The sequence below is a fragment of the Ambystoma mexicanum genome, chromosome 6q (assembly GCF_040938575.1).
Source record: "Ambystoma mexicanum isolate Mex_15411 chromosome 6q, UKY_AmexF1_1, whole genome shotgun sequence".
In the NCBI taxonomy this organism is placed as follows: domain Eukaryota; kingdom Metazoa; phylum Chordata; class Amphibia; order Caudata; family Ambystomatidae; genus Ambystoma; species Ambystoma mexicanum.
In genome coordinates this window covers 1,082,078,770-1,082,222,948 of record NC_090937.1, presented here as the reverse complement: position 1 = coordinate 1,082,222,948, position 144,179 = coordinate 1,082,078,770, and positions in this window count along the sequence as shown.

Genomic DNA, 144,179 nt, shown 5'->3' with positions numbered 1-144,179 from the left:
GTGCTGCTAATGTAGGTGGAAAAGTACCTCAAAGGGGCTGGACTATCCAGTTCACGATGTTAGTATTCCTCTGACCAGTTCTTCTTTCGTTGCTCCTAGGGTAGGAGGTGTAAACATTACATGGGCAGCCAATGCCGATGATTTCTTGTTAATCGATCAAACACCTATAGGGCTACAGCGCCTTCTAATGGCCTGTGACAAATATATGGCAGGTAACAATCTAAGTATCAATCCCTCAAAGTCTGCTATAATACAATTCAGTAAATCTAATTGTCGAAACTCTTACTCTTGGAAACTTGGTAACCACAAATTGCAAGTAAAACCTTCATTGGTTTATTTAGGCTATCGCATTTTTACTAAACCAACATAGTGTTTTTACAGAAATCTCTTGAGGGAGAACACCCTGACCCTAGCCAGACAAATGAAAAATGTGGATTTACATTATGGCACATTTTCTGCACTTCCTTCGCACACATTCTATCAGGCAAAGGTACTTCTAAGGCTATGCTATGGTCTGGACATTTTTCCGACCTGGGTATTGACTGAAGTAGGCACCCTGGAAGCAATAATATGGCACTCATTGTTTTATTACCTAGCACAGTGTGTGCCACTGAGTGCGATAAGATGCGAAACGGGTTTGCAATCCCTTCAAAGTGTAATCATGTAGAGAAGATTGTTTCTCTACAGGAAATGTTATGCTAGTTGCGCTGGAAATATTTACGATGTGCTAAGTAAAAAAGTGCTCGAAGGAAGTGCGATTAAGGGTTTTATTTATGAATTTCGTCAGGATTGCATGCAAACACCGAAGATCCTAGATCTTTCACTTGAAACTTTGTTAACAAACCCAAATAAAGCAAAAGAATGTATTCATTTTATGACTGGGCATCCACTGTTGATGATGTATCAAACTCTAGACTTTACAGTCACATAATTTCACCTAAGAACGAATTGGGTGCTGTTGAATCATATTCATGTTGCTTTCCACATAGGAACATACCTCACAATTTCGTGCGCTTTAGAATGAATGTACTATCGACCAATGCCATCTTGTGTATTAGAAATGGTTCACCGGAATGTAAATCTCTGTGTCGTTTCTGTAATTGTGCGTCGGAAAATTATTATTATATTGTTCAGCTTTGAGACAACAGCGCATTGAACATTTGAGCTCATTTGCAAATTGTACTGAATGGGTTCATCTGGAAAACCTATGGTTGACAATGTTGCATGGAAAATCATGTTGCATGGAAAATCACTTTCTTTGAAGTTGGCGTTACTTAGATTTAGAACTAGTGCATGTAAACTTTTCTAAGGGTTTTATGTATTTTGTTGGATGATTTTAAGTGAATGGTATTTTTTTCTCTTAAACATTTTTTAATTCTGTGACAATCGTATGAATATGTATGTGATAAGCATGATCTGCTGAACCCAATTTGATGGTTCTTAGTAAATTGTGCTATTTATCCTTGTACATTTCTGAAAACATTTTGTGATGAATTTAATAATGGTTTTTTATATGTGCTATGTAAGATTTGTTGAATCAGGTTTTGTAAAGGTTTCTCTAAACCAACACAAATAAAATAAATAAATAAGATTTCATGTTTGCTCGCATCACATAACAGAGCAATGTAATCATATATTTGCAAACTGAATATATGAGAAATACCCAGGTAAGTGTCAATCAGTTTGTTTATGTCTATCAGTATACAATGTCGATCAATATCTACTCTTGAGCCCAACATGTCTATCAGTTTCAACATGTCATGAGCTTGATGTGAAGCAGTAGACCCTACACCAAATTCTTCTCCCATTCTGCCGGGAGGTGTAGGTCAAGGTCTTCATCGAAGTTTGTGAAGACACACATTATGAAAACCCCTTAGACCAAATGAACTTCCAAATATTGTATAACATTTTTATTTCTCAACACTTTGTTGTTTTCTTTTTGGAAAGCCATTCCTGTTGCATACAGCGCCTTGTAAACTCTGGGTTATTTGTGAATGTGTGTCTGCACACCTTCAGGGGAAAGGAGTGAGGAGAGTATTCTGCCTGCATGGGAAAGATAGGGCTAGAGAACCTTAAGAGTGCTGCATCGTGTAGTGCTGCGAGAAGAGGCATGGGTAAGTGAAGGTGGACTAGCCTCTGAGGATGTCAATAGACTTTCCAACTTTCACGAGCAGATAGATACAGGGATATGTCAAAGGCACTACCCCATCCCTCTTGAGCACTCAGAGGAACCCGTCTGTTAGGAAATGTTGCCCTTTTGACATAGGCCATTATGTCTCGGAGATAAGGAGTAAGAAATGAGAGGGCTAGGTCTGTGTGGGACAGAGGTGTTGCATCTTCTGGTGTGCCAGTAAGAAGGAGTGAGAGACTATGGGCCTCATTAGGAGTGTTGCGGTAAGGCAACAACGGCGCCTTTTTAAGGGCATGGCTACCTCCAAACTCGTAATGAGGCCCTATGAGCATTCAAGTGTGCCTAATTAACATTCATGAGTTGGTTTTAGCAACCATGCATCATTGCACAGAGTATCAAATGCAGGTATGAAGACCTTCCACATTCCGCAGGCCGCCATCACTGCATTGGCGTTTGTAATGGAGTTTGGATTGTAACATTTCTCCCTTAGAGACAGGAGTCGTAGTGCATACACAGTAAAGTTTTGAATTATGAAGATAATTTTAGGGGTGCAGGCAGTGGTCTCGGGGGCTGTTGCCGACGCTCCCAATGCCAGGTGCTGCTCCATGTATATTGGAGGAAGTCCTCCATGTAGACCTCAATGCAGTGCAATCCCTTTGTCATTGGTTACTTCTACCATGAACAGAACTAAGCATGCCAGCCCTCCCTCTTGTGTGGAGACCGAATGGCCACGTGTGGAAAACATGCAGATATGCAATAAATGCGGCACATTGCCCTAACTTTGATTTTTCATTAAAACATTTGTTTTATTTAATTCTACTCGAGAACACATTAAATACACAAAAAATATACAGAATTCTAAGACACCAATTAAATATCACAAAATGTACAGTAGAACAAAAAACATACATGTAACATTCAATCGTGAGTACTGTTTAGCGGGAAGACTACCGTGACAATCGTATATTCCTGCTTGTTAAAGTGCACAAGTGCATAGGGAGTTAGTACTGTGAAACTACCATACACATGGGGTTGACATTGTTTGGATGGTTTTCCATGTTGATCTATGTGGGTATGGGAACACAATCTCACACATTTGTGAACTACCAATGACTTCTTTCCTTCGTGTACATAAATGGTAAAGTTGCATAAAGTGTTCTTTATTTTTCAGTTCTCACAAAGCTTTCTGTGTTCATACATTGCCCAGCGGCTACGTTCTTAATGCTTTTCTTTCCGCTTTTAAGTCGATGTTTTTTACAGCATGTTCGGTCGACAAAGGGTGTTTCGGCCCTTTAATGAGTATCCGCCCATCATTGGCAGTCTTCTTAAGCAGTTTTTGTTTCGGCCTTCATCAGGACAAACAGTGGGCCTCATTACATGTTTGCCGGTCTGGTAACTACGGTACCGGTAAGCTTGCAGGTGCCGTAGTTACCAGACTGGCAAACTACGAAATGCTCGCGGGTGCCTTTTTGCCCACCAGATCAGACCTGGCAAGCAGAACGGCACCTGCGAGCAGCACATATAGGATGCACCGGCACCATTCTGAATGGTGCCGGTGCATCCTGCCTCCCCCATTCGGGCTCAAATGGGAATGGGGAGCATTTTTTACCGACGTCCGGGCATGGTCACATACTGGGTCCGGTGGGGCCGTAATGACCTGGTAATTGCCCATTCCTGGGCGCCGGTACAATTCACAAGTTCGACGGCACCCTGCCGGTTTTACCAGCAAGGCTACCACCGAACTTGTAATGAGGCCCAGTAAATACAGGACATCCAAATCACTCGACAAACAGCAACTATTCAACTCTTTGCGAGCTCATGGGCGGTTGGAAACCATGGATACGTTTCCTTGTAAGATGCAAGGAATTATGGGGAGGCCAGCTTTCTGACTCCAAATTTCTTTTCTTATTATAGACTAATGAAGGCTGCATGGTATTTGAGGTCTGAGCAGCGATGACATATAATGATCGTTTTTGTTGATACATTTTTGTCAGATTTTTATGGTACTAATTTGAATGCAGGCATGTTTATGGAATCAGCATCAGCCTGAATAGAGAATCGGCAAATATGCTGTGTGCATTTCCCTTTTTTGCAGTTCTACTTCTTGGTACCCTCATGCCTTATCTGATGTATGTGCTTAACAGCCCAATCGAATTTCAAATCATAACACTTCTATGTAACTTTCTGACCTCCGGGTGCTGCGAATGCCCCGAGGGTAGGACGTCCCCCCAGCTAATGAGCCTTCTGGACAGGCGAATGTAACAATGGCAGCAGCCTCACCCGGCGACGATGATAATGATGTGGGCAACTTCGATTGACATTTTTTTTTAGCAGTCAACAGAATTGATTACCGGCCGGCAGATATTTACTGGAGAGCCTTATTAATGACTCATGTTTGCAGGTAGCATCAGCAAAAAAAGGTCCTATTACTACTATGCATTTTCTTTCTGTATACTTACAATTCTGCATAAAATGTAAGTTCTGCACTACTTTTGGATCCTGCCCCAGTAGTCCCTTGAAGTGATATTTACTGAATCACTGGGCCTCATTATAAGTTGGGCGGTGCAGTAAAAATGAGGGTGGTATTACTGTTACTGCTGCTTTAACGCATTGCCCAACCACAAGTTTGAGAGTAAGGCAGAAGAAAAACCTCCAGCAAAAATCTGGAGGTAATTCCTCCACCTTATGACCTATTGGCCAAATCAGTCAATTTGGCAGTGTTACCACCAGCGGTAACACCGGCAAAACCCCAATGAGTTCTATGGACTCCAATTAATGGGGACTAACACCACCTATCACCACTTATAATCCACTGGTAATAACACCAGACCAATTGGCAGTAACCGTAATACTGTTTGTGGCATATCGCCAGATTTACCGCCAAGATGCCCCCACATGTTTAATGAGGCTCACTGTACCTAACTGCTGAGATGTGCCATACTTATATTAGGAATAGACAGTGGGAAAAACAAAATAGGGGTTCAGGCAGAAAATATAATGCATGACATCTGCATGTGGAGAGAACTGAGTTTTGACAGTTGAGAAAGTAGTCTGTAGGTGTGGGAGACCGGAGCACTAGTGAATGGAACTGACCTGGGGCAGTGGGATTGGGGAAGGACCGGGTATTGGCATAATAACAGTGAATTCAATTGGTTGAAATTTTAGGAAGAAGTAAAAGAACAATGCAATATGTGTTCAATGCGGCTGCTAACGTTCGGAGTGGATCCCTTCCACCTCTAAGCATTGTTATAATGCAAGTTTCTACACAAGAATGAATGTAATAGCACTGATTTGGCAGTAGCACCGATTTTCCAGTCAGAGCAGTTTTGCTTGAAAAATATCAGGTACTCTATATGGGCGTCTGCAACCTTTCGCGCTCCATGTGTTTTGGACTACAACTCCCATCAGGCCTAGCCAGCATAATCAAAGGCGATGGATCGTGGGAGTCATAGTCTAAAACACGTGGAAAGTCGCAGACTACAGGGCCTTGGCATATAAAGACGCACAGCACAGTGGTGGTAGCCCTCCATCTGGTGAACCATGGAGATTCCAATGCTCGTGGGCATTAGAGCAATTTGGACAACTGAGCACGTTTTCGATGCACTCCTCCAGTAATCGGAGTTCCTGCATGCGTGCAGTGACTCTCCAATTCATCTTTGCCGAGTGAGGCTACCAATAGCAATGGTGCGGGAATAGCTCAACTGTCCCAGTACCAGTGCGTCTATTTCATGTGCACATATGTTGCAAGCCTCAGAAGGATCCTGAAAGTTGGTTACTTTCAGAGTAAGATCAGACATGTAAATAAAACAAAGTGGAGTGCATCCTGGCAGTCCTGTCCATTGGCTATACAATAGCCTACAGCAACTCCTGACCATTGGGCGTTCCCTAGTGTATCATTGGATTAATACTCACCATCTTTCCAGCACGTTGCTATTGTTACCATGTTGCTATGTGTATTTGTATGTTGTGCCATGTTATGGACTCTATGCACATCATCTCTGTTAGAAAGGCCCGTGTAACAAAATAAACATCACATCTCAAGGCACGGTCTAAACTAGGGTGATGCTGCAGTGCTTGCAGTCTGTAGCAGGTTCAAGATAACAGGCTGCGCTTTCCTTGGTGATAGGATGCAACATGTAACTACTGGCATGTCCTGTCCCTTGCGGGGTTAATATTTGGGCACATTAGATCCCGCACACGTCACCGACCATAAGCATATCAGAGAGACGGGTTAGATGGGAGGGATCAGCAAAGGGTGGAGCAGAGGAAGCACAAGGACTAAAGGTGAAGGAGGTAGAGAGGTGCCCTGAAGCATAAAAAGAGGCAACACTCTCAAACAGGCTCCAGGCTGTATTTGCCTTCGTGACTTGCATGACACGATATCTGGCGACAAGGGCGAGATCTTTGTACTAAAGAGCCACGTCCACTTCGGATACGATGCACACTGCTTGTTGCCCCATACTCCTGCCTCCACAAATGATACGCGCTCGCACTACCCCTTGGAGTCATGGCAGGAACTACGTCGCATAACATAACATTCTGCATACCCAAGGCATTGCCCTGCACCTAACCCATGTGCACTGTTCCTCCACTCCAGCACAGGGCACTGCCCTTCAACACATTGCACACTAGACCCTGTGGAAGCCAGAGACACTGTGCAAATGCTGTACACCCTCCTACACACTCTGCAGAGTACATCCAACTGCACCATTCTAGGCACACTGCAGTGTAAATCCACTACGCCTTCCTGTGCACTCTGCAGTGTAAATCCACTACACCCCCGATTCCTACATACTCTGCAGTATACATCTACTACACCCTCCTAAGCACTCTACAGTGTAAATCCACAACACCCTCCTACGCACTCTGCAGTGTACATCCACTACACCATCCTAGGCACTCTGCAGTGTAAATCCACTACGCCCTCCTGTGCACTCTGCAGTGTAAATCCAATACACCCCCGAAACCTAAGCACTCTGCAGTGTAAATCCACAACACCCTCCTACGCACTCGGCAGTGTACATCCACTACACCATCCTAGGCACTATGCAGTGTAAATCCACTACACCCTCCTGTGCACTCTGCAGTGTATATCCACTACACCCCGATTCCTGCACACTCTACAGTATACATGCACTACGACCGCCTAAACACTCGGCAGTGTAAATCCACTACACCATCCCACGCACTCTGCAGTGTAAATCCACTACACCATCCTAGGCACTCTGCAGTGTAAATCCACTACACCATCCTAGGCACTCTGCAGTGTAAATCCACTACACCCTCCTACGCACTCTACAGTGTAAATCTACTACAACCTCCTACGCACTCTACAGTGTAAATACAGTACACCATCCCAGGCACTCTGTAGCATCAAAAATATTCGGCTAAAGTACATGAGAGCTGTGCCCCATAGTGGCAAGATTCAGAAAAGACTGAAAACAATGCAGCGCCCCTGACCAAACTGTGACATAAATCAAATAAGACAATGAACATCAACAAAAGTGATGTAAAACCAGGGAGTCACCCAGCTCAATCTGTGTCTCGCAAACACAAAGTTATCTCGTATCCTCTGCACTCTATTTACTTGCAAGGAAGGTGCATACCAAATGATTGCGTGGTCAAACCCTCACTCAATCATTTCAACACGTCTGATTCTGAAAAACTGGGAACAGCGGCATTGCGCCGTGCGCCACAATTTGATATGTCTGACCCAACGGCACTGGGCTCCAAATAGGAGAAATTGCTATTGCGTTTCGAAAAAGAATGAGAGGCACCCAATGAAAACTCCTCTGACAAATCTACGAGGCTTTTACTTCTCACTCTAGTTCGTGATGAAGTAGAGGATCTGAACCCTACTCTGTCAGCTGACGAAATCGACTCTTTCAAGAGTCTTCAAGACTGTCTAACTTAATAAGTTGACCCCAGAGAAATATCGGTCATGAACGACAAATATTTAATGGTGCCTGCCAGGAGCAAGGACAGTCCATGGACATGTTTGCTACGAGACTTAATAAGGCTGCCGCTCATTGCGATTTCCTCACCTTTACCAATGAAGAAGCCATCCGACTTTGCATAGTTGGTGGATCTGGTCATACTCGTTTTAAAAGCTACAGAAAGAGCCACTCCGGCTAGCGAAAATTCTCGCCATGGCCAGAACAGAAACCAGGGCTGAAATTCAACCCTCAAAGATGGAAGCTCACCAACAAATTAAATCAGAACCCATAGGTCACATCTCTCATGAATGAAAGAGCATTTTCAAGACTTCGAGAATAAAACTCGTTCCCTCTGCAAATGCTATCTAGGTGGTCCGCCATTCCATCATGATGGGACCTGTCCTGCAATAGGACAAAAATGCAGCAATTGTGACGAAAACAATGTTGTCTTGAGTATGTAATTCTTCCCCATCAGCATGATGAGCGAATGTAGAAAAATGCAAAACAGTGTGCTCGTACCATGGTATCAAAACTTCACTCCTCATCCCTGTCAGTCACTGATAGTGGTCCTTGAAGAATAAATATACATGATGTCTGACTCCACACATCACCAAGACTAAGATCGTGACATTATGGTGGGTGATCACGTGGCACAATTTGTCAAGGATACAGGAGCCATGTTGAGCATCGTGTGAATTTCTGAATACCGCAAGATGAAAGCAAGACCTTCGCTATCAGATTTGGAGCTCCGAGCAGTCCCAGGGGCAGTGAAGGGCCCTGTCATTAGTCACAGCAAATTCAAAGCAATTATCAGACCCAAAGGGAAGACAGTCCATTCAGAAGCTCATGTCCTCCAAGGCAATGCCCCATGGAGCAACCTACTAAGACGCCCTCAGCCATTTCAATGGACATTGCCACAGTAACATTTTTCCTGAGCCGTACAAACCCAATGGCAGGAGCTAGGAGCTATTTAGCCCTGCTTCTAGCCTGAAAGAGCCTGGTTGCCTTCACACTAACAGCCACTAGAGGCTACTTTTATACACCCAAGCCAACTGGTGGCAAACAAACATAGATATGTGACATTAACTTTGTCTATTTGACAATGTTTATAAAGAAGCTTTGGGCACGTATGGAATAAATGTCAAGAACAATAGATCATATAATCATACATAATGGACCAAATGTTCACTTTTGTCTCTTGTATGCAAGTTACATCCACAGCCCACTATGTACTAGCTCCTGGCATCCTAAAGGTTGCTCCTGCCTACTGGATGTTGCCAAATACCCAGCAGCTGGTTTTAGCACTTGCTTATTAAATCTATCTCAATTTCGAACCCTACAATTGTATTACATTTTCCTGCTATATTTCGAGGTGTTGGGGACCTAAAGCTGATCCCATAAGAGGCGTAGACAAGGTAGGGCCTGAGTGGGCAAAGCCCACCCAAAATCTGTAAATGCCCACTCAGCAGCTCTTACAGATGTACATGTCACTGCGGTGGGCCCAACTACATTAGTTTCAGGCCTCTCTTGCTACGCGATCCTGGCTACGCTTCTGGATCCCTTCACTCTCCCCATTGATGAATGTTGGCAACCCGTAGCTCAGTATCATTGTCGAGTTCTGGTATATCTATAACTGTAAGTTGAAAAGGAAATCATGAACTGAACTTGCTGAAACGTGACATAACTGAGCCAGTGTCAGGTCCATTTGGAAAACCAACACTGTGAGATACCCATTGAGACATTTGTGTCTGTGTGGACATGTGGCAGGCAAACAAGGCCATTGAAAGAGAGACTCACCTGGGCATGCATCTCAATAACACGATCAGTCTCTTCAATGGATCTTTCACAAACCTCATTTGAAATTCTTCAGACCTGATTTTTCCCAACAAGGGCCTGGTGCATGATCCCGACAAAGTTAAAGCAATTTCCGAAATTCCAGCTGCAATGAATGCCGTTGATGTTCGATCATTTCTGGGCATGGTCATCAGCAGGAATATCAGGGATTTTGCCACCACAAGCCCTACTTTTCAAGACCTAACAAAACAAGGAGTACCGTTCCAGTGGCCAGCTAGTGGCACGTAAAATGGGATATCGCATCAGCAGAACATATATCTTACTTCGACCTATCCCTATGCACAGAACTGACTGTTGATGCAAGTCCTGTGTTTGTGTCTGGCTGTCCCCTCAGCTGCAGTCACTAGAAGCTTCCATGAACCGAATTGCTCCAAGTGCCAGTGTTCATCTTTTCAAACTGTAGGCAACGTCACTCACTGCGCTTGTGGTCACTGCAATGCATTATGGGTGATTTGCCTTTAATCTGGCCTTAGGTTATGGGTTTGATGGATGTGTTCTGTGGTTTAAGTTCACCATTACATTTTGGACAGTGATTGGCACTACAGTGGTCAGACGCACGAGAATCAGCCATGAGGATCTGTACAATAACCTGCTCATATAATCAGTTCAGCAGTCGATCTCGTGGACACTTTTGAAATGATGTTCGTGCATTTAGATACATGGTGCAAGGACGTACCATGTTGGTGGGAGATTTGAGTAGAATTGTGCTGCGGGCACAGGTGTTTTGGATTGCACAGGACAGCTGGTCTATTCTTTACTATGCACCACAATTGCGCATTTCGAAATGGAATGAACACACAGAACATGCAGAGGCCAAACGTGTGATCATACAATAAAATCAGTGCTTCATGGCAGGTGTGTGGCGGGTGTTTTGTAATTACATTCCGTGCCATTGTTTAACACTTCTTCCAGGCAGGGATCAATATATTCGGTTAAAGTTAAAACAGCATGAAATGTAAGCCAATGTAGATTTTGGAGCTCATTGAACAGTGGGTCGTTATTGGTTGCGTCCCGCTGTGCACTGACGTCACTAATGGTCAGCTCATCCAGTTACGCATCAGGCGGTGATGCGTGTAGCGCAGAGTGGTTAGGTCCGTTCATTGAAGGCCCAGGAAACAGGCATTCCTGGATAGTCGTATCATATTCATGGCACTGAAATTGCTGCTAAGGGCCGTAGTAGCAGAGCAAACTGTAGGTTTTCTTTCATGATCTGATTCTGAAAATGTTTCCCCTTCAATGTTGCTGACTTAGTCAAAATAGAAAAGAGAGCTTTGAGTACTATGTGACTTTTTGTACACCATCAAGTCCATTCAAGACAATGGTGGGGGGTGGGAGGGGAGTGTAGTTAGTGATGTAGCAAAGTCACTCTGGAAGTGTATGTATGGAGTCAGTTAACAGCATTAGCTATCCAGGGTCGCTGATGTGATATGATATGATATGATAGTTTATTTATATAGCGCCTACACACAATGTGTTTCAAAGCGCTTCAAGGCATAACAAGGGAAACTACAATGACATTCTTACAGTCCATGAACAGTAAGGATGTGAAATTAACTATCGTACTCGGCCTGACGACATTTCAGATAGTGCAAGAGCTAAAACATAGATAAGGAAGGGAGGGGAGAGTGGGAAGGAAATGGAAACAGACAGGCGACTACCGTACTAGGCCTGACGACATTTCTGGTAGAGCCAGCAAAAACAAAAGGTGAGGGAGAGGGGTGCAGAAAAGGGAGGGGAGAAACAAAACAAACGACTATCGTGCTAGGCCGATAAGCTAGTTTGATTATCTTACTGACAACAAGGTCGGTGATGTGGGCAAGAGTCGGGGGTCACGCACGGTCATGTGGATAATCAGAGACACTTATTTTCTCCAGAAGCCAGGAATATGTGATGAGCAGAACTAGTGAGAATCGACTGATATTCAGCGTTGCAGTGAGGTTATCAATGGAGACATGTTTGTGTGTATGAATAGGTGTGAGCATTGAATGAGGCGGTGTGAAAACAAAAAGAAGATATCGAGGCTGAGTGCCAAAAAAGGAAATCCACCAAACACTGGTTACAAAGGAACATACAAAAGATCTTTATTTTATACTGAACAGTTTCAAAGAACAAAGCAACAGATAGCTATCGGCCCTCAGTACAACACAGTGAACTCCAGCTTGGTTCGGTGTGCTCAGTGAGTGGGACTGTACATTAGAATAGTCACACTTTTTAGACCCTGGAAATCATGATGTTCAACCCACTTCCAAGTTAATACAAGTTAATACATTACGGATCTAGGGTCCGTGCCGAGTTTATACATCTGTACATTTAGGGTTTACCTTTAATACATTCACTAACAGGTTACAATAGCAACAGTTTGTCTTAGGATTTCTCGTAGAGCCTTCTCAAACAGTTTTATACAATGCAGTCAAACAAGTGTTCATCTTTCGGTATTTGAATATATTGTGCTTAACATATGCTTGCGGATTAGCTTCATTGGTGCAGGCAATCCTCTACACACAGGTCAGCGAAGGACAAGGTCTCAGTTCATGACCCTAACATGTGGCCTGCAGGCAAGTTACACATTAGTTTGTACACATAGGTCAAGACGGCCATGTTACATTCGGAACGACATTGTCCACCATCTTAGAACACAGGGTGACTTTAGAAGGAGAATCTAAAATGGCGGATAGACCTAAAATGGCGGCTTACACTGATCTAAGGTCAAGACCTTGCAACGTGGTTTTCCCGTAAGCGATTTATAAGCAGCTTGGCGTAGGCCAATATACATATATTCATACAGTATAGGAGGCACGATATGATTTTCCGTTCGACAGCGGCACTCTAGTGGATTTGGATTTGGGGGACTGCAAATGATGCACTTCAGTAAGTCACTGATGTCAGGGTTTGCAACTGTTTTGCTGTGCTCCGTGATGGGGAATGAGTGGGACACTGAATGGATCAGTGAGCAAGAAGGCATGGACTGTCAATGGAAGAAAGTGAGCCCTCATGGAAAACCACAAGAGATGTGATGTGTGAATGACCAGTTTCTCAATATGGAGCTAAACACTGGGGTTACCAGGTTTTGCACTTTAGAGAAGAGAGGAACACCCAGAAAAATATACACAGTTTAGCAAGCGAAGAAGGGGGATTAGAACTAAGTTCTCCTGGGTTCAAAGGCAACAATTAGTGTATTAAAGGACACATTTTTGCGTAGGTGATGTCCCATCCCGTTCGACTATGAGACATTGAGAAGCAAAATCTAAAATACATTGACATAAACAAGAACAGTGATGGATAACAAGGGAGCAAAAACAATTTTTACTTTTACTAACAACGAATTTAAAACATGAGCCCCAAATTTGACTTCCCCATACCCAATAACTCAAGGGCTGGTAAAAACACTGGACTCCTAACAATATTTTCATCCGTTGCTCTCTAGAACCGATTGTAAACTATATGACATTTTACCCAATTTTTCATAATTTGAGCTTATAATTTAAAAGTAATTCTTGGTGTGGCACCCCTGTGTCCTCCCTGGGTTTTGTAGGGTTCACTCGCTCCAAGCCACACTCATTGGTAGGTCATTTTTGCGCCCCTCCAGTGAACAAATCACCAGCCACCACTGGCAGTGAAAGAACGTCCTATTCTAGAGGACATCTTTTCAGATTGGGGTATTCTAGAAATTCTTAAATCGGACAAGGGGCCTTCATTCAGTGGATATGGTTTTGAACGATTCGTTTGCTAACATGGCGGTAGAACACAGGAGGATACTCCAATATGGCCACAGGTGAATGGCTTGGTGGAGAGATTTATGGGGAGCCTCAGGAAAGTCATGCATAAATGTGCATCGAGCTGCATGTTGCTGAAACAAGCAATTTGCACAATGTTTCGAGACTATCGAAACTACAACCTGAGAAATGTCCAGCAGAGTTAATGATTGGAAGGAAACAGAGGACAAGATTACTGTGTGCTCCCTAGAAACCCCCATTGACCATGAGGAAATAAAGAATCAGGATCAACATTGCAAAAGTCAGATGAAAGAATACTCTCATCAATTGAGGCATGCTAAACATGCCCAGTTGCAAGTTGTAGAAATCGTACTAGTACTTACATTCTGGAGAAGTCAGACTCCTTCTTGGATCCGGCACCAATGACGATTACCCACAGCAAAGCAACTGCAAGAACCTTTGATCGAGTCATCGTTAGGGAAGGAATCTCACTTTAGAAAAAAACACAAGTTGACGCCGGGTCAATATCCAATGGATCAGCTGACTAACAAAGAAACCTGCACCAGTGTAAGTCTCCTACATATATGAACAATTTCACATGGTATAGACACATTAAGAACGTTTTGGTCCCAAGGATACCTTTGTGAAACCCATGCCCTCCCCCCCCCACAGGCTTAATATTTGGATACATCCTAGCCCGCACATGTCACCATCCACAAGCCTATCAGGGAGAGGGGTTGGACTGGGAGGAAACAGGAAAGATGTGGCAGGAAGGGAAACAGAGAAAGTACAAAGATGAGTGGTGAAGGAGGTTGAGAGGTGTGCTGAAAAATAAAGAAGAGTTAGCACTCTCAAACAAGCTCGATACTTTCGTTTACTTCCTGCCTTGCATGACACGATACCTACTATGATCCTCCTCTGTGTTGTCAAGTATTCAGTACTTCTATTGCTCTAGGATGTTCACCTGCATTTAAAGATAACTCTTATTGTATGACTTTTCAAAGTCCAGCGTGGTTGCTCGAATAAGGCCATTCTAGAAAGCTTCCCAGTGTGCTACCAGTGGGGCACCAGTCATCATCTTTCTGACCATGTTAATCTAAATAGAACCAGAGTATATTTTGGCTTGCATGCGGTCCCTATATACTGATAATAGAGCAGCAGGGAGATGGGGCCTGGGTGGCGAACATACAGAGCTCTTCAAGGTCAAGCAGTGTGTCCGCCAGGTCTGTGCGTTGGCCCCCATCTTATTTTGTTTGTATGTGAATGAAATTATTGAGGACCTGATGCGGCGCTGCCTTGATCTGCCCAAATTGGGGGGGCGACAGGTTCCCTGCTCTGTTCTACGCAGACGATGCCCTGATTTTGGCAACCACCCCAATGGGTGTTAAACTTTGCCTGGAGGCTTTCATGGGGAAGTGTTGGGAGCTTCATATGCATCTAAACATCGGCAAGGCGAAGGTCATGGTTTTTGGCCAGAGGCGTGGCAAGACGACCAAACTGCAAATCTCTATTGAAGGCTCTGTGCATGAGCAAGTGAGTTCATTTGATCATCTTGGGGTCAAACTGACTGAAGATCTATCTTGGTCAGCCCTGCATCACAAGGCAATAGTCACCCTGGAGAAATGTGGTGGGGGGAATCTGCCGTTTCTTCTCTAAACATGATAGGGGGCATTTCCCTAGTATTAACACTATATCAATCTCAGGCTCTGGTGACAACTTTGTATGGGGCTAAACTTTGGGGACATAACAGGGTGCCTGCACTGTGTAGAGGAGGAGCTAAATGCTTCTACCGGAAGTCCTGCCCCTAATTTTCCTATATGTTGGAAGCCGAAAGTTGCACCATGCACAACATCAATAATGGTACCTATACTGAAAAGAATCCTCAAAACAAGGTATCCATTGAGAAAGTCCTATATGATGTACCCGCGGAGAAATGACAGTCTCTTAAAGGAGGTTCCTGAAGAAGTGTGAAGCGGTGAAGGCAAGAAGCTTGTGACATTACATGAAGCAGAGATGATGCACTAAGAAGAGAAGCCAAGGAAGAAGTTGAATAGATCTTATAGAAGTTGATGGTGAAGGAAAGAATCAAATAACTTTTAATGTGCGGATGAAGATTGCACATGCGGAGAGCACTGAAGAAAATGCAAGCCGTTTTATAAATGTACAGATGCTGAAACGCAAGTAGACTAAGTTACCATGAAGCCTTGCTATACATAGTGAATAGACTGCAGGTGGTGCCGCCATGATATATATATGTATAGAATCTGGATGTTACATGTCTCATTTTAGCAAACTACAACTTCAGTTGCAAAAGGTCTGAAAGTGCGGTGCAGTAGAGAAAGACAGTTGACGATGAAGGAAGATTCAAGAAGGATTGTCTGGACTAGTGTCAAGGGTTGGGGCAGCCAAGAAACTGGTTATCTATTCAAGACATTACAATGAACGTGAGAAGCGAGGCAACCTCCCGTTGAGTTGCAATGAAAAAACAGTATGAGTGCCAAGGTTTATTCATTTAATAGCATTAAAGGCGAAGAAGGAGCTAAAAACACAGTCTCCTGTCACATGGGGTAGATGAAAATAGACTTTGGGCAAGCTACATCGAGACAGAAGATAAGGCCTTGCTCACACTCCCTTCCATTCTCTGGCAGAGTGATACTTTGCAAGGCCAAGTTCAAAGACAATTTGAATGGCATACAGCAGGAGTGATGATTGATGATGTGCTAATTGGATGGGACGGCATGGTGAAGTCCACCCAAAAGCACCTGGGGTACCAGCTTGCGTGCTGCGAGCGAGTGGAATATTCTGGAAGGGTACAAGTGTGCCAACCAATTATAGAGGGCCACATAGCAAAGAGCCCTATAATTTGAAAGTCAATGAAACGTTGTGTATTTTCTGACACTGAAGATGACTTGCACTAGGGGTGGGCATAGTTGTCGACCTGACAAGGAAGACCCAATCACAATCCTATCCCCATAGAAAGTATACCTAGATGTTCCCCGTAGACCAACCACAATCCAACATAGGTTTTCTTATTTTGCCACGTAGTGTGACGTCAGTGATTTTGACTATATAACTGTGTTTTTTTATGTAGTACGTTGAGACAAATACTGTGAGACGTCCGTTGATGTCCGTTGTACTCCCTGTTTTAGATAATTGTTAATAAAACAGCTAAAGTTTGCCAACTTCCTGAGTCGGTCTTATTATTGGTGTAAGAGTACATTCTGCATCCCCATCCATCCTATATAGCGCTATGTCGCTTAAAGGGCCTACCGGTTCAACTGTGTGTAATAGAAAATGATTTCTTGAGAGCTGTCTTAATGCAATCTTGGGGGGTGCCGATTGACAGTCTTCACTGGAAGTACAACTTCTCTCCAATTTCTGGGGTTGTGGGGACTAAACCCCAGTTATATTGGGTGATGATTTGGAGTGCCCCCTGAGCTGGGTAAGTACAGGGAAGCTCTGGGTAATCTATTGAGCATACTCGGCTCTGGCTCCCTGCCCTGGCTTAAATATGTACGTATTGGCCTTGCTGGTGTGGGCTTGGAGACCTTTTGGTCAAACCATGCAGTGTTGATGTCAGGCTCCAAGTTAAGCAAGCATCTAAGGAATCTATTTTTGCTGGCATGAAACGAGCCTGCCAGGCTTTGAGAACTGGGGCCAGATATTATGATTTAAAAGCAATGCAGGGTTTCGAGGAGTATTTAGATTGTGTGGCCCCCGGTTATGCTGAGGCATTATTTTTACAGCTACCACTAATACCCTCAAACTAGCTACTTACAGTAAATTCTGCATCCCCATCCATCCCATATAGCGCTACCTCGCTTAAAGGGCCTACTGGTTTACGTGTTAGCAGAGGATGGTCAAAAGACCCATTGATTGGTAGGTCTCTAGTGTTTTGGACGATCGGACACCCTCTGCCATCTAGCTGGAAGATCACAAGGTTTACTGTGGAGAACGGCCGATATAGAAAACTTGCAAGAAGATCGATATAGGTGGGACAGGTTCCTCTTTGACGAAATTCCTCCTGGAGTGGATGGAAGGTGGACGGTGATCGATTCGAGAAGGGGAGACGATGGCGAAGGCCTTGAGCTGAAGAGGGAATGGTGAGTAGACTAAGGGGACTGGCAAAATAAGGAAGTGGGAGTGTGGTAACATAGAAAATTAACAGGGGGTTATTTAAAATATAACAAGGAGCATTATAGTATAACGAGGAGAGTTGTAGTAAAAATGAGGAGCGTTTATAGAGTTTGGTTTAAAACCTCAAGGCAGGTCCAGAATGAGTCATTTCAAACCCCAATCGGGGATAACTAGGCAGCACATTAACAGGTTTATGATAGGGAATGACTCAAACTCCAATCAGAGTATTTTAGGGGCTAGGTGAAAAGGAGTAGCATGGTATATATGTGAAAAGTCAACTACTCTGTTTGTCTGTGTGTAATGTATTATGTAAATGAAAAGAGGTGTCGAGGAGCGTCAGGAATAAGCTGTGTAAAGTTGAAGTAGCAATAAAAAGTTACTGACCATTTTAGGTCATTGTCGGCACCGACTGAAAATGTAGATTGAGATAATTGAGAATTACTGGCTCTGAGCGGCAAAGGTTGGAGCGCGCTCATATTTGTTGTTTTTCTGAAACGTATATGTGCAACCAACGGTAAGTATTGACAGCCAATTGAGACTTGTCATAATGGGGGATGTTTCTCCACTGATGCACCTGTGTAAAACTCTGCCAATACATATGCCTTAGCTCAAACATTACAGTGCGGAGTGGGTAAAGGGCACAGAAGACACAATTTTCATGCCATGGCCACAAGGGGGATTGTGGTCAAAAGTGGTATTGCAACACATGACTACATGCTTGCAGACTGAGTAGACAGGGAAGAAATTGGAAAAAGATTAGCCATTTTAGAGCACTGAAAAATGTACCAGGAGGAGCGGGAGGACCCGCTGCCTGAGGATTAGAGGCTTACGCAGTGTAGATATGATATGGCATTTGTAAAGCGCCTATACACAAGTGTTTCAAGGCGCGACGAGGCGGGGGAACAAGGGGTGACAGACAACGATCCTACTAAGCCAGGTGTCATTCAGATCGCGCAAGTGCAAGGGTAGAGGGGAAGGGAAAGTGCAAGGGGGAAGTGGAGAGGGGGGAGTGCAGTACATGGTTAATAGCATACAGGATAAATAACAAGGGCCAGCTAGTGGCAAGTGCGAGATAAGTGCAGACAAGTGCTGGGAAGGGCGCCTGTAGGGATACAGACACAGTCCCGCAGTGCAGGGGGTATCCAGGGAGGCAGTGCAGGGGAGAGGGGCTGGGCAACGACCGGGAATGGTGTAGGGAGGAAGGTGTTAAGCCTTCCGCACTCCTTACCTCGCCCGAAGTGAATGATGGCAGTACAGAAGATGTAGGATTGTACCCGTTAAAAGAACTAAAAGCGGCAACACGGTATATTAATTCGATATATGAACCGCCTGCTTATAGCAGTGGCGATAGTCCAGAAGAGACTAGAAGAAAGGAGGAGATCTTTAAGATCTTACAGAACAAGGAGGAGAAACACGAACGATCAAATGTAACCACAGACATAGTACGAGAGATTAAGAGTTGGAAAGGAGAAAAGGAGAAACCTGATGAGGTAACACTCGTACAGAACAAATGGATGGGTGGTCAGATATTTCTTAAGCACGATGGGAAAAGTATTGAGGAAGTCAGGCAAAGGGAAGATCAAGATGAGCAGGACAGAAAAGACAGGGAACAAGAAAAGCGACTGAAAAAGGATGAGCATAAGAGAAAGAGTAGGCAGAGACGAGAACAGATGTATCAGGAAGAACAGCAGAGGAAAGAAGAAAGGACAGAGGAGCAAAGGAAGTATGACAAACGGCAGAGAGCAATTGAAGAATGAGAGGCAAGAAAGAAAGAGAGAAGAGGAGGAAGCACAGAAATTGAAGGATACGATGATGCAGAGACAAAAGGAAGAAGAGGAGCATAGAGCAAACGCAAGAAGTGAGGAGAAAAGACAAGAAGAGGAAAGGATTAGATGGGAAGCAAGAAAGCGAAGACAATTAGACAAAGAAGTAGAGCGAAAAAGGAGACAGAGGGAGCGCAATATTGATTGCATTGAGAAAGAATTGGTGGAACCGAGTAATATCATGGGCAAATATAGAGGAGTTCCTCCCATCACAGGGAGCAATGTCTGGGCCATCTAGGGTAACCCTTGAAGAGAATTTTGATATAGGAAGTATCGGGGATAGAATCGATAAGGCCTATCAAGACTTAAGGCGAAGCAGCAAACTGGGAAGCTGAGGGAAGGGAGAACAGTCCCTGGTCTTCCAATCATAAAACGAAGAAAGAGACCCATTCAGCAACAAGCATAGAGCCTTGTCCTTAGATAGGCTGACTTTAAATAAGGGTGAAGGGGACAAAAGCCATACTTGTTGGGGGCTAGATATGTCAGACGAAGAGAGAGAAACCTTCCATGGGGAAGAGGGAGGAAGTGCATGCGGCCCGAGGGATGTCTGCAGACAGACAAGGAAGTAAGATGGAATGATCTAGAGCAGCTTAAATATAGGATGCCAGATCCTATAGTGTATCCAGAGCGACCTACAGGGCGATTGCATAGCTAGAAGGGAGAGTCACCACCATATGTGAGCAGGCTGAGGTCATTGCCAGGTAAAAGGCGATCAGGAACCATTGTCCCCACTATGGATAGGCAGACAATGGGAGCCAATTGTGGATTTGGATTCACGCAGTTCCCTTCATTGAGGAAAGGAGGGGCCAGACTGCAGTATATTCCTTGGCCACAAATGGATAAGGATAATTTAAAATGTAAAACTTCCCAATTTAACAGTGGGTGCAGTAAAATGGATCTATGAGCTAGAGAAGATGACAGGGGGGAATGCATTAGCAATAGGTGACATTAAGGGTCTCCTAGAAGCCATTCTTGGGGAAAGGGCTGATGACATTTGGATGAGAGCAGGATATTCAAGTGTCAAGGCACATAACACAGTGCACGATGGATCGCCATTTAACAATTGTAGAGCAGATGTCTGGAGAGCACTTAGGGTGTAGTATCCTGATACGTCAGCTATGGGTGCAACTATGGCACTTAAGATGAGAGAAGATGAAGATATGCTTGGTTACATTCAAAGTATTCAGGAATGGTGGACTTTTGAAATGCAGGAACCGTGGAGGAAGACAGTGGCAGTATTTTATCACATTTTATGTCAGGGATTGCCAGAACAGGTACAAAGACAGCTTAAGAAATTAGTGTAATGGAAGCAAAGCCATGGGCAGAAATACAGTAGACAATAGTTCATCACTGTCGGTTGTGGCAAGAGAAAAATAAGAAGAAGGAAGATGCTAGAAAACTTGAGGAAGCCAAGTTAGTTCAGAAGAAATTGTCAAAATACACCATAGAAGGGACAGTGTTCATAAGCAGAGAAGGATTGGGAATACAGCAAGCAATGGGTGCATCACAGGCGAATAATCAGTGCCAAATGAATCAAGGGGGGAATGGGTTTTTGCCACAAAACAGAGGAATGAGCTATAGAGGAAGGGATGGTTTCAGAATAATAAAGGCAGTTATCAGAATATGCAGTATGATAATCAAAATATACAAGGAGGATTTAATCAAGAGGGACACATCAGAAGAGCTCCTCCTGTATGTTGGGCATGTGGGATGACAGGGCACATTGCGTGCACATGTGGAAGCCAAGGGTATGTACAGAATGGGCAATTCTCAAGAGGGGGGACAGCTTATCCTCCAGCATATGGCTCACAGGCTGGGGACGGGTTTGCCCAAGATCCGATAGTGTATCAAGCACAAGTGCTGCAAATACAACAGGCATTGCAGCTACAGGAAGCACCATTGAATCCACCACAAGGGCAGTCACAGCACGCACCCATGCAGATACAGCAGAATACAAACACAGGTATAAGTATGTATTCACAATAGGGCAGCTCACAGGGTGACTTGATGTGTTCAGTACTATCATTGACACCAGACCCCCAAGAGGAACAAGGGGTTGATGTGACGATAGGAGGCACATCTTTTTCTTTTCTAGTAGACACTGGGGCTACTCGTTCATGTATACGAGAGGGAAAATACCCAATGACGGGAAATGCCATGAATGCGCAAGTTTTCTCTGGAGCTACGAGTCGAGTTCCTTTTACTGACAAATTACCAGTCTCCATAGGAGAGTGTAACATGTCGGGTTCCATTATTGTATTCAAGGCAGACACCAGTTAACATCCTCAGACGAGATTTAATGATGAAGTTTAATATGACGATTTCCTTTACTGATGAAGGCATAGTGTGTACTACTCCAGGGATACATTATATGAATGTGGGTGAATTTATATTGGTGTTTACAGGGCAAATGGCTCTGCAAGGAATGCCGCTAGAGCCAGAAGTTTTTCTTTATGGGCTACACATTCTGCTGACATGGCTACCCGGTTTAGTGTGAAAGATTATGAGAATACCTGATGAATTTTTGTTCAGGCCACAGATACCTATGGGCGAAGAGGGGGGACAGACTATTCCCCTAGAGTTAAATGCAGCCATAGTGCGAGGGGAGATGTCCATGCCTGTAGGAAATGATGACGAGGGCAGGCTATGGAGGACAGTGATTGCCATTGGGGAAGGGTATAGACTGACTGACATCACTGACGAAGATATGTACAGAGATGATCCATCAGATGATGAAGTAATATTCGAAATGAGTATTACATATTGGATCAGAATAGAAAAAAGAGAAATCCCACAGCGAATGGTGAAAGTGCGGCAGCGTCCAGCATATTTCGATGAAGACATGGAAAAGGAACCAAAATCTTTATGGACTACAGGCCCCTAGGACGTTGGCCTATTGAAAGGGTAGGGGAGGTTAAGATTAAGCTGAAGCCAGGAGTACTTTTACCTCGAGCAAGACAGTACCCAGTGTCTGGAGAGACGGATGAGGGTATTTTAAAGACTATTTGAGCCCTGATGGAACAAGGTATTTTAGTGACGTCAGAGTCATTGTGTAATACCGCGGTGTATTCGATTAAAAAATCAAAGGGAGGGTCGTGGAGATTCATACAAGATATGAGACCGATTAACCAGATTGTAGAGGCAGAGTTTCTTTTAGTCCTGAATCCATCAATGATAATTTGCAGTATCCTAGCACAAGCACGATATTTCACAGTGCATTTTTCTCAATCCTGTTGCAAGACTCCCAAGACCTTACGTCATTTACGTTTCAGCAAACTAAACTGAAGAGCACTCGTTTGCCCCAAGGGTCTCCATCGACCTTTAATAGGGTCCTCCAGATGGACTCAGAAAATATTGATTTGAAAAGCGTAGATGATATTTTGGTTTGTAGTGCGACAGAAGACAAGTGCTGATAAGACTCAATTCAGTTAATGAATATCCTGGCAGACAAGGCATATAAAGCAGACAAAGAGAAATTGAATATTGTCAAGAAGAAATGTTATATAAAGGTCAGTTGATTTCACATGAGGGAAAAAGTGTCACACTTGAAAGAGCTGAGGCGATTATGAAAACAGCAAAACCACACACTATAAAGCAAATGCAGCAGTTTTGGGAATTATGCAACTATGTTAGAGCATGGATGTTTGATTATAGTTCATACACCAGACCCCCTTTGCTGGCTCTGAAGAAAGCACAAGTGAATAAGGAAAAAATAGAATGGACTGAGAAAATGGAGGGAGGGTTTGAAGAACTGAAGAAAGCAATTTGTACAGCTCCAGTTTTAGGAATTCCCAAGTATGATGAGAAGTTCCTTTTATTTTTACACACAAATGGGATAGACATGACTGCAGTGCTTACACAGAGAACTACGTTGGGGTACAAACCTCTGGCATACTATGGTGGGATTCTGGATCCAGTTATGAAAGGGCACTTTCCTTGCGAACAGTCCCTGGCAGCAGCCGCTTTGCAATATAGAAGTCTACTAGTATTGTGATGGGGTGTTCTGTGACATCGTTTGTTGAGCATGCTTTGTTTGCCCTTTTGGAAAAAACCTATGGTACACATCTCAGAGAGCTTATGCATATGAGGTGGTTATATCAAATCCACCAATCAAAAAAGTGGGGTGTAAAATAGTGAACCCTACCATGTTTGTACCAAAGCCTGTGGCAAAGGGCGAGCATGTGCATGATTGTGCTAACTATGATGAATTCTATGACATCCCGCGTGTAAAGGAAAATGCATTAGATGGGGGGGAGATTCTCTTTATTGATGATTCTTCATAAATTGATCAAACTAGTAGGGAAACGCATTCAGGTTCAGCCTTGGTGAGGCAAAGAGCAAACAGGGAATTTGAGGTTGTAGCAAGTGCAAGACTACCGTCTCACTTTTCAGAGCAAGCAACAGAATTGGTGGTGCTTATTGTCAGGCTCGAAAATCATGCAGGGCAGGAAGTCACGGTGTACAGTGACTCCGCCTATGTGACGTCAACCGTGCACACAGGGTTAGCACTTTGGAAAAGGAGGCGCTACCTCCGAGCAGATTGGCACTCCAGTGCAACACGCAGCGTTATTGGACAAGCTTATTAAGGCACTAGAACTTCCAGTATCCATAGGGATAGTTGAATGCGTAGCACATACTAAATTAACTGACTTTATTTATTGCAGGAACAATGTCGCAGACGAAGAGGCCAAAAGGGTTGCATATTCACGAAATATTTCAAGTTTTGATACTCCAGATGTAAAGGAAAAAGTAGTTGCGATTATGACAGTAAATGAAGGGTTTAATCATTTATCGAGAACACAGTTGAGAACACAGTTGATGGAGATTCAAGGCAGTGCATCACAGGAAGAGCAGGAATTGTGGAAACAAAGGGTGTGTTCTTTATCCCCCTCTGAAGCATTATGGTGACAGGACAGCACTGGAAAGCCAGTGATGCTTGTAGCCTTGTTAAGGGTAGCGCTTGAACAGCTGCAGTACCCTGTGCATGTAACTAGGGAAAGCCTTCCACCTTCCCATGCTGCCATGCTTCTGTGGGCCAAACACTGTGCTTGCCATTACCATGGGGCTGAGCAGGTGAGTCGTGGCCTTGGGAGACCCTCCTGGGCCCCCTTTTAGCCATATTTAGGGCCTCGTTTGCCCGTTGGCCTCCTCTCCCTTCCCTGCTCCCTCGCTCTGCCGTGCCTTCCACCCGCCTCTCCAAACCGGCCACCACCCCTGATTGTTTCTTCCACCTTCCCATGCTGCCGGGCTTCTGTGGGCCAAACACCGTGCTCGCCATTACCATGGGGCTGAGCATGTTAGTCGTGGCCTTGGGAGACCTTCCAGGGCCCCCTTTTAGCCATCTTTAGGGCCTCGTTTGCCTCCTCTCCCTTCCCTGCTCCCTCGCTCTCCCGTGCCTTCCTCCCGCCTTCCCAAACCGCCCATCACCCCTGATTGGTCCTTCCACCTTCCCATGCTGCCGCGCTTTTGTGGGCCAAACACCGTGCTCGCCATTACCATGGGGCTGAGCAGGTGAGTCGTGGACTTGGGAGACCATCCTGGGCCCCCTTTTAGCCATCTTTAGGGCCTCGTTTGCCCATTGGCCTCCTCTCCCTTCCCCGCTCCCTCGCTCTCCCGTGCCTTCCTCCCGCCTCCCCAAGCCGCCCACCACCCCTGATTGGTCCTTCCACCTTCCCATGCTGCCGGGCTTCTGTGGGCCAAACACTGTGCTTGCCATTACCATGGGGCTGAGCAGGTGTGTCGTGGCCTTGGGAGACCTTCCTGGGCCCCGTTTTAGCCATCTTTAGGGCCTTGATTGCCCTTTGGCCTCCTCTCCCTTCCCCGCTCCCTCGCTCTCCCGTGCCTTCCTCCTGCCTCCCCAAGCCGCCCACCACCCCTGATTGGTCCTTCCACCTTCCCATGCTGCCGGGCTTCTGTGGGCCAAACACTGTGCTCCCCATTACCATGGGGCTAAGCAGGTGAGTCGTGGCCTTGGGAGGCCCTCCTGGGCCGCCTTTAAGCCATCTTTAGAGCCTCATTTGCCCATTGGCCTCCTCTCCCTTTGCCGCTCCCTCGCCTTCCTCCCGCCTCCCCAACCTGCCCAACACCCCTGATTGGTCCTTCCACCTTCCCATGCTGCCAGGCTTCTGTGGGCCAAACACTGTGCTCGCCATTACCTTGGGGCTGAGCAGGTGAGTCGTGGCCTTGGGAGACCCTCCTTGGCCCCCTTTAAGCCATCCTTAGGGCCTCGTTTGCCCGTTGGCCTCCTCTCCCTTTGCCGCTCCCTCGCTCTGCCGTGTCTTCCTCCCGCTTCCCCAACCCGCCCACCACCCCAGATTGGTCCTTCCCATGCTGCCGGGCTTCTGTGGGCCAAACACTGTGCTCCTCATTACCATGGGGCTGAGCAGGTGAGTCGTGGCCTTGGGAGGCCCTCCTGGACCCCCTTTCATCCATCTTTGGGGCCTTGTTTGTCCGTTGGCCTCCTCTCCCTTCCTTGCTCCCCCGCTCTCCCATGCCATCCTCCCGCCTCCCCAACCCGCCCACCGCCCCTGATTAGTCCTTCCACCTTCCCATGTTTCCATCAGGCGCTGCACAGGTGAGTGAGGCCCTGCACAAGACCCTCCTGGGTCCCTTTTTAAAAAATATTTTCTTTAAAAAAAAAGATTGAGAGGCCCGGTGTACCTCCTGGTACCGGCGCCCACGTGGTTCTTTCTCCCTGTTCCCCTTTCGCTTCCCATTCCTCCCCTCCCTCCTCCCACCTCCCAGACCACCCCTCACCTCGATTGGCTCACTCTACACTATTAGAGCCATCTCCCCAGGGTAGCCCTCTGCCCGGCAGCCCCTGCGGCGAAGGACCCCAAGACCAAGGGTGGCTCCAACAGAGGTGGCTCCACAAAGTGTCTGCAGGTGTCCGTAGGGGAGGCCAAGGAAGACAGCAGACACCAACAAAACTGTGAGTGTGGCATGGGTGGGGTGTAGAGCAATTACTCTACTCCAGAAAGGCCCTGTCACTCTACCTTACCTTCCATAGCGTAGACTGCCATAGACTTTAATAATACATACTTAGGAAGACTTGTGACCACTGTAAATGGATTGTAAATGTAGCCTTCTGATGCATATGCTAGTGCCACACATGTAGGGAACGGAACTTTAGCTCGCGTCGCATCTAGATAGAAATGTGACTGTTAACATGTGCCACACTTAGAATTCTGAACTTTAGCTTGCGCCACATCTGGATTGAAATGTGAATCTTAACATGCACCACACTTAGAATTCTGAACTTTAGCTTGCGCCGCATCTGGATAGAAATGTGAATCTTAACATGCACCACACTTAGAATTCTGAACCTTAGCTTGCGTCACATCTAGATAGAAATGTGACTGTTAGCATGTGCCACACTCGTATGGAATTCTGAACTTTAGCTTGCGTCGCATCTAGATAGGAATGTGATTGTTAGCTTGTGCCTCACTCAGGAATTCTGAACTTTAGCTCGCGTCGCATCTTGATAGAAATGTGATAGTTAGCATGTGCCACACTCAGGATTCTGAACTTTAGCTTGCGTCGCATCTAGATAGAAATGTGATTCTTAACATGCACCACACTTAGAATTCTGAACCTTAGCTTGCGTCGCATCTAGATGGAAGTGTGACTGTTAGCATGTGCCTCACTCAGGATTCTTAACTTTAGCTTGCATTGCATCTAGATAGAAATGTGAATGACAGCATGTACCGCACATAGATGGAATCCCATAATTGCAATGGACAGCAATGCCAACTAACCAACCAACTAACAATTCCATCCCTCTGCCTACACCTCTCAAACTCTAACCAAACACAACCACAAGCCTAAAACGCAGAAAACCGCACAAACTTCACAACAATGCAACAACAAAACAAACCGCACATAGACTTGCACAACAGAACACGACAACTACGGACCGTAAAACACCCCAAGCCCAGCCAACGGACCCACCGGTCTGAGGCTGCCAACAGCACATCACTGCTTTCTTGCACTTTTCCAGCTTACTCCCATTAACCCACCACCTCTCCTCCCCATTTTCAGAGCCGCCAGAGTGCCAGGGGACCACTCCGGTGGTGATAGTGCGCGGTACAAATGTCCTATTAACATTAACATTAACAGCTATTGCGGAGGACTGGTTTGTACCGAACCTGTTAGAACACATTGCATTTTATGTAGTAAATTGCATCGTATGTCAAAGGTTTACCACTGGGCATACACTGAAAGCAATCAGAGGAGTGATTCCTCGACTGTACGGTCCTTTTCAGCATTTACATATCGATCATATCAATATGCTGCAAGTATGTAGTGGATACAGGTATATGATAGTGGTGGTGTGTCCCTTTTTGAGGTGGATTGAAGCAGGTCCTTGAACACACCCTGATGCCACATGCGCAGCGAGGCTTTTAGTCTGAGAAGTCTTTCCCAGTTGGGGAGTGTGTGAGGTGTTGAGATCCGACAATGGGCCTCATTTTGTTAATGAAGTATTTGAACAGATTAGCCTATTATTGAGTATAAAACACAAGTTTTCTTCTGCTTATCGCCTGCACGGGAACAGAATATGTGAGAGACTTCAACGGTCTCTATAAAGAGAGAATTGTGAAATTGAAATTGACACTGAAGAAGGGATGGCTGTAGTGCCTGCCCCTTGCATTATATGCATTGAGGAATCAGCCTGGGTCAGACCACCACCTCACACCCCATGAGCTAGTAACAGGGAGGTGAATGAGAATGCCTTTGTCTGCTCCATCGAAGAGCAGAAGCGATGCCCAGAAGACTGCAGAAATGTTAGGAAATTAGTTACATGCTTATTTGACATGTATGCCCGGGAGTATCTCTGTCATTTCAGATCAACTCAAACGCAACGGGGGTCTCAGGACACAGATGAAGACCATTCAGCAACCAGAATTCAAGAACACTTCCTGTATCTAGACATTTTATTGGAGATTCAGTCCTAGTGTGTAACCTCACCAGGAAGTGGCACGAGCCATGCTTTAGTGGTCCCTACATTGTAGAAAACATTACTGCCTCAGAAGTAAAAGTCCAAGAGAGACGCACCTAGATCCATATGAGCGACGTAAAGCCATACACTTGTGAGACCGATGCAGCCCCAACCATCAACTCAGAAGCAAGACAAGAAGGAGAAGTTCAGCATGTGCAGACCCGATAGATGACAAGGAAGAAGAACACTAAGGTTGGTGACTAAATAAATGCAAGTGTGCATTTGGACTGTGGCTCACCCCAGACACGCTTTATAGATATTATAGCAGGATTGCAAACTCAGTTTTTGAGTCACAGAAATCTTTTGAATTTGACTTTAGAAAGTATTGACATACTAAACATGCCAAACCTGGAGTTTGAATTTGACGACTGGAACCGTGAGAAGTTTCCAGACTCATTCCTCACTGAATTTCTCTTCAGTTAAATCAATGATCCTGTCTGATGTGGATGTCCATAGGCTGCTTCTCGCTGTTTTTGTTTTTGTTATTAGAGCTTATCCTGCTCTTGTTGGGCACAGTACTAATATACCCATTCTTCAGCATGATCCTAAATATGGCCATGCAATCAGGAGGCTGCTTGTGCCAATAGTTGAACAGATCCTGCAGTTACCTGATCATTTAACAGAGTTGACTGATTAAAACAATGTTTTCCTTCCTTAAAACAGTATACAGGCATAAAGAGGACTGTCAGGAATGGTACAGTTTTGGAAACTGAGCAAACTCAACGACGTGTGGAAAATCGTCGATGCTGGGGATTGATGTATCGTTGCATAATATATGCGTGCTCGGCATTTATCATTGTTTTCCTGATTTTTATAATCCATACTGTTTACTTCATTGGTCCAAGTAATGTGGAAGTCTCTTTGAGTCTTCCCACTCCAGTTACTAATGCAGAATTATCTGTTACAGAAAAGCCATGGCCATTTGTGATTATCCCTATACGTGTGGCGCGTATGAGGCCACCCATTTCTATGATTCCCCCTCTAGGACGGACCCTTATTGATATACTTCATGAGCATAATGCACGCACCCTCCTTGTAAGAGGGAGATACAGGAGAAGCACAAGGGAAGACGATTATGAATTAAACAATTATTTGGACAGCACAGCGCACTTGGGTAATTAATAACGTGGTATCAGCACATGAAAAAGGTAGGAGAGAGTAACTCTAAGGAGAGTTGCTATGCTTGTGCTTTCATACCTTATGCCATGGGGAATTCCAAGATATTCATAGCTGAGGAAGTCGCAGTCCAGAAAGCTCACTGCCTGACGCACCTTGCACTCTGCCATACAAGAGGTCAGTTCCAGGGTCAAACAGCTTCCTTGGTATGGGTGACTGAGAAGACAGATCCAGAAGAAGATGATTATGTGCAAGATTTAAAGACCAGAGAGAGATTCCACTCCCGAGATCATGTGAAAAGATATGAACAGTCTGGAATGAATGGAGCAGGAATCAGATGGGAAGTAAACAAAAAACTCAATTGTCAAGGGAAGGGCCTGAAGAAATACAAAGATGCAAGGAGAGAGGTCAGCTGGAAATCAAGAGGGCAGGGCTTACTCAGAATGGATGGGCTGAAGGCCTGATTGTGTGTAAAGTGCCAACACTAACAGGACGAGCTGAAGCAAGTGTGTGGCATGAAGAAAATGAATGCAAACATCATTGGCTGAACATTGCAACGTTTGTGCCATGGGTCAATGATAAAGGAGGACCTTTGTAAATAGTACCTCTACTGAATGCATCTTTGTGTTTCAGAACCAATGGCACAAAAAAGGTTGGAATGAATCAGCAGTGCGTTTGAATTTTCGATGTACCAGGCATGAAGGACGGGACAGTAGTGATAATGGACCACTACTGGGCCTTTGGATCCAGAGCGTATATGAAATTGCTCAAAGACTGGGGAGGGCTGTGTTCTATAGTGATCGTTCATGTTCCAGCATTGGTGATTCTAAAGAGTGACCTGAACATTGGAGAGGTTCCAAAAGCGGATGCTTATCTAAGGAGGAGGAGATCACTTGAATGTTTCAATTAAACAAAGAGGGAGAACTACTTTTCAGCTAAATCGATAGAAGCATTTTTTGAAAGATCCTGTGTCTGGGAGAGTGGGTATGGCATATTATCTGGAAAGCACTGGGGAGTATAAAGTGGGACAACTGACGAATGATGTGTCCATTTGTACGGCTGAGTTGGTGGCGATTGCATTGGCGATTGATAGAGTGTGCGAGTTGGGGTATGTGAAAGTGGTGGTGTTCTCAGATTCATTGAGTGGGTTGCAGGCGATTGTGGCAGGGGATGGTGATAGGAAGGATGTGATTTTGGACATCAGGAGGAAGATTGATCGGTGTGTGCGTGGGGGAATGGATTTGGAGTTGGCGTGGGTCCCCAGTCACAGTGGCATTTTGGGTAATGAGTTGGTGGATCTGGTGGCGGGTGAAGGTATGAGGAGGGGAGCAGTTGATGTGAGGTTGCCTTTGAGTGTGGATGAGGTGAAGGCTGTGGTGGTGAGACGGGTCATGGATGAGTGGCAGGAGAGGTGGGGGAGTGGGGTGAAGGGCAGGTGGATGTTTAGTGTCCATGGGAAAGTGTTGGTGAAGGTGGATGCGGGGAGTCTGGAATGGAGGAGGTGGGAGGAGGTGATGCTGAATTGGTTGAGAATAGGACATGTGGGGCTAAATGTCTATATCGAGTGGGGAAGCGTGAGTCGAGGGACTGTGCAGTATGTGGGGTGCCTGAGACTGTGGGACATTTACTGCTTAGGTGTGAGAGACATGTTGAGGAGAGAGAATTGATGAGAGTTTGGATGTCTGCGCTGGGTGTGGCTGAGCTGAGTGGGAAGGCTTTGCTGGGAAGTGACGGGGTGAGAGGCAGGAGGAGGAGCAGTGTGTTGTTGGATTTTGTGAGGCAGACGGGGCGGTGGGAGGAGTTATGAGATTGTGAGGGCAATGTGTATGAATGGTGGGGGTAGGTGCACCTATTGGATCGGGAATGGCCTGCATGGGTCCGCCCACGCATTCAGTAATTTAGAAGAAGAAGATAGAAGATTTTGATGCCATTCTGTATGAACACAGGTTATTCAGTCAGACTTTGGCTGTATTCACGACAATCTTCATGCCAGGGATCCAGACCATGGCGAATACGAAGTGGTTGCAGATCACTTGCTGGGAGCTCCTGCAGATGTTCAACACTACCATAAAGGAATTCAATGCTATCAAACAAGAATTGAGAGCCATACGACTGATGACCCTGCAGAATAGATATGTCTGGGACATTATCACAGCAATTGCTAGAGGTGTTTGTGTGACAATTGGAGAATCATGTTGCACATTCACACCTTCTCATGATGATGAAAATGGGACCTTGACAGAGGCCGTAATGTTGCTAACAAACTTGCACATCAAGATGGAAGATGAGACAGAAGATATTGCAGATGACAACTGGTTTGCATTGATCTTTGCATGGGTTCCGCAACTGATGGCGAATATTTCCAAGTTTCTTGGAGCATTGTTGGTGACGATCATGTTTGGATTCTGTGTGATCAGCATAATAATTACACTGTGCAAGAAAGACTGCAAAGAAAGCAGTAGGAGTGAAAATCCAAAGAGTTGACGGATGAGGAAATCAAAAAATATATAGAAGCAAGCATTCTAGCACCTAAGAGAACGAAGTTCCTGCATCCAAGAAACCACAAGAAGTATGTGGGAAGATGGATCTACTGTAGCCCGAATGAACAATGTAGTCATATGACCGGAGCGTTGATGAACATGTAATTTCAGCAGGATCTTTGACTGGAGTAGTAAAAAAGGTATGGACTCCAAAAAAGCACTTTTTCAGACAAGGATGTCTGAATGTGAAGACTGATGCGAGAGTGGTTGATGAATCAACCAGAAGGGGGAGTGTAGAGGAGGAGCCAAATGCCTCTACTGTAAGTCCCGTCCCTTTTTTACCTATATGTTGGAAGCCGGAATTCAAGAAGGATTGTCTGGCTCAGTTTCAAGGGTTGGGGAAGCCAAGAAACTGGTTATCTATTCGAGAAGAAACAATGAATGTGAGAAGCGAGGTGAGCTCCTGTTGAGGTGCAATGGCAAAACCCTATGAGTGCTAAGTTTGATTCATTTCATAGTATTAAAGGCGAAGAAGGAGCTAAAAACACGGTCTCCTGTCACATGGGGTAGATGAAAATAGACTTTGTGCAAGCTATATTGAGACTGAAGATAAGGCCGTGCTCACACTCCATTCCATTCTCAGGGGAAGTGATACTTTGAGAGGCCGAGTTCAAAGAGAATTCAAATGGCAGACAGCAGGAGTGATGATTGATGACGGGCTTATTGAGTGATGAAGTCCACCCACAAACACCTGGGTACCAGCTTTCATGCTGCAAGCGAACGGAATATTCCAGAAGGGTACAAGCATGCCAACCAATTATAGAGGGCCACATAGCAAAGAGCCCTATACTTTGAAAGCCAATGAAACGTTGTGTATTTTCTGACACTGAAGATGACTTGCACTAGGTGTGGGCATAGTTGTCCACCTGACTAGGAAGACCCAATCACAGTCCTATTCCCCATACAAATTATACCATAAATGTTTCCTGTGGACCAACCACAATTCAACGTAGGTTTTATTATTTTGCCATGTAGTGTGACGTCAGTGATGACAAGTTTTTACTTTGTAACTGTGTTTTTTCATGTAACACATTGAGAGAAAAACTGTGAGACATCCATTGATGTACCTTGTACTCCCTTTTTTAGATAATTTTTAATGAAACAGGTAAAGTTTGCCAACTTCCTGAGTCGGTCTTATTATTGGTGTAAGAGTAAATTCTGCATCCCTTCCATCCCATATAGCGCTAACTCGCATAAAGGGCCTAAAGGTTCAACTGTGTGTAACAGAAAATGATTTCTTGAGAGCTGTCTTAATGCAATCTAGGGCGGCGCTGATGGTGGGTCTTCACTGGAAGCGCAACCACTCCCTAATTTCTGGGGTACTGGGGACTTAACCCCTGTTATATTGACTGAGTATTTGGACTGCCCCCTGAGCTTGCTAAGTACAGAGAAGCTCTGGGTAATCTATTGAGCATACTCGGCTCTGGCTCCCTGCCCTGGCTTAAATATGTGCATATTGGCCTTGCTTGTGTGGGCTTGGATACCTTTTGGTCAAACCCTGCGATGTTGACGCAGGCTCAAAGTTAGTGGTTAAGCGAGCATCTAAGGAATCTATTTTTGCTGGTATGAGACGAGCCTGCCAGACTTTGAGAACTGGGGCCAGATATTATGGGTTAAAACCAATGCAGGGTTTTCGAAGAGTATTTGGATTGTGTGGCTTCCGGTTTGCCAGATTCATAAGAACGTTGTTAAATCAATTAAAATAGATGTTCATATTAAGGATAATCAAGTAATACTTGCACATCTTTGCACTAATAACACAGGAGCATTTTGAGCAACCATAAATAAAACCATAGAAAATTTCTCGGGGTAGCATGGAGTCTAAGGTTTCTGAAGATACGTGGGTAACATTTTCCACAGATAAATATAAATTGCTGCCTGCAGTTGCTGATTTAATGGATCCATGTGAGGGCATACAAATACAGGGTCTCTGCTCCTGGGAGGAGGAGGATATTTTATGGGTAATAAGCAAATTGAAACCAAATGGTATTCCAGCAACTATCTTGAAAAATGATCCCCTTCTTTGGGCCCCTTTATTGAACATTTTATTTTATCCTATATTTACATCTAATTGAATTTCGAATTCATGGACACTATCAATAATAATTCCTATCTTCAAAAAAGAGGATCCCCTTGATGCTGTAAATTGAAGGCCCATAGCTTTAACTGATGCCTCGTCTAAGGTCTTCACATTATTGGTTCTTAGGAATTTGGAAAAGATTATAAAACACTCAGCCCTTCTATCACGGTTCCAAGTTGATTTTCGAAAGGAGATGGGTACTCCATTAAATGCCACCATATTAGCTCATCTCTTAAGAACTGTTAGGCATAGTCACTCGGGTCCAATCTATATGGCATCATTGGACATAACAGCAGCCTTTGGCAGTGTGATTAGATCCGTACTATGGAATGAGCTGCTGAGTTATAAAATCCTGTTGAGCTTGGTGCAGCTTGTAGCGGTATTACATCGGAACATATAGTTTAAAATTCGAATCACCCGTCAAGGAGCCCTCACAACTTCCATTCCCACTTTCACAGGGTTTAAACAGGGTTGTACATTGGCTTCCACTCTGTTCAACCTCTTTTTGAGTGAGATTGATGAATTGTGGAATGGCTGCAAGATAACACCAGTTAGACTAGGCAGGTTAAGATTACATTGTTTGGCTTTTGCAGCCAACCTTATCTTTTTTGATAGGACTGCCGTGGGGCAGCAGACCAAATGTATTCTTTTTTTACAATATGCATGCAGTGGCAAATAATTTGCAGGCTAATGCCCTTGAATCAAAAATTGTTGTTTTCTCAAAAACACTTAAAGTTACAACTATGAATTGCACTATAGTTACAAAGTGAATTGGCGAGTTTTGGAATTAAGGTAGTTGAGGTATGTGGAAGGATTCCCTGTTTGAAAAATGTTGACCTCCTTTATCACACATGAAATACCTAAATGCAGGGGTGTGCAAGTTTTCATTGATACCACCTTTAAATTCCTATTTATTGAAGGACCAGCCTATTTTACTTTATGGTTTAGATATGTCTCTATTGGGTCTGGGTGATTTTTTTAACAGCTTGCAGGGACGGGTGTAGAAAGGGCTGCTGCGTTTTTCTAGTTCACTGAAGTTGGAAAAGTACCAGGGGGAGGATAAGGGGGAAGTGCAGTTAACTCACAAGTGCAGCCAGCGGGTGGCTCATAAGTGCAGAGAGGAGGGACTGTAGGGTTTCAGATACATACCCTTAAGTGCTGGGGTTCCTGAAGGCAGTGTGAGGGAAACTAGACATGCAGGAGCCTGGGCCCTAGTTGAGAGGGTGACCAGGTGACCAGTGCGTGGAGCAGTCAGGTGCATCCGCAGGGGAGAGGAAGAGAGAAAGCAGAAGCGAAAAGCAAGGACTTGCGTTGCTTCCGGAAGGTGGTTCTGCTCAAGTTTGAGAGAGGCAGGGAGGCTGTTCCAGAGGGAGGCCACAACCGAGGAGATACATCTGCCCCCAACTCTCTGCTTGGAGAAGTGTCTGACCATCAGAGAGTTGGAGGTGGATGAGCAGAGAGCTTGAGAAGGAAGATGTTTTGGAAGAGAAAGTTGGAGGTATAGCGGTCCCAGGCTGCAGAAAGCCCTGTAGACAATCAGAGGGTCTTGAGGTTGATCCTTGCAGCCACGGGGAGCCAGTGAAGAGATTTCAGAGCTGGAGATATATGATCCCTGGGCTTGAGGCCAAGGAAAAGACTTGCAGTCCTGTTCTGGATGAGTTGTAAAGGTTGAAGAATAGAGGCAGAAAGATTTAGAAAGAGGCTGTTGCAATAGTCCAGCCTAGAGAGGACCAGAGCTCTGGAGACAGTGAGCTTCTGGGGGAAAGTGAGAAAAGGAATAATACCTCTCAGGAGGTGCAGCTAATAGTTTGACTTCTTAGAGATGTCAGAGATGTGAGGAGAGAAGGATAGGGTGGAGTCAAAGATGACACCAAGGTTCTTAGCCTCACAGGAAGGAGCAGGAAGAGGGCCCATAGTGGGCGGCCAGAGAGAGAAAGAGGAATGGAGGGAGCGGGTGTCCCAATGAGGAGGATCTCAGTCTTACTGGCCTTAGGGCAGAGATCATTGGTGGTACACCATTCATAAATTGCTGCCAGACAGTTTGGTATGAGAGAAGAAACAGAGGTGGCTGAGGGGAGCCTGAAAGAGAGCTGAGTGTCATCCACATAAGATTGAAAATTGGAGCAGAAAGTAGCGGTGCAGTGGGCAAGAGGTGTCAGGTAGTGGTTGAAGAGCCAGGAAGAGAGGTTAGACCCCTGGGGAACACCACAGGTAGAGAGAGAGATAGAAGAGAGGAAAGACCCCAGTAGGACCTGAGAGGGTCGGTCGGTGAGAAAGGAGGACAACCAGGTTAGGGCCTGATCAGTAATACCAAGGTTGTCACAGAGATGATTAGGCAGGATGGCATTGTTGACAGTGTCAAAACCAGAGGATTGATCAAGCAGAATGAGGACAGAAGGGAGATTAGAGTTAAGATTGGAGAGCAAGTCTTCACGGGAGTTCAGGAGAGCAGTTTCCGTGCTTCTGCCATTTCTGAAGCTAGACTGGTGATCAGGGATGCAACCAACAGTTTCAGTATGTAGATTAAGCTGGGAGATGGCCAGCTTTTCCAAGAGTTTGCCTAGAAAAGGAGTGATGGAGATCAGGCGATTATTAGCCCGAGAGGAAGGAGGGGAAAGTTCCAGTGGCAAAGGAGTGATTGCAGAAATCGGCCAAGGTTGATGCAAGGGTGTCGATGTGGTCCTTGATAGTTCTGGATGAGCAGGGGAGAACCTGCTTTGATGAGACTTTCATAGATCAGACTTCTCTAGAAACATCATCAGGGCTAAACAGGGGAAAAAGGGAGAAAGGAGGAGGGAGAGACTGCCTCAGATAAGTCAGGAGTGATATGCGCTTTCAGCTCAACCAATTTGCCAGCACGGTACGGACGAAGTATTGGGCATCATTCAACATGTTGGGCTTAACTACCTGTTGTCATTTTTGCAATCATGAAGAACAGCTGGAAAAATTCAAGCACTGGGTAATTGATTGTCCCCATTTTACTTTGGTAAGATTGGGACTTTTTAACTTTGACCCGAAATCTGAAGTTGCTCAAAATCTTTTCTGGTGGGGTAAGAACATTGCACTGGTTTTATCCTTAGCTCGGTTTTGAACTGTTATCTAATTACAGATCACAGGGCTGTGAACTCACTGTTGGGATGACATATTGTAATGGTGTATTGTTTAAGTGTCATATTTGTTCACCATGTGATTTCAATTCAATAGGGATTTTTCAACCTTTTATGATGTACAATGTTTAAGAATTGACTTGCTGAAGAATTGAATGTGAGAATATTGTTTTAGATTTTGTAACTTATGTTTTGAATTACGTTTTTTGATGTTTTTTATAAATGTTTATATACACCAAATACAATAAAACATTTTTTTAAACTACTGTAAATGCACTGACGATTTGAATGCAGCATTTTATGTATCCAAATTTGTTTTAGAGCTTGCTTAAGATGTGTATTTTAACTTGGTCGTGAAGTTTGTGTATTTCATGTCACATAGTCCTTTTGCTGCTATTTTAATGGATAATACTTTGCTTGGGTTGGCAGAAATCATTGCACTCACCCAGCTAAAATCTCCATGCACTTGTGTGGCACAAAGACTGGTATCTGGTGGATACTGTCAACTTCAGTAAGTGGTATCCGCCATCAATGACAATCTATGGTTAAACCTCTTCGTTTTAACAACCTTAGGGATGTACCGAAGCAATCAACTAAAAATAATGGTAAGAGCACAAGAGGATATATCTGAGGTAGATGGGTTTGCACATCCCCAAGGTCAATCATTCACAGTGAGGTAGCCGCAATCCACTGTCTGTTCCGGTGCCACTGCACTGCACAGTTATAGCCTACTAATGGGCTGAGACATTGAGTTAAAAGAAAGGCAAGGGAAACAAATGGAAGAAATCACACAGCCCTAGCAGGACAGAGAGTGCATTTGGATTAGGAATACAAAAGGGAAAAGGTGTTTTTTGCTTTCATTAACTTTTTGGGGTCACTCAAAGGAGAAAAAGAACTGGGAAACGAAGAGTAAAAAGGAAATATGCTAAATTGAGCCTAATGTACACACATAAGGGAGTAAGTTGGGAGCAGAAGCCACAGAAGTCTAATGTACTGGCAAAAAGATCACCAAACTCCTCTTCAATCCACTAAACATGCCCTCTACAATCCTGCTCCTACGGCCTAATAAAATTCACTAAGTGAATTAAAAGTGATGTGGTCTTGTTATAGGGCTCACCAGGTCCCCAGAGAAAGCTGAATCTCACTAGAAGATTGGGTGACACTGACTGACCCGCCGGAATCCAGGAATGTGTTTGGGCACTGTTATTAGTTGCCGATAAGCCCCACAGGAATTTCGTAAACTGAACACTGTACACTGTATTCACACTGTATTCCATTCAGGCTGCCAGCAAGGCTTGGCCCAGATTCACCCAGCCTTCTTTGTGACCTGGCATTGAGTGGCTCCCATTTGGTAGGAAGTGTGTGCCCGCTTGGAGGACAGATCAATATGGGGGGCGGGGGCATCAATGAAATGAGAAGAGCCTATTGGAATATTGTTTGCAAAATACTGTTAAATTGTTGTTATTTCGAATATTTACATGAATACATGAATGACTATAAGTATTTAGGCTCCAGATTAGTGGTTTAAAAGATGAAAGGAAGCACTTTCAGCAAATCAAATGAGAAAGGGTGACCAGGCAGAGAAGGAAAATATACACGTTACATTGTGACAATTTATCTTTCTTAAACCAGGCCTTAAGACAGCATGGTGGAGTAGATATGATATGATATGGCATTTATAACGTGCCTATACACAAGTGTTTCAAGGCGCAACGAGGCAAGGGAGGAGAAACAGAGACTGCGATCCTACTTGGCCAGGTGTCATTGAGATCGTGCAAGTGCAGGGGAAGAGGGAAGGGGGAAAGTGTGGGGGAAGAGCAGGGAGCAGTGCAGTGCATAGGATAACAGTAAAATAAATAAGACAATAAATAATAAATAAAGTACGACCAGCTGGTGGCAAGTGCATGGGTAAGTGCAGACATCAGGTGTAAAGGGCTAGTAGGGGCTGTAGGGACACAGAAACAGTCTCCGAGTGCAAGGGATGGCAGGGGGGCAGTGCAAGTGTGAAGCTGGCGGGGAGGAGACCTGGGCCTGAGATCAGACGGTAGCCAAGTAAACCAGTGCAGTTTCAGATTCGGACAGGAGCTCAGCAGGGGAGAGGAGAGAAAGAGGAAGGCCTTGAGGTGCTTCCGGAACTGGAGATGGTTCTCCTCAAGTTTCAGAGAAGCAGGGAGTCTGTTCCAGAGGGAGGCCCCCGCAGAAGAAAGAGATCTACCACCAGCTCGCTGCTTGGAGAAGCTTTTAACCCTGATGGAGTTGGAGCAGATGAGTGAAGAGCCCGAGAAGGAAGGGAGAAAGGTTTTGAGGTGCTTTCCGGGGATGAATAAAGAGATTGCTGCTTTAACCACTACATAGAACATACAATTGCATTTATTTTCCAATGATGTGGTTGGTGACAGGAAATGATAAATCTTGAAGAACAGACCCGATTTCTGATCTTTTTCTTCAAAAGCAAACGGTACAATTTGAAATATCCAAAAAGAGAAGGAGAAAAGGAAGACGACAAAGTTTACTTGAAAACTGCTGGGCTGTAACATTGTGCATGCGCTCTGTTCAGAAACCTAAATACAAATAGCGCCGTTCTGTGCTCATTGTGGCTGTTCCCATTACAAGTGAATACATCTGTATAGAACAAACTCTTTCAGGTTGCAGGAAAGGAATACCTTGGGCCTCATCTTCAAAGCGCTTATCTATGGGATGGCGCCATTGTAAGTCAGGCCCAGTGTGTCTCTGAGGCACTTACACTGGGTGCATAGTGAAATCAAAGGATAGGTGATGGGCTTTAGTTGAACTTCCCACAAAATCGATGCATGGCATTAGAGAGCCATTAGGGGATGAATGCACGCTCTCTATGGAGTGAGTGGAGGAGGTTTCCATCTTCCTACGGTATGCAATTTGCAACTCAGGCGTAGCCAATTTGTTCAGGCCCCTGCTAGTGGAAAAGGATTAAGGTGCATTATGTTGCAGCTCTTGCATTATAGCCAGCACAATGGATGAGCGTTGCTATACAGAGAGCATGCGTCCTTCTTACATGCAGCAATTGCCTGTCACTCACGATATCCAGCAAAATCATATAGCTGTGGATTGGTAACGGTATCCAATAGTTCTCCTGAAGTATATTGCACCTATGTATATACTCACTAGTGCAAGCCCCGGGGACTCACCAATGGTGTAATCATGGCACAGACAGTGCAAAGTCTATGGCGTTGCACTTTAGCAATTGCATCTCCAAAAGCATGTGAGTACAATCCGTGTTTGATGCTAGTGTGTGGTACACACAGGGCGCAGCTTGCAAATGAGTACTTTGGCCCCAGAAGAGAAGAAACGTGTTTATTACATGTTTGTGGTCATTGCAGCACGTGACTGTTGTTCTTGAAATATCTTAAGCTGTTATGATAATTTGCATATTACCTGTCACAAGCATTCAAGTGGTGCCCCTATCATGTCATTTTATAGGAGATAACTCAAGGGTTTTGCTTGGCAGGGAACCTTATATTTCTTTAACTTTTGTAATTTTATAAAATGTGAAATCAGAATTACACATCTCCATAATAAATTGAGCAATCGGCCTCCCATTCTGTTATCTTCTGCAACCTTGCACTGTTTAAGTGTGAGGAATTGCCATCTGGCAAGGGTGCAAAAGCCCTGGATTTTTTAGTTGTATTAACAAATAGAATGATGTGGGTAATTCCATCACCAAAAGGGGTCATCTGCAAATCAGATTCCCCTTTTCCGTCAACTCCATGCCAAAAGCATAGTGCGCATGTGTCCTGCCGCATCAGCAGCCTGATCTGCTGCACCCACTCTACTCGTGGCACAGAGCGCGTTCCAAGGTCACGGGATGCCCATTTGACCTCTGCAGAGACATTGAAGTCCCTGCAGCGCAGACGCAGCATTTAAGAAACCCAAAACTATGATGATCATGAGTCGCCCATGCTGGTGGCAGGGTAAACTCAAAATACAATCTATGCCTGCATTTAGGCACAGTGCTTGGTGCTGCTTATGCTCATGACCACCACATTCCAATTTATATCTCACATGTGTCAGTTCCTGTGAGTCAGCTCCGCTGTGGAAGGTGATGTTTATTCTGGTCATCCGTGTGTAGCGCACCAAATGGAAGGACGAGAACCTGGAGGGCTGGGCCTCCTCTTTGATCTGTTTGTGAGGGCCGGTAATACCCTCTGCCCGAGACAGCTGCACAGCAAGCAACTGTCCTGTGCCCTGGCATTAAGGGAGCACTCCCATTCAAAAGGAGTAGCCTCACAGCAAGATGATGCATCTCTAAAGGCCTTTCTTCTCAGTGGGAAGGGAAGGGGTGGGATCATGATAGGCAGCAGAGCTCTGGTCAAGGGAAGGAGGATTCCACCTGCCTCTCTCTCTCTCTCTCTCTCTCTCTCTCTTTCCTGTCCCCTGCACTTCCTCTGGAGCAAAACACTTTGGGTGTGATATCAGAAGGGCAAAGTCCACTCCGTTCAAGAACAGAAATAGTACCACTAAGGTAGGCTAGCTTTACTCTAATCACTTGAGGACTTTTGCCCTTAAAACAAGGCGTGTTTGCAAATTTGCTCAGTCTCTTTTGGATCCTTTAAGGCTGCAGATTTGTTCAGCAGATCTCACTTAAGTTCTTTTGGGAGAGATGTACTCTCCAAAGCCCTCAACCTGAGGTGAAGAAGGAATCATCCAAGGCAGAAGGAAGATATGTCCCCTAACACTCCCAGTGCACGTGGGGAGTAACCTCGAATGTGGATCAGGACCTACCACTTTGCACCGGAATCTCCTGAGTTCGGAGAGCAGACCCTGAATGAAACCATCCTATCCTCAATTCCCCTGAAAGGGCATCACAGCAACCAGTGGACCAGACCAGCTGGAGCTCCCTGTTCAATGCACCGAACCTGTCGCTTCGTGTTCACCGCACCTGGAACAAGAGGGATGTCGCTGGTTGTTGTGCTCCTCCACCAATCAAACATTTGCTTGCCCCTTCAACCAGCTCAACACAGAAGAGTGCCCCAGCCAAAGCTCATCACCTGGTAGGCCAGAAGCAGCTGCTCAACTCCAGGACCCGAACCAAATCTCTTACCAGGGGTAACAACCAGGGCTCAGCCAAGCTAGCCCTCGAACTGCCACTTCATCGATCACACTTAGATACACCAAAGATCACCCCTTCGATGACTCTCACCGACCCCTCCCAGCAGCTAAAGCCCGACTCAGCCTGGCTTACTGTAAAGCATTCCAGGGACCACCCCAACCTGCATAATTGAGAAGCCGCTGTGCTATCGTAAGAGCACCCGCATTTGCCCCTACTTGATGCCCACTTGCTGCCAGGACCTCCACATTCCTACGTGCCTGAACTGAGCCTGATCAGCTAGCATCTTCGTTAGACTCCGGGTCTAACTGCGTCAGCCTACCAAGAACTGAATCAAGGTACTGTTGACTCTGAACATCCCCCTCAGTCCGCTTGGTCCCTAGAGACTGGTTAGGTCACAATCACGCCTGCTTTCTACAAGATAACCTTTTTATGGTTGTACCTTAACTACCATCCCTGGAATTCGGATCAGAGTTCTGCTTTCTCCAGTCTGTTGCATCTTCTCTGTCCTTCTTTTGGGCTGGGTTTTGTGTAGAAATCGGTTTTCATTCTGCATGCAGATGGCATGTTTAATTAAAGTATATATATTGTTAGGGAACCTTGATTGGATTGGACATCCCCTTTATTTTGGACAGTGATACTGTGTTGTCTGGGTCACTACTGGTTCACCTTCACACTCCTCTTGAGAGTATAGCCTTCCCTCGGCCCACGTTACACAAAAGGTGAAGGAGGTATATCTCTTAACTATCTCTGTAATTACCTTTATGATTGTGTTGTGTATTGGTTTGTAGAAGTGTGAGGGCTGAGTTGGCCATTTCACCGCTACGCATCCTTGTACTCCTGCGTAGCAGAACCTAGTTCATCACAGTGAGCCACGCAGCAAACCCCAAAAAATGGCCAGCAGACCTTAACTAAAGTAAAAACTGTTTATAGTGTGTGTGCATGGCACGCATTGTATTGCGTACCATTCAGTTAAACCTAAAAATGCTTGTAGCATTTGACTATATACTGTGTTTTGTCAATTTGCTTGGTGCAGACACTGCATGACCTCCAGACATGCACTGTGTGTACCAATAAGATTATAAGAAGAGTGTTTTTTCTTACATAGCTCTTCACAACACATTTCTCCCACTTCTAAGTGCTGTAATTGATTGGCCGGCTCTGTATCAGTACATGTGCTTAACCTGGGAGCTATCAAACTACACATACATCAAATAAAGCAGACAACATTCAGCCAAAGTCTTTTAGCTCATGTCCATAGTATTTAAAATGCATTGTCTGTGAGCTTTCCAAGTGTGTACCACCCTGAATCATCAAACAGCCATGGAGTGAGTAGCCTAAAACCAGAATTTCATTTGTTGCATTATGCTTTTTGCCCATTTCTTTCTGGGCATGGTCTCTGCGTGCCCGGGATGCTCTTTTTCTGGGGCAGCCATCCCTCCTAGTTCTTGCAAGTCCTTTGCGGCTTCAGCTGCAGGTGAACTGCCTGTGGTCTGAGGCAGTGGCCACCTTACCATACTCCTCCACCACTAATAGCTACTGGACCTGGTCTGCAGCCAGATCCAGGGACCAATATCCCCTATTGCTCATCCGTTGGTCATTGGCCATGCACTGTGTCCATGGGCAGTGTCCACCTCATTCCATTCTACCACTTTGCCTGGCTCTTGGCTTTCACTCCTGGTCCTACCCCTTTTTCCAACCCCATTATGGGTTTGTATGACATTCGATTGAATAGTACCTCATTTTGGAAAATGTAAAAACCAACTACAAAACATGATATGTGGGATCCATTAGTTTAGATCATTTCCATGGGAAACTACAGTTGATCACACCACAACCTCATTCCCACCCACTGGGACAAGACACAAGCTCTGTTGTGACAATAATTTATTTTATTTGAAATAGACCACAACATAATTAATACAAAGGAATGCCCCTGGAACACTGTTGACAAAGACAAGCAGAATAAATCACAATCCTAGTCTGCATGGGTCTATCCTCCTAGAAACAATTAACAATGCAGTTCCACTTGCAATACTTATTCAAAACAAACACCAACATATATATCAATGGGCAAACATGTATTCTGAATAAGAATTCTATGAACATACATATATAAACACACATCAGTGTCATGTTCCATTTTAAACACTTTAGATACTAATAGTTAAACCACTTTTGAAATGTTGCACAATCTCAAGATTAGGACATTACAATAGTGAAGGAATCAACATGTCACTCACGTATTGGTCTCAGAAGATCAACTATTAAAAAACAACTTAATTTCTGGGCTGTTCATTAAAAATTGACACTGTATTTCCTACGGGTAAATGAAGGGGAGAATCTAACTGTCCACCAGTGACTATTTTAATTCTGTTTCCTCTTTAACCATCTCCTTTTCAGCCCTTTAAAATAAATACATTAATTCAGGGGTCTTTATTTAGAGTACTGTAATCACAGGGTGACCGGGTCTTTAAATCAGGCTGTTAATCATTACAATTGGCTGTATCCCAGTGTTCATGTATCTGGTTAGACCTTTTACTAAGGGAAAACCAAGGAAGTTAATGTATTCAATATTTTAATCTATACAAGAAAATATCCCATATAACATACATTCAATTTCTAAGGGATATAACCTTTAAGTATGCTATAATGGTATAAATACACATACTTACAAAGCTACTTTATTGGACATAGGGCAAGAGGGCTGGGTATAGGTTGATTATCCTAATGACTCCATCTGGTAAATCTCTCCTCACTAGTTTAACAAGGCATTCAGCTAGTCCCAGGAACCAAATTCAACAGTATGAAAGCTGGTTCTGCCCCAATCACTGGGCTCCCTTTTGTTTGTTTTTAGTTGGAATGGGGCCTACCAAAGAGAGATTTGGGACCATTTTTCCAGGGTGGCTCCTTTCTCTCTTCAGTTTAAATCAGTCTGTCACATCGAGGTATCCCTGGTCTTCATTCTAGATTCTCTGTATTTTTCTAAAATCCTTCTCTTTTTTCCTCATCTTTTATTTATCAAAGTCATAGGAATAGCCTATTTAAAGTCCATCACATCACCCCCTTTTAAGAGATTCCTGATGACATTATTCGCTCTTGGTTCTCTATTTCAATTGGATGCTCAGATGGTATGACACTTCTAGAACGAAACCCATAGTATCTGCTTTTCTAGGTGCATGAGAATTATGTTGGGATTGGAGGGTTTCTCAAATGTCTACATTTACTGAAAAAGGGATCACGTTGCATTTTGTCTCGCCTCTCAGTAAAATTACATTACATTACAAAGAGGACAATTTTACAAATATTAGTATGAAGTATTATATTTGGAAGAAATGAACTGGCTGGAAAAAACAGAAATGGAGTTATCAAAATGTTTTACAAATTAAATTATAGATTAATTGTTATAAATAAAGTTTGTTTTGAAAGTCTTCTTTCTGTATATCTCAATTGTAAATGTGTTATTTCACTTAATAGAATACTTGACAGGTAATTTGGAAATGAAATATAAAATGTCCTTTCTAAAACCTTTCAGCATCTTATGTGTAGAGTAAAAGACCTGATGTGCCAAATAAATAACACAGGTCAGGGTCTGCAACTTTGAAGACCAACTAATCTGTCCTGATAATAAAAACCCCTTCATCTGCTTTTCATCATCAGAGGCAGATGGCTGGACTCATCAAACTTCAAGGCTGTCATAAATCATTTTTGATGTTTCAGAACTTTTTTTTATTCTTGCGGTCTGGCAGGAACAAATGTGCTCTTATCTCCTGTTCCCACAGTCAGGCTGTACATATTGTCACTGTGTAGTGATTATCCACTGAACGAAAGGAGGATCTGCTTTTTATATGTTATGTGACCACATTTTTACCTCAATTTCTCTTCTTTTTTAAACGTTTTCTGTGCATGTTGTCTTCCACTTGTTTAGCTTAAAAAACCCTCTTAACATATTTCCAGTAAATAAAATCTTTTCTACAAGCGGAGATAGAACTTTAGGTCTCCCTGACTGACATTAAGGGACCCCAAATGTGTTTGTAGCTTTAATAAAATACTTGTGTGCCTGACTGAATTATGAGATCTATCTTCTTGGGGAAAACATGACTTGATTTGACAGAATGGTCTATTCTTGCAAGGGAGCCAAAGTGTAGCTCTGGTTTAAACCTAGAGTTCACCCCGTAACAAAACTGGGGTTCATGTTGTATGCAAATAATGAAGATCTGGTTCAGAATCAGTTACTACAGGCACAGAACAATCATGCTGTATTGACTACATGTGTGGAAACAGTGTAATAATTAATGTGACGATAGGCCATGTTTACCATCAGCACGGGTCACTTTAAAAAGCATATTTATGCAAGCAACCTGCACCCATAACACTGTGGCCCTCATTAGGACCCTGGCGGAAAGGGGTTTAAGCCGGCGTAAACCATGGCGTACCTTTCCGCCTGAGTACGAGTTCCCGTAGCGCCATGGTGATTTTTACACCTGCTTTTTGCAGGCGGAAAAATCCATGGCGCTACGGGACTTGTTGTTAATTACGCCACTGTAATTTACGGTGGCGTAATTAACGCCTTCCCCACTCCCATTATACCCTATGGGGCAAAAATGGGAATGGGGAAGGGTAAATGGGGATTGGGGACTTACCGCCCCGCCAAGGTCGGGATGGGGCGGTAAGTCCGCCAACCACCATGGCGGAGTTGGCAGCTTAGCGCCATGGACCATGGTGCAAATTGCACCATGGTTCTCCGCCAGGGTCGTAATGAGGGCCTGTGTAAATATGTAATAGTACTCAAGCAAGTAATCTTCCTCATGAAGCTGGTAGGCTATACCAGCAGTATACTGTAACCATATACTTAAGCATGTGCGCCTTGATGCCTCTGGGCTAAGTGCGCTTTACAAATGTCAACATAAATAAAAGAAATAAATAAATATTCCCGTTGAGAAAAATTACTTTGAATTTATTTCGTTTTTATTTCTGAGTTTGAATAATTCCTATTTCAGTAGAGATTATAATTCTGTCCCCAACCTTTAACAGAAGGCATTATATTCAGCCACCAAATATGTCACATGTCTGCTGGTCACTGGCCACGTCCAATGGCCACTTTCCACTGGCCTCACCAAGCTAGCCCTTGTATTGTAGCTACTTCTCCTTTCAGTCACCCAAAGTAACCAATGGTCCTTGACGTTAGCCAGGCCCAGTGGTCACTTGCACTGTGGGTCCACGGGCCAGTGCCCCCAGCCTGCGACCATAGTTAGTGGCAACCTTGCCTGAGACACGGCTTTTAGCCTCACTCTACACCTTGAAGCAGCCATTTCAACCCTGTTACAGATCTGTAGGGAGCAGTCCAGTGGGCCAACTGAGAGGTTCTGGGGTTCCCAAGGAAGGGCCAAAGGCAGCATCTTGGTCAAACTAGCCAGGGCATACCAGAGGACATACTCAGTGGCCCCATTGGGTGGATTGGGGATTCCCAGGGCAGTAGCCTGAGGTACCCAAAGGTTAATTTTTGAATTTTGGCACTACCACTAGTAGACAGTATACCATTTAAAACCTAACACATTTTTGAAAAACCTTTTGTTAAAGGGATATTACAGTTGGGTTTCCCTAAAATAAAAGCATTGAAATTCTGTGGAAAAAACGTTCTTGTATGGATGGAACGATTGCAATGCCAAAGAGCTAAGACCAAAACATTTTCCAGGTATGGTGTTCTAATCAGCGCTGCTGCCGCTGCTATCGTATAAAAAACATAACACCGCCACCCACATTCACTGCTCGTGACGCCACATACAGGATGCCAACACAAGCAACATGCAAGTAAACCTTGAGCAATGAAAAAGATGAATACCTCAAACTGGTCAGGGTCCTTTTACATTCAATGCGAGGAACAACACAATAAACACACACTAATAACTTGAAAAACTAAATTCAAGATCCAAGTACAAAATCTCAAAGACTAAAAGTAAACATGTTTGTTAGAGCTCTATGGAAACCCAAATGCAAAATCTCCTTATTTTACACATTCTCTGTCTTCATGTAAACATTCATAAAGTTTAACTAAATGTGGCAAAAGTGTTTGAATGTGGCATAATCAGTTTCTTGACAAATCCATTGAACTTTCATTGGTGAGGTCAAACTTCACGGAGGAAAACAATTTCTCCATCTGGCCTTATGTCCATGACCAGGTGTGGTAAGGATTTCGTAGAGTGCAGTCTTCCCTGCTTCAGGCACCGAGGTAGCTAAGAGTTGTGTGTCTCTCTCTCAAGCGGCATAGAGTCAGTGCCTGGTGATGGGTAATTCCAGGCCAAGTATCTAAGGACCAGAAAGGTTAAATTCATTATAGGGTCTAGTAACTAACCCTCAAACCTCTGTGGGCCACAGCACAACATGACACGCTTGTCAACCTCTCTGGGAACCCGACCGGCAATCTTCGCTTTTCCGATTACAGTCTGCAATGGGGTTGTGAGAAACAGAACTGGATCCCTGGGCGTTTCTTCTGCCCTAAGCCAACAACTAGTTCGTTTTCTGTCCATGGTGAATAAAAATAAATTAAGGCAATGATGAAATTAAACAATCTAACAATGGAATCCTCAAAAATATTGTTTCCTTTTAGAGAAGTAAGGGTTGTTTGTGCTTAACATAGCAGATGGCAGGGGGGGCGTGGCTAGCGCGCGAGCGATGCGGACGTGAGCTGAGTGAGCTCCCGTAAGCGCCGACACAATCCTGTACCTTTATCCTGATTCCTGGGGACATCGAGCGACATCAACGCCACGATTGTGCCCGTGAAGCTGGGGGCTACGACCGGCGGAAATCCGGGCTGTGGTCTGCCCGTTTGGAGGGCCATAATCTGCAATTTACTGAAGGCCGGGGGCCCCGAACTGCGAAACCAAGATGGCCGCCGGAGCTTGAGGGCAGACCACCTCCTGTCTGATTGGGGCTTGAAGCGGCCTGGTGTGGTGCGGCACACGCAGTGGACACTGACTTTTCTTACAACCGGAGGTCGCCCGGACAAACGGCTCCTGCTCTTGGGCTGTTTCGACCCAGCCCCGAGTGGTGGAGGACGGCAGCGGCCTGGCCCGACAGAGCTAGAGGTAGGTGGGATTAACTCTCCCCCCCCCCCTGCTCCATACAGACGGTGGATTCGTGGAACCTGCGTGTTGGAAGGTGTTTGGAGGACCCCGAGGCCTTCCACCTGGCCTGTTGCGGGGCTGCGACACGGTACACCGGAGTAGATCCATAAGGGCGTAATTAGCACTGTTCGACCTGCCGTGCCGGACGCCCCACGCCTCCCCGGAACTATGGGGAAAGAAAGGCAGAAGAAACCCTCCACACAGAGCAGCATGGACCAATTTGCCGTCGCCACCACCCCGGCCCCGGCGGTCCCAGCAACGCGACCGAACTCCCCCAATGGGGAGGGCCCTCTTTCTCTCCATGATGTAATGGCGGCCATTGCTAATTCCCGATCCTCCATGGAGACCAAAATAGATAGCATGGCGGCAGACGTCTCCTTCCTACGCCACGATCTACAGAAACTAACCTCCAGAACGGGAGAGGCGGAACAACGTATTTCTGAAGTGGAAGACAATATAGGCGGGATTAACCGCCAACTGTCCCAGGCCTTAAACCGCCTTAAGACCCTTGAATCAAGAGTGGAGGATGGAGAGGGGCGATCCCGTCGCAATAATGTCCGTATCCTGGGTCTGCCAGAAGGGGAGGAGGGACAGTGTATGGAGCTGTTCTTGGAGCAGTGGCTTGTAGACATCTTCGAGGCCACATCCTTTTCAAAGTTCTTCTCAGTGGAGAGGGCTCACAGAATGCCGGCGGGTAGACCACCCCCGGGTGCCCCGCCACGTACTATCATCGCCCGCTTACTCAACTACCGAGATAGGGATGCCCTCCTGCAACTGTCGCGGGCACAAGGCTCGATTACCCATAACGGCTCCCGAATCGCCTTTTTCCCGGACTACACCCGAGAAGTGCAGCGGGCACGACAATCGTTTGAGCCACTCAAGAGACAGCTGGCCCAACTAAATGTGAAATATGGCCTGCTCTTCCCGGCCCAACTGAAGATATATCATGGTGGAACCACGGTTCATTTCAGCGACCCGCAGGAGGCATGGAAATGGGCGGAGGCCCATATAGAAGGTGATTGGACTGCGAGACCGAGGAGGCCGAGAGGAAGACCGAGGCCCAGGCACGCCTCCCCGAGAGGAAACCCGGAGAGGAATGAACAGGGGGTCCTGGACCCCGATGCAGATCAGCGAGGACATTGACCGGACTGTCGCCCCTCTGGCCTAGTAATGGCGCTTTGAAGTATTCTTTCTTTGTTTGTATTCTTAAGCCGGACGCATGAGTAGTCCACCATGGAAGATGTTGACACTGGCGCATGGGAGGGGACTCTGGAGGAGCCTCTGAAAACCCCCCCCCTCTAGCCGAACTTCCTCCTTTCCTTCTCCTTCTCCTTCTCCCTTTTCCCCCCCCCTCTTTCTTGTTTATCTAGACCCGGCTCTAGGGTCTGGGTTTTTGAGCTGCTACCTTAAGTTGAAGGTCCAGCTATGTTTGGGCGACAGGTACTTCGTGTTGGGGTGGAGTATAGGGTGGGGGTAAGTTGGGAATGTTTGGAAGTTTGTTTGTTACTTCAAGACTGTCATATGTTTATAACGGACACGAACCACTGTCTTTGGTCGAAGTTACCACTTCACCATCTCTCACTGATTGCTACAATCGTACAGACCCCCATCATGTGTGATAGATATCCTGTGCACAGACTCACGGGACACCCATGCGCCACACCAAATCCCTGAAGTTCCTCACCTGGAACGTGAATGGGATGGGGTCCGGGATTAAACGGCGCCTGCTTAGGCAATTTCTAAATAGACACTCCCCTGATGTGGCCCTTTTGACAGAAACCCACCTGGCCGGATCACACTGTGCCTTTTTTCAGAGGACTAATTACCACCTTGCCCTTCAGGCGGGGTACACAATGGGCTCCAGGGGCACCCTCATCCTGATACACAAGCGCATTCCATTTACTCAGCAATTGGTTGAGCGCGACCCAAGGGGTCGATACGTGTTCGTCATGGGGACCATCTGGGGTCAGACGATGGCCATTGCCGCAATTTATTCCCCACCCGGGTTGGGACAGGAATTACTGGACGATCTTACTACCCTTATAGGGAAACACCATCCTGATACGTTCATTCTGGGGGGTGATTTTAATGATACCATGAATGATAACTTTGACCGTTCCCATCTCCGAAATCGCAACCCTGACACCTCGACTAGATTGGCCAGTTTTGCATCGGCCCTTGGGCTCCGAGATGTATGGAGAGAGTTACACCCGACTGATAGGGAGTACTCCTTCCATTCCGGCGCTCACGGCTCCATGTCCAGACTGGACTACTTCTTCTTGCCACATACCGACCTCCATAGGGCAATGTCCGCAGATTTACTCCCCCGGGGCATTTCGGACCACTCCCCCCTCTTAGTTGAATTGCGTATGCAGGGTCCCCTTCCCCCTAGAACGTGGAGACTTAACAATTATTATCTGGGGTCCCCGGAACTGATAGATCGCCTCGAGGAAGTTTCTGGTGAATATTTCGAAATTAACGAGAAGTCGGTGGACAGCCCCGTGATATTATGGGAGGCCTATAAAACAGTGCTAAGGGGTGAAATCCTTTCTTGGACGACACATAAAAGAAACATCCGGTTCCGGGAAATATTAAAGGCCGAAGAGGAAGTGAGAGACAGGGAGATTGAGCATATATCCGATCCTACGCCTGAGACCCACCGATCCCTCCAGCGCGCCCAGGAGTGCCTCCGTAACAGAACGATGGATGACGCCAAGCAGGCCCATTGGCAGGCTAGGGCGAGGGTGTATGAACTTGGGGATAAGTCGGGTAAACTGCTCGCTTGGTTGCAGAGGAGAGACGAGGGGCAGCGCCATGTCCGGGAAATTGTCACGGCACAGGGCGACACCCAACATTCGGACTCTGGGATTGCCGAGGCCTTCACAGAGTTTTACGCAGATTTGTATCGGGCTCCGACCTCACCGCTAAACCCCTGCCTCCTAGATGAGGTGACGCTGCCGATCCTTTCGGGGCAACAGAGGGACCAGCTGGACTCTGCTTTATCAGAGGCTGAGATTGCAGAGGCACTGTCTCAGCTCCAGTCGGGAAAGGCACCGGGCCCGAACGGATTCCCAGTTGAAACTTGGCAGAAGCTAGGAGTAGACAAAATGGCCGGTCCTCTACATAGGATGTTTCTTGCTGCCCGGGAACAGGGTACCCTCCCACCAGATCTTTGCAAGGCCACCATTGTGGTCATTCCCAAGCCTGGCAAACCTCCACATGATTGTGCTTCTTATAGACCTATATCGCTGATTAACGGGGAAGCTAAGGTCCTTGCTAAGCTATTAGCGAATCGGTTGCAGTTAGTCACATCCTCCTTGATCCATCCGGATCAGTGTGGTTTTATGCCTGCCAAATCGACTCGGATGAATCTGCGCCGCCTCCATTTAGCATTGGAGAGATCCCCGATTATAAACGAACCCTTGGCCTTGTTGGCAATCGATTTTGAAAAGGCGTTCGACTCCATTCGATGGGACTACCTTTGGGAAATAATGCGCCGCATGGGGTTCGGAGAGGCCTATTTAGGCTGGGTGCAGCTACTTTATGTTAACATCAAGGCGGAAGTGAGAGTGAATGGCTGGTCCTCTGGGTCCTTCCCCCTGGGCCGTGGTACGCGACAGGGATGCCCTTTGTCCCCTCTTTTGTTCGCCCTTGCTATCGAGCCATTAGCTCTTTGGCTTCGCCAAAACACCGCCTGGAGAGGATTCAGATGGCCGGAGGGACACGAGGATCGTACATCCCTGTATGCGGATGACCTCCTGGTGTACCTGGGTGACCCACTAACATCCTCTGCCATTGTAACGCAAATGTTAGTCCGCTTTGGGGAACTCAGCGGACTCAGAATCAACTGGGGGAAATCAGTCCTCTTTCCGGTGAAGGGTGGGGAACAGGCAATCCCCCAGGACTGCCCGTACCGGGTGGAACGACAGGGGTTTCGTTACCTGGGAATATGGATATCCGGGGATTTAACAAGCTATATAAGGAACAATCTCCGACCAATCACAGACCGCTTTATTGTTGATGTCCGGCACTGGAAACTCCTCCCCCTGACACTTATGGGAAGAGCGGCACTTTTTAAAATGATGACCCTTCCTAGATTCCTCTATGTCCTTCAAAATGCCCCACTTAAAGTCCCCGACTCGGAGTTCCACCAGGTGGAGACACTTCTCAGAGACCTCATATGGGGGGGAGGCCAGTCACGAATTGCGTTAACTACACTTCAAAGATCTATTTGGGAGGGAGGAATAGGAGTTCCCCGCCTTCAAACGTATTACTGGGCATCACAACTGGTGGTGGTTAATGACCTTCTCCACGGGGACCGAGACCTGCCCCATATACGGGCTGAGATAGCCACTATGCGCAACACTGACCCGCTGCTTCTCCTCTATCAGCCCCTTTCGAGAACCTCTCCGCCCACAACCACTACGCATATGATCACAGTGTGGAGACAGGCACACCGATTCATTGGGTGGGAAAATAAAGCTACTAGAGCACAACCCCTCTGGCGGAACAACAACCTAGCTGAGACCCAGAAGTTGGAGCCGTGGCCTAGGTGGGTGAATGCGGGGATTGCCAGGATTGGGGACATGCTTACACAGGGGTGTTTGGCCTCATTTGATGACCTACAATTGCGATTCCAGATTCCGAATACGGAACATTACCACTACATTCGCCTCGCCCATGCTTTGAGACCCTACCTGACAGCAGATACGCAGTTACCGGACTATACCCCCATAGAGCGTAACATCCTTCCGGCGCATATCCCTACCAAATGCACTTCCATCCTTTACAATGCTATATCCTCCTTTGCTACCCCCGAATTGAATGAACTAAAGGCAAAATGGGAAGTAGATGTGGGGGTGATAGATCCTGAGGATTGGATACAAGTCCTTATGCATCCCCGGGAAATCGCCATTTCCTCTAGGCTTCGATTAGTACAGTTGAAAATACTACACCGGGTTTATTACCCTAGGACACGTCTATATGGCTGGAAACGGGCTTCTGACCCAAACTGTTTGCGGTGTGGGGATGGGGAGGGGACCTTTATTCACATTTTGTGGCTGTGTCCCCAGATACAAACTTTTTGGAACGCATGCTGTAGGGAACTCTCCCGAGTTCTGACTCGCACCATACCACTGGACCCAAGGGCTTTGCTTCTGGGCGTGCCCGATGAGATAGAAGCTAATAAGTGGGAAAGATTGCTCCTACACACGGCGATGGGGCTGGTTAAGCGCAATATCGCGCAGAAATGGGGTGCCCCTGACTCCCCAACGCTGGAACAATGGAAATTGGATATGGACATATGCGCTATGATGGAGCGTAGGATTTACTCGGCGCGAGGCTGTCCCAACAAAGCGTCGAAAATATGGGACAGGTGGGAGGAAGGTGTGGCCTGAGTGTCCCATGTACAGGCGGGGGAATGTGCACTGGGGGTTTTGTTTTGTGCTTGTACCATACTATACATTATTGCATGTGATGAGATGATCGCTCAACTGTTGATGCTCAGGGTACCTTTTCTGATTGTGAACGACTATGACAGTCTGAAGTTGTTTTTGTTTGCTTGTTGCTTTGTTATTATGACCATTGTACTATGTTAATAACAATAAAATACTTTATAAAAAAAAAAACATAGCAGATGGCAACCTCTGCATAATCTGCCCAGTGCCTCCAGCATGTAGCTTCTGTCAAAACCTGTGGTTGTAAAGTTATGGATGAGGGAGGAAAAGGGAGTGAGGAAAGGTGCCTACTTTAGGACAGGGCTCTTCTCACTTCTGTATCTCTCACGTAACCTGTAAAACTATGGAAAATAGGCCACCGAGAAAACCAGGGACTCCCCTCGAGTGTGTATGGGGACTTTAGATGACAACTTGTGAGCGTGAATGTGCCTCCATCTGAGTGATAGGTGTAACCACCCCTGAACGGGGGGCAGGAGGCCATTTTATTATCCACATATATATTCATACATGTGGTATTGCCCTCGCCCATTCAGGTTGCACCGAGCTGAACTTGTCCCTCAGCGAGGGCTACTTTATTTGCTCCTGTCCGAATGTCCATACTGTCTGGGGCGGTGACACCCCCAATCCACTGGATTTTTGGAAATCCTATCAATTCACGTGTCCCCCTTCCCTGGGATGACAGAGAGGCACCGGGGGACTGAGTCATCCCTGTTGAGTGGCAACACCACAGGACTCTCGTCACAGAATGTCCTCTTCCTACCTGGCAGTGCCACAACCATCACTCGGGCAGCACCAGCAAAGTGCCTGGGACTTTCAGCACGCCACAGTTGCCTGCCTCTCAACTTCAGCTGGGATGAAATTGCCAGACTCTGAGGGCTTGAATTCTCCCTGGCTGCTGCTCTTTTCCTCCAGCCCACCCTCTTCACGCACCCTACACTTCTGTTTCTTCTTTGGGCCCCTTTCTGTGGCTCTTGGCTCTGTGCTGCTCTTTAATACAGGCCGGGCAACGAAGAACATTGTGGAGGCCCATCTCCCAAACACTCAGGGGCTAGTCACATGTTCCTGCTGTGTCCTACCACCGCCAAAAGTCAGATTCCAACTAGGAAAATGCCCAAGCAGCACTGGCAGGCTGATTGCCACAAGTAAGTCACTTTAATAAGAAGAGACAATTTAAAGTGTGCACTTCAATAACTGTATACATTTTTAAAGACCACTTTAAACTGTTGAGCTTTTTATATAGTGGTGCTATTTATGAATAGGGATCGAAAGGTTTGTGTGTCAAGGACTTTTTGTGTTTAACCCATTTTTTTTTAGAAAACAAAGAGTGCAACACTGGTGTATTTGGTTAGGCTTTGGCCCTCACCAACCAGGGCAAAGCAAATAGCAACTAAAAAGACTGTACACCAGCAACAAAGTGGTCCATGTGTTTTAGGAGGTACATGTGTTCTTATGTACCCTCCACATTATGTATTATTTCATGTGACTTTAAGTATGTGTTTGCCTCTAGGGGAATTAGAACCCTCCCTCTGAACCCTTTGTTCCTGATTACCTTTCTATATGATCCTACCCCCTTTTCCATTGTGATGCACCCCTTGAGTGGTCTACGGGCTGCAGGAGGAACAGGATACCCAAAGTACTAAGTGGGACAAGGGTGTTGTCAAGTGTTTTAAAAGGAAGTTAGATTTTGTTACTTTGCCGGCCAATGTCTAGCTCCAGCTTAACGGTCACATACTATCTCCCTGCTACATAGGGCAAACCCTTGGAACTTCATGAAATGAAATATGCATAATCCGAAAACAGGAGTTTTAGTAACATGCAGTAAGAAATACTGAGGAAAGAAAGACTAACACATGTTTCATGTTTAGCCCGTCGAGGGTGTCCCTCTTTAGAGAACATACACAGAAGTATTCCTTCGCAGTGTGAAGCAGCAGATAAACAAACTAGTAAAGATATTACATTCTGGACTGGAAGGTAGATTCATCTTTTCCCTGTAACTGAACACAGAGAGGCATCTATCTCCTTGTCCTATGCCCTGATGCATCCATAAAGCATCCATACGGATGCCCTCTCTTTGCACCGGCCTGAAAATGCATGCTGGCGCAAATGCTAACGCAAATGCTGGCGCTTTTGCATGGCGGAGCGGAAGGGAGGCGGCGGAAATGCAAGTTCATTTGAAAATGAGCTCCAATGTGTTGAATCTAGAAATATTGAGCACAAGAGCAATTACATTTATTTCATTTCGTTAATGTCATTGTATTGAATTCATAGAGCGCCTTTCGCCTTTCGCCAAAGGCTCAGGACAAAATATAGAAAGCAGTACAATAACAAGTAACTGTAAACAGGGATAAAACAGAAGAGGGAAAAGCAGGCAGTATTAGCTGGCAAGAGAAGATAGAAGATGGGTTTTAAGTTTTGTTTGCAAAATACAAAGAGATGTGGTATAGCAAAGTGAGAGGGGACGAAAGTCCCAATGTTTAGGAGCTCGAACAACAAAGGAACGGAAATGAGAGGAAGTACAGGGGGCGGGGGGTTGGAGACAGTTAAGTTAAATAAATTCTGTGATCTAAGAGAACGAGCTGGAACATAGAACAAGAGTAACGAAGAAAAATAAGGGGGGCCAAGCCATGGGCACATTTCAAGAAAATTGAGAAAATGGTAGAGGAGATGTGATTCAAAAGGGAGTAGTGAAATAGAGAGTAAAGAGGATGTAATAGAAGACCGAGTGTGAAAAGAAAAAAGGAGACAAATCGAGGAATTATAAACAGAATGAAGGGAAACAAGATGTGAAGCAGGGAGACCAAGCAACAGAAAAGATCAGTAATCAATGCGAGAAAAACAAGAGAATAGAGGAGTGGTTTAGTGGCATGAAAAGAGAGATAGGGAAGAGCACAGCAAATATTGAAAAGTGCATAATGTCAACAATGAGCAATAAAAGAAATGCAAAGTGAGAACGAGAGAGAAAGATCAAAAGTAACGCCAAAGTTACGCGCAAATGGTGAAAACGGAAGAGAAGATGGAGGAAAAGAGAGAGCCAGAGGAGGAAAACTACGGGGGATGCCGGAGTCAGGAAAGAACAAAACCTCAGTTTTAGAGGGGTTGAGGTGGAAAAAATGAGAAGACATCCAGTTTTGAAAAGCAGAAAGTCTGTTTGAAACAACAGAGTGCAAAGCGGTGTCAAAGGAAGAAAATGAGAAAAGGTTCTGAGTGTCATCTGCGTACAGATGAAAAGAAAGATTGAATGAAAAGATAAGAGCAGAGAGAGGGGCAGTATAAAGAGAGAAAAGAAGAGGACTAAGTACAGAGCCTTGAGGAAAGCCACATAAGAGAGGAAATGAAGGAGAAAAGCGCGTCCAGCCCAGCTTACAGAGTAGGACCGTTGAGAAAGGTAGGAGCGGAACCATTCAAGAACGGAACCCGAAATGCCCAAGATGGAAAGGGAGGATATGAGGAGAGAGTGATCAACAGTATCAAACGCCTCATGACAATTCAAGAAGAATAAGAATAGAAGCAAGATTAGAGTGACAAGCAGATATTAGAGAGATAGAGACATGTAACAGAGCAGTTTCTGTAGAGTGAGAAGGGTGAAAGACAGATTGAAGAGGAGGGAGAAGGGAGAGGTGATTTAGATAGTGGGTTATCTGGGCAGCTCACTCACGAATTTTAAAGCGAAATGGCAGAAGTGAGATAGGTTGGAAATTGATAGGAACAGATAACTCAAGAGTAGGTTTTTTCAGGATAGGAAGAAAAAGTGCATGCTTAAATGTCAGCGGACTGCAGGAGTTTTCAAAGGAGGAATTAATAAGAGAGGTAATATAAGGAATAAGATGAGGTTAGATCTGAGGGATAAGAGACGGGCAAAGAGGATCAGAAGGAGCAGCAGTGGGGTGAGCACAGGTCAGAGGAGCAGAAGTAGCAGATGTAGCAGAATCAGCATAATATTTGCAAAGTCAGAAGAGGAGAGAGACGAGAAAGCAGATGGATCAGGCACTTAAGGTGACACAATATAGTGAAGAAGTTGATTAAGACAATGAGGGTGAAGGGATAGAGTAAGTGTGAGTTTTGAAAAATAGGATTTTTTAGTGGCAAGTAAAGCAGGGTCAAAGAGTCTTTCCATTGCCGTTCGGCTTTACGCAAACTCCGGTAGAAGTAAACACAATCAGGAAAAAGCCATGGCTGTGGAGTTTGACTAGTAGGAAAAAAAGGGCGCAGGGTAGAAACTGAGTCTGGCACAGATAGCACAAAGGAATGAAGAGCCACAACTTTTGTCAATTTCCTGACAGCAATTGCTTTTATTCTCATTAATTCATGCATCATTCAATGTCCTGAAGGAAGTGGCCATACCCACATGTGCCACTGAAACCGGTTGGCTAATATCACTTAGGGTTCCTCTTAAATAATGGGACATCATTTGTTCAAAAATTGAAGATAGTTGCACTATTATAGTACACATTTTTATGAACAGTGTTTTTAAACAGTGAAAGTCCCTAGAGCAAGCAATTAAAGGAATTGTGATTGTTGCTAGAACGTAGTATATTGGGTACATAACTCATGTGCCATTGTGCTTTTTAAATATATTGTTGAGCAATAAGGTCAGCCTCTCACTGTCCCCTCACCCTAGATATGCGGTACACCACTGGCCCCTAGTGTTATCAGCATCAGAGGGCTCAGTTTAGTATGGTTGGAGGGCAATTTAGAGCAAATGAAACTACATAATTAATTGAGTAACAGTTGACGTAACCTGTACAGCTGGTGTGTGAAAGCATGTTTGGGATGATGTACAGGGATTGAACCCCGATCCAAGTCCTCCCCACACTGTGTATTATTTTATTTTATTTTGTATAAACCTGTAAGAACCTTGTGGCCATTTTGAAACAGTGTGTATACAGAGGATAAACAGGTTGCATGGAGGATACTGCACTGCTATTCGGAAGGCAAGTGCGTTAGGTTTACCTCAGGGTCTTCCTGTCCTTAAAGGGTGTGCCTATGGCCTCCAAGTCCTGGAAAGAATAATTTAATTTCCATGCTCCAGTCCGGGTTTTGTGGGCATTGTGTGAGATGCAGTCTATCTGAGCATGGTCTGCTGTACAATTTCAATGTTTGGTCCCTGAGACAGGTTTTCTGATGTCTTCTCAGCCTTCAGCCACGGAACTGGGTATTTTACTTCCCAAATCCCGTCCCGTTTTTGTTTCTATTCCTGAGGAGCATTATGGGAAATGTATTCTTCGTTAACTGGCTTGGCGAGATACCCAGCTCATTGAGTCACCCAGCTGATGGGCACCAGATGAGGTTGCTGGCAGGCAATGCCATTTTCACCATTCTGTGACGGCATGGACAGCACTGGTCAAACATACACCGCTTTGAGGCCATATCAATAGCAAAAAAGGCTTTATACAAACGACATTATTACACTACATTACATAACTTGCCATATCATTTACTTGTGCAAGTTGTGCCCACAAGGTGGAACTCCACTTTTGACATGTTTGAAAAAATATCAGAGCAAAAAAAGGTAATACAGGAGTACAACTAGCAGCAAGTGGTGACGTTTGTTTTGCTTAATTCACCACAATGGGCCATATTAGCGCACCTAACACACCTTCTGAGATTTTTTGAAGATGCTGTTTGCCACATTTGCAGGGAGAATCCCACACTAAGTGAAGAGACACTACTAATAAATATGTTACCGCAACAAGTTGGCAGAATGTTTCAGCTGCCTCAGAATTGTGAATCATTTAACTGAGGGACACAGAACAATGTAACCTAGCAACGCTAGCTGACCCTCTGTCGTAAATGACACAGCTACCAAAGTGTCTGGTAGGGTTAAATGAAAGAAAACATGCTGTTTCTGCTGAAGTAGAAGATATGAAATGTTTGGCAGAGAACACTGGTGTGCCCACTTTACGAGACAAGTGGGAATATCAGCTCAAGTATAACACACATGTTATAAAGTACTCTAAAGCAGATAAACAGTACCTGTTAAGAATCCCTTTTGGGACAAGTTATACATGTTCCAGCAGGACAACACTATAACTGTGTCATGGGAGCACTGTATTCACTACTCTCTCAGCATGAATCTTAAGGAAGGTTGCACACCATTTGACAGAGATCCATTCGAATACAGGAGAAATAAAGAAGTAGATCTGGCCTGGTCTTTCCAGATTAGCTTGTAAAATGTCGTGCTGCCCGTCAGCCAGGTTTTATTGCAAGCAGAACTTTAGCACAGTTGGAAATATTGTATCTGAAACATGGCCATGACTCTAAGCAGAAATTGATCTGCACCTTTCTTTCATGAAAAGCAATCTAAATTATTTCCATCAACTTTTAATGCCAAAGTAAATAGATGACAGGGATTCTGAGTCAGACAACCCAGGTCCAATATACACACATTGCTTATATTTGAGGAGTAGGATGATCAATATTAGCAATAGCACTAATTTATGGAAACCAGGAAAACATATTTGAGTCTCAGTAAGATTGAGAGAAGTCAACCAAACAAACCACAATCATTTCTAGCATATTATATTAACAAATATGCAGATTTGGGCCCATGGTAACGTAAACTTAAATTTAGCGTAGGCCAGCTTTTCTGGAGCCAGGAATATTTTTCCGACAGTGGCTTTTCTGCAAGAGAGAGGCAGAAAATATGTTCAGTGAGGCAGAGTTATTATACACAAGAGTAATTCCACTCACGCCAGTCAATAACATTTAATTCATACATAAAAACAACAAAGACAGTCATGTTTCCCAACTCCAGCCAGTCAATTGTACTCTATGGCCACGTTCAATCATTTCTTCACTTAGATCTCTGATTCATCAACATAGAGACTATATCTAACAACAAATGTGTCAGAAGCACCTTGTAATAGGGGGAGACCAGCTGTGTCCCAGGATTCCTTTGATTCCCTGTTGAAAGCAGGGGATGACACTAAACAATTTTTCTAGAAACAGCTTTTGTACAAGGAATAACTCCAAGGCATGGCTTTCTTACAAGGGATGACCTTTAACAATGTTTCAAAGCAGCTTTCGTGCAAGGGATGACCCTTAACTATTTTTCAAGGGCTGGGTTTTCTGCAAGGGATGACTTTTAACAATTCTTCAAGGGGCAATGTTAATACAATGGATGACCCTTAACCATTTTTCAAGAGTGGGTTTGCTACAAGCGATGTCCCTTCATTATTCTAGAAGCAATTGGCATACCAGAGATGACCCTTAATAATTGTTTACGTCACAGCTTCTCACGCAAGGTAGTCACGCGGGTTGCTATGCCTCCCAGACCAAAGGTAATCAGAAAATGATGACTGTTAAAAAAGGTAACAATATTAAAAATAATATAAAATAATAATAAATAATAATATAATATAAACATTCTACCACCCGGGGGTGCAAAAGCTCGGCTGCCTGACCCGGCGTCTCCCTAATTCAGGCTGATTCAAACCTTAATAAATCAATATTTACAGCAATTTTCCTCAGCCCCACTCTCCGTTCCAGCACTATCATCCTTGGGGCACATTCGGACCAAGTTTCTCCATGAATCGCACCTCCCTTCCTGCTCTGCGACTCTGGTCGCTTCTTCAGCTGTCAGGCCTCTTCCCACTCTCATCCCAGATCTGGCGTGCTGGGTCTCTGCCTGCTGCTCCTGAACTGTTTCACCCGCTCTCTCTCTCCTGTCAGCGAGCCGCCCATCTCCTCCAGGACCTTCCTCTCAACACCGACCCCTTCTGAGTCTGTGGAGGTACTGCGGCCGTTCCTGTTCCTGCTTCTACTTCACGTGCCTTGTGGAACTTGGCTGCCATGTCTGCCGCCCCTTCATTGCTGCAGGCCTCTCGCTTCCTCCGAGCCCTCCCCTGCCGGCACCGGTCAGGCCTCTTCCCTCTATCCTCTTGAAAGGGCACGCTGGGCCTCTGTTTACTGCTCTTGGATTACTTCACCCGCTCTCTCTCTCTCTTTTCAACTGGCTTCCCACCTCCACCAGTGCCTTCCTCTCAACACTGGCCCCTCTGCGTTTGTGAAGGCACTGCGGCTGTGCCAGCTCCAGCTCCTGCTTCTCACGCCTCGTGGAAATTGGTTGCCGTGTCTGCCGCTCCATCATCACTGCAGGCCTTTCGCTTCCACCGGTCCCTCCCCTGCCGGCACCGGTCTCCTTGTCATCAGCCCCACGGATGAGTCGCTGCTGTCTCCTCTCACCATCAATCTCCTAGACGTGAAGCACCCGTCCTCGGGCCGACTGTCTCCACTGGGGCCCTCGACCGTCACTGGCCCTCTCTTCACTAGCCTCGTGAATCTTCTACTGCTGTGACTGCCCGCTTCATCCTCTTGTTTCTACCAAGGCCCTCCACTGACCAGCACCAATCTCCTTATCATCTACCCTACGAACGTGTCACTGCCGTGACTGTCCGCCCCTTCCTGACTGTCGGCGCCTGCCACCACTAGGGCTCCTCCCTTCCCATGGGCCGTCTGCCACCACCTGTGCCCTTCCTGACTGCTGGCCCCCAGCCACCATCAGGGCTCTTTCTTCCCACGGGCCGCCTGCTACCACCTGGCCCCTTCTGATCTGTGGACCGCCTGCTACCCCCTGGGCCCTTCCTGTCTGCTGCCCCCTGCCACCACCAGGGCTCTTTATTTCCCACGGGCCGCCTGCTACCACCTGGACCCTTTCAACTGCGGCTAGGGCTCCTTCCTTCCCACGGGCCGCCTGCTACCACCTGGGCCCTTCTGTTCAGCGGACCGCCTGCTACCACCTGGGCCCTACCTGTCTGCTGGCCCTCTGCCACCACCAGGGCTCTTTATTTCCCACGGGCCACCTGCTACCACATGGGCCCTTCTGAACTGCGGCTAGGGCTCCACCCTTCCCATGGGCCATCTGCTACCACCTATGCCCTTCCTAACTGCTGGCCACCAGCATGGCTCTTTCTTGAGACAGGCCGCCTGCTACCACCTGGGCCCTTCTGATCTGTGGACCACCTGCTACCACCTGGGCTCTTCCTGTCTGCTGGCCCCCTGCCACTACCAGGGCTCTTTATTTCCCATGGACTGCCTGCTACCACCTGGGCCCTTCTGAAATGCAGTCCGCCTGCTACCACCTGGGCTCTTCCTGATTGCTGGCCTCTGCCACCACCAGGGCACTTTATTTCCCACGGGCCGCCCACTACCACCCAGGTCCTTCTGTAATGTGGACCGCCTGTTACCACCTGGGCCCCGGCCTGCCCCAACCCCTGGCTGCCACCACCTGGGCCCTTCCGGACCACGGACCCCCTGACACCACTAGGGCTCTTTCTTTCCCACGGGCCACCTGCCACCACCTGGGCCCTTCTGAACTGCGGTCTGCCAGCCCACCTGGGCCCCAGCCTACTCCAGCCCCTGGCTGCTACCATCTGGGCCCTCCCGGACCGCGGACCACTTGCCACCACCTGGGCCCCCTGGTCTGCACCTACCCCTGGCTTTGATCTTCTTGGATGGTTAGCTACTTGCTACCCGCTCCGCTTTGACTGCATGCCACCTGTCGCCTCTGGGCCCTGGGCACCCAGGCCCTACAGGCAGCCTGTCACCATCTGGGCCTTTCCTGACTGTGGGCTCCCTGCCTCCACCAAGGCTATCTCTTTCCCATGGGCCGCCTGCCTCCACCAGGTCCTTCCAGTCTGCTGACTGCCTGCCACCACCTGTGCCCCCCGGCCTGCACCGGCACCCGGCTGCGTTCTCTTTGGTCGGATAGCTACATCCTGGAACCTGGACCTACTTAGGCCCTCTCCTCCGGACTCCTCAAGGCTCTGCAGATCTTCTCCACCCTGCACCACCTCCTATGAACTACTCTACTCCCTCATTGCTTGCTACTGGGATCCGGACCTCCTCTGGCCCTCTCCCCAGGGCTCCTCACCCCTAAGGGCTGCTTTCTCCTGCTTAGGTCTCGCCTCCTCCGAACTGTTTTTCTCATCCACTGCCTGCTCCTGGGACCCGGACCTCCTCAAGCCCTCTCCACCCTGCTCTACCTCCTACAAACTACTCTTCTCCATCGACTGCTCCTGGGACCTGGACCTACTGCATTGTATATCTCACTGCTGCCACTGGACCTACACAGACCCTCTCCTTCCTGGGGGCAGAAGGTCTGCTTACCTTTTGCCGCTTGCTTTTTCATCATCGCGTGTCATTGTTCACCCACCTCCTACAGCCCGCCTCTTCATTAACATTGTCCTACCAGTTTAGTGTACGTGACTGGTTCTAGCGCTATCCATCTGCCCACTGACGCCCTCTTCCTCTCCTTTACTGTCTCTTCATCACTGTACTCTCTACCTCCCCTTCACTCTCTCTTCATCACAGCACTCTCTTCTCCCCTCTGTCATGCGCATTGCCAGACACCACTCTCCTCATACTCCTTACTCTTTGCCCTCTTCCCCCCTCCTTCCCTCCGCCCCTCCCTCTTCTCCTTTCCCTCCCCCTTATCCTCATGTCCATTCGCTTGCTCAACCCCCTGCCCGTTCACGCCTCCCCCTTCCAAACCTCCCTCTTCATCATAACCTCATCTACCCCCCGTTTGTCCAAACCTCCAGTCTCATCAACATTGTGCTCTGGAATGCTAGATCCCTCTCCAATAAGACCGCAGCTGTCTTGGATATATTCTTCCTACTCAACCTTCATTTCCTCTGTATAACCGAAACTTGGATCCCCCTTCACAACTCTACTGTTCCTGCCTCTCTCACCAACTCTTCCTCCTCCTTCTCTCATGTCTCTCATTCTTCTGGTCGTGGCAGTGGCATTGGTCACCTCTTCCACCCTAAATACCTTTATTCAACCTCCTCATTGTCTCTTCCTACCTTCCCTTCCTTCGAAAACCTGTACAAATCCTTTACTTCCCCTCACCCTATTTCCTTTCTAATTATCTACAGACCTCCTGGCCCCCTCTCCTCCTTTTACGATGACCTTGACCTCCTCCTCTCTCTTATCTCCCCCTCCTCATCTCCCCTCACTGTACTCAGCAACTTCAACCTTCACCTCCCCACTCCCCATCAACCTTCCCCTCTTCTTTCCATCATTGACTCCTACCTTCTCTCTCCTCTCCCTACTTCTCCTACGCACTCTTCTGGCTCCACTCTTGATCTTATCTTTAATACAACCTACTCCTCCTCCCCGTCTCTACCTTACCCAACTATCTCTCTGATCATGCTTTACTCTCCTTCTCCATTACTCCCCCTCTCACTCCATCCACTCTTTTACCCTCCCCCATTTCCTTCTCTTTGTGAGATCTCCGTAACTTTAGCCCTTCTCTCTTTTTTGACACTTGCTCTTCCCCTCTTCCCCCTCTCTCTGACCTCTCTTCTCTCTCGGCTAATGAAGCTCTATCCTCTCTGTCCTCCTCTATCTCTTCCATTCTCAATCAACTTTACCCACTCTCTTCCTTCCGTCCTCTTCGCAAACCTTCTCAACCCTGGCTTTCCCCTCACCTTCTATCCATGCGTCGTCTCCTCCATTGCCTCGAGCGACGTTGGCTCAAATTCCCCTCTCTATCTAATCAAACCTCCTATTTCTCTTACCACTCTCTATATGACTCCTGCCTCATCTCGGCTAAACGTTCCTACTATTCTAACCTTTTCCACTCCCAAGCCTTTCATTCTCGCCGTATCTTTCAAACTCTTTCTCGTCTTCTCTCCCCACACATTCCTGACCCCTCAGCTACTTCTTCCCTCTCTCCTTCTGACTTTGCTGGCTTCTTCTCTTCCAAAATTCTCCCTCTTTGCCTAAACATTAATTGCTCCCCTTCCTAGTCCCCTCCTCCCCCTTCCCTCCACTCCCCTTCAGCTTGCATGTCTGACTTCTCTCCTGTTACTCCTTCCGACATTTCCCTCCTTCTGTCCAAATCTCATCCTACTGCTGCCCCTTCCAATCCTCTCACCACCCTCCTTATTCCAAAGATTTACCTTCTTTTCATTCCCTACTTAACCTCCTTCTTCAATATCTGTCTCTCCTCTGCTACCTTCCCTTCCGCCTTCAAGCACTCTACTATCATCCCTATTCTGAAGAAACCTTCTTCTAATCCCCTTCTCGCAATCAACTTCCGTCCAATCTCGCTTCTTCCATTCCTCTCTAAAATACTTGAACGCTTAGTCTACTCTCAGCTCTCAGCTTTTGTCACTAACCTTTCTCTCCTTCCTCCCTCTTAATCTGCTTTCCGCCCTAAACACTCCTCTGAAACCACTCTCACTTATGTTCTCAACTCCCTCCTTACCGCTCGCTACTCTAAGCAATACTCAGTCCTCATCCTCCTCCACCTCTCTGCTGCCTTTGATACCGTTGATCACCCCTTACTTCTCAATACACTTTCCTCCTTTGGTTTCAAAGGCTCTTTTCTCAACCGGCTCTCCTCTTACCTCTCCTGCCGCTCTTTTGCTGTCTCCTGGGGCTGTCGTACCTCCTCTACTCTCCTCTTGGATTACGGTGTACCCCAAGGCTCTGTTCTTGGCTCTTTCCTATTCTCCCTTTACACCTCCCTTCTTGCCCCCATCATCTCTTCCTTTGGAATTTCTCACCATTTCTATGCCGACGCCACTCAGCTTTTCCTTTCCTTCTCTTCCTTCACTCCTGACCTCCACCTTAATCTCTCTTCCTGTCTTATTGCCATTAAAAACTGGATGTCATCCCACTTTCTCTCTCTTAACACTGATAAGACTGAAGTCTTATTCTTTCCCTCCAACACGCTTCGCCCTCTCACTCCCCCTCTTTTTATTCACTTTCCCACCTCTAATCTTCCCATCTCTGCCCATGCTCGCAATCTAGGCCTTCACTTTGACTCCTCCCTCTCCTTTACCCTCCATATTTCTCTTACCCCTCGCACCTTTTCTATATTCGTAAAGTCTGCTCATCTCTCACCTTCCATGCCACTAAACTTTTAATCTCCTCCCTCATCTTCCCTCGTCTTTTCTATTGTTCTTCTCTCCTCTTTGGACTCCCGTCTTCTCATCTCGCCCCCCTCAAATCCCTCTACCACTCTGCCATCCGCAGCCTCTGTCTTCTCGCTCTTCACGACTCCATTTCCTCTACGCTTTCTTACCTTGGCTGGCTTCCCTTTCACTCCCAACATAAATTTAACTTCCTTTGTCTTGTCTTTAAATCTCTTCACGATCTTGCTCAGCCATATCTCTCCTCTCTCCTTTCATTCTACACTCCCTTCGGCTCCCTCTGATCTGCTGATCTCTCCCGACTCACTGTTCCCCCGTCCCCATGTGCCCCTTCTCGTTTTCGCTCCTTTCAGCTCCTTGCCCCCATACACTGGAACTTCCTACCTCTTTCTATCCGCTCCATCCCCACCTATTCCTCCTTCTGTGCTTCCTTGAAATCTCTTCTTCTCCATTCCCCACCCTGACACCCTTACACCCTCCTTTCACCTCAATCCCTCTCCCACCATGTCTTCCCCTACTTACCTCTCCCTACCTGCTCCGTTTCCTCTTACACTTCCTCCCCTCGGCTTGCATCTTCATTCTATTCCCCATCCTGCCTCCCTCTTCCTACCCCTTCTTCACCCTCTCCTTTTCTCGTTTATCTTCATAGGCAAATTGTTCTACATACTGTTTTACTGGTTTGATTCATGTTTTGTAATTTGCTTCTACTGTTATCATCTTCTATGTATTCTTGTTGTTATAATGTAAAGCGCTTTGGCGTAAAGCACTATATAAACATAATAAATACAAATACAAATAATAACAACCATTGTCACAGCACTTAGAGGTGTGAGTAATCCAGCAAAACAAAGCTTTATAAACCAGGATTTTTTTGCTAGCTTCTCCTTTTGTAATTTCTTTGGTGGCATTTTTTTTATTTTCTATTGTTTTCTTTTTATTTCTGTAGGGGAAGGATACAAACCGGGGAATGAAATCTTAACCATAAAACAGAAAGCAATTATTTACTGAGTCTGGCTCAGGTGGATCTTCCATTTTGCCATATGGAAAAGCTTCAGGTGTGCCACCAAGGCATCTCTTTTGCTATTGATGCCGCCACTTCCACGTGGTAAATGCTACAGACATGGGAACGATACCACGGAGGCTGGTGATCCCTGTGTCCATAAGGGGGGAAGGATCCTATGAAGGCTTCTTGTTTTCCTACATTGGGTGGGAGTAGTAGGTGTGGCTGCTGCTAATCCACCTGGAGAGATTTTGCAATTATTATGTTTCCTACCCACGTGCCTCAGCATGCCTGTGGTAGTAAAATGAGTCCTTTTTTCTCAGCCCAACACCTCCCTGCAAAGACAGCATACCTCCTTTGCAGCCCCTTTGACTGATGGTTAGCTGGGGCGGCACTAAAGTATTGCCACACCCCCTACCTTAAACCTCTTCTTGAACCCATCTCCCTTGATCTTTGGGTCTTCCAGCATCTACCTGCTGCTGCACAGGTATGGCTGGCGGAGGCTCCTTCACTTCAGCAACCTGAGACAGTTACTACTGCTCCCAACCTGGGGTCTCATGGCCTGGTTAGTGGATGAAAGCACCCCTCCCTACAGTTTATACTTTCTATTTCCCCTTTTGCTGCTATCCTAGACCATTCCCCTGTCTCCATTTTGCCCAAGTATTATTTAGTATCACTTTCTCTTACTAGGGCGAGACTACCCGATACTACTCCAATCAATAGATTCCTATGGATGAAAAAAGATTGAGCTGATTCAAATCAATGTCTATTGTTTGAGAAAGCGTTAATCCAATTTGAGAATAGAGACATATTAGCTCTAAGTCGACTGAGACCATTTGAGCTGTGTACGGGTCACATCAGACATGTAATGACTCAATTTCATTCACAACCCATCACCATGGAGACTCGAATGGCTTGAGGCAAGTCAAGATATGTTTTGCATTGCATGAGCTGGCATTCGAGTCAAGCACTTCAAGGTTCATCCAACCCTATTTAGGATAAGGATTACTAGGATGAGGACTCGCAAGGTAGGAATAAAAAATTGTAGCTTTGTGTGGATCAGATTTAGCTACAAGCTGGAGCAGCTGAGAAACAAGAATGGTGAGCATGGTGCTGAGGGCGGAGAGTGCTAGGACTGTTGGGTGTCCTGACCCACGTTTGGACTATTAAGCTGCAACATTTGGTGCTGTGGGCTTAGAAAATCCAAGATGGCGGAAAAGCCCACAGTTGCGCCAGAATCCGGGAAAACCGCGCAGTTTGTGCGCACACCAAAATGGTTGCCTAACCTGCCACCCACCAGTCCAAGCATGATGGGCCAGGAGTGCCATGAGTGAAATGTGTGCCAAAGGAAAAACAGCAGTGCCGGTTGGCTAAAATAAAAGCGCTTTAAAATCATCTTTGTTTCCCTGAATGCAAGCTCAAAATGCCTATTTTAAACATCACAAGATATTCAAAAATCTCAATGAACACCAGCAGACATTTGGCAGAATGTATTCTTGCGTGCATACTAAATCTGGAAAGATGAAGAGCCCAAAACAATGTTTATAACAAAACTGGCTGAGCTGTGGATGTCAGCAGCTTAAGTTAAATGGACAGAAAGCCACTAAAATCGAAATGTTTAAAATATATGAGTGACCTACTTTTGAGTGTAACATAGTTTGCAACTGTTGAAATGTCATAGTTTTGAACTTAGAATCAGCGTTCTAGCTGCATGTGTAAAAATTGTCAGTGTGATTTGAATGTAGAAAACTGGGAACTAAAGTGACATTTAGCTGAAGCCTGGCTTGAAGAGAGTGGATTCTGCCTGACAACTACCCCCGACAGGAGAGGGAATTCAGCAGCTGTGTTCCCAGGCCTGGCTGCATCCTGCTGCCCCTGCCAAAAGGAGATGACACCTCTCTGATTGAATTAGGGGAGTGGCACCTGGGGACTACAGGAAACTAAACAAAGCACTGTCCCTGGCTCAGGCAAATGTTATATTAGGGGGGTCGTAAATGGCTTCCTCTTGGGAGAAACTGGGAGGGGCAGTGCCTGTGAGAGCAAGCTGAGCTTGGGGGAAGTGGATAAACCAGAAATTCCACCATGTGCTTTGGAGAACCACACCCCTTTGGGGCCAGAGCATGATTTTAAAAAGCTGGATAATTCACAGTGCAGACTTGTCAAAATTATATAAATAACATCATCATTCTTGTGATTTTTCTGTGCACATTTTAAGAAGTGTTAGGACCCTGTGGTATGTTCTTGGAGATAGTAGCGGAAAAAAAGGTTGTTACTCCAAATGTATGCATGTTAAAAATCTGACACTTTATCATCTGAAACCCATATCCCTGGTGCACATTTGTGTAAAATCTGGAAAGGTTTAGAGGTCGTTATCTGGATGAAAAGGGGAGAATTCTGTCATAAGTGGACACGACATCGTACAAAGACAGGGATCGGATGGTTTGGTGCTACAGAAAATATGTTAACTGGACCTATAATATTAGAGAAATGGTACATAGATAAATATGTATTTGGGTCAGAAATAGATTTGTGTGCAATTTGACAAGGGGAGGTTCCTCTGACCATAAAACCTACAGCATCACTCTGACACTCCATTTTGTTCCCCCAATCAAGGGAGAGAGGAAAGCTTGGCCAATGATAAGTGAGAGGGGCAGGCTTAGCTAGGCCCAGGCACACACCCATTTTCAAAACACATGAAAAGAGCCACTGGAACCCAGGTAGGGACATTCACTTTCCACTTTCTTGCGGGACGCTTTGCCGGGAGACTCCAGACTTCAAATCCATCAATCTCCAGAGACCAGAGATCCACAGACACCAGAGATCCAGAGAGACCAGAACTGTGCAGTGCTGAGAGCAGAACCAGAGACCAGACCACTGTGAAGAACCGCTAGCAGAAGTCCAGCCAATCCTGACCCGATCGGTGACGAAGCCGCATTCCTGTCTAAGTTCATAGTGTGAGTACCCAGTCAGGACTGTGAAAAACCCAATCTCTTAGTTTAAAATAATCTAATCCAAACTATTCTAGCCTATTAGAACTGCCTCCTAGAATTGTGTCATTCTGTCATCTTTAAAACTGAAACTGTCATCTGTCATTCTGAGCTTTAAAATTTCAAATCCGAAAAACTACCTTTACTAAATCGGCCGTATCTCTGGATACTCCCTCCGTAATTGCGCTCGACGCACGTGACTAAATTTGCCGCGATTTGACATTTTGCTTAATTTCAGCCACGTGTAAAAATATTTGTCCTTGCTTTCCTTGCTGAAATTCGTGTGCATCCTGACACTCATTCATAGAGCATTGCTAAAGTGATCCTGAATTAATTTAAGTATCTCTAACTCACCCTGAACCTCCTATAAGGAACTAAAAGCAATTTGAGTATATTTTTCACTTCATTGCCACCACATTGAAATGGATTTTGCCTGTGTTTAAAACTCCTACCTGTTTTCCTCTAAGCTTGCTAGGGGGGAACTTAATTATATTTGATTGCATTCCTGAGAACTGTGTACTTTCCTCCCATCTCTTTACCTTGCATAGGTCATATCAAGTTTATTTTCTGTACTGCATTTTCATTCATCATTGCATTGTCCTTGAAGCTATAAAAGCATTCTCAGCTACTTTATGCTCTCTATATCACTTCTAAGCCATCAAAAAGAGTGTACCACTGTAACATTATCCATTGTTGATCACTATCATCTTCACAAGTGTGCTATCAAACATTAATTCATTATAAAAGTGTGATATATATATATATATTGTTTAATTTTCAAATAAACCTTTTAATTTGCAAAACAAACCTACTTCTTGGCTCAGTGGGGCCAGGGGGATTCTAAGAGAGGGGTGTTATATAAGGGTTGTCATCCAGAGTAAATGAACTGGACATAAAAATATATCAATAAGGGTTTCCCTCAGCATCCCAGACTAGGCATTGACAGCTGTAGTGTTGAATTGAATCGCTTACAAAGTGGGGGCTCGTAGCCGGAGATTCTGGATTAGTTTTACCACTTGTGCTGCTTAAAACAGTGTGCCAACTGACTGGATACACATATCCGGTTAGATCACCACCATGTTTTACACTGTGCAAGCACTCCTCAAAGGAACGCTCTAAGGAAACGGTCTGTTTTGCAAAATAAAATACAAACTTCTGTAAGTCAGGAAGGAACCCAAATTCCAGAATGACGACACTGGTAGACATCAAAATAGCCAGAGAGCACTTCTTACATAAGCTATTTGTGAGAGGTGAATGGACTGAGCAGGGCCAGGATGTGTGGTTGCAGGCAATCACACAACAGGTCACTGCAACTGGGTTAGATATCTGGAGAGATCAGGGTCCCTTACATGTGGCCCTGAGCGAACTATACATGGCTCCTAAAGCTAAAGAAGAACACGACAAGATGGTTAGGATAGCAGCATATTTGTATCTATATATGGGAGCCATGCAGGACAAATGTGCTGAAGGCCAAGATCTGGCAAGTAGGCAACTGTTGGCATTAGAGAAGGCCCAATCTGACCAGGTCTCTTCTGTGCAGAGGAGCCAGGAGTCAGAAAATGATAGTAGGCAGTATATCATTAAAATAAAAGAGGACATGGATATAGTGCAACAGGAAAAGACAGATCAGGATACCAGAATTCTGGCTTTGCAGAAGGAGCACCAAGACAGTTTGGACTCCTTACTGCAGAGCCAGAAAAAGCGGGAGCAACAGATCCATTTCAACAGGGCATGCACAGAGCAGGTAGCCACCCTGCAAATCCAACTAGACAGAGAGAAAGAGGAAAGCAATAAATTGATTTTGAAAGACCTGGATACCAAGGCAGAGTTTGATGAAGAACGCTAGAAAGCTGGTGCCTTTCAAAGGCAGAGGGACGACCTGGCGATACAAATGCAGGCTCTTGGTCAGGAAAGGGATACCTTAGGCCAGGAAGTCTGCCATTTAAAAAGTAAAATTGAAGAAAATCACTTGGCCCTCCAGGGGCTGGGTGACCTCCAAAAAGAGCATCAGGGCTTGCTAGATCACACCAGGAGGGTGGAGGAGGCTCTGGCAAGAAAGGAGCAGGCCAGTAGGGATGGGACTCAGGAGGTAACCCTCCTGCAGCAGAGACTGGCCCAGTACTCCAGGACCAATCAGGAGGCACAGAGAGAAAATGAGGCTCTCTGTCAGCACAATGATAGGCTCCAGCAACAGGTAGCCATGCAGGAGAGACTGATAGAGTCTAGTAAGGCCTTAACTGAGGAACTGAAAGCGCAGGCTCTTGCATTGCAACAGAGAGCAGGGGCTGACAGAGATGAAGTTCGCTGGGAAAGGGAAACACCTGAGCATAACCTCAGAAGCCCTAGTACCAGAGGCCTTCATCTCTCTCAGTCCCTGGACTCTGCCAACCCCATCTCCCCTGGCGCGCATGAGCACAGGGCCACAGGAATGGCAGATTACTATCCAGCCAAAAGTATGGGGCTCATAGGCCAGTACCACCCAGGAATGGATGGGCGGGCATCCGGGCATGGGCACCTAAGTACAGTGCAATTTAGTGGGAACCCCAGGAGAGTAGGCCCACTAAGGGCATCCTGAAGACCTCTGCCCAGTTAGGTCAGTGGGGGGGTACCCATCAAATCCTCGTAGCAAGGAGAGATCTGAAGACTCCTCTGAGCGTCACAGGACACAGGAGATCAGGTCCCCACATTCTGCCAGCTATTCCCAGGCTCGCAGAATCCAGGAAAACCTGGAAGATCAGACAGGCACCTCTGGGAGCAGTGCTTCTGAATCAGAGGATGAATGGACCAGGGTTGCCCGAACCAAAAAGGCCAATAAGGTGAAAAGGGCCTTGCTTAAGGACCCCTTAAAACAGATTAAGGCAATCAGGAGTGTCATCACGCCTTATCATAAAAACGCCAAGTATTCTGTTTGGGAACACTTGGAGCTCTATGAGCAAATGATGGAGACTTTCCATTTGAAGGACAGCAGTAGCTGCATCCAGTACGTGAAATGGACATTCTCCCCTGAATACTCCAGTTTCTTTTCAGGGCTGCAGGACCAAAACCATTCAAGATGGTCCACATATAGGGCGGCCATCTTGAAACATTTTTCTGTACATAGAAATCCCCAAGAGGCTCGCAAGGCAGCCTACAATTTGCAATGTGGGGAGGATCAGGCCCCACAAGAATTCGTGCAAGAATTGAAGTGTGCCTTTGCGCAGACCAGCAGAAGGGTGCGCACGGACAGCAGAGAATTCATCAACACATTTTTCCATGCTCTTCCCAAGTACATAATGATCTGGCTCGTGAGAGATTTTCACGAGAAAAGATCTTTAGACTGGGTCATTGAGCAAGCCACCCGGATCTATGAGGTGCAGAAGCCCATAGAAAATAAAAGTAATGCGCAGAAAAACCCCAAAACCAACAGCACCCCTGCTGCTGCCAAGGTGGCGGAGGTAAAGGTTGCCCCCGTTTTAGATTTGGAGATGGGGGGCCTAAAAACCTGCCTGCGCCAAATAATTCACAGCCCAGAAGGCCCTCCGGCCAGTCACAGACAGGGAGTCGAGGAGGTAGTCCCACAAATGGGGTCCCTCGCTCCCCTGATTATGTAAGTCCACGCTACAAGGGAAACCGACCCATCCTGGGTTATGTGTGGACTCCTCCAGCCCAAGAGGTGGAATCCAGCCAAGCACTTAACCCGGGGAACTTCCCTCCTAACTTCCCCTAGCAGGGCAGAAATTCACCAAATCTTGGGCAGAACTTTTTCCCCAGGTATCCACCCAATTTCCAACCCCAAAACCATCCATTCTTCTTTCCCCAATTCCCTGAGCCCAGACAACCTAATCCGGGAGAGGGGAGGCCAAGGGTGGAGGGGTACCCAAATCTTCCCAATCCGGGGTATTACCAGAGAAGGGATAGCTACCCTTCCCGGGATCAGCCCAGGGGAGGAAATAGAACCCCGTATCAGCCTGAGCGGGTTTCACAACTTGAGCGCCAGGTCCAAAATATGGCACGGGATCTGGGTCACATACTGAGGGCTCAACAGAACCCGCAGATGAGCATGCCACCGCAGAATGCCCCAAACTCTGGGCCTGGTGCTCCAGAACAATGACGGGGGCAGCACCCCGATAACCTACCGGTTCCCAGGAAGGAGGCACAAGGGGAAGGGGGGTGTAAAGCCTTGGAGGAAGCTTCCTTCCCAACTTGTAAAAAGCCCCTGGAAAACCAGGAACCGGAAACAAAATCTCCTGCCCCTGAAAGCCTGCCTCCCAAGGAGCAGAGGGGGGGTAGGAGAAACAAAGGACCCAAACAGACCCACTTTGTGGAGGAGGTACAGGTCTTCCAATTTGAGGGAGAGGGATCCTCAGAGGATCCTGGGAAAAGGATCTTCTCCTTCAGAGATGGGGGAGCTCCTCCCAAGGAAAAATGGGTCCCAAGAGATTCCAATCCAGACTGGGTGGATGTGGGGATTGAGCTGTCGCCGCCCATCATCCTATCCCAGAACCAACAAAACCAAAAACCCCTGGTTCAAACCCATCCTGGTGACTGCCTCCCAAAAGGCAGGGGCGGCCCAGAACCGGAACCAGGGGAACCTAAAACCGAATCAACAGACTGGGTAGATGTGGGGATTGAGCTGTCTCCGCCCATCATTCTATCCCAGAACCAACAATACCAAAATCCCATGGGTCAAACCTATCCTGATGACTGCCTCCAAAAGGGGGGGGGGGGCAGCCCAGAACCCGAAACCATTTCCAGTTGCCAAATTTTTCTTTCAGATTCCCCAGGCTCTCCACAGAATTCTGCCCAAATCTCTTCGCTAGCAATGTCCAAAACCAGAAAATTAGCCCACCAGTTGTCCAAAAATGTGCATTATCTGTGCCCCCTTGAGGAGAAGGAGGGAAGATACTATGCCCCGGTACAAGTACAGGGGCAGGGTACAATCTTGGCGCTGGTGGACACTGGATCCCAAGCTACCCTTCTGTCCAAAAGGGCCTTTGATGAACTAAATGCAGGAAGGGGGGAGAATTACCAAATTCCTCTCACCTCTCTTCCTGGACAACTGCAGAACTTTGACGGGAAGGAAATTCCCGTTGAGGGGACTGCAGACTTGGACATTAAAATTGGGCGACACAAGGTGAAACACCCGGTCATAGTAGTAACTCCAGAGGGCACCCCTTGTTTACTAGGGAATGACCTCCTGAGAAGGTTGTCACCCCTAATAGATTGTGTAAACAAGGTCCTCTGGACCCAGACTAACCGAGCAATAAAATTAAAACAGAGTGTCAACCATGTTAGTTTAAACGGCACCTGCCACATGGTTGAACAAAAATCTGACCAAGTAGAATTTCACTTCCAGAACAACCAAATTCCAGATGTGACAGTAATGGCAGTAGGACAACAGACTGGTGATGGGGTGTCCTCTCTATTTCTGAAAATCAACCTTCCTTCCAGTTTAAGGTGGTATTCCACAATGGAAGGAAATACTCTGAAATTCTTTACCAATACACAATCAGACACTCCCACTCATATAGTCCAGAAAGATGTGAAATCAGCTCAGAGCCTGGCTGATATTCAGCAAATTGGAGAGCAGTTGTTCATCCCTGTTCAGTTAAATGATGGGAAGGACTCTGTTCTCGCTCGAGTGTGTGTGAACAACGGTAAGAGCTTCATTAGCGAAGCCATGTTCCGACAACTCCCAAAAGATCCAGCGATTCCCACATTCAAACTGATAGACAAATGGGAAATGGACCTGGAAGCACCTAATTCCAAACATCTCCTGCCAAGCAGGTGTATGCTCAAAATCTCCATTGGCAACAAGAGCATAGTCCATAATTGTTGGGTCGTGCGAGACGTCACTGCCACCTTTTACTTAGGCAGTGACATTCTCAATCTCTTTGCCATAAGTTTGGACCTAATAAACTTCAAAGCTTGGTCCCGATTAGCGGATAATCCCATGGGCTTTGATGATTCAGAAAAAGCATTTAGGTGAACTCAATTGCTACCTTATGCAGTTGAAATTCAGATTAAAGAGGAAGTCACCATCCCAGAAAGGACCTGACAATTCTCCCTGGAAGTGAAAGTTAAAAGAGGACAAAAATTGAAAAACCCTGATGCGTATATTCATCTTAATGCTTCTCTCCAACAACAAGGGTTAGGGGTAAACCCAAAACCATTAGTCAACATAGAACATGACACCATTCCAATAGAGAAGAGTATTACTCTAGCCGCAGGCACCATCCTTGGAATGGCGGTTGATGACCAACATTTCTCCATTGATTTAGGAAATGAACTGTTAGGACAAATCCCCAAGGACCGTTTGACAGTGACAGTGATGACAATACAACACCAGACAGGATTTTCACCCGGCATGGGGGGAACTTCCTGGTGTACACTTCTTGCCCTTATGGTAAGGAAGATGTGACTTATGACTTCAGGAGGGATGAGGTGATTTTCCAGGTCCATGAGGGCTGCCTTTCCCACCTGAAGCCTCCAGTCCAAATCAGCACTCTGACCAGGGACTTCTCCACCCAGCTGGAGGAGGCCGCTGAGATAGCCAAACCAGAAGTCTTTCCAGGCTTCAGGCAGATGGTGGAAGAGAGAGTCAACCTAGCTGATGCCTGTGTGACTCTGGAACAGAAGCAAAAGTTGAAACAAGTTTTCTTGGATTTCCAAGATCTCTTTGCGGTAGACTCATATGACTGTGGTCGCACCGACATCCACACAACAACAATTCCCACGGACCCTGGAATGACTCCAGTGTTTGTGAAGCAATATCGCTTGCCTCTCGCATCCATGGAGTCCCTTACTGAAATAATTAAGAACCTTGAGTCCCGGGGAATAATCCGTCCAGTACACAGCACCTTCAATAATCTGGTGCTGGGAATATTGAAGCCAAACGGCCAGTGGAGACTCTGTGCCGACCTTAGGGAGCTCAACAAACGGGTCCATACTTCCCGATGGCCTCTGCCCTACATTGACCAAGGGCTGGCCCAGATCCAGGGGTCACAGGTATTCACTGCAATAGACCTGACCAATGGATACTGGACTGTGCCTGTCAGTAGGGAGGACCAATACAAACTGGCTTTTACCTTTGGGGGCCAGCAGTACACATGGACCCAGACTCCCTTTGGATACCTCAACTCCGGCAATGAATTCAACATTTTCCTACATAAGGCCATGCCCGACCTGGGAGCAAGGGGTAACCTGGCTTATGTAGATGATGCCCTCATCAAAAGTTCATCTGTGGAAGAACACATAGAGGAGATCCGTTATGTTCTGACACAGTTGAGGGCCGCCGGAGCAAAACTATCCTTTCAGAAAGCACAGTGGTTTAGAACCCGTGTTAATTTCTTGGGGCATGAGATTACTTCTCAGGGTCTCTGTCCCCAAGAAAAGAAAGTGGAAGCACTCCAGAAACTGAAGGATCCCACAACTCTGCGGGAACTAAGGAGCCTCCTTGGACTGACTAATTACAGCAGAAAGTTAATTGAGGGCTACGCAGAGATCACCAGACCCCTGATTCATCTCTTGAAGGGGGGGTCAAGTGGGAATGGGGTCCAGAACAATCCGAGGCAGTAAGACAACTCAAGAGAAGCCTCTCACAAGCGCCTTGCCTAGCTTACCCTGTCAGAAACAAGGAGTTCTTCCTGGAGAGAGGGTTTTCTAATACGTGCTTGACGGCAGTATTATACCAAAAGCATGACAAGGTCAATAAAGTAATCTCCTATGCGAGCAAAACTTTATCCTCTGTGGAGGAAAAATTCAACGATTGTGAGAAGGCACTCCTGGCAAGGGTGTGGGCATTGAAGAATTACCGCCCGTTTATCCAGGGGGAACACATCATAGTGGAGACTCCACATCAGCCTCTGCAATATCTCCAAAGTGACAGAATCTGGGCCGGAAATGTGAGTAATTCCCGAATTACTTCCTGGATTCTGTCAATGCAAGGCTTTCCTGTGGAGGTCAGATATGGCCAAAACAAGAAGAGTCCCCTCGCGCAAGGTCTGGCTGACTTGCATGATTGTGCCAGAGAAAACTGTCTCGAGGACGAAAGTCTAAAAATCAAGGGCAACATGGAGGCATACCTTAATTCCCCACACAAAGTCTTTGAAGAAGACAAGTGTGAGGGAATGCCCACTGTCTATGTGGATGGATGCTCTTACCATGTTGATAACAACGGGGAAAAAGAACTGGTGGCCGGCGTAGGGAACGCATTGGTGAATGAGTCCCCAGAACCCTCCGCTGGATACAAAATTGGTCCCCGAAGTAGTCAGGTGGCAGAATTGATGGCTGTGCCTCAAGCCATCCTCACTGCTGTCCAACATCAACTCCACAAACTGGTCATAATCACAGATTCGGATTATGTACAGAACGGGTTCGTGGAGCACCTGGTTAATTGGAAAACCAGAGGCATGTTATGTGCTAATAACAAACCCTTGAAACATGGGAAGTTAATCCAAAACATTGATGATCTGGTCACCTCGAATGGGATGACCATCTACTGGAAAAAGATCAAGGGTCATTCCAAAGTAGAGGGACCAGACAAAACTGGAAATGACTTAGCTGATCAGCTGTCCAAAACCGGGGCCATCCAAGGGGATCTAATAGAAATAGAGTCCCTGTTGGGGGAAATCCAGGTCACCGCTATCACTAGATCCCAGACAAATGCTCACAATGATCTTTCAACTGCACAATGGAGTAAGGAGACCTGAGAGATGCTGATTTGATTACAGCTCAGAAGGGGGATCCAATAATTGGTAGGTTTTACCAACACATTGAGGACCCTGAGAACTTCCCCTGACGGATACCGATTACATTGGGAAAGAGGACCTAAGAGTGTTGATGAAATGTCCAAAAAGGTTCCGAATCCAAGACGGTTTGTTGGTAAGGAAATCCCAAGCTGGCCAGGATCAGTGGGTGGTCCCTACCTCATTCCAAAGCCTGATGTTAAGTCACGCCCATGATGCGGCCACCACCGGTCATAGGGGGTTTCACACAACACTGGAAATCTTAAGAGAGGTTGCATACTGGCCACAAATGGGGCAGGACTTCGACCAATACTTGAAGGGGTGTCTGGTGTGTGCACAATTTCAGCCAACAACCCTCACACACTGGGCGCCTCTCCAAAAGAGGGGGATGACACTGCCATGGTCATTTGTTCAAAAATTGAAGATAGTTGCACTATTATAGTACACATTTTTATGAACAGTGTTTTTAAACAGTGAAAGTCCCTAGAGCAAGCAATTAAAGGAATTGTGATTGTTGCTAGAACGTAGTATATTGGGTACATAACTCATGTGCCATTGTGCTTTTTAAATATATTGTTGAGCAATAAGGTCAGCCTCTCACTGTCCCCTCACCCTAGATATGCGGTACACCACTGGCCCCTAGTGTTATCAGCATCAGAGGGCTCAGTTTAGTATGGTTGGAGGGCAATTTAGAGCAAATGAAACTACATAATTAATTGAGTAACAGTTGACGTAACCTGTACAGCTGGTGTGTGAAAGCATGTTTGGGATGATGTACAGGGATTGAACCCCGATCCAAGTCCTCCCCACACTGTGTATTATTTTATTTTATTTTGTATAAACCTGTAAGAACCTTGTGGCCATTTTGAAACAGTGTGTATACAGAGGATAAACAGGTTGCATGGAGGATACTGCACTGCTATTCGGAAGGCAAGTGCGTTAGGTTTACCTCAGGGTCTTCCTGTCCTTAAAGGGTGTGCCTATGGCCTCCAAGTCCTGGAAAGAATAATTTAATTTCCATGCTCCAGTCCGGGTTTTGTGGGCATTGTGTGAGATGCAGTCTATCTGAGCATGGTCTGCTGTACAATTTCAATGTTTGGTCCCTGAGACAGGTTTTCTGATGTCTTCTCAGCCTTCAGCCACGGAACTGGGTATTTTACTTCCCAAATCCCGTCCCGTTTTTGTTTCTATTCCTGAGGAGCATTATGGGAAATGTATTCTTCGTTAACTGGCTTGGCGAGATACCCAGCTCATTGAGTCACCCAGCTGATGGGCACCAGATGAGGTTGCTGGCAGGCAATGCCATTTTCACCATTCTGTGACGGCATGGACAGCACTGGTCAAACATACACCGCTTTGAGGCCATATCAATAGCAAAAAAGGCTTTATACAAACGACATTATCACACTACATTACATAACTTGCCATATCATTTACTTGTGCAAGTTGTGCCCACAAGGTGGAACTCCACTTTTGACATGTTTGAAAAAATATCAGAGCAAAAAAAGGTAATACAGGAGTACAACTTGCAGCAAGTGGTGACGTTTGTTTTGCTTAATTCACCACAATGGGCCATATTAGCGCACCTAACACACCTTCTGAGATTTTTTGAAGATGCTGTTTGCCACATTTGCAGGGAGAATCCCACACTAAGTGAAGAGACACTACTAATAAATATGTTACCGCAACAAGTTGGCAGAATGTTTCAGCTGCCTCAGAATTGTGAATCATTTAACTGAGGGACACAGAACAATGTAACCTAGCAACGCTAGCTGACCCTCTGTCGTAAATGACACAGCTACCAAAGTGTCTGGTAGGGTTAAATGAAAGAAAACATGCTGTTTCTGCTGAAGTAGAAGATATGAAATGTTTGGCAGAGAACACTGGTGTGCCCACTTTACGAGACAAGTGGGAATATCAGCTCAAGTATAACACACATGTTATAAAGTACTCTAAAGCAGATAAACAGTACCTGTTAAGAATCCCTTTTGGGACAAGTTATACATGTTCCAGCAGGACAACACTATAACTGTGTCATGGGAGCACTGTATTCACTACTCTCTCAGCATGAATCTTAAGGAAGGTTGCACACCATTTGACAGAGATCCATTCGAATACAGGAGAAATAAAGAAGTAGATCTGGCCTGGTCTTTCCAGATTAGCTTGTAAAATGTCGTGCTGCCCGTCAGCCAGGTTTTATTGCAAGCAGAACTTTAGCACAGTTGGAAATATTGTATCTGAAACATGGCCATGACTCTAAGCAGAAATTGATCTGCACCTTTCTTTCATGAAAAGCAATCTAAATTATTTCCATCAACTTTTAATGCCAAAGTAAATAGATGACAGGGATTCTGAGTCAGACAACCCAGGTCCAATATACACACATTGCTTATATTTGAGGAGTAGGATGATCAATATTAGCAATAGCACTAATTTATGGAAACCAGGAAAACATATTTGAGTCTCAGTAAGATTGAGAGAAGTCAACCAAACAAACCACAATCATTTCTAGCATATTATATTAACAAATATGCAGATTTGGGCCCATGGTAACGTAAACTTAAATTTAGCGTAGGCCAGCTTTTCTGGAGCCAGGAATATTTTTCCGACAGTGGCTTTTCTGCAAGAGAGAGGCAGAAAATATGTTCAGTGAGGCAGAGTTATTATACACAAGAGTAATTCCACTCACGCCAGTCAATAACATTTAATTCATACATAAAAACAACAAAGACAGTCATGTTTCCCAACTCCAGCCAGTCAATTGTACTCTATGGCCACGTTCAATCATTTCTTCACTTAGATCTCTGATTCATCAACATAGAGACTATATCTAACAACAAATGTGTCAGAAGCACCTTGTAATAGGGGGAGACCAGCTGTGTCCCAGGATTCCTTTGATTCCCTGTTGAAAGCAGGGGATGACACTAAACAATTTTTCTAGAAACAGCTTTTGTACAAGGAATAACTCCAAGGCATGGCTTTCTTACAAGGGATGACCTTTAACAATGTTTCAAAGCAGCTTTCGTGCAAGGGATGACCCTTAACTATTTTTCAAGGGCTGGGTTTTCTGCAAGGGATGACTTTTAACAATTCTTCAAGGGGCAATGTTAATACAATGGATGACCCTTAACCATTTTTCAAGAGTGGGTTTGCTACAAGCGATGTCCCTTCATTATTCTAGAAGCAATTGGCATACCAGAGATGACCCTTAATAATTGTTTACGTCACAGCTTCTCACGCAAGGTAGTCACGCGGGTTGCTATGCCTCCCAGACCAAAGGTAATCAGAAAATGATGACTGTTAAAAAAGGTAACAATATTAAAAATAATATAAAATAATAATAAATAATAATATAATATAAACATTCTACCACCAGGGGGTGCAAAAGCTCGGCTGCCTGACCCAGCGTCTCCCTAATTCAGGCTGATTCAAACCTTAATAAATCAATATTTACAGCAATTTTCCTCAGCCCCACTCTCCGTTCCAGCACTATCATCCTTGGGGCACATTCGGACCAAGTTTCTCCATGAATCGCACCTCCCTTCCTGCTCTGCGACTCTGGTCGCTTCTTCAGCTGTCAGGCCTCTTCCCACTCTCATCCCAGATCTGGCGTGCTGGGTCTCTGCCTGCTGCTCCTGAACTGTTTCACCCGCTCTCTCTCTCCTGTCAGCGAGCCGCCCATCTCCTCCAGGACCTTCCTCTCAACACCGACCCCTTCTGAGTCTGTGGAGGTACTGCGGCCGTTCCTGTTCCTGCTTCTACTTCACGTGCCTTGTGGAACTTGGCTGCCATGTCTGCTGCCCCTTCATTGCTGCAGGCCTCTCGCTTCCTCCGAGCCCTCCCTTGCCGGCACCGGTCAGGCCTCTTCCCTCTATCCTCTTGAAAGGGCACGCTGGGCCTCTGTTTACTGCTCTTGGATTACTTCACCCGCTCTCTCTCTCTCTTTTCAACTGGCTTCCCACCTCCACCAGTGCCTTCCTCTCAACACTGGCCCCTCTGCGTTTGTGAAGGCACTGCGGCTGTGCCAGCTCCAGCTCCTGCTTCTCACGCCTCGTGGAAATTGGTTGCCGTGTCTGCCGCTCCATCATCACTGCAGGCCTTTCGCTTCCACCGGTCCCTCCCCTGCCGGCACCGGTCTCCTTGTCATCAGCCCCACGGATGAGTCGCTGCTGTCTCCTCTCACCATCAATCTCCTAGACGTGAAGCACCCGTCCTCGGGCCGACTGTCTCCACTGGGGCCCTCGACCGTCACTGGCCCTCTCTTCACTAGCCTCGTGAATCTTCTACTGCTGTGACTGCCCGCTTCATCCTCTTGTTTCTACCAAGGCCCTCCACTGACCAGCACCAATCTCCTTATCATCTACCCTACGAACGTGTCACTGCCGTGACTGTCCGCCCCTTCCTGACTGTCGGCGCCTGCCACCACTAGGGCTCCTCCCTTCCCATGGGCCGTCTGCCACCACCTGTGCCCTTCCTGACTGCTGGCCCCCAGCCACCACCAGGGCTCTTTCTTCCCACGGGCCGCCTGCTACCACCTGGCCCCTTCTGATCTGTGGACCGCCTGCTACCCCCTGGGCCCTTCCTGTCTGCTGCCCCCTGCCACCACCAGGGCTCTTTATTTCCCACGGGCCGCCTGCTACCACCTGGACCCTTTCAACTGCGGCTAGGGCTCCTTCCTTCCCACGGGCCGCCTGCTACCACCTGGGCCCTTCTGTTCAGCGGACCGCCTGCTACCACCTGGGCCCTACCTGTCTGCTGGCCCTCTGCCACCACCAGGGCTCTTTATTTCCCACGGGCCACCTGCTACCACATGGGCCCTTCTGAACTGCGGCTAGGGCTCCACCCTTCCCATGGGCCATCTGCTACCACCTATGCCCTTCCTAACTGCTGGCCACCAGCATGGCTCTTTCTTGAGACAGGCCGCCTGCTACCACCTGGGCCCTTCTGATCTGTGGACCACCTGCTACCACCTGGGCTCTTCCTGTCTGCTGGCCCCCTGCCACTACCAGGGCTCTTTATTTCCCATGGACTGCCTGCTACCACCTGGGCCCTTCTGAAATGCAGTCCGCCTGCTACCACCTGGGCTCTTCCTGATTGCTGGCCTCTGCCACCACCAGGGCACTTTATTTCCCACGGGCCGCCCACTACCACCCAGGTCCTTCTGTAATGTGGACCGCCTGTTACCACCTGGGCCCCGGCCTGCCCCAACCCCTGGCTGCCACCACCTGGGCCCTTCCGGACCACGGACCCCCTGACACCACTAGGGCTCTTTCTTTCCCACGGGCCACCTGCCACCACCTGGGCCCTTCTGAACTGCGGTCTGCCAGCCCACCTGGGCCCCAGCCTACTCCAGCCCCTGGCTGCTACCATCTGGGCCCTCCCGGACCGCGGACCACTTGCCACCACCTGGGCCCCCTGGTCTGCACCTACCCCTGGCTTTGATCTTCTTGGATGGTTAGCTACTTGCTACCCGCTCCGCTTTGACTGCATGCCACCTGTCGCCTCTGGGCCCTGGGCACCCAGGCCCTACAGGCAGCCTGTCACCATCTGGGCCTTTCCTGACTGTGGGCTCCCTGCCTCCACCAAGGCTATCTCTTTCCCATGGGCCGCCTGCCTCCACCAGGTCCTTCCAGTCTGCTGACTGCCTGCCACCACCTGTGCCCCCCGGCCTGCACCGGCACCCGGCTGCGTTCTCTTTGGTCGGATAGCTACATCCTGGAACCTGGACCTACTTAGGCCCTCTCCTCCGGACTCCTCAAGGCTCTGCAGATCTTCTCCACCCTGCACCACCTCCTATGAACTACTCTACTCCCTCATTGCTTGCTACTGGGATCCGGACCTCCTCTGGCCCTCTCCCCAGGGCTCCTCACCCCTAAGGGCTGCTTTCTCCTGCTTAGGTCTCGCCTCCTCCGAACTGTTTTTCTCATCCACTGCCTGCTCCTGGGACCCGGACCTCCTCAAGCCCTCTCCACCCTGCTCTACCTCCTACAAACTACTCTTCTCCATCGACTGCTCCTGGGACCTGGACCTACTGCATTGTATATCTCACTGCTGCCACTGGACCTACACAGACCCTCTCCTTCCTGGGGGCAGAAGGTCTGCTTACCTTTTGCCGCTTGCTTTTTCATCATCGCGTGTCATTGTTCACCCACCTCCTACAGCCCGCCTCTTCATTAACATTGTCCTACCAGTTTAGTGTACGTGACTGGTTCTAGCGCTATCCATCTGCCCACTGACGCCCTCTTCCTCTCCTTTACTGTCTCTTCATCACTGTACTCTCTACCTCCCCTTCACTCTCTCTTCATCACAGCACTCTCTTCTCCCCTCTGTCATGCGCATTGCCAGACACCACTCTCCTCATCCTCCTTACTCTTTGCCCTCTTCCCCCCTCCTTCCCTCCGCCCCTCCCTCTTCTCCTTTCCCTCCCCCTTATCCTCATGTCCATTCGCTTGCTCAACCCCCTGCCCGTTCACGCCTCCCCCTTCCAAACCTCCCTCTTCATCATAACCTCATCTACCCCCCGTTTGTCCAAACCTCCAGTCTCATCAACATTGTGCTCTGGAATGCTAGATCCCTCTCCAATAAGACCGCAGCTGTCTTGGATATATTCTTCCTACTCAACCTTCATTTCCTCTGTATAACCGAAACTTGGATCCCCCTTCACAACTCTACTGTTCCTGCCTCTCTCACCAACTCTTCCTCCTCCTTCTCTCATGTCTCTCATTCTTCTGGTCGTGGCAGTGGCATTGGTCACCTCTTCCACCCTAAATACCTTTATTCAACCTCCTCATTGTCTCTTTCTACCTTCCCTTCCTTCGAAAACCTGTACAAATCCTTTACTTCCCCTCACCCTATTTCCTTTCTAATTATCTACAGACCTCCTGGCCCCCTCTCCTCCTTTTACGATGACCTTGACCTCCTCCTCTCTCTTATCTCCCCCTCCTCATCTCCCCTCACTGTACTCAGCAACTTCAACCTTCACCTCCCCACTCCCCATCAACCTTCCCCTCTTCTTTCCATCATTGACTCCTACCTTCTCTCTCCTCTCCCTACTTCTCCTACGCACTCTTCTGGCTCCACTCTTGATCTTATCTTTAATACAACCTACTCCTCCTCCCCGTCTCTACCTTACCCAACTATCTCTCTGATCATGCTTTACTCTCCTTCTCCATTACTCCCCCTCTCACTCCATCCACTCTTTTACCCTCCCCCATTTCCTTCTCTTTGTGAGATCTCCGTAACTTTAGCCCTTCTCTCTTTTTTGACACTTGCTCTTCCCCTCTTCCCCCTCTCTCTGACCTCTCTTCTCTCTCGGCTAATGAAGCTCTATCCTCTCTGTCCTCCTCTATCTCTTCCATTCTCAATCAACTTTACCCACTCTCTTCCTTCCGTCCTCCTCGCAAACCTTCTCAACCCTGGCTTTCCCCTCACCTTCTATCCATGCGTCGTCTCCTCCATTGCCTCGAGCGACGTTGGCTCAAATTCCCCTCTCTATCTAATCAAACCTCCTATTTCTCTTACCACTCTCTATATGACTCCTGCCTCATCTCGGCTAAACGTTCCTACTATTCTAACCTTTTCCACTCCCAAGCCTTTCATTCTCGCCGTATCTTTCAAACTCTTTCTCGTCTTCTCTCCCCACACATTCCTGACCCCTCAGCTACTTCTTCCCTCTCTCCTTCTGACTTTGCTGGCTTCTTCTCTTCCAAAATTCTCCCTCTTTGCCTAAACATTAATTGCTCCCCTTCCTAGTCCCCTCCTCCCCCTTCCCTCCACTCCCCTTCAGCTTGCATGTCTGACTTCTCTCCTGTTACTCCTTCCGACATTTCCCTCCTTCTGTCCAAATCTCATCCTACTGCTGCCCCTTCCAATCCTCTCACCACCCTCCTTATTCCAAAGATTTACCTTCTTTTCATTCCCTACTTAACCTCCTTCTTCAATATCTGTCTCTCCTCTGCTACCTTCCCTTCCGCCTTCAAGCACTCTACTATCATCCCTATTCTGAAGAAACCTTCTTCTAATCCCCTTCTCGCAATCAACTTCCGTCCAATCTCGCTTCTTCCATTCCTCTCTAAAATACTTGAACGCTTAGTCTACTCTCAGCTCTCAGCTTTTGTCACTAACCTTTCTCTCCTTCCTCCCTCTTAATCTGCTTTCCGCCCTAAACACTCCTCTGAAACCACTCTCACTTATGTTCTCAACTCCCTCCTTACCGCTCGCTACTCTAAGCAATACTCAGTCCTCATCCTCCTCCACCTCTCTGCTGCCTTTGATACCGTTGATCACCCCTTACTTCTCAATACACTTTCCTCCTTTGGTTTCAAAGGCTCTTTTCTCAACCGGCTCTCCTCTTACCTCTCCTGCCGCTCTTTTGCTGTCTCCTGGGGCTGTCGTACCTCCTCTACTCTCCTCTTGGATTACGGTGTACCCCAACGCTCTGTTCTTGGCTCTTTCCTATTCTCCCTTTACACCTCCCTTCTTGCCCCCATCATCTCTTCCTTTGGAATTTCTCACCATTTCTATGCCGACGCCACTCAGCTTTTCCTTTCCTTCTCTTCCTTCACTCCTGACCTCCACCTTAATCTCTCTTCCTGTCTTATTGCCATTAAAAACTGGATGTCATCCCACTTTCTCTCTCTTAACACTGATAAGACTGAAGTCTTATTCTTTCCCTCCAACACGCTTCGCCCTCTCACTCCCCCTCTTTTTATTCACTTTCCCACCTCTAATCTTCCCATCTCTGCCCATGCTCGCAATCTAGGCCTTCACTTTGACTCCTCCCTCTCCTTTACCCTCCATATTTCTCTTACCCCTCGCACCTTTTCTATATTCGTAAAGTCTGCTCATCTCTCACCTTCCATGCCACTAAACTTTTAATCTCCTCCCTCATCTTCCCTCGTCTTTTCTATTGTTCTTCTCTCCTCTTTGGACTCCCGGCTTCTCATCTCGCCCCCCTCAAATCCCTCTACCACTCTGCCATCCGCAGCCTCTGTCTTCTCGCTCTTCACGACTCCATTTCCTCTACGCTTTCTTACCTTGGCTGGCTTCCCTTTCACTCCCAACATAAATTTCACTTCCTTTGTCTTGTCTTTAAATCTCTTCACGATCTTGCTCAGCCATATCTCTCCTCTCTCCTTTCATTCTACACTCCCTTCGGCTCCCTCTGATCTGCTGATCTCTCCCGACTCACTGTTCCCCCGTCCCCATGTGCCCCTTCTCGTTTTCGCTCCTTTCAGCTCCTTGCCCCCATACACTGGAACTTCCTACCTCTTTCTATCCGCTCCATCCCCACCTATTCCTCCTTCTGTGCTTCCTTGAAATCTCTTCTTCTCCATTCCCCACCCTGACACCCTTATCCCCTCCTTTCACCTCAATCCCTCTCCCACCATGTCTTCCCCTACTTACCTCTCCCTACCTGCTCCGTTTCCTCTTACACTTCCTCCCCTCGGCTTGCATCTTCATTCTATTCCCCATCCTGCCTCCCTCTTCCTACCCCTTCTTCACCCTCTCCTTTTCTCGTTTATCTTCATAGGCAAATTGTTCTACATACTGTTTTACTGGTTTGATTCATGTTTTGTAATTTGCTTCTACTGTTATCATCTTCTATGTATTCTTGTTGTTATAATGTAAAGCGCTTTGGCGTAAAGCACTATATAAACATAATAAATACAAATACAAATAATAACAACCATTGTCACAGCACTTAGAGGTGTGAGTAATCCAGCAAAACAAAGCTTTATAAACCAGGATGTTTTTGCTAGCTTCTCCTTTTGTAATTTCTTTGGTGGCATTTTTTTTATTTTCTTTTGTTTTCTTTTTATTTCTGTAGGGGAAGGATACAAACCGGGGAATGAAATCTTAACCATAAAACAGAAAGCAATTATTTACTGAGTCTGGCTCAGGTGGATCTTCCATTTTGCCATATGGAAAAGCTTCAGGTGTGCCACCAAGGCATCTCTTTTGCTATTGATGCCGCCACTTCCACGTGGTAAATGCTACAGACATGGGAACGATACCACGGAGGCTGGTGATCCCTGTGTCCATAAGGGGGGAAGGATCCTATGAAGGCTTCTTGTTTTCCTACATTGGGTGGGAGTAGTAGGTGTGGCTGCTGCTAATCCACCTGGAGAGATTTTGCAATTATTATGTTTCCTACCCACGTGCCTCAGCATGCCTGTGGTAGTAAAATGAGTCCTTTTTTCTCAGCCCAACACCTCCCTGCAAAGACAGCATACCTCCTTTGCAGCCCCTTTGACTGATGGTTAGCTGGGGCGGCACTAAAGTATTGCCACACCCCCTACCTTAAACCTCTTCTTGAACCCATCTCCCTTGATCTTTGGGTCTTCCAGCATCTACCTGCTGCTGCACAGGTATGGCTGGCGGAGGCTCCTTCACTTCAGCAACCTGAGACAGTTACTACTGCTCCCAACCTGGGGTCTCATGGCCTGGTTAGTGGATGAAAGCACCCCTCCCTACAGTTTATACTTTCTATTTCCCCTTTTGCTGCTATCCTAGACCATTCCCCTGTCTCCATTTTGCCCAAGTATTATTTAGTATCACTTTCTCTTACTAGGGCGAGACTACCCGATACTACTCCAATCAATAGATTCCTATGGATGAAAAAAGATTGAGCTGATTCAAATCAATGTCTATTGTTTGAGAAAGCGTTAATCCAATTTGAGAATAGAGACATATTAGCTCTAAGTCGACTGAGACCATTTGAGCTGTGTACGGGTCACATCAGACATGTAATGACTCAATTTCATTCACAACCCATCACCATGGAGACTCGAATGGCTTGAGGCAAGTCAAGATATGTTTTGCATTGCATGAGCTGGCATTCGAGTCAAGCACTTCAAGGTTCATCCAACCCTATTTAGGATAAGGATTACTAGGATGAGGACTCGCAAGGTAGGAATAAAAAATTGTAGCTTTGTGTGGATCAGATTTAGCTACAAGCTGGAGCAGCTGAGAAACAAGAATGGTGAGCATGGTGCTGAGGGCGGAGAGTGCTAGGACTGTTGGGTGTCCTGACCCACGTTTGGACTATTAAGCTGCAACATTTGGTGCTGTGGGCTTAGAAAATCCAAGATGGCGGAAAAGCCCACAGTTGCGCCAGAATCCGGGAAAACCGCGCAGTTTGTGCGCACACCAAAATGGTTGCCTAACCTGCCACCCACCAGTCCAAGCATGATGGGCCAGGAGTGCCATGAGTGAAATGTGTGCCAAAGGAAAAACAGCAGTGCCGGTTGGCTAAAATAAAAGCGCTTTAAAATCATCTTTGTTTCCCTGAATGCAAGCTCAAAATGCCTATTTTAAACATCACAAGATATTCAAAAATCTCAATGAACACCAGCAGATATTTGGCAGAATGTATTCTTGCGTGCATACTAAATCTGGAAAGATGAAGAGCCCAAAACAATGTTTATAACAAAACTGGCTGAGCTGTGGATGTCAGCAGCTTAAGTTAAATGGACAGAAAGCCACTAAAATCGAAATGTTTAAAATATATGAGTGACCTACTTTTGAGTGTAACATAGTTTGCAACTGTTGAAATGTCATAGAGAATCAGCGTTCTAGCTGCATGTGTAAAAATTGTCAGTGTGATTTGAATGTAGAAAACTGGGAACTAAAGTGACATTTAGCTGAAGCCTGGCTTGAAGAGAGTGGATTCTGCCTGACAACTACCCCCGACAGGAGAGGGAATTCAGCAGCTGTGTTCCCAGGCCTGGCTGCATCCTGCTGCCCCTGCCAAAAGGAGATGACACCTCTCTGATTGAATTAGGGGAGTGGCACCTGGGGACTACAGGAAACTAAACAAAGCACTGTCCCTGGCTCAGGCAAATGTTATATTAGGGGGGTCGTAAATGGCTTCCTCTTGGGAGAAACTGGGAGGGGCAGTGCCTGTGAGAGCAAGCTGAGCTTGGGGGAAGTGGATAAACCAGAAATTCCACCATGTGCTTTGGAGAACCACACCCCTTTGGGGCCAGAGCATGATTTTAAAAAGCTGGATAATTCACAGTGCAGACTTGTCAAAATTATATAAATAACATCATCATTCTTGTGATTTTTCTGTGCACATTTTAAGAAGTGTTAGGACCCTGTGGTATGTTCTTGGAGATAGTAGCGGAAAAAAAGGTTGTTACTCCAAATGTATGCATGTTAAAAATCTGACACTTTATCATCTGAAACCCATATCCCTGGTGCACATTTGTGTAAAATCTGGAAAGGTTTAGAGGTCGTTATCTGGATGAAAAGGGGAGAATTCTGTCATAAGTGGACACGACATCGTACAAAGACAGGGATCGGATGGTTTGGTGCTACAGAAAATATGTTAACTGGACCTATAATATTAGAGAAATGGTACATAGATAAATATGTATTTGGGTCAGAAATAGATTTGTGTGCAATTTGACAAGGGGAGGTTCCTCTGACCATAAAACCTACAGCATCACTCTGACACTCCATTTTGTTCCCCCAATCAAGGGAGAGAGGAAAGCTTGGCCAATGATAAGTGAGAGGGGCAGGCTTAGCTAGGCCCAGGCACACACCCATTTTCAAAACACATGAAAAGAGCCACTGGAACCCAGGTAGGGACATTCACTTTCCACTTTCTTGCGGGACGCTTTGCTGGGAGACTCCAGACTTCAAATCCATCAATCTCCAGAGACCAGAGATCCACAGACACCAGAGATCCAGAGAGACCAGAACTGTGCAGTGCTGAGAGCAGAACCAGAGACCAGACCACTGTGAAGAACCGCTAGCAGAAGTCCAGCCAATCCTGACCCGATCGGTGACGAAGCCGCATTCCTGTCTAAGTTCATAGTGTGAGTACCCAGTCAGGACTGTGAAAAACCCAATCTCTTAGTTTAAAATAATCTAATCCAAACTATTCTAGCCTATTAGAACTGCCTCCTAGAATTGTGTCATTCTGTCATCTTTAAAACTGAAACTGTCATCTGTCATTCTGAGCTTTAAAATTTCAAATCCGAAAAACTACCTTTACTAAATCGGCCGTATCTCTGGATACTCCCTCCGTAATTGCGCTCGACGCACGCGACTAAATTTGCCGCGATTTGACATTTTGCTTAATTTCAGCCACGTGTAAAAATATTTGTCCTTGCTTTCCTTGCTGAAATTCGTGTGCATCCTGACACTCATTCATAGAGCATTGCTAAAGTGATCCTGAATTAATTTAAGTATCTCTAACTCACCCTGAACCTCCTATAAGGAACTAAAAGCAATTTGAGTATATTTTTCACTTCATTGCCACCACATTGAAATGGATTTTGCCTGTGTTTAAAACTCCTACCTGTTTTCCTCTAAGCTTGCTAGGGGGGAACTTAATTATATTTGATTGCATTCCTGAGAACTGTGTACTTTCCTCCCATCTCTTTACCTTGCATAGGGAGGGGAGGTGAATTGTCAAAGAAAAGTGATTACAATGTCTTTTGTTGAAGTCATATCAAGTTTATTTTCTGTACTGCATTTTCATTCATCATTGCATTGTCCTTGAAGCTATAAAAGCATTCTCAGCTACTTTATGCTCTCTATATCACTTCTAAGCCATCAAAAAGAGTGTACCACTGTAACATTATCCATTGTTGATCACTATCATCTTCACAAGTGTGCTATCAAACATTAATTCATTATAAAAGTGTGATATATATATATATATATTGTTTAATTTTCAAATAAACCTTTTAATTTGCAAAACAAACCTACTTCTTGGCTCAGTGGGGCCAGGGGGATTCTAAGAGAGGGGTGTTATATAAGGGTTGTCATCCAGAGTAAATGAACTGGACATAAAAATATATCAATAAGGGTTTCCCTCAGCATCCCAGACTAGGCATTGACTTAGCTGTAGTGTTGAATTGAATCGCTTACAAAGTGGGGGCTCGTAGCCGGAGATTCTGGATTAGTTTTACCACTTGTGCTGCTTAATACAGTGTGCCAACTGACTGGATACACATATCCGGTTAGATCACCACCATGTTTTACACTGTGCAAGCACTCCTCAAAGGAACGCTCTAAGGAAACGGTCTGTTTTGCAAAATAAAATACAAACTTCTGTAAGTCAGGAAGGAACCCAAATTCCAGAATGACGACACTGGTAGACATCAAAATAGCCAGAGAGCACTTCTTACATAAGCTATTTGTGAGAGGTGAATGGACTGAGCAGGGCCAGGATGTGTGGTTGCAGGCAATCACACAACAGGTCACTGCAACTGGGTTAGATACCTGGAGAGATCAGGGTCCCTTACATGTGGCCCTGAGCGAACTATACATGGCTCCTAAAGCTAAAGAAGAACACGACAAGATGGTTAGGATAGCAGCATATTTGTATCTATATATGGGAGCCATGCAGGACAAATGTGCTGAAGGCCAAGATCTGGCAAGTAGGCAACTGTTGGCATTAGAGAAGGCCCAATCTGACCAGGTCTCTTCTGTGCAGAGGAGCCAGGAGTCAGAAAATGATAGTAGGCAGTATATCATTAAAATAAAAGAGGACATGGATATAGTGCAACAGGAAAAGACAGATCAGGCTACCAGAATTCTGGCTTTGCAGAAGGAGCACCAAGACAGTTTGGACTCCTTACTGCAGAGCCAGAAAAAGCGGGAGCAACAGATCCATTTCAACAGGGCATGCACAGAGCAGGTAGCCACCCTGCAAATCCAACTAGACAGAGAGAAAGAGGAAAGCAATAAATTGATTTTGAAAGACCTGGATACCAAGGCAGAGTTTGATGAAGAACGCTAGAAAGCTGGTGCCTTTCAAAGGCAGAGGGACGACCTGGCGATACAAATGCAGGCTCTTGGTCAGGAAAGGGATACCTTAGGCCAGGAAGTCTGCCATTTAAAAAGTAAAATTGAAGAAAATCACTTGGCCCTCCAGGGGCTGGGTGACCTCCAAAAAGAGCATCAGGGCTTGCTAGATCACACCAGGAGGGTGGAGGAGGCTCTGGCAAGAAAGGAGCAGGCCAGTAGGGATGGGACTCAGGAGGTAACCCTCCTGCAGCAGAGACTGGCCCAGTACTCCAGGACCAATCAGGAGGCACAGAGAGAAAATGAGGCTCTCTGTCAGCACAATGATAGGCTCCAGCAACAGGTAGCCATGCAGGAGAGACTGATAGAGTCTAGTAAGGCCTTAACTGAGGAACTGAAAGCGCAGGCTCTTGCATTGCAACAGAGAGCAGGGGCTGACAGAGATGAAGTTCGCTGGGAAAGGGAAACACCTGAGCATAACCTCTGAAGCCCTAGTACCAGAGGCCTTCATCTCTCTCAGTCCCTGGACTCTGCCAACCCCATCTCCCCTGGCGCGCATGAGCACAGGGCCACAGGAATGGCAGATTACTATCCAGCCAAAAGTATGGGGCTCATAGGCCAGTACCACCCAGGAATGGATGGGCGGGCATCCGGGCATGGGCACCTAAGTACAGTGCAATTTAGTGGGAACCCCAGGAGAGTAGGCCCACTAAGGGCATCCTGAAGACCTCTGCCCAGTTAGGTCAGTGGGGGGGTACCCATCAAATCCTCGTAGCAAGGAGAGATCTGAAGACTCCTCTGAGCGTCACAGGACACAGGAGATCAGGTCCCCACATTCTGCCAGCTATTCCCAGGCTCGCAGAATCCAGGAAAACCTGGAAGATCAGACGGGCACCTCTGGGAGCAGTGCTTCTGAATCAGAGGATGAATGGACCAGGGTTGCCCGAACCAAAAAGGCCAATAAGGTGAAAAGGGCCTTGCTTAAGGACCCCTTAAAACAGATTAAGGCAATCAGGAGTGTCATCACGCCTTATCATAAGAACACCAAGTATTCTGTTTGGGAACACTTGGAGCTCTATGAGCAAATGATGGAGACTTTCCATTTGAAGGACAGCAGTAGCTGCATCCAGTACGTGAAATGGACATTCTCCCCTGAATACTCCAGTTTCTTTTCAGGGCTGCAGGACCAAAACCATTCAAGATGGTCCACATATAGGGCGGCCATCTTGAAACATTTTTCTGTACATAGAAATCCCCAAGAGGCTCGCAAGGCAGCCTACAATTTGCAATGTGGGGAGGATCAGGCCCCACAAGAATTCGTGCAAGAATTGAAGTGTGCCTTTGCGCAGACCAGCAGAAGGGTGCGCACGGACAGCAGAGAATTCATCAACACATTTTTCCATGCTCTTCCCAAGTACATAATGATCTGGCTCGTGAGAGATTTTCACGAGAAAAGATCTTTAGACTGGGTCATTGAGCAAGCCACCCGGATCTATGAGGTGCAGAAGCCCATAGAAAATAAAAGTAATGCGCAGAAAAACCCCAAAACCAACAGCACCCCTGCTGCTGCCAAGGTGGCGGAGGTAAAGGTTGCCCCCGTTTTAGATTTGGAGATGGGGGGCCTAAAAACCTGCCTGCGCCAAATAATTCACAGCCCAGAAGGCCTTCCGGCCAGTCACAGACAGGGAGTCGAGGAGGTAGTCCCACAAATGGGGTCCCTCGCTCCCCTGATTATGTAAGTCCACGCTACAAGGGAAACCGACCCATCCTGGGTTATGTGTGGACTCCTCCAGCCCAAGAGGTGGAATCCAGCCAAGCACTTAACCCGGGGAACTTCCCTCCTAACTTCCCCTAGCAGGGCAGAAATTCACCAAATCTTGGGCAGAACTTTTTCCCCAGGTATCCACCCAATTTCCAACCCCAAAACCATCCATTCTTCTTTCCCCAATTCCCTGAGCCCAGACAACCTAATCCGGGAGAGGGGAGGCCAAGGGTGGAGGGGTACCCAAATCTTCCCAATCCGGGGTATTACCAGAGAAGGGATAGCTACCCTTCCCGGGATCAGCCCAGGGGAGGAAATAGAACCCCGTATCAGCCTGAGCGGGTTTCACAACTTGAGCGCCAGGTCCAAAATATGGCACGGGATCTGGGTCACATACTGAGGGCTCAACAGAACCCTCAGATGAGCATGCCACCGCAGAATGCCCCAAACTCTGGGCCTGGTGCTCCAGAACAATGACGGGGGCAGCACCCCGATAACCTACCGGTTCCCAGGAAGGAGGCACAAGGGGAAGGGGGGTGTAAAGCCTTGGAGGAAGCTTCCTTCCCAACTTGTAAAAAGCCCCTGGAAAACCAGGAACCGGAAACAAAATCTCCTGCCCCTGAAAGCCTGCCTCCCAAGGAGCAGAGGGGGGGTAGGAGAAACAAAGGACCCAAACAGACCCACTTTGTGGAGGAGGTACAGGTCTTCCAATTTGAGGGAGAGGGATCCTCAGAGGATCCTGGGAAAAGGATCTTCTCCTTCAGAGATGGGGGAGCTCCTCCCAAGGAAAAATGGGTCCCAAGAGATTCCAATCCAGACTGGGTGGATGTGGGGATTGAGCTGTCGCCGCCCATCATCCTATCCCAGAACCAACAAAACCAAAAACCCCTGGTTCAAACCCATCCTGGTGACTGCCTCCCAAAAGGCAGGGGCGGCCCAGAACCGGAACCAGGGGAACCTAAAACCGAATCAACAGACTGGGTAGATGTGGGGATTGAGCTGTCTCCGCCCATCATTCTATCCCAGAACCAACAATACCAAAATCCCATGGGTCAAACCTATCCTGATGACTGCCTCCAAAAGGGGGGGGGCAGCCCAGAACCCGAAACCATTTCCAGTTGCCAAATTTTTCTTTCAGATTCCCCAGGCTCTCCACAGAATTCTGCCCAAATCTCTTCGCTAGCAATGTCCAAAACCAGAAAATTAGCCCACCAGTTGTCCAAAAATGTGCATTATCTGTGCCCCCTTGAGGAGAAGGAGGGAAGATACTATGCCCCGGTACAAGTACAGGGGCAGGGTACAATCTTGGCGCTGGTGGACACTGGATCCCAAGCTACCCTTCTGTCCAAAAGGGCCTTTGATGAACTAAATGCAGGAAGGGGGGAGAATTACCAAATTCCTCTCACCTCTCTTCCTGGACAACTGCAGAACTTTGACGGGAAGGAAATTCCCGTTGAGGGGACTGCAGACTTGGACATTAAAATTGGGCGACACAAGGTGAAACACCCGGTCATAGTAGTAACTCCAGAGGGCACCCCTTGTTTACTAGGGAATGACCTCCTGAGAAGGTTGTCACCCCTAATAGATTGTGTAAACAAGGTCCTCTGGACCCAGACTAACCGAGCAATAAAATTAAAACAGAGTGTCAACCATGTTAGTTTAAACGGCACCTGCCACATGGTTGAACAAAAATCTGACCAAGTAGAATTTCACTTCCAGAACAACCAAATTCCAGATGTGACAGTAATGGCAGTAGGACAACAGACTGGTGATGGGGTGTCCTCTCTATTTCTGAAAATCAACCTTCCTTCCAGTTTAAGGTGGTATTCCACAATGGAAGGAAATACTCTGAAATTCTTTACCAATACACAATCAGACACTCCCACTCATATAGTCCAGAAAGATGTGAAATCAGCTCAGAGCCTGGCTGATATTCAGCAAATTGGAGAGCAGTTGTTCATCCCTGTTCAGTTAAATGATGGGAAGGACTCTGTTCTCGCTCGAGTGTGTGTGAACAACGGTAAGAGCTTCATTAGCGAAGCCATGTTCCGACAACTCCCAAAAGATCCAGCGATTCCCACATTCAAACTGATAGACAAATGGGAAATGGACCTGGAAGCACCTAATTCCAAACATCTCCTGCCAAGCAGGTGTATGCTCAAAATCTCCATTGGCAACAAGAGCATAGTCCATAATTGTTGGGTCGTGCAAGACGTCACTGCCACCTTTTACTTAGGCAGTGACATTCTCAATCTCTTTGCCATGAGTTTGGACCTAATAAACTTCAAAGCTTGGTCCCGATTAGCGGATAATCCCATGGGCTTTGATGATTCAGAAAAAGCATTTAGGTGAGCTCAATTGCTACCTTATGCAGTTGAAATTCAGATTAAAGAGGAAGTCACCATCCCAGAAAGGACCTGACAATTCTCCCTGGAAGTGAAAGTTAAAAGAGGACAAAAATTGAAAAACCCTGATGCGTATATTCATCTTAATGCTTCTCTCCAACAACAAGGGTTAGGGGTAAACCCAAAACCATTAGTCAACATAGAACATGACACCATTCCAATAGAGAAGAGTATTACTCTAGCCGCAGGCACCATCCTTGGAATGGCGGTTGATGACCAACATTTCTCCATTGATTTAGGAAATGAACTGTTAGGACAAATCCCCAAGGACCGTTTGACAGTGACAGTGATGACAATACAACACCAGACAGGATTTTCACCCGGCATGGGGGGAACTTCCTGGTGTACACTTCTTGCCCTTATGGTAAGGAAGATGTGACTTATGACTTCAGGAGGGATGAGGTGATTTTCCAGGTCCATGAGGGCTGCCTTTCCCACCTGAAGCCTCCAGTCCAAATCAGCACTCTGACCAGGGACTTCTCCACCCAGCTGGAGGAGGCCGCTGAGATAGCCAAACCAGAAGTCTTTCCAGGCTTCAGGCAGATGGTGGAAGAGAGAGTCAACCTAGCTGATGCCTGTGTGACTCTGGAACAGAAGCAAAAGTTGAAACAAGTTTTCTTGGATTTCCAAGATCTCTTTGCGGTAGACTCATATGACTGTGGTCGCACCGACATCCACACAACAACAATTCCCACTGACCCTGGAATGACTCCAGTGTTTGTGAAGCAATATCGCTTGCCTCTCGCATCCATGGAGTCCCTTACTGAAATAATTAAGAACCTTGAGTCCCGGGGAATAATCCGTCCATTACACAGCACCTTCAATAATCCGGTGCTGGGAATATTGAAGCCAAACGGCCAGTGGAGACTCTGTGCCGACCTTAGGGAGCTCAACAAACGGGTCCATACTTCCCGATGGCCTCTGCCCTACATTGACCAAGGGCTGGCCCAGATCCAGGGGTCACAGGTATTCACTGCAATAGACCTGACCAATGGATACTGGACCGTGCCTGTCAGTAGGGAGGACCAATACAAACTGGCTTTTACCTTTGGGGGCCAGCAGTACACATGGACCCAGACTCCCTTTGGATACCTCAGCTCCGGCAATGAATTCAACATTTTCCTACATAAGGCCATGCCCGACCTGGGAGCAAGGGGTAACCTGGCTTATGTAGATGATGCCCTCATCAAAAGTTCATCTGTGGAAGAACACATAGAGGAGATCCGTTATGTTCTGACACAGTTGAGGGCCGCCGGAGCAAAACTATCCTTTCAGAAAGCACAGTGGTTTAGAACCCGTGTTAATTTCTTGGGGCATGAGATTACTTCTCAGGGTCTCTGTCCCCAAGAAAAGAAAGTGGAAGCACTCCAGAAACTGAAGGATCCCACAACTCTGCGGGAACTAAGGAGCCTCCTTGGACTGACTAATTACAGCAGAAAGTTAATTGAGGGCTACGCAGAGATCACCAGACCCCTGATTCATCTCTTGAAGGGGGGGTCAAGTGGGAATGGGGTCCAGAACAATCCGAGGCAGTAAGACAACTCAAGAGAAGCCTCTCACAAGCGCCTTGCCTAGCTTACCCTGTCAGAAACAAGGAGTTCTTCCTGGAGAGAGGGTTTTCTAATACGTGCTTGACGGCAGTATTATACCAAAAGCATGACAAGGTCAATAAAGTAATCTCCTATGCGAGCAAAACTTTATCCTCTGTGGAGGAAAAATTCAACGATTGTGAGAAGGCACTCCTGGCAAGGGTGTGGGCATTGAAGAATTACCGCCCGTTTATCCAGGGGGAACACATCATAGTGGAGACTCCACATCAGCCTCTGCAATATCTCCAAAGTGACAGAATCTGGGCCGGAAATGTGAGTAATTCCCGAATTACTTCCTGGATTCTGTCAATGCAAGGCTTTCCTGTGGAGGTCAGATATGGCCAAAACAAGAAGAGTCCCCTCGCGCAAGGTCTGGCTGACTTGCATGATTGTGCCAGAGAAAACTGTCTCGAGGACGAAAGTCTAAAAATCAAGGCAACATGGAGGCATACCTTAATTCCCCACACAAAGTCTTTGAAGAAGACAAGTGTGAGGGAATGCCCACTGTCTGTGTGGATGGATGCTCTTACCATGTTGATAACAACGGGGAAAAAGAACTGGTGGCCGGCGTAGGGAACGCATTGGTGAATGAGTCCCCAGAACCCTCCGCTGGATACAAAATTGGTCCCCGAAGTAGTCAGGTGGCAGAATTGATGGCTGTGCATCAAGCCATCCTCACTGCTGTCCAACATCAACTCCACGAACTGGTCATAATCACAGATTCGGATTATGTACAGAACGGGTTCGTGGAGCACCTGGTTAATTGGAAAACCAGAGGCATGTTATGTGCTAATAACAAACCCTTGAAACATGGGAAGTTAATCCAAAACATTGATGATCTGGTCACCTCGAATGGGATGACCATCTACTGGAAAAAGATCAAGGGTCATTCCAAAGTAGAGGGACCAGACAAAACTGGAAATGACTTAGCTGATCAGCTGTCCAAAACCGGGGCCATCCAAGGGGATCTAATAGAAATAGAGTCCCTGTTGGGGGAAATCCAGGTCACCGCTATCACTAGATCCCAGACAAATGCTCACAATGATCTTTCAACTGCACAATGGAGTAAGGAGACCTGAGAGATGCTGATTTGATTACAGCTCAGAAGGGGGATCCAATAATTGGTAGGTTTTACCAACACATTGAGGACCCTGAGAACTTTCCCCTGACGGATACCGATTACATTGGGAAAGAGGACCTAAGAGTGTTGATGAAATGTCCAAAAAGGTTCCGAATCCAAGACGGTTTGTTGGTAAGGAAATCCCAAGCTGGCCAGGATCAGTGGGTGGTCCCTACCTCATTCCAAAGCCTGATGTTAAGTCACGCCCATGATGCGGCCACCACCGGTCATAGGGGGTTTCACACAACACTGGAAATCTTAAGAGAGGTTGCATACTGGCCACAAATGGGGCAGGACTTCGACCAATACTTGAAGGGGTGTCTGGTGTGTGCACAATTTCAGCCAACAACCCTCACACACTGGGCGCCTCTCCAAAAGAGGGGGATGACACTGCCATGGACAGATTTGCAAATCGACTTCGTAGGCCCTGTAATTCGCTCGACTAGAGGAAACAAGTACATGTTGACCGTCACATGCTTGTTTACTAAGTGGGTGGAATGTCTCCCGGCCCCAAACTGCAAGGCAGAAACAGCAGCTGCCCTGATGATTAACCACATCTTTTCCCGTTTTGGTCTACCTCAAAGGATTGAGTCAGACAGAGGTAGCCATTTCACCAGCGAGGTAATGACAAAGATGTGGGAGATACTGGGGGTCAAAAGGAAGTTACATATTGCTTACCGGCCAGCTTCTTCTGGGGCAGTAGAACGCTACAACTGAATCATTGTGAGCATCTTAAAAAAGTTTGTGGGAGATTCTGGGCCAAGTTGGGATATCCGACTACCTCGGGTCCTAATGGCCATCAGATCTACCCCTTCATCTGCAACTAAAATGTCGCCATTTGAGTTGATGACCTGACGCAAGATGGTGCTTCCCCAGCATTTGCTCTACAGGACCCAAGAGCAGACGCTGATAAATGCCTCCACAACTCATGAGTATGTGGAGAATTTAAGGAAACACCTTCAACATGCTTTTGCCTATGCTCAGCGGAATCTAGAAAGATCAGCTGATAGCATGAAAACCCACTACGACCTGAAAACCACCAGGAAAGTATACGAGGTGGGGGACCGGGTCTATCTATACAATTTCCGAAGAAACCAGGCCAAACAGCGAAAACTTTTGCCTACGTGGAAGGGACCGTTTGAAATTATAGACAAAATTTACCCTGTAGACTATAAGATCTGCATCCCCAAAGGTAGTCTGGCGGAAGGGGAAGAGAAGTGGGTCCATATTAATCAGCTAAAGTGTTGCCATCCCAGGCACACTCTGCAACAACTGGAGGAATCCTCTGGAATCCCAGAGGGGGCCGCCCCAGAGTAATTCAGTTCCAACCCTAAAATATCCCACAGATAGTCTCTAAAATATCATGATTCTGGTAGGAAAATGTTTCCTGTTATATCTTGTTTTTAAAACAAGACTGAAAAATGTAACCGGATGTATAAAATGTATGTGTTCACCACACCATTAATAGTGGTGGAGAAATGTCTACGAATAGGTATTGCCGCTTTTGCTTTATCATCCTAGGAGAGATGAAACCACGGAGACTAACCAAGGAGAACGACCCGGAGAACGGGAGCAAAGATCCGACGGGCCCGGGGTACCGCCCAATATTCCCATCAGGACAGGCGAGGAGAACCGATCGATCCAACCGGATAGAGGAAAAGATGCTGAACTGTGCCATCTACGGAATTGGAAGAAGATGATGCGGACATACCAGCACGTGGATCAAAACATCCTTTGCACCTGACTCCCCCTCGACTAGAAATCAAAGTGCAGTCAGGTGGGGGGGCTTGTTGGGTGTCCTGACCCACATTTGGACTATTAAGCTGCAACATTTGGTGCTGTGGGCTTAGAAAATCCAAGATGGCGGAAAAGCCCACAGTTGCACCAGAATCCGGGAAAACCGCGCAGTTTGTGCCCACACCAAAATGGTTGCCTAACCTGCCACCCACCAGTGCAAGCATGATGGGCCAGGAGTGCCATGAGTGAAATGTGTGCCAAAGGAAAAACAGCAGTGCCGGTTGCCTAAAAAAAAGCACTTTAAAATCACCTTTGTTTCCCTGAATGCAAGCTCAAAATGCCTATTTTAAACATCACAAGATGTTCAAAAACCTCAATGAACACCAGCAGACATTTGGCAGAATGTATTCTTGCGTGCATACTAAATCTGGAAAGATGAAGAGCCCAAAACAATGTTTATAACAAAACTGGCTGAGCTGTGGATGTCAGCAGCTTAAGTTAAATGGACAGAAAGCCACTAAAATCGAAATGTTTAAAATAAATGAGTGACCTACTTTTGAGTTTAACATAGTTTGCAACTGTTGAAATGTCATAGTTTTGAACTTAGAATCAGTGTTCGAGCTGCATGTGTAAAAATTGTCAGTGTGATTTGAATGTAGAAAACTGGGAACTAAAGTGACATTTAGCTGAAGCCTGGCTTGAAGAGAGTGGATTATGCCTGACAACTACCCCCGACAGGAGAGGGAATTCAGCGGCTATGTTCCCAGGCCTGGCTGCATCCTGCTGCCCCTCCCAAAAGGAGATGACACCTCTCTGATTGAATTAGGGGAGTGGCACCTGGGGACTACAGGAAACTAAACAAAGCACTGTCCCTGGCTCAGGCAAATGTTATATTAGGGGGGTCGTAAATGGCTTCCTCTTGGGAGAAACTGGGAGGGGCAGTGCCTGTGAGAACAAGCTGAGCTTGGGGGAAGTGGATAAACCAGAAATTCCACCATGTGCTTTGGAAAACCACACCCCTTTGGGGCCAGAGGATGATTTTAAAAAGATGCATAATTCACAGTGCGGACTTGTCAAAATTATATAAATAACATCATCATTCTTGTGATTTTTCTGTGCACATTTTAAGAAGTGTTAGGACCCTGTGGTATGTTCTTGGGGATAGTAGCGGAAAAAAAGGTTGTTACTCCAAATGTATGCATGTTAAAAATCTGACACTTTATCATCTGAAACCCATATCACTGGTGCACATTTGTGTAAAATCTGGAAAGGTTTAGAGGTCGTTATCTGGATGAAAAGGGGAGAATTCTGTCATAAGTGGACACGACATCGTACAAAGACAGGGATCGGATGGTTTGGTGCTACAGAAAATATGTTAACTGGACCTATAATATTAGAAAAATGGTACATAGATAAATATGTATTTGGGTCAGAAATAGATTTGTGTGCAATTTGACAAGGGGAGGTTCCTCTGACCATAAAACCTACAGCATCACTCTGACACTCCATTTCTTTCCCCCAATCAAGGGAGAGAGGAAAGCTTATCCAATGATAAGTGAGAGGGGCAGGCTTAGCTAGGCCCAGGCACACACCCATTTTCAAAACACATAAAAAGAGCCACTGGAACCCAGGTAGGGACATTCACTTTCCACTTTCTTGTGGTACGCTTTGCCGGGAGACTCCAGACTTCAAATCCATCAATCTCCAGAGACCAGAGATCCAGAGAGACCAGAGATCCAGAGAGACCAGAACTGTGCAGTTCTGAGAGCAGAACCAGAGATCAGACCACTGTGAAGAACCGCTAGCAGAAGTCCAGCCAATCCTGACCCGATCGGTGTCGAAGCCGCATTCCTGTCTAAGTTCATAGTGTGAGTACCCAGTCAGGACTGTGAAAAACCCAATCTCTTAGTTTAAAATAATCTAATCCAAACTATTCTAGCCTATTAGAACTGCCTCCTAGAATTGTGTCATTCTGTCATCTTTAAAACTGAAACTGTCATCTGTCATTCTGAGCTTTAAAATTTCAAATCCGAAAAACTACCTTTACTAAATCGGCCGTATCTCCGGAACCGGAGCAAGTTTTAACTGTCATCTTACAGCTAGGATTCTAAGCTTTCCAACGAGCCTAGAACCGACTTCCTACTCCTCATACTCCCTCCGACTAAATTTGCCGCGATTTGACATTTTGCTTAATTTCAGCCAAGTGTAAAAATATTTGTCCTTGCTTTCCTTGCTGAAATTCGTGTGCAAACTGACAGTCATTCATAGAGCATTGCTAAAGTGATCCTGAATTAATTTAAGTATCTCTCACTCACCCTGAACCTCCTATAAGGAATTAAAAGCAATTTGAGTATATTTTTCACTTCATTGCCACCACATTTAAAAGGATTTTGCCTGTTTTTAAAACTCCTACCTGTTTTCCTCTAAGCTTGCTAGGGGAGAACTGAATTATATTTGATTGCATTCCTGAGAACTGTGTGCTTTCCTCCCATCTCTTTACCTTGCATAGAGGGGGGGGGAGGAATTGTCAAAGAAAAGTGAAATCATTGTCTTTTGTTGAAGTCATATCAAGTTTATTTTCTATCCTGCATTTTCATTCATCATTGCATTGTCCTTGAAGCCATAAAAGTATTCTCAGCTACTTTATCCTCTCTATATCACTTCTAAGCCATCAAAAAGAGTGTACCACTGTAACATTATCCATTGTTGATCACTATCATCTTCACAAGTGTGCTATCAAACATTAATGTATTATTAAAGTGTGATATATATATATATATATATTGTTTAATTTTGAAATAAACCTTTTAATTTGCAAAACAAACCTACTTTTTGGCTCAGTGGGGTCAGGGGGATTCTAAAAGAGGGGTGTTATATAAGGGTTGTCATCCAGAGTAAATGAACTGGACATAAACATATATCAATAAGGGTTTCCCTCAGCATCCCAGACTAGGCATTGACTTAGCTGTAGTGTTGAATTGAATCCGCTTACAGGACTCTGCCTCTGACTGCCTTTGAGGTCAGGGACAGATCCCGTAAAATGATGAAGTTTAAATGTGAGCCTGGCAAGTTGTCAAATTCTTGGAGCATTTCTGTGGTGTAAGAGGATGGGCACTGGCTAAGCTAATTTCCCAGCATAACAACGGTGTGCAGCCTCCCCAAAGACATTCCCTGTAATTAAGCAGTGGGAAGTTCCTATCGAGATTAAGGCTGAGAAGGAAATTAGACATTGCTCATTAAAAATCAGGAGTTGAGGAGCTCCTGATGAAGGAACCTAACAATCAGCAAACATACTATCATCAAGGTCATAATGCCAACATGGAGATTTGTCACACAATGTAGAAGTGATCATATTCATTTTTGGATGGATTTACAAAGGGTTGATTACGTAAAATACCAGATTTTTAGCTTTGCTCGAGTCCAATACATTCCAATAATACATTGATGTGGTGTAAGTAGTGGTAGTAGAAAGTTGACCTGCACTGCTCTGCATCCTATGATCAGACACAGTACTTGACTGGATTTGTATGTATCACTTTTTTAATTGGCTGAATTGCCCAACTTGACCCTACAACTCTTAATATTTTGGCCCGATTTATCTCCAATGCTTGCTGGGCACAGATTTGTGGGTTGCTCTTTGTCATTTGACAGATAGGTGGCACCTTTTCATTGAACATGGCTCAAAACACTTGCACCTTCATGCACTGACCCTTGCCACTAACACATGGTGCCATCTAGTCAGATCATCAATCAAATGGACATTCAGGTGCCCAATGTTAACTGTACCAGTGTTGACCAAGAGTCTGACAACCAACCTAGTGCCCCGGTTTAAATTGGGGATCAGGGTTCAAACTTGACATTTGCCTTATGAAGTGAACAAAGACCATATCAACTGGGTGAACCCCAACTCAGCTTGGAAACAGTATTTTGAACTCCTCCAAAGTTATTTTGAATTATTTGCTTATTGTTTTGATTTATCCCCTGATTTTCATTGGATGGGTTGTTATATGTATTCAGTATTTATTGTTACTTGTTTGTTATTAAATGTTTTTATTTATCACCTGCTGTTTGTGCAGTCCCATACGTATTGCTATTAGTGTGTTTAATATTTCTTGGGAGTTTATAGCTACCAACTCTCATTGCTGCATTTCTATTTGTAGCATTTGATGACAGCATGTCACAGGATGCGTCTGATCTTTTGGTAAGTGCTACTCAGAACATATGCATCCTTAGCTGAGCTTGCACAGGCATTTCGGAAGGCATCCAATTCTGTACACATAAGCAATCTCCACCTCTCTGTGAAACCCCTGACAGAGGCAGCTTGTTCAAAAGCTCTGTCTATATGAAAGCTGCCCTCCCCTTACCCCTCTCACGTTCATTGCCCATTCACACCTGACTATGTGCTAAGTAGTAAGGTCTAAATTAAAGATTTCTGCCCATCATGTACCATCAGGGGGACTTGGAGAAGGAGTGTAAATTGGGACTGTTAACCCACATCTAATTTGAGAGCAACACCTTTTGTGGCCATCTGTATGCAATGCCATGCAAAATAGCTCAACTTCACCTTTTTTGATAAACCGATGTTAGTATTCTTGAACCCTCCCATAAAGTAGAAAAGACAGTGAAAGCCAAAATAATCGAAGTGTCTAAAGCGCAGAACAAGACCACATTCAGCGACCTGGGTAATTCTCTGCACTTTTCCATTCTAAACTACTGTACTACTTTTCCAATTTCTTTTCCCAATGAAAGAGTTGGACCCTTTAGGAGGTGCAGTACTGGGTGCCTTTTATTCCAGCCCTTCTCATTGCAAGTGTCTCATTGTCTCGCTACTGGCAATGGAAGGGTTTTAAACTGTATGATGCTAGCCAAAACCCTTCCTTCACTATTGCACTTAGAAGGAATTGATAGTCTACTGTTGTATTATTTGCAATTGAAAGAGCCCATCACAACAATACTCTGTATCTTATTTATTTAGTTCCATACCTATGCCAACACTGGACAACATCCTAGATGAGCCTCTGCCACTGAAATACGCCACTGAGTGGGAGAAAGGTCAGTGGCCCAAACAACATGCTTAGAATAACACCACAGAGTAGCAAAAGGAGCAGGGGTCACACCTGATCTTAGTGACTGGGTGGTGGTGCAAGGGGTTGATGAGGTTGGTGGCCTTAGGAGGGCCTGCAAATAAGCACAGCACCTGCAGGGCATCCCACACACTGTTCACTCCTGGCTGATGACCATTTACTCAGAAATGTGCAACCAGAAGTAGTACTTTCCGCTCTTATGAAACGAAATGGTCTTGCTAAGGCGGTTGGAGGAAAAGGATAATATCACAACAATATACTTGCAATACGTTATTGAGGAACAGCACCAGCCTGAAGAGCCAACTTGCACCCCAGCATACCCGAAAAAAGAAGAGGACAGGTACATAGCCTTGTAAAATTGTTTACTTAATCTCCATTAGGCCATCCCTGGCCTTTCAGAAAGTGTGCAGGGGACCTAGCTATCCTCATTTGGATTTCTTTCTTGTCCTCTACTCGAACAGCATTGCCATTGCTATGTGAATATTGCCATCCCTAACTCCTTTACCAAGCATCCCAGGATTCACTTTCTCGGACACTCCATTCACCGACACTCCATTTACCCAATCTGACTGTTGGTCCACACCTCACACCACTTATGTCCTGCCAAACACTGTATACCCTATTGGCAGCATTTCCCATGCCAGCTGCACTCACAGCACTGCAAATCTGACCCGTGGACAACAGCATCCTAGTAATACACATTCCTCCTTGCAGCCCCTTGCCACAGTTGCTCCCATTGGTAGCAAGGATCACTCATCTGTTTCCCATGGTTTCAAGCAAAAGGAGGACTGGTGCCCCCTTGCCTGACTACTCATTGAATACCATTACCCAGGGGATGAGAAGTTCATTCTTAGCTATTCCATACATTGCCCTGCCAAAATGATATGCATACTATTCACACCTTTCTGTCATATGTACATTACAACCTCTAATACCTTGACTAAACATAAACAAATGGCAATACTGCTGCATAATAAGCAGGCATATGGCTCGAGAGCTCCATGCCCAACCACCAACTCCTAAACCACAAGGCTGTACAGTCAATAAGATTAAAACACCCACCATAGGTAGTTTAGATGGATGTGTTTAATGGTTTGGTACACACCATAGGTAGTTCTTGTAATTTGACAACATTAGTAGATTGGCAACATGTACTATATCTGGGGAAGAGAGGGAAAAACATGCATCGTGTTGTGCCCAATAAGGCAATGTAACAAGAATTATCCTATACTATCTAAGTTTGCTGAACGTTTTTTTTTAAATACAATATAGATAAACACAGGACTTTTAGAGCCCTGTTATTCTAATGACCTCCGAGGTATTCAAAAATCTTTCTCAAGCATCTTCAATTATGTCTTGAAGAGGAAGCATAGATTGTACAAAATTTCTATATCTGGGAGACTGGAACATTTGGTTAGACCAAGAAAACTACACAGATCCTAAGTTACTATTCAATGTTTTAGTTCACATCATTTTATTAATCTTGGAGTGGTTCCAACTCATTACAACGACCATTGCCTTGTCCAACTGTCTTTCAAAGATCTCAAGATGTCATCTGAAGGCATCCTACAGGTCTCTTGGTCGGACCATTTTATTTGATTCTTTAATATAGGTTAGGTATCACCTTTTATTCCATGAAATATAATGCCTTTTGATATTCTTTTTCCACAATAAAATTAATTAAATTCCCCACAACTACTGAATGGTCTTAAGCTAATGAATATAACCCCACACCAGTATATAAGGGAGAATAAGTTACAAATGTATTCTGTGAAGTCCAAGTCCTAAATATTAGTAAGAAAAAGAAAAAATGTATGTTTGTTTGGTCTATACAAGGCACACGACTCGAAACTGTCGAAACTTGGTGTACCTGGGATTCCCGATATTCGCCCACCCACATAAAACCTTCTTGCGTGATTTATTAAAAAGAAAAAGCAATTTTGTTGGCTGCCCAGATAAAGTGTATTAATAGAAAGTATGGGAAATTCTCCTTAACACCTATAATTAAGTTCTATAATTGGAAGGTTGTACCAAAGCTTCTTCATGGCATAGAGGTGCTGCCTACATGGCTGACCGCTGAGTTGGTAAAATATGAAGCGTTAGTCTGGCAAAGAGTTCTTTATTATCTGCTGAAATGTGTGCCATTAGTGGCTGTATTCAAAATAGTGAAATAGAGAGTAAAGAGGATGTGATAGAAGACCGAGTGGGTAAAGAAAAAAGGAGACAAATTGAAGAATTATAAACAGAATGAAGGGGAACAAGATGTGAAGCAGGGAGGCCAAGCAACAGAAATTAGCAGTAATCAATGCGAGAAAAAACAAGAGAAAAGAGGAGATGTTTTGTGGCATGAAAAGAGAGATAGAGATGAGCACAGCAAATATTGCAAAGTGCATAATGTCAACAATGAGCAATAAAAGCGATGCAAAGAGAGAACGAGAGAGAAAGATCAAAGTAACGCCCAAGTTATGTGCAGATGGCAAAAACAGAAGAGAAAATGGAGGAAAAGAGAGAGACAGGGGAGGAAAACTAGGGGGTTGGTAGAGTTAATTTTAGAGGGGTTGAGGTGGAAAGAATTGGAAGATATCCAGTTTTGAAAAGCAGAGCGTCAGTTTGAAACAACAGAGTGCAAAACAGAGTCAAAGGAGGAAAACGAGAAAAGGTTCTGAGTGTTACCTGCATACAGATGAAAAGAAATATTGAATGAAGAGATAAGAGCAGGGAGGGGGGCCGTATAAAGAGAGAAAAGAAGAGGACAGGTGCAGAGCCTTGAGGACCACCATATAAGAGAGGAAGTGAAGGAGCAAAGCAGCCAGCTCAGGTTACAGAGCAGGACTGTTGAGAAAGATAGGAGTGGAACCATTGAAGAACGGATCCCGATATGCCCAAGATGGAAAGGGAGGATATGAGGAGAGAGTGATCAACAGTATCAAATGCCTCACGACAAGTCAAGACGAATACGTATAGAAGCGAGATTAGAGTGACGAGACATTAGAGAGTTGGAGACATGTAAAAGAGCAGTCTCTGTACAGTGAGAAGGATGAAAGACAGATTGAAGAGGAGGGAGAAGGGAGTGGTGATTTAGATAGCGGGTTATCTGAACATAGGCAGCTCCCTCAAGAATTTTAAAGAGAAATTGCAGAAGTGAGATAGGCTGGAAATTGGTAGGAATAGATAAATCAAGAGTAGGTTTTTTCAGGATAGGATGAATAAGTGCATGCTTAAAAGTGATCAGAGAGCAGGAGTTTTCAAAGGAGGAATTAATAACAGTGGGAAGAAGATGAGGATAGACTTGAGGGATAAGAGATGAGGAAAGAGTATCAGAAGGAGAAGCAGTGAGGTGAGCAAAAGTCAGAGGAGCAGAAGCAGCAGAATCAGCAAAGTATTTGCAAAGTCAGAAGAGGAGAGCGAGAAAGCAGATGGATCAGGCACTTTAGGAGACAAAATATGGTGAACAAGTTGATTAAGACGACACGGGTGAAGGGATAGAGTAAGTGTGAGTTCTGATTTTTTTGCGGCAAGTAAAGCATAGTCAAAGGAAGAGTGCAAAGTTGAAAGCGCAACAAGTTCAGAAGGGGATGGAGAGTTTTTCCATTGCCGTTTGGCTTTACACAAGCTGTGGCGGAAGGATACAAGATCAGGAAAAAGCCACGGCTGCGGAGTTTGACGAGTAGGAGAAAAAGGGCACAGGGAGAGACTGAGTCTGGCAGAGATAGCACAGAGGAATGCAGAGCCACAACCTTTGCCAATTTCCTGACAGCAGTTGCTTTGATGCTCATTAACTCATCCAACACTCAAGGTCCTGAAGGAAGTGGCCATACCCACATGTTCCACTCAAACCGGTGGGCCAATATCACTTAGGGTTCCACTTAAATAATGGGACATCCCTTGTTCAAGAATTGAAGATATTTGCAGTACTATAGTACACATTTTTATTAGAAAACTGCGTTTTTAAACAGTGAAAGTTCCTAGAGCTGGCGATTAAAGGAATTGTGATCTTTGATAGAACTTAGTACATTGGGCACATAACTCATGTGCCTTTGTTCCTTTTAAATATATTGTTGATCAGTAGGGTCCCCTCACTCTAGATAGGCAACACACCAAAGGCCCCTAGTGTTATCAGCAACAGAGGGCTCAGTTTAGTGTGGTTGGAGGGTAATTTAGAGCAAATGAAACTACATAATTAATTAACAGTTGACGTAACCTGTACAGCTGATGCGTGAAAGCATGTTTGGGATGATTACAGGGATTAAACCCCAATCCAAGTCCCCCCCCTGGGCTCCTGTGTTTTTTTAATTTTATTTTTTGTAAACCTGTAAGAACCTTGTGGCCATTTTGAAACTGTGGGCCTCATTACGATCCTGGCACTCCCGGAATGAAGGGGGCGGTACGGGACCGGCCCCCTTCATTACGGGAGCGGCGATTACGAGGGTCCCTTTGCGGGACCCGGATCAGACGTCTGGTAAAACCAGACGTCTTTTCCAGGTCCCGCGAGGGGACGAGGGAGGTAATAACGGACCATTCGTAATGTGCCCGTTGTTACCCCCCTCCCCATTCCCATTGAGCCCTATGGTGGCTCAAATGGGAATGGGGAATGATTCCTGCAGGGAGGAATTACCGGGTCCTCCTATGTCGGAATGACCCGGTAAATCCCCATTGCATGAACCTGGTAATGGAGCCCGGTTTGGAGGCAGCCATGGTGCTAATAGCACCATTGCTACATCCAAACTCGTAATGAGGCCCTGTGTGTATGAAGAGGACCAAGAGCTTGCATGGAGGATATCCTGCTGCACTGCTGTTGGGAAGGCAAGTGTGTTAGGTTTACCTCAGGGTCTTCCTGTCCTTAAAGGGTGTCCCTATGGCCTCCTTGTTCTGGAAGGAATAATTAAATTTCCCTGCTCCAGTCCGTGTTTTTTGGGCATTGTGTGAGATGTAGTCCATCTGAGCATGGTTTGCTGTACTATTTCAATGTTTGGTCCCTGAGACAGGTTTTCTGATGTCTTCCCAGCCTTCAGCCACCAAACTGGGTATTTTACTTCCCAAATCCGATCCGGTTTTTGTTTCAATTCCTGAGGGACATTATGGGAAATGTATTCTTCGTTAACTGGCTTGGCGAGATACCCAGCTCCTTGAGTCGCCCAGCTGATGGGCACCAGATGAGGTTGCTGGCAGGGAATGCCATGTTCACCATTCTGTGAAGGCATGGACAGCATTGGTCAAACATACACTGCTTTGAGGCCATATCAATAGAAAAAGGCATTATACACATGACAAATTACATTACATTACATGACCTGCCATATCATTTACTTGTGCAAGTTGTGCCCACAAGGTGGAACTCCACTTTTGTCATGTTTGGAAAAATATTAGAGCAAAGAAAAGGTAATACACGAGTACACCTTGCAGCAAGTGGTGACGTTTATTTTGCTTAATTCACCACAATGGGCCATATTAGCGCACCTAACACACCATCTGAGATTTTTTGAAGATGCTGCCTGCCACATCTGCAAGGAGAATCCCACACTAAGTGAAGCAACGCCACTAATAAATATGTTAAAGCAACAAGTTGGCAGAATGTTTCAGCTGCCTCAGAATTGTGAATCAGTTAACTGTGGTACACAGACCAATGTACGCTAGCAATGCTAGTTGACTTACTGTCTAAAATGACACTGCTAACAAATTGTCTGATAGGTTTAAATAAAAGAAACATGCTGTTTCTGCTTAAGTAGAAGACATGACATGTTTGGCAGAGAATTATAGTGTGCCCACTGGTAGTCAACTCACCACTTGAACTCAACTTCACCAGACAACAAGTGGGAATATCAGCTCAAATATAACACACATGTTAGAAAGTACTCTAGAGCAGATGCAACAAACAGTACCTGTTCAGAATTCTTTTTGGGGCAATATATACATGTTCCAGCAGGACAACACTATGATTGTGTCATGGGAGCACTCTATTCACTACTCTCTCAGCATGAATCTTATGGAAGGTAGCACACCATTTGACAGAGATCCATTCAAGTACTGGAGACAAAAGTAGATATGGCCTGGTCTTTCCAGATTAGCTTGTAAAATGGTGAGCTGCCCGTCAGCCAGGTTTTATTGCAAGCATAACTTTAGCACAGTTGGAAATATTGTATCTGAAACATTGCCATGACTCAAAGCAGAAATGGATCCGCACCTTACTTTCATGAAAAGCAATCTACATTATTTCAATCAACTATTAATGCCAAAGTAAATGGATGACAGGGATTCTGAGTCAGACAACCCAGGTCCAATATACACACATTGCTTATATTTGAGGAGTAGGATGATCATTATTAGCAATAGCACTAACTTATGGAAACCAGGAAAACATATTTGAGTCTCAGTAAGATTGAGAGAAGTCAACCAAACAAACCACAATAATTTCTAGCATATTATATTAACAAATATGCAAATTTGGGCCCATGGTAACGTAAACTTAAATTTAGCGTAGACCAGCTTTTCTGGAGCCAGGAATATTTTTCTGCAAGAGAGAGGCAGAAAATGTTTTCTGTGAGGCAGAGTTATTTATACACAAGACTAATTCCCCTCACGTCAGTCAATACCATTTCATTCATACATAAAAACAACAAAGACAGTCATGTTTCCCAACTCCAGCCAGTCAATTGTATTCTATGGCCACCTTCAATAATTTCTTCACTTAGATCTCTGATTCATCAACATAGAGACTATATCTAACAACAAATGTGTCAGAAGTACCTTGTAAAATGGGAGACCAGCTGTGTCACATGATTCCTTTGATTCCCTGTTGAATGCAGGGGATGACACTAAACAATTTTTTGAGAAACAGCTTTTGTTCAAGGAATAACTCCAAGGCACGGCTTTCTTACAAGGGATGACCTTTAACAATGTTTCAAAGCAGCTTTTGTGCAAGGGATGACCCTTAACTATTTTTCAAGGGCTGAGTTTTCTGCAAGGGATGACCTTTAACAATTGTTCAAGGGGCAATGTTCATACAATGGATGACCCTTAACCACTTTTCCAGAGTGGCTTTGCTACGAGCGATGTCCCTTCATTATTCTAGAAGCAATTGGCATACCAGAGATGACCCTTAATAATTGTTTATGTCACAGTTTCTTACTCAAGGTAGTCACACAGGTTTCTATGCCTCTCAGAACAAATGTAATCAGTAAATTATGACCGTTAAAAAAGGTAACAATATTAATAATAATATAATATAAAAATTCTGCCACCACGGGGAGAAGAAGCTCGGCTGCCTGACCTGGCATCTCCCTACTTCAGGCTGATTCAACCTTAAGAAAATCAATATTTACAGCAATTTTCCTCAGCCCCACTCTCCGTTCCAGCACTATCATCCTTGGGGCACATGCGGACCAAGTTTCTCCATGAATCGCACCTCCCTTCCTGCTCTGCGACTCTGGTTGCTTCTTCAGCTGTCAGGCTTCTTCCCACTCTCATTCCAGATCTAGCATGCTGGGTCTCTGCCGCTGCTCCTGAACTGTTTCACCAGCTCTCTCTCTCCTGTCAGCGAGCCACCCATCTCCTCCAGGACCTTTCTCTCAACACCGGCCCCTTCTGAGTCTGTGAAGGCACTGCGGCCATTCCTGTTCCTGCTTCTACTTCACGCGCATTGTGGAACTTGGCTGCCATGTCGGCTGTGCCTTCATTGCTGTGGGCCTCTCGCTTCCACCAGGCCCTCCCCTCCCGGCAACGGTCACGCCTCTTCCCGCTCTCATCTTGAACGGGCGCGCTGGGCCTCTGCCTACTGCTCTTGGATTACTTCACCCGCTCTCTCTCTCTTATTAGCGGGCTGCCCACCTCCACCAGGGCCTTCCTCTTAACACCGGTCCCTCTGCATTTTTGAAGGCACTGCGTCTGTGCCAGCTGCAGCTCCTGCTTCTCACGCCTCATGGAAATTGGCTGCCGTGTCTGCCACTCCATCATCACTGCGGGCCTCTCGCTTCCACCGGTCCCTCCCCTGCCGGCATCGGTCTCCTTGTCATCAGCTCCACGGATGTGTTGCTGCTGTCTCCTCTCACCATCAATCTCCTAGACATGCAGCTGCTTTCCACGGGCCGCCTGCCTCTCCTGGGGCCCTCCACCATCAATGGCCCTCTCTTCACTAGCCTTGTGAATCTTCTACTGTTGTGACTTCCCGCTTCATCCTCTCTGCAAGCCTCCTGTTTCTACCAAGGCCCTCCACTGACCAGCGCCTGAGTGTCTGGGGTGGACAGGATGTGAGGGAGGTGCCCGAAACTCCCTGTGCTTAGTCTCCTAGGAGACCTGAATGCACTCTGGCGTGATTGGCCGGCTGGCTGTCCGGCAAGGACAGCCACCCTGCTGTGTGAGTGACAGCCAGGCTGGAATTAATGGGGGAAAACCAGGGACATAATTTAGGGGTCACCAGAGGTTGCAACTTTTTTTTTTTTGGGTGAAAGCTACTGGGCTATGGCCAGCACCATGTGCCTCTCTACTTCTGCTGTGGCTGGCTTTCTTGTTCAGGCTCCTTAAAAAAAGAAGAAAAATAAGAACAGGAGTGCCACAAGTCTAACACTTTCAGCACTGATCCTAAATAAGAAAGAATAGGAATACCAAATAATGTGTCTTTCTGGAATTCTATACAATAATTCCTAGACTCATTAAAGGTTTATGTCAGGCACACTTCAGGGGGTGAGTCACTGATTTAGTCTGTTCTTAAACATCTCAACTCAGCCTTTCATCCATCTGAGGTCGAGAAATGAGTACCAACACAGGTTGGGTGATATTGGGTGTATATTTTTCTATATAAAGCGCTTAAGCGTAAGTGCTATATAATAACACATCATTATCATTTGGTCATGGACGTCTGCTTGCATTCACAGTAATTTGGTAATATGGGCCTATACACACTATTCTTAACAATATATATGGCGATCCATTCTTTTATGAAATGTACATCACATTATAGTGATATCGTAACCATATTTTTCATAGTGTACAATGCTATGTGGCTATGTGCCACTTCCTGTTTTGTCAACGGGTGAAAGGTCTTGTTCCTTCGCTTCCTGCGATATCACTTCAGGGTGGGGTCAAATGACATCACTTCCTGTGATGTCATTAGGGGTCAAGGGTCGTGTGATATCACTTCCGCTACTCCTGGCATTTTGGTGAAATGACGTCCCTGGGGAAAACTGTTTAAAAGCAAGTCTCTGGGACATGGAAAGGAGAGTCGACCAGTAGAATGAAAGAACCAAAGATGAGCTGAAGGAAGAGGACTGCCGCAACTCCTGAACGACCGGTGAAGCCCTGCTGCAGGTCCGAATTGCCTGAAACTCCATCGACAGAGAAGCCCTTCAAGGTTAACGTCTTCCCTTGAGTTTGGTGGGAACAACTAACTCGCAAACCACATGGACACTGTCTCCATCTGGTCGAAATTTCATCAGAGTGCTGTTGAAAACCGGATAGCCAGAGGGAAGGAAACCAGCTTGTGGACTTTAAGGCACTCACACCTTAAACCGACATCTTGCTAAAGCTTTTAGCCTCATCCCTGGGCAGTGCAGGAACCTCCCAGCTTCCTTCTTCTTGTCCCCACGACTGAAGCTCAGGAACAGGGAGATCTGCTGGAACTGCCAGGACCAACTGCCTCAGCTACAGCTCTTCTTCATTAACAAGGTACTGTGCAAACGCGGTCCGGAAATCTTTTCGGCCATCGAGAAAGTGCGTGAAACTTTCCTCAACTACGAAGGCTTGTCTTTCCCTTAACATTCATCAAACTTTTCGCCTGGCCAAATTCTTCTAATCTCTGTGGCAAAGACTTACCCGTTATCTACCAGAACTGTGCTATACTATACAAGAGACTCTGAACCATTGACTTTGGCCCAGGCCTCTTGAGAAGAATTGCTGGTTGTATTTAACTGAAACCCTTTGCCCTGCCTATGAACGTATTTGGGCTGTCTAGTCTTATAACCTTGTCGTTTTACTCCTTTAATAAGTATCTGAAGTGCCATTTTGTCCCACTTCATTGGTGCTAAACTTGTTCATTAACTTACCGGTTGTATTTTTGTGGTTTATAAGTTTGTGATATTGAGCTGCTTATGCTAGTGTAATGTTTCTAACTGACTGAGTAAATAAATGTATATTCTTTTAGCAAGAAACCTTGAGTAAGTGTATATTGGAATCACTGTTTTTGTTTGTTCTTTGTGTAACTTGTTCTACTGCTCACTTAAACTCTTGAGATAAGTCTGGCTGCTCAGCCATCACTACCACTTTATTGTGTAGTACAGGCTTGTACCAAAGGTGAAATTGTGCTTACACGTGTAGTCCTAATTTCCTGTAGTGTTCCCAAAGGGTACTGCAGGTGATTCTGCCTAACACTCCCCTTGGTAGCAATGATCACTCATCTGTTTCCCATGGTTTCAATCAACAGGAGCACTGGTGCACCCTTTCCTGACTACTCATTGAATACCATTACACGGAGGATGAGAAGTTAATTCTTAGCTATTACATACATTGACCTGGCAAAATGATATGCATACTATTCACACCTTTCTGTCATGTGTACATTATAAACTCTAATACCTTTACTAAACACAAACAAATGACAAACCTGCTGCATAATAAGCAGGCACATGGCTTGAGTGCTCCATGTCCAACCACCAACTCCTAAACCACAATGGTGTACAGTCAATAAGATTAAAACACCTGCCATCAGTAGTTTAGATGATGTGTTTAATGGTTTGGTACACACCATAGGTAGTTCTTGTAATTTGACAACATTACCATATTGGCAAAATGTACTATATCTGGGCAACACAGGGAAAAACCTGCATCGTGTTATGCACGATAAGGCAATGTAAGAACAATTATCCTATACTATATCTAAGTTTGCTGAATGTTTTTTAAATACAATATAGATAAACACAGAACTTCTCGAGCATCTTCAATTATGTCTTGAGGAGGAAGCATAGATTGTACAAAACGTTTATTTTTGGGAGACCTGAAAAGTTGGTTAGACCAAGAAAATGACACCGATCCTAAATTACTAATCAATGTTTCAGTTCACATCATTTTATTAATCTTGGAGTGGTTCCCACTCATTTCCTTGTCCAACTGTCTTTTAAAGATCTCCAGATGTTATCTGAAGACATCCTAGAAGTCTCTTGGTCTGAACGTTTTATTTGATTCTTTACTATAGGTTATGTATCACCTCTTGTTCCATGAAATAGAATGCCTTTTGATTTTTCTTTTCCACAAAAAAATCAATAAAATTCCCCACAACCACTGAATGGTCTTAAACTATTGAATGTAACCCCCCACCAGTATATAAAGGAGAATATGTTACAAATGTATTCTGTGAAGACAAAAGTCCTAAATATTAGTAAGAAAAAGAAGAAAATGTATGTTTGTTTGGTCTATAGAAGGCACACGACACGAAACTGTTGACAATTTGGTGTACCTGGGATTCCTGATATTGGCCGACCCACATAAAACCTTCTTGCGTCATTTATTAAAAAGAAAAATCAATTTTGTAGGCTGCCCAGATAAAGTGTATCAATGAAAAGTATGGGAAATTTTCCTTAACACCCATCTAGAGGAAAAGCCAAATACCCCTACCAGAAGCTCCGCCCCCGTGTTGCCTATCTGTTGGGAACCGGAAATTGCGACACGCGCAGTACAAATGAGGATGGCTATACCACAAAGAATCCTTGAATCAAGGTATCCATTGAGAAAACCCAATATGCATTCACATAAAAATATGAAGCAGAACTGACACACCCAGAAAAGACACAAGTGAAGAAAGTATATAGACAGTCTATAGGATCTAAGGATGAAGTATCAAAGAAAGGCAACATTTTGGGATCGAAATGAAGATTGCCCATCCAAAGAAACACTGAAGAAAATGCAAAGTAATTTTACAATTGTACAGATGCTGTAATGCAAGTCGACAAAGTAATCCTGAGGGTGGCTACATAGTGAATAGATTGCAGCGATGCACCACTGTATATACATAGGAATTTATAGACTCTGGATGTTCCACAATCCACTTTAGCAAACTTAAAACCCTGTGAATAGAAAGGGCTTGAAGTGTGACGCAGTTGGAAAATAGCTGATGCGAAGGAGAATTCAAGAAATGCTGGCTGGCCAAGCACCAAGAGTCGGGGCCACTGTGAGCCTGGTTGTCTGTTAAGAAGCTACATGAATGTGAGAAAGAAGCAAACTTCTGTTTGAGGTGTAATGGAAAAACACTGAAGGTGTCAAATTAATAGTATTTTATGCCACAAAGAGCTAGAAAATGTGGACTCCAGTCACATGGTCTGATGAAAATAGTGGGTTGAGCTACACTGAAACCAGAAGATAAGACCATGCCAAATTCCCGTTTATTCTCAGGCACAGTGAGCCGTTACAAGGCCGAGTTCAAAGACTTAATTAAAAGGCAGACCGCAGAAGTGATGATGGATGAGGGCTAATTGGGTGGGGAGGCATGACCAGGACAACCCTCCCAACACCTGGGGTAACCAGCTTGCATGATGTTAGCAAGTAAAATATTCCAGAAGGGTACAAGCATGCCAACCAATTATAGAAGTCCATGTACCAAAGAGCCCTATAGGTTGTGTAACCATAAGGTGTCGAGTATTAGCATGACACAGAAGATAACTTGCATTTGGGATGGGCTTAGTTGTCCACCTTATCTTAGAGACCCAATCACAATCCCCGTCAGTATGGAACGTATACTGTCGGGGTGATCTCTCGGGGGCCGGCAGAGCCATCCGCGGACCTCCGGGCTGGGGAGGCCCAACCCCTCCCGCGTCCCAAAAGGAGTATGAGACACACACAAGGAGCAAGGCAACTACTGCTGTTTCTTAGAGTAACGGCAGGGATACGCTCAGTTCGTATGCATCCGGAGTGGCTCTCGTCGTTAGCGGGGCTCGCAGGCCCTTTTTACAGCAGTATGACACGCTTCTTGCGTCACCTGGGAAAATCATCACAAAACCTATCGCCACTTCGGGTTGGTTCTCCGAGTGGTAGGGTTAGCATAGATTCCCTATGGGAAGAAATGTTAGTGGATGAGGACAGGTCAGGTGGTACACCTGGGTTGTCCCTAACAGTTGTTACATTGGAATTGTTACAAGGGGACCTTTAGTGATTGGCTAACAGTAATAGTGTCAGTGATGAGCCCCCCTGTATTCTGATTGGTTCTCCCGCGAGCCCCAAAGCCTGAGACCATCATCGTTCCCAGCTCGCGGTGCACCTGACATTAGCAACAATGTGCAACTATGTGTTTGTGCGGACAATGGACAGGTTTTCTTATGGACTGGTGAGCAGGTCTTTCCCATCGCTGTAGGTGTCCAACTTGCCGCTTCGTTCTTGCAGATTGTGTCCGAGATGTGGGACCCTGACGGTTCTCTGTCTCGTATGCTTGACACCTTGTCAGTTCGGCTTAGTCACGTGTGGGGAGACCGTAGCTGTAGTAGAATTATGAGCATTAGATTTGTATTTTGTCTCTGAGGGCTTGGCACCTGTAGGTATAACCTTGGCGCTGGGCGCATGGCATGCAGGTTGGAACATCGTGGCCTTGGCTGCGGGCTCTCGTTGGGGCTCGTTCTCCATGGTCAGCACTTGTATTTCGTTCAGAGAGGATTTTCGTTTGCAAGGCTCCTGCCTGGGGACTCTTGCTTGCGGCCTACTTGGGCCTACTTCGTGGGTGGCGGTACATAATCCATACCGTGGGGGTCACAAGGTGACAGAGTGTCATACGCAGCATGAGATATACATGGTGGCATCTTCATAGTGATAGGTAGCAAAAAGCATCAGCAAGCATATAGACAAGCTCTTCAGGCGTCTTGCGTTTCTGCGGTGCTGTAGAAGGCCTATGTGAAAAATAACAATGATGTATGTCCGTGGGTTTGTCAGTCCGCTACATCATAGCACTGAGTATATTCTTCGTGTTGGTTGGTGTGTGAGTGACCAGTGTGCATGGTGGCACATGTGTTCTTGTCTGTGGGCTATGTCGTCATGGCATCTCTAACGATGTGAATATGTGTGGCTGTTGTTCTAGTCGAGCTGATCCCTGTTGCAGGCGTCAGCTTGACCCGGGCGTACTAGTGGGCATATTCTTCGTATATGCATGTTTTTGAAGCAGGGTACTTTGTCATCTGGTAAATAAGCGAACTCTTCTCGTGGGGGGTGCCTGGGACATGATCCCCTAGGCCAGGGTCTGGATGAGATCGGGGGAGGGTGTTATCCCATTCTCCCACTTCGTTCCTCCCTCTGGTTGACTTGTCGGCCACAAAATCATCCTTCTCCTTATCTCCTTTTACTCTCCATACTTTCGTTATTCCAGCTAGGTGTCCATAGTGGTTGACATGATCTTCAAATGACCAGTATATATAAACGCATCCGCCACCGGGTTTACAATATACCCATCTTCCAACATAGCTCCTCAGGTTCCTCGGGTTCTCCACCTTCACATATGGCGGGACTAGGTGGTTTTCAAGTATCTGTTTGCGCAACCTTTCTCTTTCTTGTATGATCATGTCCGTGTGCTTGTCATCTTCGGCTGGTAGCAGGGCATGCGTGCCGACCATTTCCATCATCTCATCCGTTGTACGTTCTTTTCTTGCCTTCCAAACCCTCATTCCAATTAACATGGCCATTCCTACAAATAAACAACCAACTATCAATTTCAGTCCATCTGACAACCATGAGGGCATCCATGACCATAAAAAGGAGAACCAGCTGTCATCTTTCTTTACTCCTTTACTTTCTTCGACCATTTTCAAGTGCATCAGGGCAAGTTGTGATACTGCTTCAATAAGTGTTCCATTGTCTGCGTCATTAGCAGGGAAAAATGTGCAACATGATTGTCCAATTTTTGCACAAACTCCTCCTTCCATTGCCGTGAGGAGGTCTAGCACATATCTGTTTTGTAGGGCTACCATACGTACCGCCGTCAGTTCTTCTTAGCTACCATCGGGTTATCTGGAGCCACTTTTCATTTTCATATGCTGCAGTCCTGGGTGTATTATTGATGAGAAGAACATTGCTGCTCTGCTAAATAGTCTGTGTTCTGGTGGAATGGCAGTGAGAGCTGTTTCCGATCTTCCCCACAGGAAGTTTCCCGTCAGTGGTTCTCCTTGTCTTCTCACTCTTGACAAAATGTTCGTGTTGTCGTTCTCCTCACTTTCTTTAAGCGTCACAGATCTTTTCCTCCTTTTGTCTCCTTCGTCCATCTTGGGGAAGTTGGCCATGTTGACATGTTTCTGAGGCACAACCAGAGATGGTAAGTTGATGTGTACCATAGTGCATATGCCATTCCATGATGGAGGTAATGTGTGGTATGCTCTATCGCCGCTGGCCCAATAGTGGTCCATTAGAACTGCTGTGCCGGCACCCCTCTGATAGCAATATTGTACTTTTACAGTTGTTGTTAGTCCCAACATCAACATTGCCGTTGTGTTGATATCACAGTGTGGGTGCAGTTAGCGGTAGTATAGTTATTGGATCTTCATCTTTCTCCAGCCATGTTAATAGTGGTACACTTTTTACCCACTCCATCCAACACTTATGGTTTGTTTCGTTTATTGAGTTCGCATTTTCGTTTGTTACCATATTGCTCCCTACCACTCCATCTGTCCATCCTTCATTCGTGTATATCTTCCCATATATTACAATGAGAGCTCTTTGCCAGCAACCTTGTTCACCAGCAATTTCACTTGCATACCAATCACACTGCAGGTATTGTAATGTTACTTTCTTCGTCTCTCCTTTTTCAGGGCCATCCGTTACGTATCTGAACCCTTGAGTGTGTAGGCGGTAGCTGTTGTACATGTTAAGTGTTTTGATGAAGTTATTTTCATAAGGGTATGAGTCTCTTGTCTTCCATTGCAATGATACCACTGTCCCTTTAAATCGTCCTTTTGTTTGGAACAGTGCCATGTATATCAGACATTCAACTGTCCTTGCCGGTACTTCAGTAGCTACGAACGTCCTTGACGTGCTCATGGCGTATGGGATCAGCGAGCACACATAGCAGTTGTTCTTGATGGTCTGCTTACAAATTTTGGACATGTGCTGATACCACATGTTGTTTGTGACGTGTGCTGAATCTGTGAGATATGTGTCAATCCCATTATTATCTCCATATGTGCTGCGTTTAACCCTATTCCCATTACCTCTTGTGTCACTTGTACCACCTGACACCGTATCTGTTGTAGCTGTGGGAGGGAGTAGATTAGTTTTTGCTGCAGCCATAATTCGAGAAGCATAGTATGTCTGCCAGACAGAGGCAGCAAGTAGACCAGTGATGACCAACACTCTTACAATTTTTATTACAATAGCTAATATCACAGGCATTTTGCTCTTACCTTTGCTGCGGTCCTGCAGCTAATTCTTTGTGATGCTAAAGGTGCCCGCCTGAAAATCTCTAAAAGATATGCGTTAAGGTGTTAGTTGTTAAGCTCTCCCTATCAGGTAGTCGTTTAATGCCCAGGCAAAATGTTGTTCCCACACTAATCTCAGTGCTGGTTAGTGCTCGTGGAGATGTGGGAATGATTGTTCTATGACCAAAATGAACATGTTATAATATACACGTATCCTTCTCTTCTTTAAATATTTTGGTCTTTTTATAGCGTATACAAATTGGTGTGACAAAGGTTCAGGGGTGTTATCGTTTGTGGGTAGCATTTGCCCCTGGGCAAAACGCAATGTTAGTTTCTTCACTTTTCTTATTCAGAAATACTTATGCGCTGTACCTGCATGTGCGAAACAAAAAAGAGAGAGAGAACATGCACGTGTCTACAAGTGTGGTGCAACGTAACAATTTGTTAGGCAATGTCCTTTATTTGGGTAGTGGCAGGGGCGGGCTTGCTGGGGTGGGCTGTGGGCGAATGTCCAAACTCTTTATAGTCCGTGGTTGGGGAGGGGTTAGGGGCAGTGTCGCAAATATCTTTCGTTGCAGCTGCTGCTGTGTTGTCCTTTGTTGTGGTTGTTGCGGTGTTGGCCCTGTCATCAACGCAAGGGTGGGTCTGGTCTTTGTAGGGCTTGACGTCATGTAAGTGGTTCCACACCTTTTTATCACAGAGCTTTACAGCTCGAGGAGCTACTTCTTCCACCTTGTGTGGCCCAGTAAATCTGGGGCTGTTCCACCTGCGGTTGAAGTTGCGGAGGAGAACATGGTCTCCTTCTGCAATAGTCCAGTTAGCTTGTTGTCCTTGCTCCTCGTCTTTTTCTTCTTGTTCAGTGGTTTTCAACCCGCCCCGCATGCGCTCGAGCTGTTGAGAGATAAAGGTGACACTAGTAATCAAGGAAGACGCATATTGATACATTTCATCACCAAAAACATATGCAGAGCTGTCATAGTCGGTCAAGGCCCTTGATGGTGGCGTTAGTGGGAGGCGCATCTGACGTCCAGTCACCACCTCGTGGGGTGTGAGGTGGTGATCTGACCCTGGCCTATTCCGTAACTCAAACAGAGCTAAGGGGAGGCAGTACAACCAGCTTTTCTTAGTTGTCTGTTGGATTTTTGCAATCTCTTCTTTCCGGAGGCCGTTCAGCCTGCGGGTGATATGCGCATTCAAACTTGTGTTTGATGCCAAGTAGTGCAGTTATGCGTTTGAACATTTCGTTTGCAAAGTGCGGGCCATTGTCTGATCGCAGCACTTCGCAAACTCCCTACCTCGGGAATACTTCCCTTACTAGAAATCTTGCTGCTCTGAAGGCGTCTGCATGAGAGCAGGGCCCAGCTTCTACCCACCTCGAAAATGGGCATACCACTACAATCATGTATCTGTGTCCTTGACATACATTGATCATGTCAACGTAGTCAATGTGCAGGTGCAGGAAGGGTCCTTCTGGCCGGGGTATAGTGCCTTTTATCACTTGCAGCGTGTGACCGGCTGTGAACTGTTGACATGTTAGGCATTTGCTGATGAAGTTTGCAACATGTGAATTTAACTCAGGACAGAACCAGGCCTCCTTTATTCGTGCTGCAATCACTTCCTTTCCTGTGTGTGCTGGATGGTGTAGCTGAGCCAGGGCTGTTTTCAATAGGGCTAGGGGCATCACTACCTTCCTGTATTATTCTGCGCCATGGGTGCTGCTGCCTGTAATTCCATTATCTGTGTTTCAGGGATGTGAGTGTATCGCTCCTTCAATAGCATCTGTTTTTCTCCCGCCCTCCCTTTATGTTCTTGTTTTTCTGGGAGGGTCCACATCTCACCAAAGTATGCAGCATGTTTGGCATGTGCGTCTGCTGTTTCGCTTCCTTTTGAGATAGGGTCATCCCCATTAGTGTGTGCTTGACACTTCACCGGGGCTATTTCCCTAGGGTCATTAATTGCTTCAATCAGTTCAGCAAGTAGTAGGGCATGTACCATCAGCTCTCCTGAATCCCTTCGTTGCCACTTTATTAGTCCTGAGTGTACCGTTGATGTGACATATGCACTGTCTGAATATATTGTTACTCTTTTATCATAGCTCTCTTTTAGTGCCAATATTAGGGCCACTAGTTCTGCCGCTTGGGCTGAGTAATGTTGTGGCAGCTGTACACATTTTACTGGGACATACATCCAATCCTCTGTCAGCCTAACCACTTCTGCTCCTGTCCTTCTAACCCCATCACTCTGGTCAATTGTTGAGGACCCATCAATGTACATTATCCCCCCGCCCCCTCTAGGGAATTTTCCTCGACCTTTCTTGTGCTGGAGTAAATTTTGATGGCTTGTGTGCAATCATGTGCGTAGTCACCATCTTCAACTACCTCCACTATAAACCTGGCTGGGTTTACATTGTTGCACCTTACAATTGTTAATTCTAGTCTAGATAAAAGTATTTCGTAGCCTGATGCTCTCTGTGTGGTCAATGTAGATTTGGGCTTGTTCAATATTGCAAAGAGGGCGTGTTCCACAAATAGTGTGGTGGGGCACCCCATCGTTATGGATGATGATTTTTCACTGCAAAGGCTGCGGCGGCCAAACTCTGTTTGCAAGGGAAGTGACCTAACATTACAGGATCCAAGTGTCAGCTGTAAAATGCTACAGGCTTGTGTCCCATGCTTGTCTTTTGTGTCATTCATTACTGCTGAGTCGCAATGTGAGAAGATAAAAAATAGATGGTCATAGTTTGGAGTGGCTAGTACTGGTGCTGTTGAGATTGCATGTTTTAATTCGTCAAATGCTTCTTTCATTTCTTGTGTCCATCCCAACCTTTTGTCCCCCTTCTGTGCCTCACTGAGGGCCTCGAGCAGGGGTCCTATGTATGAGCTGTAATCAAAAACCCATGCCCTGCAGTAGCTGCATAGGCCCAGAAACTGCTGCAGTTCTCTCACTGTCTGTGGTTGTGGTGTGTTCGTTATTGCTTGTGCCCTTTGTGGTGCAATGCTCCTTCCATTCTGTGAGATGAGCTGACCAATGTAGAGTACGTGTTCTTGGCAGTACTGTAGCTTTTCCTTGTCTACCTTGTACCCCTTCTCAGCCAACACTGTGAGCATCTTAATTGAGTCTTTCCTACACCTTTCTTCTGTGGTGCTGCAAATGATGATGTCGTCTAGGTATTGCAGCACCGTGCTCTCCCTCTCGATGTTTCCCAAATCCATTTGTATCACTCTGTTGAAGATGGATGGTGACTCACAGTACCCTTGGGCAACCTTGTGTGTTTCCATTTTGTGTCGCGGTATGTGTAGCTTGTCAGATCCTGTGAGTCTGGGTGCAGAGGTATCGAGAAAAAAGCATTTTTGAGGTCAATCACGGTAAACCGTGATGCCTCTGCTGGGATCCCATATAGTATGGTAGCCGGGTTAGCTGCTATGGGGTACTCTGCCTCTATGATGTGGTTCAAGGGCCTTAGGTCCTGAATAAAATGCCAAGACCCTCCATTCACTTTGCGTACAGGGTACACAGGAGTATTGCAAGGTGATTCTGATGGTACCAGTATACCATTGTTTATTAGGGCGGTTATTGTTTCATATATGCCCTCATCTGCCTCTTTTGATAGTGGGTATTGTTTCACTCTTGGTAGCATTGCTCCTTTTTTCAGTTTTATTTTTACGCCACCAATGCTCTTGATGCAGCCAACGTCATATGGACTGGTGGTCCACAGTGATGCTGCTACAGCTGCCATGTCTTCCTCGTAAAATGGCACTGGTGTAGGGGCAGGTGCCTTGAGTGCCATTGCCATTTTCTGTGCTACCTGCTTGTATGTTACCTTCAACCAAATGTTAATGCTCATCCCAAACATCATCTCTCCCTCTCCGTTGTTGTCTGAGAAGAGCTCCTCATCAGACACCTTTGTAAGCCTGCATCCCTCTGCCAGTGCTATTACAGCTCTCCAAGCTCTCCCCTCCCTGTCCTGGGCATGTACTGCGATTTAGTCAGCAGTTGCCATAATGCTCTCTATGCTCACTGAAATCATTTCCCCTCAATTTCACTTGCCGGTGTCTCTGGTCTGAATAGGTATGCTGCTGGCCTCCTCCAAATTTTGCCCTCAATTCCAGGCAACCATGCAATTGCTATACCTGTCCCATATTGGAATATCTCTACATCTACAGGCTCAGCCAGGGCCACTGTTTGGCCACAGTAAGCCTGCAGTATTTGTTGTGCTGTGAGCATGTGAATTCCTGGTGTAGAGCAAATTATGCCCTTCTCCGTGAATCTCCTGGATGTAACCAACAGGATCTTCATTCTCACGCATCTTGCGTGATGTTATAGCTCCTATGTCTGACGTGTCTGGGTACTAGACCCTTAGAGCCTGCCACAGCGCATGTCTGCAGTTGGCAAATGGCGCTCCATCATGTGATGTGTCAGTTATAGTGACCCCTGGGAAGCCCGCCCTTTTCCAAATGTTATCTGCAGCATCCCCCAATATTGATATTAGGAGTCCCTTCACGTCCCCTACTGCTAGTTTTTGCCCCGCAGTGTGTTTTTTCCATTTCATATATCCACTTCCCTGCTCCTCCACTTAGTGATGGGAGTCTGCATTTAATATTCTCTTTATCAGCATGCTTCCAGGGGACATATTGTGGTCTGGCCCCTCTGCTTTTCAGAAGTGGCATTAAATTGTACCCCTCATTCCCCCATGCCCGTGGGGTTATGTCTGTGTATTCATCCTCTTCCTCTGTGTCGGGTAACTCTTCAATCATATAAATATTACTGTTAATTGCTCTATCGTCCTCTTCATTCTTCCTCCCTCTCCTGTTACCTTCTTCTCTCACTGTGGGCGTTCTTACCCGTTCTTCCTGTCTGCGTCCTGGGAGGTCAATAAGTCTGTTGACATATGGGGTGTGTGCAGGGGTTGGTGTCAGTGGGCGTGGTGCTAGAGGTCGTGTTGTTAGAGTGCGTGGCGTTTGTACCGGTGTTGGTGTTAATAGTTGTGACGCTCTCCTTGCTACCTCTTTTACCTTCTCTTCACCTTTCGTATCTTCTTCCCTCCTTTCGCATCACCAGGGTGACTCGTGGTTGGTGCGTGTAATGTACAGTTTCTCTAAACTTTCCTCATTGCCATCTCCTCCACTCTTTCCTAAACATTATTCCTCCTCGCTGCAAAATCCATCAGGAAAAGACAATCCCCACGCTGTGCATTTTCCACCAACTGTCACTGTCCTTAGATCTATTAAGTCTGCTTCCTTGTGCTCTCCTCCTTTAACAGCTGCCCCTTGTGTTGACGTTGTAGCCACCTCCAAATCCTGGCGTGTGTATGTTCTTACCCCATGTTCCACCCTCCTGTCTCCATTCTCCTCATCCTTTTTTCCTATTATTTCAACACCTATTTCCGCTCTCTTCCTTTTTAGTTCTTCCAACGCCTCCGCACTTACCTTCGCTAATATCCTCTCTTCCTCTTCCTTTCTTTCCCATTTGGCCCATTCCCTTTTTAATATGCTCTCTATTACTTTACCTTCTTCATATTTCCGGGTGCTTTCAGATAGTATTTTCTTTTTCCACAGTTCCATTTCCCTTTCTTTCTCTTCCTCCCTCCGTTTCATTTCATGTTGCTCCACTCGTGACACCCTCTCTGCTATTGCCTTCATCCGCTCTGCTTCCTTCTTCCTTTCTTCCATTCGTTCCTTCATCCCATCCTGCTCGTCCCTATTCTCCTTTCTCTCTTTCTTCCTTCCTCGTGTTTCTTGCTCAAACTGTCTGATCAGTGCACTTTGTGCGTCTCTTAATTCAGCCAACCTTTCCTCCAACATTTCTTCCTCTGCTTGTGACAGTTGACCTTCTCTTGTCTTACTCACCTCGGTCCCTGTCTGTGTGATACACATTTCATCCTTTGCCATCCTCCTCACTACGTCCTCTTCTTCCCCTGTTAATGTCCCTCGGAGCTTCAGGAGCACCTGTGCTGTTACCCATTCGTCTGGTCCTATGGTTGCGCTGTGTTCCCCACTTTCCTTCCCTCCCTTCGTTCCTGCCTGTGTGGAGTTTAAGTTCATCGTGCTCGTCACTTCCACCCCCCTCTGGTAGCTATCTGTAGGGGCATATGGTGGAGGGCTGTATGCGGGGTTGGAGTACCCCTCAGCGGCTTTCAGTTGTTGTCTGGCGGCTTCACTTAATTCCGTTACTGGGTACAACCCCTCTTCTTCCTTTTTCACTACCTTCGCCAGAGGCATATCTTCCATCCCTTCCTTCTTCACCTTCTCTTCTGATACTGTACCCGATCCTTCTTTCTCCGTCTTGCTCTCTTCTGCGCATAGTGCGTTGCTGCTCGCCGTGCCCATGCCCCCTCCGTTTTTCTCCTCTTTGCCTCCCTTCGTTTCTTTGCTCCCTTTCTCCTCTGCTGCCCCTTCCATAGTAAACATCCCCATTGCCCCGGCCTGGCTCCCTGAAACATCTTCCATAAGTTAAACATTTCTATGTGGTGAGCTAATTTCTTTCCCTTGTACGTGTTGTGTATATATGTCAATAGCGAGTTTTGTGTGTATGAATCAAAACTGCCGTTAGGCGGCCATGGTGTCAGTATTTTGTTGTCTGTTCCTTGTGTCCAGTTGATACTTTTCTTGATAATTTTCTCCTTGTATGGCGATAGTGACGTGCAAATGTGTTGGAGGGGTGTAGTTAAAGCGTTTCCCCTCACCCCAGACACCGACCCCTAATATGTGACCATGTTACAGTTTTTGTTTTCCCAATATCAACCTTCTTTACCTGGCCCCATAAACTGGGGATTTCCGACCGTCCGCTGAAAGGTAATATAATTGAAAAATATACAGTTCTTTTCCTTTATTATTTGTCCCCCTTGATGTCACCAGTATGGCCCCTTACGGCCGGGGTGCACGAAGCCCCCTGCGGCTGCGTGTCCTGTGTGGCGTGCTTTTACAGCCGCCCCACCTTTCCTTCTTCTTCAAACCTCTCCCTCCCCTTTTCCGACCCCCTTGCTGAGTGTGACCGGCGTCCACCTCTCCCCTTTTCGCCCCTCCCTTATCGAGAGTTGCCGGCATTCTCTGTGCGCGGCCCTCTCACCTTTTCTATCCCGCCCTTTCCCTTTTTCTATCCTCCGGCCACTCCTTGATCAACCCGAGATGGTCGCAGTGTCCTATACAAGCTCTCCGGGTGACGTCACCACCTTTGCAACTATTACCAGTAAGAAACCTTTATAAGATGAAAAAAGAGTGCGAAATATGTTTTAATCCTTTTGCTTCAACCGGAGCAAGGTAACTCACAATAAACTGTCGCCTCGCGTGTGATCACCAGGGGAGCTTTACCAGCCAATTATCTTCCGCACTTGGAACCAAACTAGCTACCTCCTGCGGGGAAACTTCATTTACCTAACGAGCTTCAACACTCAATTAGTAGGGATCCTCATCTACTCATTGATCTATAACGCCAATTCATAGGAAAGCCACAACTCTTCCCTACAGGTGCCCGTGATCTGAACAAATCAGTGCCTTCTGACAACCACACATGGTACCTTTCGGCTCCACCCAATATGCTCCGTGACGCGGTAGGAGACGGCCCTCATGCCTGTCCAGCCACCACTCACTCGTCTATCATCACTTATTTATCAAATCTTTTGCAGCACACTGTAAACACCTCCCTCCTCCCTTTTTCCAGTTCCTCCCCCCTCCCGCACATCATTACATTGCTTGTTGGGTGTGTCATACTCACCAAGTCCTCTTGAGGCGGGGCCGCCCGACTGCGTGCACCCCTCCAAAGCGGCTCACCAACACCCCTCGTCTGGTCCACGTCTGGACACTCGCCAACCGCGGGCGGGATACTTCTCAAGTCGGCTCCCGAGGGCCAATATCCGGTTTGCGCTGTCCGATCTTCTCGCAGTTCTGCGATGGTCCTGTAGTCCTCAAAAGGGGGCAATGACAGAGGGGGCCGTGCTGCCGGGTTTCCTCATTGCAAGAGGTCTTGGAGTGGTGCTCTCAGGGTAATAGACCTCAAACAGATCTCAGCAGTGCCTCCAACTTGTCGGGGTGATCTCCCGGGGGCCGGCAGAGCTGTCCGCGGACCTCCGAGCTGAGGAGGTCCCAACTCCTCCCGCGTCCCAAAAGGAGTATGAGACACACACAAGGAGCAAGGCAACTACTGCTGTTTATTAGAGTAATGGCAGGGATACGCTCAGTCCGTGTGCACCCGGAGTGGCTCCCGTCGTTAACGGGGCTCGCAGGCCCTTTTTACAGCAGTATGACGCGCTACTTGCGTCACCTGGGAAAATCATCACAAAGCCTATCGCCACTTCGGGTTGGTTCCCCGAGTGGTAGGGTTAGTATAGATCCCCTGTGGGAAGAAATCTTAGTGGATGAGGACATGTCAGGTGGTACACTTGGGTTGTCCCTAACAGTTGTTACATTGGAATTGTTACAAGGGGACCTTTGGTGATTGGCTAAGAGTAATAGCGTCATTGATGAGCCCCCCTGTATTCTGATTGGTTCTCCCGCGAGCCCCCAAGCCTGGGACCATCGTCGTTCCCAGCTCTCGGTGCACCTGACATTAGCAACAATGTGCAACTATGTGTTTGTGCGGACAATGGACAGGTCTGCTTACGGGCTGGTGAGCAGGTCTTTCCCATCGCTGTAGGTGTCCAACTTTCTGCTTCGTTGTTGCAGATTTTGTCCCAGACGTGGGACCCTGGCTCGTTTGCTTGGCACCTTGTCAGTTCGGCTTAGTCACGTGTGGGGAGACCGTAGCTGGAGTAGAATTATGAGCATTTGATTTGTATTTTGTCTCTGAGGGCTTGGCACCTGTAGGTATAACCTTGGTGCTGCTCTCGTTGGGGCTCGTTCTGCATGGTCAGCCCTTGTATTTTGTTCTGAGAGGATTTTCGTTTGCGAGGGACCTGTCTGGGGACTTTTGCTTGCGGCCTACTTGGGCCTAGTTCGTTGGCTGGCGGTACATAATCCATACCCTGGGGGTCGTAGGGTGACAGAGTGTCATACGCAGCATTAGATATACATGGCGGCATCTTCATAGTGATAGGTAGCAAAAAGCATCGGCAAGCATATACACGAGCTCTTCAGGCATCTTGCATTTCTGCAGTGCTGTAAAAGGCCTATGTAAAAAATAACAATGATGCATGTCCGTGGGTATGTGAGCCCGCTACGTCATAGCACTGAGTATATTCTTCGTGTTGGTTGGTGTGTGATTGACCAGTGTGCATGGTGGCACATGTGTTTTTGTCTGTTGGCTATGTCGTCATGGCTTCTCTAACAATGTGAATACTTGTGGCTGTTGTTCTAGTCGAGCTGATCCATGTTGCAGGCGTCAGCTTGACCCGGGCGTACTAGTGGGCATATTCTTCGTATATGCATGTTTTTGAAGCAGGGTACTTTGTCATCTGGTAAATAAGCGAACTCCTCTCGTGGGGGGTGCCTGGGCCGTGATCCCTTAGGCCATGGTCTGGATGAGATCGGGGGGAGAGTGTTATCCCATTCTCCCACTTCAATACCTAGATGTTCCATTTAAGCGTATCACATCCCCTAGTAGATTTTCTTATTTGCCACATAGGATGACGTCAGTAGTGATGAATTTTGAGTATAAGAATACTGTTTTTTATGTGATGCCTTGAGAGAAATTGAGCGAACGTCCATTGATGTCCATTGTAACTCCCTGTTTTAGATGATTGTTAATAAAGCAGTACAAAGTTTTGCCAACTTCCTTAGTCGGTTTGTTTATTGTTGTATGAGTAAGGTCTGCATCCCCATCCATCTCTAAGTATTGCTACCTCGTCTTAAAGGGCCCCAGTCCTCGGGGTTCACCTATAATTAAGTTCTATAATGGGAAAGTTGTACTGAAGCTTCTTTATGGCATAGAGGTGCTGCCCAAACAAAAACTGCAGTTATCCATGGATAAACTGCATACCCTGCTATAATTAATTCATATACATTTATGCGCAAAAACGCTGCATGATCGCCTCGAAGACAACAACCCTACTTAAAGAGTGTATGTTTTAGATGTAAGACAGCATGCCAGAACTCATTTGTTTCAAATTAATTTAATCATTTTTTAATTATAGAAAACTTTTCAAAAGAGCATATCAAATATATTAATAACACATCTATAAAAACCAATTGTCAAGAACACACATTTTATCACATCAACAAAAAAGCTCACATCTCACATATCATTACCTTCCATACTCTTTCATCCCCATACATACAAAGAACACTCATACTTGTGCAAAAAACACAATCCTGGTACTTTTGTTCTGAGACTCAGAACATCCCATCCATATGGGTTTGATATTTTACTAGTTCCAAAAGTGTCTATTTAACAATATTTTTTCCATCAAAAGATGTAAGAACACTGGGTTTGTATTCCAAGGCTAATTATTCATAGACCCATGTTAATCGCCATATTTGTCTATAAAAAACCCAAGTTAGAGCCAACTCTGGGAGGAGTAGGCTCTGTGGTATTGTCGACTCGAGTTTCGGGCTACCAGAGCGGTCTATACAGCTTCCGTCTGGTGCACCTCATCAGGATGTATATATTACAAACAAATTACTATAAACAGAATTCAAATTGATGTGAATTGACAAAGTTCATTCAATTTCAAAGAGCCAGTTTCTTTTGCTTCACAGGGTGTTCAATAGTGGTAAACCAAATACGATTATTTTGAAAGCAGCTTCTTGATTCGCACAGGTGTTGTTTTCTCCTCGCTGGATATATTGTCGGCCAATTGGTTTGAGTGCACGAAGCCAATGGCACAAGATCCCTGTATTCTTCCCAAAAAGAGGAAAACACTGGATGTGCACAGTGTCTCACACTCAAGGTGTCAGCAGTATGTATACGGAGCCAACTTTCTTGTGAATTAGCGTTGTGTAGATTCTGCAGAACCCATGGGGTGAATGAAAATGTAAAACGTGTATTATTGTTTTGTCCTGAATTGCGGGCCAAGAACATCTTAATTTTTGGCAAATTTGTTTCTACGTTAGAAAGGGAGAATCTCTGGTAATGTTGAGTGGGGGCTCCGTAACTATGATCATGGCCATTGTGAGATTGTACAAATTAAGCAAGCTTTGCACGTGAGATGTTTTTTTGTTGTTATATAAAAGGTTCTAATGTATTGGAATGTGTATTGTATTGCTTAGGAAGCTTCAACCTACCTTAGGTACAGCAGATGCTCTCCCTGCAGTTTCTGCTAAGACTTTTGCTGACTCGATTGCTGATCCAGTTACCATTTTGATTAATGAATCATTCGTGGAAATCATTGTCCCTGACCTGGTGAAAGTGCTATTATATCTGCACTTTTGAGAAAAAGAAATCATTGGACTGAATAACTATCGACCAGCTGAGGCCTTATTTGGCCATCCAAAATATTGGAACCAGTGGTTATGTTCCAGCTTCATTCTTTAATTAAGCAGCATCATTACTAAATGATTAGCAATCTGTGTTTTCCGCCGTAAACATTGAACTAAAATTGCTTTATTAGCTGTCCGAGATGACATCCTGGTTTCGGCCAACACAGATGAAGTAACTCTCTTTGTATTATAGATCGCTAGACAGGTTGTTGATAATGCACATCTTTCTCGACTGTCTGCTAGTAACCAAATCTCAAAACATGCTTTGAATTGATTCTGTTCATTTATCAGAATAGATAGCAACAAGTCAAGCCTGGTCCTTTCCTTTTCCCAAGAAATCTCTGACATGCGTGATCCCACAGAGTCCACCTTCCTCCCCATTACTTATACATATACTAATATTTACATCAGATCTTTATTTCAAATCTTTATCACTAAAGGTCTGAATTACCATTCATAAACCTTCTTGTAATCCCAAAAACTAGATTTAAACATTAATGAGATGCAGATTTAGCGGCCGCCTTCTCTGGGAAACGGTTTTTTCCCCATTAGGCTCACAGAAAATGATTTGCTTTTCCACCAATCATTGAAATGTTGGCTTTTCTTTTGATCTAGGTGTCATGGGGGATTTTAAACATTCAAATATTGTACATTGACACAGTTCAGACTGTAGGTGGCACTTTTCAAATACAAAATGAAAATTCAAAAATGCATTTAGATTTAAACCACAGTACACACTGCCAATTTAATGCCACTGTCACAGGGCCTCATTATGATTTGGCCAGTATGTGGTAAAAGTGCCAGAAATAATGTTTACCAGCACTTTTACCAGACCGGCCAAGTACAACTCTGCCAATGGGGGTTAAGAATTTACCTCAAGCTAAGAGCTGGAGGCAAATCTGGCCCCTACTGGCAAAAAGCTGCCTTTATTACTGGCACAGCCGGTAATAGCAACAAAATCCTCCCCAATGGAGTCTCCATGGAATGGGGATTTGCCGTGTATACCGGCACTTGTAATCTGCTGGTAATACCGGCAGACAAGTGCTGGGGACAGTAATTGCGTTTGCTAGTATTCCAGCGGATTTACCGCTGGAATACTAGCAAACTTATAATGAGGCCTAGTTTGTCTTGTGTGCTGCCACAGATGCATTAATAGATACTCTAGCTCCCCATATCACAAGTGAGAGGTGAGTTGTGAACATTAAAAGTGCTTTCGCCTAGCATAGGTTGCAGAGTGGAGTGTGTCATGTGCTAGCTGTGTACAATACTCAGGACAGTGGGAGAACCTCGAAATGTATTTATAAATTGACAATGGGCCTCATTACAAGTATGGAGGTAGCCATGCCACTCTTAGCGCCATGGCTACCTCCATACCGGGTACCGGGTCCGAGTTCCCTGAATGGGGAAATACCGGGCCATTCCGACCTTGGAGGGCCCGGTATTTCGCCATTCATGGAACCCGGACCCGGTACATCCGCATTCCCATTTGAGCCACCATAGGGCTCAATGGGAATGGGGAGCATGCTAACAACGGGCTCATTAATGATGGGCCCGTTGTTAGCATGCTGGAACGCTCGCGGAACCCGCTAAGGATGTCTGGTAAAACCAGGCGTCCTTAGTGAGACTCGCGAGCGGACCTCGTAATGAGGCGGTAGGGGGTTAATGGCACTGGCAGCTCTACCGGTGCCGTTAACCCCCTACCGCCAGGGTCGTAACGAGGCCCAATGTATCCTAATGTTTCAATGAACAACATGTAAAATGCATTTCCCAGCTGTATGTACCCTGTAACTAAGTACCCTACAAGTAACAGCACCTCAATGCCTAAGGGCTGTTTGTGCGCTATACAAATGTAAAATAAATAAATAAATAAACCACGTTGCCTGGCTCTACAATGTGAGACACCATTTCCCTCACTATTCATTACAGTAAATAACAGTTGAGGGCACTGAAGCTCTTCGTTTTCCATTGGATCATGATGAATGCATCCTACATCAGTATAATACCATGATTTGTGCCAATCATCATGGTGGTCCCACATGTAAGGGGTTACTTTCACATATAAGGCTAAAACTGGATCCTGAAGAGGAGAAGCCAGACAATTGATTGCAATAGGATCAATTTTAAGAAACAGCAATGCATCTTGCTATGCAATAGACACTAATTAATGACACCTTTGGCATATGGCCAGTAATGCTTTCGTATAGACCCCAGGACGAATACTGTTTGTTTAAGATCTAATGTTTATACTGCACTGGAATCCTTCCTTCCTCCCACTGACACTGAAACTGCTTTTCTACACACACCACTCATACAGAGTGGTTGTAGAACCTGAAGTGAGAATTAACATAAAATAGGATGTTTGCAAAAGTTTAACACTGTATTTTGTACTTTAGTTTATACTTTTGCTACAAATTACGACTTTCAGGAGAATCTGGGGTAGAGTTTGGTTACTTTTCTGAAAATGATAGTATCTGACCTCAAGCTGCTGACCTATTGCAGGCCAGGAATGGTGGAAGGGCGTTATTGGCGACAGACAGTGTGGACTCAAAGGCTTATTTTCATGGATCGTTTCCAGACATATACATTTCACGCCTGGGACTCATGCAGCCATTGCACCCCCGCGATGGTGGGAGTTGTGCATACTAAATGTCATTGCATTATGTATTGGTAATAAGGAGCATGCTTATAAAACTGAAATATGACCATGTTATGAAGTGATAACAAATCTTTGCAACCATCGCCTCCTCCCTAGATACATGGATTGTGATTGTAACTTGATTAGTGTTTCGCTGGGTAATTGCAATTGAGCATCATTTACTGTCTAATTAGTTGTTTTACTGACAACATCTGTGAGTGACTGAGTGGTGTTGATTTCATTCACAGTACAAGAGTACTGTAAAACGAGTGGGGCGATGGGTCCATATATTACAGTGCATGTTGATAGCCTAATACTGCATGTTTATCGGTGTGATCATTATCGGTGAACTTGAAACACTTGTGTATAGGCGCGTTATAAATGTCATATCATATGTTCCTATGCATGTATGTGCTGGAAAACGTTGCAATAGAAGAGCAGGATGTTGGGTAGGTACTTGATCATTTTTTTTCCCGATTTGATGCTCTTCCAGTCCCAGAGACTTGCTTTTTATGCAGTTTTCCCCATTCGTACAGCCTGGCTGTCAATCACACAGCAGGATGGCTGGCCTGGCAAGGCCAGTCCCCTTAGCCAATCAGCCAAGAGTGCAACTTGGGTTACCAAGGGAACCCATGGCAGGGGTCTGAAGATCCCTCCCTCACATCCTGCCTACCTAGACTATCAGGCGCCTTAAGGAGGGCTTCTGTGCAGAAGCCCGCGAAAAGACAGCGAACAAAGGAGTCATCCCCGGTTTGGCGCGCAGAGAAAAACATGAGAAAGATTTTAACAAAAGAAATGGTGAATAAACCCAGCCAGAACCAACATAAAATGTATTTGGTCAAGCGAGTTTATGTTTGAGGCTAATATAATAGCCTAAAACATTACCACGTGTCATGACCGCAGCCTCCAAGGAGTCAGGTTTAGCCCAACTGCCTCGGAAGCTGGGTCACAACTTCATTTCCAGGCACCCATCGGCTCGCATAGGGGCCTTATGGACCTTGTCCTGGCGCCAGTGGTGCCAGGCTCATAAGGGGACTCAGTCCCGGCACAGGACGTGCCGGGCTCATGATGTAAGGAATGGTGCTTGGGTGGACCTACCTGCTGCAGACCATGCTGCTCACTCACCTGCAGGATGAAATCCTCATCCATCCATGGCTGGAACTACTTTACCTCTGGGTGTGGCCAGCACCACTCCCTGGGACTGGATACTGGAACTATTCTGGAAGCTGGGACTTCTTACCTGGGCGAGGCTGCTGTGGAAGGAGACACCTAAGCACTCCAGTAAGCTATTTAAACCACGCCCGATCAGAGCAACGTGCTTCGCGTTATTCTGCAATAGCAGCAGGACGCTCACCGTGTCAGCTCCAGAGAATCTTCAACTTCTGCATCTGGGGAAGAGAAATCCGCAATCTTACCTTCCGAAATACCATCTTCGTCTTCAGCAGCATCTGAAAAGGGAAAAGAACACCAGGTTAGCACGAGATAAAAAACCAGCGCAGCACTTACCCAGTCCATCGGTGCATCTCAAGCCACGGGCTGCAGCTTTCCATTTTTTCCGGCACCCTGTGGAAGCAAAGACATTGGTTAGTAAACCTCCGTGAAACTTTCCTTACCTGCGCAGCATTCTTCTCGCCTCCGCCGACGCTGCTACTCGCATCTGCAAAACAAAAGGACATCATTAAGAAATACAAAACTCCATCTATACGCACGTGTTTTGGGCAGCGCTCATCTTTCTCACTCCTCGGTGCATTCCTTGTCATCCATTTTTCTACCCAGCTGCTTCTGCGATCTGAAAAAGGAACAGAGACATTAAGAAGTGCTTTTAACTTCGAATTGACATTTTCTACTTACTTGCCTGCAATACCTTCGCCATTCCATCGCTCTCCGGACTTCCATATTCAAGCAACCGCCGTTCGTGCTGCTAACAACGGCCTAGCTCCAAATCTTCATCCTCTGCAACCAAGAGGCTGGACAATTAACCAGTGAAGTAACTGGCTTCGGCGCCCCTGCACTGACGCAGGATGGAGAGCTCCGCTTTCACCTACATAAGGTGAGCACATTTAGCCTACGAACTACTTGGGAGTACCAGGAAGGGAAGGCAGCTTACCCAGTCAGGCTTATATATCCATATTGACCCCTTGCTCTCATAATTGCAGACACCTCACCCTTCAGATCAAGATCTCCGTGAGGAAAGGGCCTTTCCAGGGTGGCATTCGAGGCCTGCGCGTGACCCTAGAAGACTCCGAGAACCCCCAGCCCAGACCTGCGCCTCCGAGGGATTCAGGTGAGCGTTACAGAACGCGAAGCCTACCGCAATTTTCCCACCCAGGCGCAATGGAAACTTCGGACACAGATCAACTGGCTCAATTGCTTGGGGAACTAAGGGCAAAAGTACACGCATCTCGCCAAGAAACAAACGCTTTACGAAGGGAGTTGATCATTGCCAAGGAACGGACGGATGATCTGGCCAGACAGTTGCTACAGGCTCAAGCGGGACAGACGCCACTGCCTCCCTATGGAGGGGGCGGCACTCCTACAACCTCAAGTAATCCGGTGCAAATTAATCTGCCAGGGAATGTGCCTTTGGCCCCGCCCAAACGTTTTTCCGGTGATCCAAAGCGATATGCAGTATTCATCAATCAATGCCGCTTGCACTTTCTGTGTAGACCCGCCGCATTCCCAACGGACCAAGCCAAGGTAGCGTTTGTACTTTCCTATCTTAGCGGTAGTGCTGCAGATTGGTCCATTCCTCTCGTGACACAGGATGACCCGCTCCTCTATAACTTTCAAGACTTTCAGACCAGTATGGAAAAGTTGTTCGCAAGACATTCACAGGGGTAGGCCTTGGACAATGAACTCCTGTCACTCAGACAAGGTAATCAGGATCTCCTGGCTTACATAGCGACCTTTAATAGACTGGTGGTTGAGACCAGGTGGCCTGAAGATAAGAGAATCACGCTCTTCTACAGAGGTCTACGTGGAGAACTTAAAGACGTTTTAGCACAGGTGGTTAATCCGCCGCAAGACTGTTCAGATTATATCGACCTAGTAGTCCAATTAGATCATTGGCTACAGAACAGGAAGACCGATCGATCCAGATTTGAAACCCGGGTACTTTCAAGACCTCAGAGCTCCGCTAAAGGGAATGACTCCGTGGAACCAATGCAAATAGGAGTAGTAAAAGAACCATTAACTCAGAAAGAACGGGAAAGAAGAAGGCAATTACAGCTGTGCCTATACTGTGGGAATTCTGGACATTTCCTTCGTGATTGCTCAGTGAAACCGGTCAAGAAGACCGTAGGAGTTTCTGATAAAAATGCTGAGAAACTGGAATCGGGAAACGACCTCGCCCGACAAGCGTAGAGGTCCGCTTGCCGAGCGTTAAAACCAGTTCCTGGACCTCGCATTTGGTAATGCCTATGGTCCTCATAAGTCCCAATAGACCAGATCGCATGCATGCTATCAAAGTATACATTGATAGCGGAGCAATCAGTAATTATGTGGACCAAGACTTGGCTATCAGGATGGATCTTCCCCTACGTCCCAAGATGGTAAAGGACGTAATCACTACAGTGGATGGTACTGAAATAGCTTCCGGACCAGTTTCTCATACCACCATGGAGGTAACGTTGTTATGTCAAGACGGACATCGGGAGAAGATCGTGTTTGATGTAATCAAGGCCCCGCAGTTTCAGGCGATTCTGGGAATGCCTTGGTTGGAAAAGCACAATCCTCAGATAGACTGGCGAGCCAAGGTAATCCGGTTTCCAGAATGCGCTTCAACCTGTTATCCTCAGCCCGAAATCAAGCTAGCAGCCATCACTTCCGAGGACCCCCGATTACCTCTGGAGTACCAAGAGTTCAGCGACGTCTTTCAGAAAGATCAAGCCAACACCCTGCCTCCGCATCGGTCATACGACTGCCAGATAGACCTAATACCTGGGTCCACCCCTCCGTGCAGTAGAATATATGCCCTCACTGAACCAGAAAACCTCCATCTCAGGCAATACTTGGACCAGTACTTGGCTAACGGATTCATCCGCCCCTCGAAATCCCCGGCTTCCTCAGCTTTGTTCTTCGTCCCGAAAAAGGAAGGTGACCTAAGAACTTGTATCGATTATCGCGCCCTGAACCAGATTACAGTCAAAAACCGATACCCGTTGCCCTTGATTCCTGAATTATTGGACCAGGTAAAAGGCGCCTGCATATACACAAAGTTAGACCTCAGAGGAGCTTACCATTTGGTACGCATTAAGGAGGGCGACGAATGGAAGACGGCCTTTCGCACTAAATATGGATTATTTGAGTATCAAGTAATGCCCTTCGGACTATGTAACGCACCGGCCGCCTTCCAGTTTTTCATGAATGATGTCCTCAGAGAACTTATTGATGTGTGCGTAGTCGTTTATATTGACTACATCCTGGTATACTCAGCCTCAGAAACTGATCATCGTAGACACGTCACAGCGGTTTTACAGAGACTTTGCCAACACCGCTTGTTTGCTAAACTGGAGAAGTGCACCTTTCACGCAAAGGAAGTGGAATTTTTAGGGTTCATCTTGTCACCCAACGGAGTTCACATGGACTCAAGAAAAGTGGATGCTATCACCAAATGGCCTTCCCCAACTTCCGTGAAAGGTGTACAGAGCATGCTGGGCTTCGCTAATTTTTACC